This window comes from Patagioenas fasciata, chromosome 2, assembly GCF_037038585.1.
Source record: "Patagioenas fasciata isolate bPatFas1 chromosome 2, bPatFas1.hap1, whole genome shotgun sequence".
In the NCBI taxonomy this organism is placed as follows: domain Eukaryota; kingdom Metazoa; phylum Chordata; class Aves; order Columbiformes; family Columbidae; genus Patagioenas; species Patagioenas fasciata.
The window spans coordinates 128814575-128936704 of NC_092521.1; the positions used below are offsets into that span (position 1 = coordinate 128814575).

General features: G+C 43.1%; 3 protein-coding genes across 11 annotated transcripts; 1 reads left to right on the top strand and 2 right to left on the bottom strand.

Annotated features, from left to right (window-relative positions):
• Positions 1-2022: 2022 nt before the first annotated feature.
• On the bottom strand, positions 2023-6968 carry RPL15 (ribosomal protein L15). Of its 2 annotated transcripts, none has more exons than XM_065832567.1 (4): positions 6863-6968; positions 5708-5892; positions 4565-4701; positions 2023-2378 (listed from the first exon to the last, which is right to left on the bottom strand). In XM_065832567.1, exons 2-4 carry the CDS (start codon positions 5877-5879, stop codon positions 2073-2075), a joined length of 615 nt encoding a protein of 204 aa, XP_065688639.1. In that variant the 5' UTR covers positions 5880-5892; positions 6863-6968; the 3' UTR covers positions 2023-2072. The 2 variants fall into 2 exon arrangements, with proteins under 2 accessions (XP_065688639.1, XP_065688640.1); XM_065832568.2 differs by having other exon boundaries at positions 5708-5889; positions 6863-6938.
• Positions 6969-6995: 27 nt separating this feature from the next.
• NKIRAS1 (NFKB inhibitor interacting Ras like 1) lies at positions 6996-19903 on the top strand. Of its 3 annotated transcripts, XM_065831785.2 has the most exons (5): positions 7027-7111; positions 7864-7958; positions 8607-8733; positions 16560-16801; positions 19546-19903. In XM_065831785.2, the coding sequence occupies exons 3-5, from the start codon at positions 8640-8642 to the stop codon at positions 19783-19785; spliced, it is 576 nt and encodes a 191-aa protein (XP_065687857.1). In that variant the 5' UTR covers positions 7027-7111; positions 7864-7958; positions 8607-8639; the 3' UTR covers positions 19786-19903. The 3 variants fall into 3 exon arrangements, with proteins under 3 accessions (XP_065687859.1, XP_065687857.1, XP_065687856.1); XM_065831784.2 differs by lacking the exon at positions 7864-7958 and having other exon boundaries at positions 7033-7111; XM_065831787.2 differs by lacking the exons at positions 7864-7958; positions 8607-8733 and having other exon boundaries at positions 6996-7111.
• A 3959-nt stretch (positions 19904-23862) lies between these two features.
• UBE2E1 (ubiquitin conjugating enzyme E2 E1) lies at positions 23863-70319 on the bottom strand. Of its 6 annotated transcripts, none has more exons than XM_065831048.2 (8): positions 70125-70319; positions 69977-70014; positions 69358-69442; positions 67816-67904; positions 65639-65689; positions 31728-31860; positions 26071-26218; positions 23863-24609 (listed from the first exon to the last, which is right to left on the bottom strand). In XM_065831048.2, exons 1-8 carry the CDS (start codon positions 70302-70304, stop codon positions 24512-24514), a joined length of 822 nt encoding a protein of 273 aa, XP_065687120.1. In that variant the 5' UTR covers positions 70305-70319; the 3' UTR covers positions 23863-24511. The 6 variants fall into 6 exon arrangements, with proteins under 6 accessions (XP_065687120.1, XP_065687119.1, XP_065687122.1 ...); XM_065831047.2 differs by having other exon boundaries at positions 67816-67994; XM_065831050.2 differs by lacking the exons at positions 69358-69442; positions 69977-70014.
• Positions 70320-122130: the final 51811 nt, after the last annotated feature.

Genomic DNA, 122130 nt, shown 5'->3' on the forward strand with positions numbered 1-122130 from the left:
GAGCGAGATCCTCGTGATCTACCACCTTTATATGATGTATGACGTGGATGGGATGGAATACTTTGTTGGTCAGTTTTAGTCACCTGTTAGGTTCGCTCCTTCTTGCAAACACGTGACATGCATTCTTATCAGCGATGCTGCATTCCATTGCTATGTCTACCAAGACATGTATCTAACTTCAGAAAAGTGCAGTTACTAAGAAGAACTTAGCTGAAATTAAAATTCACTAAAAGAGAAAATGGTCTTGTTTTTAACAAAACCAGGACACCTGGTTTCCCAAGATAACAACCCCAACCAAAGTTTTTTTCTCAATGTTTTGCCTTTTTAAAATACAGATTTCAATAAGGAAAATGAGTACTTGTCTTTCCTCTTCACACAAACAGTGCACTGCATTTTCTCCTCCTTCCAACCCAAACCAGCGTTTAACAGAGCACCAAACACTTCCAGTGCTGAGGAAACGCTAAGGTGATCCAATTTCCTGAAGACTTGATATGAGCCACATATACCCACAGCTCCTGCTGAAGACAATACCATCTGTTTCCAATTCCTTAGCTCTTCTGATGAATACTATACTTTCATCAATAACTTTTGATAAACTTTGGAGAGGTTAGTTTTCCACCTCCTCCCTGTTTTAAGATCAAAAAGCTACAAGACCACAAGGGGAAACCTCAGGCCAGTCACCTGCTGTCACCTTCCCCCATCCATGAGAAACATTAACAGCTCATCAAGCCCTAATGCAGTAGCATGAGACTCAAAGTTGTTACCTTAAAAAAAAACCACCAAAAACAACAAAAACCAAACACATTGGGTATACAGGCACTACCTTAAGCCCTTAAATCTCCAGAAGGGAAGATCAGCCACATCTTCTCTATGAGTGGCAAACTGGCAACAAACAATCCTGGAGAAGGCTGAGGTACTCAACGTTTTTGCCTTGGTCTTCAGTGGCAATCTCTCCTCCCACACTTCCCAGAAGGTAGTGGTCAGAGGCTCCATGTCCAGATGGAGACTGGTCACAAGTGGTGTCCCTCAGGGGTCTGTATTGGGACCAATACTGTTTAGCATCTCCAACAATGACACAGAAAGTGGCATCAAGGGCACCCTCAGCAGCTTTGCAGATGACACTGAGCTGAGTGAAAGTTGACACAGCTGAGGGATGGGATGCCATCCAGCAGTTAATTTACCAGGAACTGCAGTCATCCTCCTCTCAGTGCTTATGTGCAAGTTGATTTCATGCTGAAAGGTCACACTGTAATTTCATAAAATGTAGCCCAAAATACATCCATCTATGATTATAACTGTCACCCAAATGTAATTTTTCCTACCACGCAGAGTTAATCAGATGCAGCTTCAACACCAGAGAATTGTTATCTGTTCTGGTATCAAAAGACAGATCTAAGAAACAGTCTCCACTGTAAAATGTAAAATGAACTGCCCAGAATCTTGTATAAATGAAGTTATTCCTACTCTGGTCAGCGTTGTATTACTCAACCTAAACCACTGTATAGTTCTTTGTGAAGAGTCCGTATTTAAAATACTGTGATCACAGCAAACCTTATCTTTCTGTTCTGCACTTAGTTGATTTAGCCAATGTTTGCAGATAACACAGGCTCAAGAGCTGGTTTCACACTGAAGACATACAAAAAAACAGAACTTGAAAAGTAAAATTGCCATTAGCATTTAATCACCTATAAAAAATAAACTAGCACTTTCAGTTTACATGTCATTGCACAAGATCAAAGCTGGCCTTCAGTCTGAGCACAGGACAGACCTACAGACAGTGAAGTCTACTCAGACCAACAGAAAAAAGAACATGGACTGACTGACAGGCTTTCAATTCACACTGCACGTGCCTTTTCAGTCTTATCAAAAGTGAAACCCATCACAGAACTGTATGCTCGGGGCCTGCAGTCTTCACAAATATCAAATTACATTTTCAGAAACCTTTCAAAAAATTGAAACAACTGAACTCATGAAGAATTCTACACTTCTCCACATATACCAAAAAGCAGCAGAAGCACTTGATAAATTCAATAACCCACATCAGCTTTATTAGATCATTATGTTTACAAAAATTAGCGGTAACGGTGCAGCTGCAGGGTATTGCGTCTTCTCCAGGCAGCACGACGTGAGCCACCAATGGTGTGGTGGAATTTGTGGCCCTTGCCAAGACCACGACTCTTCCGCCCAGCCGATGTCAGCCCACGCATCTCCCTGTGCTTGTGGACAGGCTTGGTGATCCATTGGGTGTCAGGGTTGCGCCTGATGGTCTTATGGAAGGGATCGATCAGGATCACTTCGAAAAACTTGTAAGTGGAATCTTCGCCCACCCAATACGAGTTCAAGACTCTCAGAGCCCCACAGTGACGGCCAGCACGTTCCTAGAGGAAAAAAACATCAGCAAAAGGCTGTAAAATCACAGATGCAGGGCACTCTTCATGCAGAAAGGTACAAATAACTCAAACCTGAAATTTTCTAGGTGCTAGAAATTTCAATTTGCTTTGAGAGACCCTCTCTTCCTAAAAGAACTGTTCCCCTTCCAGTTGCTAAGATGCAAGAAAAAGTAAAAGCTGAAAGGAATGCTGTATTTAAAAAAAAAGAAAACCACAAACAGGCTGCTTGAATTCCTACAGGAAACAGGTTTTAAAGAATTTAAGGAGGAAGGTGCTTGGTTAACAGAAGAACTACTTTGTACACAGAAGTACCCAACAAGTATATATACAGAGTTAAAAACAACTTCTAATGTGTAGATGAAGAACACAAACTGCACTTGAGGCCACAGAACAATCTTTTGTGGGTACAATCTTTTGTGGGAAGTTATGAAATACTGATCAGTTTGCACATCCAAAGCTACAGGGGAGAAAGACATTTCTGCAGAGAATAAGCTTATACTGATAGGAGAAAAGGAAGAGCTGATGTAACAAGTCTTTGTTCCACTGCTGGTATATTAGTGCTTGCTATTCCTATCTTCACTTGTGGTTGGAAAAAGCAGCCTTAGTTTAGAAAACAAAACAAAGCAGAAAATATCAATTATGCAACTCCATCTGCCTCTTCTGTCAAGAATGCTCCTTATTTAAAACACTAAAAGTGTGTTTAATCCTGGGAGTTCATCATCACTGTGGGCAAGTACGCACCAACGGATCCCACCCGTCTTCTATGCCAATCTATTACTACAGTCTCCCACTACACAGCACTTGACTATTTTCTGCATATGTAATAAAATTCTTTCAAGTCCATGTTTTATTCTAGCATGTGAGAGTAACACACATATTAAACATTAAAACATCAACTGCCCTCAAACAGCTTCTATGTGGCAATGGTAGCTACAATGGAGGTTTTATATTTCTGTAACATTTGTATCTGAAAAACGTTAAGCCTTCCAGGAAGAAGTGTGCCAGAAAACTCCGAACTAAAACTGAGGGCAAATAACCTCTTCCATGAGCTGTCACCATGAGTGAGCATGGGATTCGCCATCAGTTATCTGGTAAGAGCATATATGAAGAGCATGCCATAAGCACTGAAAACACAAAACCCCATTTTAATTTAAAGTCATAATCTGTGTTTCCCTTAAATTAGCATGCCCCATTTCGGAGTGGTGTGGGGTGTGGGTTTTATTGTTGGTTTGGTTTTTGATTTGTTTTTCCCCTTTTACAAAAAAACACCATATTCAACTTGCTTAGGTCACTTACAAACATTTTAAAAGCCCTGAGAACAGAACAGTCTTGCACTTCAAGATGGGAAGGCAATGAGCAGTTTATGTTCTTTCACAATGCACTCTCAAAAAAGAGACAGACTAGTACTAATTTGAATCCACTGAAAATAGTTTTTTCTAAAGGTGACAGCTACATCTCTTCAACACTGCTACTGTGACATGAAACCCAAAGATGTCATTGAATGAATGTTTTCGAGTATTTCAGCAGGTAACATCATCTCACCTAAAAACAAGTTAACCACCAATCTTGTGCTAGTGAGGTACCAAAGCTTTTTATAAAGAACCAGAAGGTCTCTGGCATGCTGCTTTCAGACCCTATGATACAGCTAAGCACACTGTGTGGCACTCCTGCTACAAAAACAGGTGCAACAGACTTTAAGATGGGAACTCACCTGTACTTTGTGAAAGGAACATTACCTAAAGCTGGTTACACATACAACATGGCAGTGAACACAGCTGTGGGATTTAGTGATGAGTGAAGTCAAACACCTTAGTGTATCTGAATTTTTATTTCTCATGCCTAATCCTTTATTTTACCGGGATTTATACAAGTTGTGGGTCTATTTTTGTAACAAATATTGTGGCATACTTTACAAGTATATGCTACGAACTTCAATAAACAACCTAAGTAATACTTCCCCCAGACCACATTTGTAAAGCCTGACTAGTTCTTTCATTTGTCTCAATGCAGCTTTTCAAGACACTCTGGTGCTTTTGTGCCATTCGTGTCCATGGGCTTTTACCCAACACATCAGCAAAACAGTCGTTTGGGGTTTTGTTTGTCTCTGAGTATTTTCAGCTTTTACGAAGACGCTCCTACCACCAAGTTTCTAAGCAATAATCCAAGATAGTCACCTCTGCAACAGACTGAAGGCTCCGGGCAAACTTCAGCTGGTTAACACCATGATGCACAGGTTTACCATAGGTTGCACCTTTCGGAACTGGGCGTTTACGACCACCACGGCGAACACGGACACGGTAGATAACATAACCTAAAAGAAACAATGATTTAGGAACTAGAAGAATTCTGTAGTGTAGAAAATGCAGATCACAGCAAAACAGTTCTGATGCCCATACTGCGTTTCCAAGCCCCAAAACTTCATATGAAATGCTGCAAAATTAGGTCACTACACCAGTCTTCACCAAAACCTAAAACTGGAGGTGGCTAGCACAGGATAGTTTTGTTATTTACATTACAACTGAGTAAGGGAAATGATGGCCCATTATGACTATTTTTCAGTTCCAAAACAGATCTTATGGCACATTTCCACTGTGTGGTTCCAAATACACTAAGAACAGCTACAGCTACCTTGTAACACAAAAAAACACCCAAACCCAGAATCTCACATTCTGATAGTAGCTTTCAGAAAGCACTGAAGCACAAGCCATCCTCAAACCCTGCTAAAATCTGATCACTGAAAAACGATGCAACTAAACAAACTTCACTAACAGCAACAGAAGCGTAGACTCTTAAGCTTTACATTTTCATAGTGAACAAGCACAGTTTCAGCGATTTGCTCAAGCTGCAGGTGGATGGCCACTTTTGCCAAGTTTCTTTCACTGACCAGTAACTGTTTTCTAATGACAGTACAAACTACGTTATCTTGCTTATTCAAGCACATGCAGCTGTTACAGCCAAAGTAACACAGGACAAAATCTGAGCAGAGCAAGGACGCCTCCCAAACCTAGGATACTAAGAGCACTGATCAACTCTGCAGCAGTAATGCAGCAAAAGAATTAAAGCCAAAGCACATTTCATCTCCATCTGCCAAAATGGCCACCAAAGGCATGAAATAAGGTTTTGGGCTATATGTGTCGCTACCAATTTAACACATTTATAACATTTAGTACATTTCACGCAGGACACTTCAGGGTCCTGGGGAATATTTAGACTTCAGATTTTGTTATTCTACTATGAGTTAATAATAGAAAGAAGCTAACATAAAACTTGGTTGCTCCATCACAACGCATGCAGACTGCACCTCTACATCTTGTTACCTTGCTTGGCCTTGTATCCCAGCCTGCGAGCTTTGTCCGGTCGGGTTGGCCGGGGAGCCCGGTGCAAGGCGGAGAGCTGGCGATACTGCCAACAGCGGACACGGAGGAGGAATCGCATCACATCTGACTGCTTTTTCCGCCATAGCTCCTGGATGTACTTGTAGGCACCCATGTCTGTCTACCTGCTGAATCGAGATGTCAATGAAAAAACAGTGCACCCAGACAGATTCCAGATTTGAACAGCTTCCAACAGAGACACCGCATCAAACCACACATGTAACACCACAGACACAGGGGATGCTCTCAAGCTTCTTTACACCACTGGCACATCTGGTAACACAGCTCATGCATGGTGGACTCCCAACAAGACACATGGCAGTTACCATTATCAGCAATTTTCTTCGTTTTTACATGTTCCTAAGTATTGAACTCCTCAGCTGTGAATTTTTCAGATGTGTACATCAGATACTACCAAAATTTACCATTACCATCTGAATCAAGTTGTAAATATTAATCTATAAAAGAAGTATGTGACTGTGAGTTGTGTTGTCTTTAGTTTTCATGTGTTTTAATTACCTCTGAGCTCCCACATGTTTGCAGCAATTAGCAGATATAGGTGAACTCCATCAAGCCACCACCCAAATCACCATCAGAAAAAGACGGCATTTTATTTGCAAGGAATAAAACCTGTTGGTGTGCGATTTTCCACACCCCTCTCTGCCCAGCCATGGCACAGCTCTTGCCACCCCAAGCTCCCCCTTCTTTACGATTGCATTATGGCATTAAACACCACAAACGAACTACAAACCCAGCATCGAAACAAGCCACGCGGCCTGTAACCAACCTGCACCCGCTACGCTGTGCGGCCTGCAACTCGGGGCCCAGCTGAGTGTCCCCATCCCCTCCCTGCCGCACAATCCCGGCAGCCAGGCTGCCCTGACGAGCCGCAGCCCACGGGTTTTCCCATGGCCTCTCTCAGGGCCCGCCCGGCGCCCGGCCCCCGTTCCCCGCAGATCCCCCGCGCCGCAGGAACAGCCCCGTCCCACCCCGCCAGGGTGGCGGCGGGCGGGGGCGGCAGCGGGGCTGGCAGATGGCCTCCCCGGGCCTGGGATGGCAACGGATTACGGAAAAAGCCAAACGCTAACAACCCCTCACCTGATGGCGCCCAGCACAGGAAAGGAAGAGGCCTGCTTCCCACAACCCCTTGCGGCAGCACCGCACTTCCGGCGGCGGCAGGAGCGCCTCATGGGTAATGCAGTCCTTAGGGTGACAGGAGCCGGTCTCTTCGCCCCGCCCCTCCGCGGCCCGGCCCCCGCGCCCACCAATGGGCGGCAGGGGGCGGGGCTTGACCCGCCGCCGCGGCGCTGAGCGGCTCGATGGGGCGCAGCGCGAAGCTCGGGACAGGTGCGCGTTCGCGCTTTGGCGGGTGGGTGCGGAGGGGGCGGTCCCGAGGGCGCGCGTGGCTGCAGGCGGGGACGCGCCCCGGGGCACGGCGGGGCCGGGGGCTGCGGGACTGAGGGGGCGGCCGTGGGACATCCTCTGAAACAACCCCCCCGCCCATGAGAGCCGTAAACTAGCTAGGGGTTGGGGTGGGGCTTAAAAAAAGTACTTTAAAAGAACCCTTTAGAAAAATCCTAAAAGAAAAATCATTAATAACTTCATAAAATAAAATCATAAATTCTAAGGGGGAAAAAAGCCCTAAGAACTGTTCGGTAGCGGGGTGGGGAGAGCAGTGCAGTGCCTGTGGCTGACGCCGGTGCCCCCCCGGTGCTGCGGGCCTGGGGGGCTCCCCAGAGGGGGCTCCCTGCCGAGGTGCTGGGACCGAGGCCCGGGCTTTGCCCCTTGCTGTTGTCGGTGCCGGCGGGTCCCCCAGTGTGACGCGCTCACGTTCCTCCTTGCATAAGCACTGCAGGGGCGCAGAGTGTTCCTGTGCCCCCCCCACACGCCTCTTCCCTGCCCTGCGCCCAAAGAGGAGAACTGGCAGGAGCAAGCTCACCCCTGGTGCTCAGGGGGGTTTTATCCCACCCCAGCCCCAGCAGCATCCCCAGTGTGCTGCTGTGGGGTGTTGGGCCCTGCTGGGGAATCAAAATGGGAATTAGGCTTTCCCTGCCTGAAAGTCCCCCCTTTCGCTGTGGGGTGACCTTTCCTTTTTTCAGCGCATGCTTTGCAGAGCACCCTGGCTGGTGAAGCGTTACCCAGTTAAACTGCAATCAAAGCAGGACAAGGCCAGCCCCCTCCTGGTGCGAATAAGGTACATTCCTGCTTTCTCTGCAGCAAACTGCTCCAAACAGCGACCTGAGGGTGAGGGTCTGCCGCCCTGCCACTGCTTCTGGAAGCCTCCTGCTAAAACCTACCTCTGCCCCATCCAAAGTAATTTAAAAACTGCTTTTGCAGTTGCTTTCCTGTGCTTCTGCCTTTAACGCTCCTATTTTCTAGCCCCTCATGCGTAAAAGGTAGAAACTTTCCCTGTGTGAAGTAGAAGGGAAGGAACCCTTGATCCAGTTTCTAGAAGCCATCCTGATACCAACAGATGCCATCAGTCCCGCAGCAAAAACATGAAGCCCGATAACCCAAATCTTGCAGCCTTGCCCACATGCCAGCAAGCACACGCAGTCCCTGCCCCAGAGGGCTGGCACAATTCGGCAAACAGCCCCCCCAGTCCGACGGCACAAGCATCGAGCCTGCGAGCAGGCACCGGCACCCGCGGCAGCCACCGAAAACCTTGAAAAATGGTGTAGGAGGAAGCTTTAGTCCTAAAAATATCAGTCACTGGTGAGCGCCTGGGAGGGAACTGCGCTTCTGATTCACCGCTGCTTCGCGTTTTGGCTCTCGCCTCTCGGTGGGCTTTGCTCGGGTCTGGGGACACCACGCTGGGCTAAAGACTCTTGTGTCCGCACAGGGCTCACCTGCTGACCCTGCCCTCGGGAGGAACATGGGGAAGGGCTACAAAGTGGTGGTTTGTGGGATGGCCTCGGTGGGAAAGACTGCAATTTTGGAACAACTTCTCTATGGAAAGCATACTGTTGGTGAGATATTTTTACTTTTTTGGGGGTGGGGGATTTATTTGCTTTTCCAGAATCTGGTCTGTGTGGGCTGTCAAAGAGCAGTAACTGAGGACTGTGAACTGCTCTGAGGTGAGGGAGGAAATCAACGTGGTTTTGTTGCATCTCTGGGCAGTTCTTGAAATTCATAGCCCTTTGCCTACCAATTATTAAAATAGGCTTGCAGGAGAACCCTTTCCATGATGTTCCCAGTTATAAAATACATTAATGTTTAAAAAGAAACAAACACAGAAAGTAGGCCATGTGCTTGCTGCCTATTTATATAGGAAATATCTTGTTCCATGAAAGATGCTGTACATACTTGAAAAAAGAAATACATATAGTGTGATGGGTGGAGAAAATGTTTAGACTTTCATTCCATCTTCTTAACGCTTTATTTTGCTTGGTTTTGGCTAATATTTAATCAAAGAGCTGGAAAGTAAAATGGCTCTGCACGTTCTGTGCTGAACTTCAAGGGCCAAGTTTTTCGGCTCTCAAGTAAACCCTCCTGTGGAAAACAGACTTGAGACAGGAGCGTGGGATGTCGTAGACTTGCCGTCCACAAAAGAAAGGGTGTGAAGGCAGAGCCGGCTTGTTTCCCTCTGTTTCCACATGACTTTGGCTTTGAGAGGAAGGGCAAATGATGAGGCTGATGAATTATTCCTGCCTCACCCAGAAATAAGGGATGGCACGAGGGGTGAGTCTCAGGGCTTAGGCAGTGGATATCTAGTCCATTTGTATCTTTTCCTCCAGCCGATAAATTAAACATTGGGGTAAATTATTGGACCATTATTTCTAGCACGGTGCTTTGCAGGCACTGTGACTTTAAAATGTGTGGATGGGAGGAATTTGCTGGCAAAGCGTGATGCAGAACTGCCTGCTAATACCCTTATTTAAAAGGAGGATTTCCTTCAATGTTGCAGCAACATCTGTTTCCAGCATCCTACTGAGACCTGCGCACGTAGCCTCATGTAGCTTTCAGCGTGAAGGCTGCAAAACCTGCAGGCTGAAGGTTTTTGCCTTTGCTACAGACCTTCCTCTCCTTGGGAAGATCTCTGGGCGATCATCAGAGACACCCGAGCAGCATGAGCCAGGCTGCTTTGCTTAAATCGTATTGCCTTACACTGCTTCCTGCCCCCAGCTCCTATTAGCAACCCAGGCAGGAAGGATATTCGGGTGTTGCTGATCGGAGGAACTATTTATGGAACCAGCCATGTACACGATTATACAATGTCATGGATACTGGCTGACATAATCAGAGCGAGGCCTCGTGCCCAGGGTCTAGCTGCTGGTGTCCTTCTGTCTCTCCTGAATGCTGCACTCCAGCTCAGCCATTGAGCAATGCAGACTTTCCCCCTGCTCCTTAGAAAGATCCATTTTCCTTTCCCACAGCTCTGCTCTGCAGAGGGGGAGTGCAAGGGGAGAAAGAAGATTTTTTGATTTTTTTTAATGATTTTGGTCAAATCTTACATCCAAGACATGGGGAGAAAGAGGCCAAATTGCAGAATCAAGGTCAGAGTATGGAGAGGGCTCATACAGAGCCACTGCGGTCCCAGGAGATGAGTGGACATGGCCCAGTGCTATCGATATCACCTGTGAGTGCCATCAGGCACATTTTGGGGGATGGACTGATATGTTGGTGTTCCTGGCAGTGCCACCGAATCGTCACCATCCTCCCTGCGTCCCCCATGGACAGTTCTGGCAGAGAGTGCCTGAAGTATGGGCTGGTGAAAATGATTCCCAGAAGATCTTCAGCTACTGCTCAAATCTGCATTGATTTAACCCTCAAACTGCAGAGGCAGGACACCACCGTGTGGGTCTCAGAGGGCAAGTACAGAGTTTGAGGGCTGGCCAGTGTTTGCTTGCTCCTCACCTGAGCAGCTTTAAACTGCACAAACCTGCTGCTGGTGCCACCATTGCAGGGGTGGCCCCTCCATGCTCAAAACAGGATTACTAAAGCTCAGCCCTCGTTTCCTAAAGCTTGTGAGCTCCAGAAAGCTGACACGTACATTTTGGCTGCTGGCCTTTTTGGCAGGAGGCGAAAAGGACTAGTGTGTTTGCTGAAAGCCCGTCTGTTCAGAGCCAAAGAGTGAGGCAGCTCTCCGTGTACGGCAACATGGACACAAGCTGTTTGGAAACCTGTGCTTCCTGACTGACAGCAGGAGCAACTCTGTGGCCGGTCCCAGGGCCGGGGATCCATGAGGAGGACCACTGAGCCCATGCATGGGGTGTTTCCGTTTCTGACAGCATCCCCATCCTCCTCCCAGTAACAAGGATTGTGCTTGAACTTGGTTTTAGACTCAGAGCACAAGGTTCAGTGCCATCCTCTGAGGTGTCCCAGCCACTGACATGGGGGTCTCCTCCTGGCTGTAGATCAGCCAAGAGTCTATGCCAGTGCTCACGTGCCTCCTGTTGACTTTCCTGTAAAAAGGAGTAGTGGCACAGCTGCTATCAGGGAAGTGATTAGTGTCCTTGGAGGTTTCGTGCTTCTATGTAGAGCACTCGGCTTTAAGCCCATGCTCCTGGCTGTGTGCTTGGTGATAGTGCTGTGAACTCAGTTGCACTGTGTTTCTTTTCTCAGAAAAAATGTGCACCTTCAGCTCTCCTGGGCTCGTCATGGATGAAGTCCCTAAGTGCTGCCATTGCTTACGTGGTCAGCAGCAAAGGCAGGAAGGTTGCTTGAGGTCAAAGAGAAAAAAGTACTCAGGAGAGAGGAATACTCCCCAAATAGGAATATCTGTATCCCTGGAGCCTGTGAGCAACAATGTGTGGTACTGGGCTTTAAAACTTGCCTGGGGCCCTAGGATGATAAAGGAGAGGGCGAAAGGATAGAGACACCGTCAGAGCCATGTAAAGTAATGTATGTATTGCATGGCAGCCTCTCTGGCTAAACTGATTCAAGGAATCAGACAAAACCTGAAAGATATTTGAAATGGGGACAGATTTAGCTTTGAGTCATGTAGGCAATATATTGCCATAGGTCAGGCCAAGTAGTTGTTAAGGCTTGAACATATGTGTATGGTTGCCTGGTACCTGGGATCATCTGCCTTTTCATGGCTGCAGTGTCGTGTTTGTCCCAATCCACCTTCTCTTGCACTCCTGAAGATAGAGGGGCCAATCTTTTCTTCTTGGTCATGACCTGGGTCCTTGACTGGCCATAGAAGATTGTCCCACTAAATACTTGTGGTAGCTGACACTGCCTGGCCTGAGCTCTCTTGAGAGGGCTAACAGGAGAGTTGCTGGCTTAACTTTGGCACAAGACATGTCTGTAAAGAGGATAGTTTTTTTTCCTTAAACAGTGTCCCTGTTCAGTGATGTTGCAGAATGGAGTCTTCCTTCTGCTTTTAAAATATCTCTGGCCTCTCAACCTATGGTCAAGCTTATCAGATCAACAGGAGGAGATGAGAACTCTTCATGTAAAAACCACAATGTTCCTTGTCTCTGCCTCCTGGCTGTATAAGTAGCTGGTATGGTCAGGTTATTCATAAGCAACTACTTTAAATCATCTTACTGGGTGGAAATAAAAGCACCATCTATTACTGTGGTAGAACCCATAACAAGAGAATTTGCCTCACTTGGTCTCAGCTGGAGGGATTTGAGGTTTTGGCTTTCACAGCTCTGAAGATATGGAGGCTAATTAACCAAATTATGCATTCTCACGTCTTTGTTTCTTAAATCAAAACTACCTCCTGATAGTGCTGCAGGCAGCTTTGCATTTTAGAAATAGATGAAAATGGAGCTGCATGTATGCCATTGAGGGTCACAACCGTGGTTACTGGTTAGTGGGACCAGTACTTAACTAGCAGCTAAATCTAAAGAGACCAGCTCCTGTTGAGGCCTGTCCAGCTCTTCTCCGAGTCAGGGATCCTCTGCTGTGCTGTCGTTTGAGATTCAAGCAAGCAAAACCTGTTTGTTATCCAGCAGTTTACAAACATGAGGAATAGCAGGCTTTAGGAGCTCTTTGTTAAATTCTTGCTGTTCAGAGGGAAGGAGAGGTTACGTAGGCACTCTTCGAAAGTACTCAAGAAGATGTAAAATTTGCACTTCATTTATGTTTGAGAGTCATTTGGGATCTTCTGCAATTCCACCTGTCTTGGAATTTTACTTCATTTGGGTATTCGCAGTATCTCTGCCTTGTCTAGCCTGAGTGTGTAGTATTAGTCAGTATATTGAGCCTTTTCTTTTCCTCAGTGGGAAACCACCAGGGGTTGAAACACCACCCAATTTATGACTGAGGCTTCCCCTTGCAGTTCCTCTGTGGCAGCAGTCGGTAACATAGATGAAGACATTTCTGCCTCTCCCAAGACTTAGAGCAGCTAAGTAGGGGCTTGAGCACTGCATCAGTCATAGAATCGTAGAATCATTCTGGTTGGAGGACATCCTCAAGATCATCGAGTCCAACCATTAACCTAACTCTAGCACTTAAACCATATCCCTAAGTACCTTGTCCACACACCATGTAAGGACCTCCAGGGATGGTGACTCCACCACTTCCCTGGGCAGCCTGTTCCAATGCCAGACAACCCCTTCCCGTGAAGAATTTTTTCCTAATATCTAATCTGAACCTCCCCTGGCACAACTTGAGGCCATTTCCCCTTGTCCTATCACTTGTTACTTGGGAAAAGAGACCAACACCCTCCATGTTACAACCTCCTTTCAGGTAGTTGTAGACAGTGATAAGGTCTCCCCTCAGCCTCCTTTTCCACAGGCTGAACAGCCCCAGCTCCCTCAGCTGCTCCTCATCAAACTTGTGCTCCAGACCCCTCACCAGCTTCGTTGCCCTTCTCTGAACTCTCTCCAGCACCTCAATGACTTTCCTATAGTGAGGGGCCCAAAACTGAACACAGGATTCAAGATGGGGTCTCACCAGCACTGAGTGCAGTGGAAATCTCCTGGTTATTCCTCCTTTCTCTCCCTAATTTTTTTTTTTTTTTGATCTTTAGTTTCCAAAGAAACCACGAGATAGTTCACTGTCTTTGTTAGTTCCTCTTTCCCCCATAGCTTCTGAATCTGAGAGCTGGTTCCATCTGCCTGCTCATCTGTGTCGCAGTAGTAGGTATCTCAAAATATGTGTCTGTAAATTTAGAAAAAGGAGAGGAAAGGCCCATGGTAATGTTCTCCTCTGAGAAAAGCCGAGTGGAGCTGGCAGTGGTCTGCAGGGCAGTAACTCTGCGGTACAAGCTCCCCTTGCCCACCAAGTAGTGAGGGTGGGAGGACACCTGGGGATGCCAGGGAAGGGAAGGAGAACCATGGTCCTTGTCATGGGGAGGACGGGATGGTACCAGACACCTTCCAAGAACACTGGGCTTTCGTGACTTGTTCTGCTGCTTGAACAGCAACTCGCGTGGCCTGTGTTTGGATGGAGACTGGGAAAGTGCGTGGATGGGATGATACTAGCAAAAAAGCACAAACATCGTTGCCAGCAACATGTGGCTGGCACATGATCTGGGCTTTGGAAGCAGGGCCTAGAATAAGGTGACACAGATATTTCTAAAAATTATCTGTGTTTGCTTAGCAATCTACCTTCCTATGCTCCCTCCCCTGATGCATGTAAGGTGAAATTTCACCTCTAGAACCTGATACTGATGCATAAACTCCATTTCCCTCTGAAGTGCCCCCTCCATTTCACGTCAAAATTTGTGGCTCTATTCTGCTGACTTAACTCCCAGATCTTAATTTTTCTTCCTGATTTTCAAGTAGAATGTTAAAGGACATAATTTTCTCTGCTCCTTTTAATGCCATTAGGAAGAAACTGTCATAGGAGAATGTAGATATATTAAAGACTGTTGAATTACAGTGCAGCATTTAGATGATAAAACCCTCCACAACATTATTCATTGCTTCCTAAAAAGAAAACTGAGGTACTTATGGTTCATTCCTTCTTGCCAAAGTAGTATTTATTGATGCTAGATATTTCCTTGACCTGTCTGTACAAAGCAATGAGGCAGAACAAGAAAAAATACGGTGCTATATCCAGAAAGGGCTGTTACCTACTTCACTTGTTAAAAATACCCTTGTAACACATTCCCCAACCACACGGAATGTGTTTGTGTTTCCTCTTTTTATTAACCTTTGTTTTGTCTTTCTGCTCTTAGTTTTGCTCTTGCACCTTAGCATGGCTATATTTGGAAGCGAGATAAATTAATTTGTTGCAAACCTGATATGAGTTTGGTCTATGAAGACTGCAGGGAGAGGGGCGAAAAGAACAGCTTGTGCCACTTTCCCGCACAGGAATGCTGCATGCATCATGGGAAGCCATCGGCGTAGGTGGAAAGCTTTAGCTTGTTTGTCAAAGTGAAGTATTTTGAATAGTGTCATTCAAAGCACTGAGCAAAATCCTTATTTTCACAGGCTAGATAATCCCTCGTGTTTTCTTAAACAATGCACTAATATGGTCCCTTTTTGGCAGACGAAGAGAATAATGCAGGACTCATTGTGCTGTGCCTGCAACAGCAAACAATGCATGTATATAGGAATGCAGTCAAGGCAAAAACATGGGTTGCAGAGCGTTTATACGAATACTTAAACCGACTCTGAAAGTGGCCCAGCTACGCTATACATAGTTTGTTGGGACCTGTAACCTTATGCACTTGCATCCAGGGGGAACACAAAGCTAAGGTGATCTATGTGTTTTCAGGTTTGGCTTGGAAAAAAGTCATTTTAATTGTTTTGAAGTAAAGCTGCCTTGAATTACCTCATATTTACCATGGGGAGAGGAAGGAAGGAAAGCCAATATGCAGATAGTTACCATGGAGCAGGTGATAGATACACATACGAAAGCTTGTTACCTTGTGCATGCCATTACCTTGCAGTAAATGAGCTTGCTCCTATTAGCAAATCTGAGTCATTTTAAATCCCTAAGGGGTAGAAAAAGCTCACTGTGTATTTGAGTAAATATAGAATTCAACTTTGCTTGCATGCAAACATCCCTTTCCCTTTCTGGCTTGATTTTACTTGTTGGTTAACTGTACCACCAATACACATTCATTTCCACAATTATAGAATCATAGAATCATTTTGGTTGGAAGAGACCATCAGGATCATCGAGTCCAACCATAACCTAACTCTAGCACTAAACCATGTCCTTGTGAACCTCGTCCATAAGCCTTTTAAAGACCATCAGGGATGGTGACTCCACAACTTCCCTGGGCAGCCTGTTCCAGTGCCTGACAACCCTTCCCATGAAGAATTTTTTCCTGATATCCAATCTAAACCTTCCCTGGCGTAACTTGAGGCCATTTCCTCTTGTCCTATCACTTGCTTCTGGGGAGAAGAGACCAACACCCTCCATGCTACAACCTCCTTTCAGGTAGTTGTAGACAGCAGCTTTGGCTCCTGCTACTGCAGTATGATCCAGCTCAGTGTGAAGCAAAGAAGTGGGCTCAGGATGTTAGTACTTGAGTATTTGGTGTTCTTGGCTGTTCTTCTGAAAAGGTATCTTGGGCAGGCCCATTTGCAGCGTTGTTTGGCACAGGACTGGTGCAGTGGGTGGCTGGAGTTTTGGAAACCTGAGGGAAGAGCAATACATCCTATCCTATCCTGAACATGTGTGCTGTATAGATTAATTTTACAGGCATGATCATGTATTGGATGTTGCATTTACACAGTGTCGCTGTTGTAAATAGCTGGTGCGGTGATCTGTGAATACAGCTCCTCATGGGAATGTCAGGCAAGGTTGAGTTCAGGACAAGTCACTCTGGAAAACACGCACTGGAAGCTATTGTGGAGTAAAATTCTGTCGTATTGCAAAGAATTCTTATAGCGGTGCCATACGTAACACCAGTTGAACTTTTCTGCTTGTTCTAAAACAGGCTTAGAAGAGGGTGCCACGATGGAAGATGTGTATTTGGCGTCAGTGGAGACAGACCGAGGTGTGAAGGAACAATTACGGCTTTATGACACCAGGGGTCTGCAGGAGGGCGTGGAATTGCCAAAGCACTATTTCTCTGTCGCTGACGGCTTCGTTCTCGTGTACGCCGTGACCAGCCTCGAAGCTTTCCAAAGAGTCGAACTGCTCAAAAAGGAGATCGACGTCTTTAGAGACAAAAAGGAGGTAAATGCATGGTGCCTTAACTGCTTGGCTTATCACCATATCAGTGATAAGAAGTTAAGGTTGCAGAGCACACATTTTGTTTCTGTAAAACTTGCATAGAAAGGAAAACGAATGTACCCACAGCCTTGGGTAATCCAGCAAAAGGAAGATTTCTCATGCTAGGAAAGCCTAATTCACATGCCATGCAGGTCATGCAAAAGAATGTGTTGGTTTTTTGCCTCACTTCCTCTACCACAGCTAAAATTCAGTTAGCTGAATGAACCAGCCAGGACACTTATGACTAATAAAACATATGGTCTACAGCAGTGCAGTTCATATGTGTTTTTAGATATTGTGCATGGGAGCTCAAGTGCGTAGAATAATATAACGAAGGGCATTATCTTTGTTTGTTCTGTATTCATGTACTTGATGGCTTACAAACTAGTGCCATTGACAATGGGTCTCCCAGACATTAGTCAATTGGCAAAGCAGCTTTAATGTATTTTAACAACCATATTGAATCAATTCAATTGTGTGAAATGACTGCTCTATTTTCCCTTAGAAAGCAGCTAGTGTTTTCAGCTAACAGTGTTCCAGCTTAGCTAAACAAATATAACTTGCATGTAGCATTAGCATTATGGCTTTTCCTACAGTATCTTTATATTCTCGAGTAGTTTTCCTTGTTAAATGTCTTTAGCCTACAGCTTCCAAACGTCTTCTTTGTGCTGTTAAAAAAGAAAAATAAAAGTGCATGAAGAATTAATTGGATAATGGTAGGGAGAGACTTTCAAAAAACGTAGCTTGTTTGGTGCTGACAGCACACAGGGTGGGGGAAGGCAGGCTCCAAGTTTGACAGCAGCCGAAGGTGTCCTAACAGGAGAGGTATGTTGGCTGGTAGGGCTGGTGTGAGCTGCAGACTGTCACGTAGATGAGGGATATGGGATTCAATCATCACTCTCCTGCAGGGTAAAGACAGGCGGATGAACAGGAAATTTTTCCCAGGCGCTGTGTTTTGTGAGGGCCCCAGTTTGTTGCTTTACAGCATGTTGTAACGTGGCCCAAACAGGATCTGCGTCCCTCTCTTCTGTGTGACTTCTCAGAGCTCTTCTCTCTCATTGCATGCAGGTATTTTAGAAAACAGCCAGTTTGCTTATCTCCTCTGGGAGAGCTTAAAGTTATGGTCTTGTCTGAGGATAACATAGTTGAAAGAGTGGTGCCCACAATAAGCTGGATAAATTAGTTTTATTCCTGTGGTTTCTAGTCCATATAAAACAGGCTTTGAAGTGTAGGTGAGATTGGGAGTCCAGCCTTAAGATATCATCAGTGGACTTAAAGTCTGGGCTCTGCTAGAATGCATCCTTAACAGAATTAGGATGTATCTCCACACGTGATGCTTCTGAGCTGGAAGAACTTTGCCTCATTGAGTGGCACAGTCCCCTGTTGTGTGGCAGATGACAGAAAGCACTGGTGGCTCATTCCTTGCCTCTGCTGACAGTGGAGGCTCTCCAGCACGCACTCCAAAGCCTGGCCAGATTTGATACTAAATAGAGGTTGTGTTCTTTCATACCATAGGGAAAATTCAGTTGGAGCATGTGGTAAATGCATATGAAGATTGTATCTTCTTTTGAAACCTTCACAGAGGGGAAAAATATTTTTCTAAACACTCTGAGCTACTATAGAAAAGGAAGGAATCCTCAGGCCTCACAGGAACAGGACAAACTTCTCTAGCTGTAAAAACCAGAAGACATCCTGGAATTAGCCTGATGAACAGGAAAGAGTGTGCAGGTGTGGCCACAGCAAAAACCCCAAATCATCAGCAAGAGGGGACTTTATCACTTGATCTTTGTCAAACCACTAGTGCAGAGATGAGACCAGAGTTTGCTGTGACTATAGGCATGTTTTCCCCTAATTGCTGATGCTGGTAAAATATTTTTAGAAAATGGTTAACTCAAAATAAGCAAGAGCGGTAACTTTAGGTGGCCAGCACTATTTTCAGCACATCCTAGAACTGAAGTACTGGGCAGGCTACTGAGCTCAGCCACACTGTTCTGTCTCGGTGACACAGGGGTCACTTGATGGATCCTTGCAACTTGATACAGCTGTGCTGCTCCAGTTCACTAACCAGCTGCTCTTGAAACTGCTTCTGAGAGGATGGTACCGGTGCTGATATGACCCTTCCAGCAACAGAAGACCGGCTTACCCTGCCTGTGGGAGCCAGCAGCTGGCTGGGCTGGGAGAGGGGCTTAACAGCTCAGCCTGCCCAGCAGCCACCCCTGGAGCAGGCTTGGCTTTACTTACATTGTGGGCTGGGGCTTGGGGAAAAACAAGCTGGGCAAAATCCACAGCTCTGAGGTCCACGCTTCCCTCTGCTGCCATGTGTGTTTTTTATCTCTCAAGCATCCACTTCTCTGACTTACTCGGATGTCGTGCTCTTATCATTTTTCTGGAGCAGCTTAACTGCAGAATAAATGGAGAATAGAGCCATGTAACTTTGGCTCTCTTCGGTATTTTTTCCCTTTAAGCAACTGGGCAGGGGGGAGGGGAAGTCCTGCATATTCCATTATTAAAACCAGCTCCCTGTCCACAAGCAGATAAGGCTGATTCAAATCCCAGACCTTGCTCTTCCAAACTACACGCAGCTTACCTTGTGCCAGTGCTAAGTTAAAGAACAGGTCTGAACTGCGTTGCCACATGCCAGCTGTTCAAAGGCACTGGGAGTGGTGTATGCTTTTTGTATAAAGCTCATCCTTTTGTTTTGTTTGTAGGTAACAGTTATTGTCTTGGGAAACAAAACTGACCTCCTGGAGCAAAGGCAAGTGGAAACAGAAGCAGCACAGCAGTGGGCAAGGGCTGAGAAAGTGAGACTGTGGGAAGTGACCGTGACAGATCGGAAAACGCTGCTTGAGCCCTTCACCTTCTTAGCTAGCAAACTCTCCCAGTCCCAGAACAAATCAACATTTCCCTTGCCTGGAAGGAAGAGCAAAGGGAATAACTCCGATAACTAAGCTACCTTAGCATTGTCTGCTGCTGCCAGGTCACAGCCCAAGTCCCTTCTCTGCCATTTGCTTCTCATGATTTCACCTAAAGCAATAATCTCATTCAGCAATAAAATCAGCAAGCTTATGGCTGAGAGGTATCCTTCCTTGGCTTGAAAACATCACTGGTGGCAAAAGCCTTAAAAAGTGCTTCATGAGAGGAGCTGTCTTGCAACAAGGGTTATGGAGGAAGGAGGGAGAGACAGGTGGAGGCCTCCATAGCAGGGGCTTTGGCTATGCCTGGACACAGCCGCGCTGAGGAAAAAAAAAAATCACCAAGCTTCTCATTAAGCCATCCCCCTGCTACAGCCTCTAGTTACAAATAGTACTAGCTGCAATAAAACATTTAATTGGGAGAGAGGGTATGTTTGAAATGGCAACAGTCCTTTTACCTTGACCTTAAACAGGGCCACAGGGACTTTTCGGTGCTGTAGGAGGCTGAGGTCAGTGTGTTGTTGCAGAAGAGGTTGGGGCAGGAGAACCAACTACCAGCAGATTTAGCCACTAAAGTCCTGCTAGTGTCTGGAAGAAAAATAAAAATCTTGTAGGAGATACTAGAACAGATCTACCCGGACATGGAGCTTGTCAGCGAAGTCTGGCAAGTAGTGCTTTCAGCTCAGGAATTTATTTGCACAAACCAGAAAGGCTCTCAAACCACTCATTAATTTCACCATGACCTGAAGGACAACATAGCTGTATGTGGTTCTGTTCCAGCACATCCAGTGCAAATCAGCCACATTCACATAGGTGATAATTTTAACTGAGAAATTATATGGAACGATTTTGTACGCAGGAGGGACTGCCTAGGCTCTGCTTAGTGCATTGGGTAATTCTCTTGTGTGGCTGTACCACCAAGCTGCGGTGATCCGCCCTCGGTATGGAGCTACGGCCCAGATAGCAACTGGTGCAAAGTGCTGTTCAATGTCAGAGGGGGCCAGGGAGCTCAGGAGGATGCTTTTTGGGAACACCCCCATGGCAAATGCCCAGACATACCCGTACAAATGGCCTTGGTCTCCATACACCACGCACTGTCCAGCTTCAGGAACACAACTCTATGTGCCATATTTGACCCTCCATGCTGGTAAACCTGTGCCTGTCAGTAAACTAAACAACATTGGATATAGGGGGAAAGAATGAGCAACCGTTCCCAGAGAGAGTGGCCAGCTCTTGGCCTCCCACAACCTCTTGTTGTAATTGAGATGAGCTTTTCTTTGTAGTTGAAGAGTGGGGAGAGGGAGTAAAGTACCCAGTTCCCACATTTTCCACTAAATTAATGTTGTTTTGAACAAATATTGAGCATGCACTGTGAGTCAGCAAAACCACAAGCAATACTTGCACTGTCATATCATAACTGCTAAATAGTCAGTGTGCTTAATGATCACAATTAAGTTGTGTGCTTACAGCATTGCTCTTCCTGAATACTGACAAAGTCCGTCAGCATTACTGATGTCAGAGCAGCCATACAAATCACTAAAAATTAAGCAGGTATTCCTACCTTTGTAATGAGGGTAGACGAAACTGTTTATGTGCTTTGCTCAATATAGTTTGGATTGCTCTGGCCAAGGAGTAAGATAAAAGAGCAATTATGAATGAGCAAGCTCTTGTGATGCCCTGCTAGAAACATACAATTGTTCTCCATTGCAACACCGCAGCTGAGTAAGCACTGGAGCATGGCCTCCCCCAGCCTGGCTAGTAACAGTCATTGTCCCCAACGATGCTGCAGAACAACACTCCCTCCCCACTCATTTCCGACCAAACACACGTGTAACTCAGGGCTTCTCCCTGCCCAGAAGACTCCGCATCTGCCTGTGCGCTTGGGATGTGAGGGTGACTTCAGAGTAGCTGCCGTTCGCCTCCTTGCTGCAACCTCTCACCAAGGAATTGGTTGTGTTCCTCCTCTTCGGTTCTGCAGAACCCTTGTTGATTCAGCTTTGGATCGATCAAAATAGGCAAAGACCTCTGCTAACCACACCATCACTGAAGCTGACCCACGAGACAAGGGAGTCCAGGTTGACAAGTCAGAATTAGCTTAAAATCTGTGGAGATGGAAGGAATGGAGATGGTGGGTTCCTGTCTGGTTCTGCGCCCTGCAGACTCAATGCCAATTCCACTGCCAAGGCTGATGTCACTCGTATGCTGCCAGAGCCGTGTCGTGCGAGATCAGCTTGCTCACTCGCTCCCCTGGACACTCAGGACTTGACTATGTTTTAAGAAAGGCAAGAGGAAAGGGATCTTCTGAATGACTAAGTCAATTTTTCCGAACAGGTTACATAAAGGCAAACATGTTATCTTTGACTTGGTTAAACTTGTTTCTAGAATCACTTTGGGCATCCACGTAAACAACCACCACCCCCTGATTTCTTTCATAAGCTTTTTCTGGTGCTTTTTAAGCACACAGATTAATTGCTCTTCCTAAATACCTTAGTATTTTATTGACAAGTGATGGAGAATGTAGTGTCTCCTCTGCAGACAATCTACACACAGCAGCTGGTACCCAGTCAAAATGAAACTCCCTGTACTACAGTTCTACACAGAGTTAATAAGTAAAGTACAGAGTATAATGTAGTAGCTAAACAGCAGAACGCATATTTTGTTCTTACTATTCTGCTGACTCAAAACCTAGGTCACTGGGATCACTTACCTACTACAAAAACTAGACAGTCCCTTCACAAGATGATGGAAAAATTCTATAAAAAAATAAATTAGTAAATTAGTAAATCTTTGCTCCTCTTAATATTCTGTCTTGCTGAATAAACACTGTGCAGATCAGTCCTCCCAAACCAACTCCCTCCCCCAAACCAGTTTCAACGGTTCATTTTGCACGTGCTGGTGGCACAAAAGCAAGGAGTCAACATCAACCTACTGAGATGAAGCCATTTACCTCCTATCTCGGTAGAGACAAGGAGGAAACAATTACCAGAGATGCTCCTGGTGTGATGTAGCTACACACCAATAATTTTCCTTAGCTGAGCCAAACAGCTGAGGGAGCTCATGTACCAAAGCATGTATTGTGTTAAAAGAAGGCAGTTCAGCAGGCGAGGATAATGTACTACCACCCACAGCCACCCAGCAAAGGAAGGGTACCTCTAGTTAAGAAGTTATTTTGCACCAAGTTAGATTTGATCTATATGCAGGTAGGAAGAGAAGTATATAAATAAAATACATAGAGAATTTATTTTGAAGTACCAAAGCACATCCAAGAGCGCAGATGACTACGTATCACCCAGAAGAATGTCGCAAGGTGAAGTACTTGTTGTGTGAAAATGAATCTGTGCTTCCGGCCTTTACCTTAAGGGAGTGGCCAAAAATGCCATATCCATAACTAACTGCTCTGTTGCTACATGCCTCAACGTAAACGCCATGTCTCTAGGAGATAATCTTTGTAGGCAGTTAAAGGATCGACAAATTAAGACTCCTTTACTCTCCTTTAAGGTATCTTCTGCCAGCTTAGCAGGACACAATTCCTTCTCCTCTTCCAAGTGGGAATGGACTGCTCCCATCAGAAAACCATGAAGATACTCTCTTTTTCCTTTTACCTCCTGCCTGTTTCCCCTTCCAGATCTCTTACACTTTTCCAGTTGTACTGTCAAATAACGTGCCAGTCCTGAAAAGCCAACACCATGAGAACTTAAGTTAAAAGGTAGCTAGCGTGGACTCGGCAGCAGGTTGCCTCCTCAGGGGCCCTGCCAGCCTGCCTCACACACAGTAATAGCTCAAAAAGTCTTTGCTGCCAGTCACAACAGCTTGTGTAGAAGTGTGTCCCCAACACAGAAGCCACCAGTGCACTCACCTGCAGAACTCCCTGTCCATATCCAGACTGTGATCCTCAAGGCGTGCTGGGAGACACTGTTCTGGCAAAATGATAAAGCAAGGCACTATGCAGAAATCTTTCCTCCTCCCCTTTTTTTTTTTTAAACATCTTTTTATTAGCACAGTAACAAATGCAGACTTAAGTAGCCCACAACATACAACCAATCCACTGAGTGACTCCTATTCCACGCCTTACAGTTAAACAGCTTAAGGTATTTCACTACAGGTTGCCACAAGTCCTGATTAAACCCTTTATTCTTTTCACAAAGATAGATTGGCTTATAAAATAATACATTAAACTACTTCTCATTTCATATGTGAGGCCATATATCCACCTCTCCATATCACAGATCACGAGATGACAGTCTTTAAAAAGGATTTGTTAAATACCAATGTGCCCTCCGCAGGGGAAAACAATCCCGACAGCTTTTTTTTAAAAAAAACAAACCCAACCCAGAACACAAAATAAACTCCCCAAACCCAAAACAAAAAGCAAAAACAGTGTGTAGAGTCTTGAAAAGACTTTTACATAAATGTCAACATATGTACCTGTACAAAATTAAGCTGTTTTAATCTTTTACATACTGCAAGCAAACTGAAAACCAAAGAAGTCTAAGTAGTTTACATTCTTCTCGGTACTATATGTGAGCTAATATTGCTGAACTAATTACAGTCTTAAAATATGCTATTCCCAATCCTAGCTGTCTACTGTAGCAAGATACCTTAAGTTACAACAACAAAATCTTAGGAAATAAAAGACTGAATAAAATCTGTTATAGAAATACCCTACTCTTTACCAGCACCCTCCCTCCCCCCACCCCTTCAAAATCATAAGCAGCTCTTTCCATCACAGACAAATAATGTAAGAGTTTGATGAAAATCCAACTTATGTAGCGTATCTTTTGGTCCATTGTCTGGCCATTCTGTCGTGCTCTGCTCTGTTAGTCATATACTGAGTGGCAATACTTCCAACCAGGGGGTCAGCTGAAAAGAAAAGAAAGCAAACTGCTTATTTCAGACAAGCTACTGCATAAAATAAAAATAAAGTGGAAGTGTGAATTTAATACAAGGGAATCACACAGGTAAGGTACATTGCAACAACCTATATATACTGAATTGATGGTCTGTATCTTCACTGATTTGTATTTATGGCAACATACTAATGTATTATCTAATAAAGAGTGAAATGCCTGTTAAAGTTTTAAGGAGTTTAAATGACAATCCAATATTGTCATATTTTGCATTACTGAGAATTTCCACTGATTCATGTATTTCAGGTTTATTTTACCCCTTCTGAAAGTGCCTGGGACATACTCATTGCTAAGCATACTTGTACCAATATAAATCTGCTTTCTAGGAAAGATCAGATCACAAGGAAAGGTTTCATTTTTCCAACAAGTTTATTTTTTTTATATGTAATACAGCATGAACTCTGGCGTTTCTCTCATCTGTTATGGACACGTATAGAAACACAACCCGTAAAATTGACTTTGCAAACCAAGGCGTATTCCCCTTAACTGGTGTGGATAATGGTGGGTTAGAGAAGCAGTGAGGACTGCTTGTGGCATAGCTGATCACCGGCTTTAAATAGACGGTGGGAAGTAAAAGGTGAGTCCTCTTGTTTTCAGAACTGCGTTTGTGGCTCTTTTAGCTCCATTACTGAGTGACTACAGTCCTACAGACCAGAGAAGAGTGTTTAATCCTTACCCCAAACCTGAGCTGGTTTGGAAGGGGAAGGCGATTCTGTGTGCCAGGAGGAGGACTGCCGCATTCCCTGCCGGTCAGCTGTGAACAGCGGGCAGGTGGGGTGCATCACCTCCACCACCTCCAGCCCCGCTCTGGAGAGGGAAACCTGCCGTGCTGGAGGCCAGAGCCACCCTGGCTGAAGCCAAGGGGATGAGACAGGGCCAAGTGATTTGGCAGGGTGCGTGGCCATGCAGGGGACTTCACAGAATGTTAGGGATTGGAAGGGACCTCAAAAGATCATCTAGTCCAATCCCCCTGCTGGAGCAGGAGGATTACACAGCCTTTTGCAGTGCTCTGTCACCCTCACTGTGAAGAAGTTTCTTCTCATATTTAAGTGGAACATCCTGTGTTCCAGTTTGTATCCATTGCCCCTTGTCTTATCACTGGCTGTCACCAAGAAGAGCCTGGCTCCATCCTCGTGACACTCACCCTTTATATATTTGTAAACATTAACGAGGTCACCCCTCAGTCTCCTCCAAGCTAAAGAGACCCAGCTCCCTCAGCCTTTCCTCATAAGGGAGATGCTCCACTCCCTTAATCATCTTTGTTGCCCTGCACTGGACTCTCTCCAGCAGTTCCCTGTCCTTCTGGAACTGAGGGACCCAGAACTGGACACAATATTCCAGGTGTGGTCTCACCAGGGCAGAATAGAGTGGAAGAAGAACCTCTCTCGACCTACTAACCACACCCCTGACTTACCCGGGTTGCAGTCTGTGAGGAGGGAGCAGATGGAGAGGAGAACTTTAGAAATGGTTAATGCTGGGCTCCAGTTGTCTTTTAAAATGTCCAGGCAGATGACGCCTTGGCTGTTAATATTACAGTGGTAGATTCTCGTCCGGAACGTTACCTGCAAGAAACAGCTAATTAATGTTAGCCGGCGTGCCGGGGTACCACACCGACCTGGCGGGTCGTACGAACTGACGGGTGGGGAGAAGGGCCTTTGGGCCCGGGGAGCCGGGCCGAGCCGGGACCGGCGGGCTCACACCGCGCCGGGCGGGCTCCCCGGGCCGCCGCCGCCCTCTGGCGGCCGCTGTCGGGGGCGCAGCCGGGCCCCGCCGCCTCACAGGCCGCCCCGCTGCGAACGGCCGGGCTGCCGGGGGAAGTCTCCGACACCCCCACCTGTTGTCTTTTTGCTCACATCAGCAAAGGGGCCCGCGGCTTTAACACCGGCATTTTGCTCCTGCCGGGCTGCGGAGGACACAGAAAATCCCCCAGACAAGCCGGGGCACTCGTAACCACAACTCCAGTCACTTCTAAGGGCTCAGCCATCAGGGAAGTCGGTTGGATTTTATTATTTTGAGATTTGAGAGATGTGAACCAGCAGGGCAGCTCAACACAAAAGTTATCTGAAAGGGAAACTAAAGCACCACGAGCCGTTTTCAGGATAATACAATGCAACCTGGAGAAGGGCCTTACCCTGACCCACTGGATGAACAGCAGCAGCCTGAATTAGGACTAACCACATGAATAAAGGTTGGCGGGTTCATGCCCTAAATCCTCAGAATTTGTCAGCTATCCACACCCACAAATTTTATTGTCTGTTTATAGGTCACGAGGGTATTTGTAAAACACACTCGGTAAGCATGTGGTACAAAGAACACACTAGTGCTTTCTTTGGAGATTAGACCAGCCCACACGTAAAACTTGCTGGTTTACCCTCATTTTTCTTACAGTCTTTCTGATGCAAAACTTTTGCCTGTGACCCTCCCTCTTGTAGGCTCAGGGGTGGGATGACACAGCGACAAAGCCCTGGTGCCTAGTGTGTCCCCTTGCACCGCATCCCTGCGGCATTCCCAGTAACGCTCCTGATGTACAGAGTGCGCTGGCCATTTTTGGACTTGCTTTAAAAGCAGTTACTTGCTACACAGGAGACACCCACACTGCATGCCTGGGGAGACTCTTCTACTTTGTTCCTTGTAAACTGCTTGGATTTTAGATTAAAATAGGAAGCAAACAAACAAAAAACCCCAAACCCTACACTTTCACACACTATGGGTGGGAATAGCAAAATGCCTGCAAGAGAGGAGAGGTGTGTGTCCCCCTCCCACACCTTCTGCAACAAGCTGCAAGTCCGAAACCAAGACCCTCTGCTGCTGTCTACCTGGGAGGCACAATAGGTGAGAAATAAAAATGATGTTTGTTTCCTGGATCATCCAACCCTCAGAAGAAGCGTGGCAATGACTTCCTGCATTCCACGCACACCAGCCTGAGCAGAGGGCAGACCTGACTGCGGTACCTGCCCCAACCCAAGGCAAAACAGAGAAGTTTGTGGCACTTGCAGTTGCTGGCAGTGGCTCTGCTTTTGATTCCCGAGCAGCCCTCAGCCCGCACACTGCTTGCTCAGTGTTTCTCTATTTGACCTGCAGCTTTGGTCTCCTGCCAAGGCTTCTTAGGGGTAGGCGAGGTAATAATTTTAACAGATTAAACACTTCCAGAAGGGGAAGTGTGGAGTATTTCCAAGTTGATACAATAAGGACCAAATTAACAGAAAGGTCAAGAGTTCTAATTTGTAAAGACAGAAAGTTGTTAATACTGATGCTGAGCACAAAAGCTAACTACTCAATACTGCAGAAATCAACCTCTGTAGGCAGTTTCTCATTCCAGTCGACTAATAACTGATAACAAAGCACAAATCATGTTTGCCCCTAAAAATAAGATGTACTTTTAAATTATTACTTGGGAAGGAAGTGAAAAAGAGAAAGAAGACTCCCATGTATTTGCAGAACAGCCTGTTTCTTTAACAAGCCTTAAGATACAATCCTTGAGGGTTATACCCATGGCACCAAAAGTAGTTTTCTCCAATTAGAGGAGCTCTATTTAACCAAATCACTGTGAGAAAAATCTAAATTTGTTTTCACTTAAGCAGCAAGTCAGAACTGGGATGGTGTTAGACACATGTAGTCCAGCTGTTTGCCATTTACAGTTTTTGCTGATGGTACAAAAGCAGGTCATGCAGGGAACCCAAATGAAGCTGGGAGAGGGGAAGGGATTGCAGACCCAAGTTGAAAACAAAAATATTGAAAGTAAATGTTCACTACACCTTAAAGAGAATAAATAAATTAATAAAGCTAGCAGATTCAGACCAAAATCAAGAAAAACTTAGTTACTTGGAAGGTAGAATAATGTATTCAGGGTCAAGAGAACAGCATGTGGAACAGCAGAAAAATATACTGTAACCGAACAATCCTTTGGAAATGTACCACCCGAGATTACATAAATGCAGTAACTACACAGAGTTAAGCATGGCTTTTGAAAAGACATAAAAGAAGCTAATCTCAACCTTACCCTGAAGTGATAGCAGAGGTTAATTTACACAAGCAGCAAAATGGGAATGGGGGGAAGGAAGTGGTTAGAGGTTATTAATACAAATGATCAAAGTACACACCAGGTCAACACAAGCTACTGTTTTCACCTCAATAAATGAAATCTAACCCAACTATAACACAACTCTTGGGAAAACATCCATTGTAATACTACAAAAGAACAGCAATAATCTGGAGGAGTAAGTACTGAACTCTTACATTGTAATTATATTTGTTTATTGGATTCTCCTGAATTCAGGCCCACCCAGCATGTGCCTGACTCAATCGCTATCTGAAACAAAGGCAAAAGCAGAATACCACACAAAATGAGAAAACATAAAAGCAGAGAACAGATGAGCACTATCATCTTCAAAGTGTTGTACAGAATGCTCAATAAATGCAAAAGAACTCCATTACACATATTGAGGACAGGAGAGAGTATCTGCCCCTGTATCAGATTTCTCCCACTACAGTTCCTTGTACTGTGCAATGCATTTCCAAGTGAAAATTTAAGACCTTCAATTTCTCCAGCCTCAAGTACTGTAGTGCAGTCCCTCTTCATACCCTCCCACGAATCCATTAATACCACTTCCAGCCCAGCCCTCTGGCTCTCCTATAGCAACATCCTCCCCCAAAATGTTTGCTCCAACATACTGAATCAAACCCTCACCTGGAGCCAGACCGAGTCCTCAAAGGCTTCAACCTCTATGTCCTTCATCACACATCTCCAGGACACTCGTCAGCCACATGGCATCTGCCAATAGTGGCTGTGCCTCAACATCTTCTCTCACACATATTCCCAAGGGCTTGGAAACCAGCCAGGAGGACCAGTTTCACCACTTTATTTAAGAAGGTAAATCCTTTAATGACATTTCATTTTCAACTTATGAAATGTGTACTGCTATAGGCACTTCACCACAGGAGAGCCCACAGCAGGGACCGTCCTTGTGAGAATTACAGAGGACTCAAAGAGGCAGTTGAGGATTTCTTCCACCACTCTTGCAAGGCTTACCAAGGAAGATTGAAGGGAAACTAGTCCCTTCACTCTAGACAGCTTAATCTTTTCAGAGGTCAAGACTTTTGAAACAGCCTTCAACCATTCTGCTGTTCTACTAGCGCTTATCATCAAGATGACACACCAGGTTTTGTTTCAACTAGCTGTTTCTTTATTTCTTGCCCTAAAAGACACATACAGGAAGGCTATGATAATTACATCAGCCCTACCACTTCTAGATTACCCACAAACAATATTTATCAGTCACTGCAAGCAGTTGGGTAATCTGAAATGAACAAATTAGCAGGAATAAAGCAGGAGCAATGTAATTATATTTCCCACACTATCATCGATTAACACTAGCATAGGTGTTAACACAGGAGATGCTATAAGAGTCTGTGGTTCTCAACAAAAGAAAGGTTATTCATTTCAACCTGAAATATCCAGTCAGCACAAGTTCTATTAGATCACTGCTGTGCTTTCTTCTGTTTCCCATCTTACTGTGCTTTAAGCTACATGTATTTTGTTTCCATACATAGATGTGATTTGTAAACCAACTTGGACTCTGCTAGATGAAAGACTCCATTTAAATGCAACTCTGCCACAATACACTGAAACTCCACTAAACTAGTCTTTTAAGACCTCACTAAGTGGTGCCTGTTTTTCTTAATCCCATCCCTTTTTTCATCTGGGTCAGGGTTTAGATCGAAAGACAAAGAGATCCCTGTCAGAACTGCAGAATGGTAAGCATGGCTGAGATGGAACAAAAAAACTGTATCTTTGGTTCTGTGTCACAGAACTTGGCATATTGGGCTGTCTCAATACCACTGGTAGTTATTATATGGTCTCATAAGGCACCAGGTTGGATAAGCCTGGAACAATAAATGCTTCTGACCTGTAGCACAGAACACAAAGGTGTAGCAAAGCACACACCACAAGGTGAAAGCTCCCTCTTCAAATGCTTATTTGGCTTATTGCATGAGATACAGCACGTAGTCAGTAGGACAATAAATTGTCCAATGCAAACTAATTAAACCAAAATAATGAAAAACTATTCTGAAGTGAACGAAATTTTAACACAAAACACATGAGAAGCATCTATGCTGCCAAAGAGGGATGGACAGGCGTCAGCAGGAAATCACTAGAGATGTCCCAAGGTAGACCATGGTGCTTGTGAATTGGAGTCCTAGTTTAGGGGTAGTATTTAAGGTTCTGTTGATACTACCAGAAACCCTGCAGTTATGCTAGCAAGAACAGCCAAACAGTTTCTTTAATTAGGGAAGCGTATTAATTTGTCTGGTGTGACCAGTTAGCACTGTCTCTGGTGAGAGGGATTCATGGCCTGAACTATGGCAGCAAGTCATTTCTTCTGCAGACTAGCCCAAAGTCTGAAGATGGGTCAGTCACTGGTATTTATTTCATCAATGCAATTACTTGAAGTATATAAAGTTAAACAGGCACATCAATGCCTTCAGATACAAGTAAAACATGAAATGTATATGCAACCACCTCTTCTTGTAAGCCAACACTCTTCCTCTGGCCAAGTATGTGAACCACAAGATAACATTCACTTGTGCTCATATTTGCCTTGTAGCATTGGAACACAACAACAAGGGAATACAAGAGCTTCACAAATAAAACACACCTACAAAAACTGCTTGTTAGTGTACAAGTAGGTGAACAACACAAGTACCCAAAAAAACTGAAAAATTAAATACCAGTTTAGTGGCCAAAACACACAAAACTGTTATGCTTATGGTAACTGAGTGGTTTGAGAAGCAAGTATTTGTATCCTTTCTCCTCTCCCCAAGTTTATTTACTTTTCAGTTTCTGAGCCCTGTCTGGATGCTCACAGTAATTGCTTAGGACCTCTTATAAACAGAAGCAGGGTAAAAGAAAACAAGCTGTAAAATAGCAAGCAAGAGGACTGGAAAAGCTGTAAACATTAGCTAATAGAAACTAATGTTATGTCTGAAAGGAGCCCAAGCTTGTTCTCAAAGAGAACAGCTTTCAAATGGGCTGTGTTCCATGATTTAAGACATCAGCTACAGGTCTCTTACCTTTGGAGGCTTGAAAGGATATTCTGGTGTAAATGTGATGTCAAGGAAGAAAACGCCTCCCTCGTAGACTGAACCTGGAGGTCCTAGAATGGTTGATCTCCATTCATAGATGTTATCACCTTTGGGGCCAGCGCTAAGAGGGAAAAAAAATGGTTTAGGAATATTACCACAGTTGAAATAAAAATGACTTCTTAGCTTCTTCAAGTATGATATGGAAGAAAGTTTTCAGTGTTACACTTCATACACCACCTGAAGTAAAGACAGGGATTAAAAACAAATTGAATGCTTCCAAAATCTCAGAGATCTTACCCAGTTTTATCAGTGTTACAGACTGCTTAGCAAAGCTGAGAAACTAGAGGTGGGGTAAGGTTTTCAACTTCTCTCTGCTGACATTTATAAGAGCAGCATTGCCCAGAACTGCTCCTGAGCATGTTACACAATCTCAACACAACAGAAAATGTAAGTTTCAAAGAACAAATTCCTACTGTATTTCAGAAATGGTTCTTCTAGCTCAGCCTTAATAACACTATACCATGCCAAAGACCATACTAAATAAATTAAGGAGTTACGTTGATTTTATTAACCCTGTGTGTTCTTTAAATATAAAATGTAGTCCTGTATTATTGCTAAATCAAGGTTCATGGTATAATTGAAGGAAGCTAAATACATGACGACACTCTTAAATATCAAAACTTCCTATACTTTTATCATTTTTCTAAAATGAATCCACATGAACTGAACCCACTGATATTATTTGCGTTGTGGAATTTTTTTTTTAAGGGGAATTAAAATCACTGTGTCAAATTAAAGCAGTGCCTTCTCAAACCAGCTTTGTCTAATTCTAGATTCTCCCTAACTTGCCAGCAGCTGACCAAGAGCAGTACAAACTAAAGGTGCTGCAGAACACAAATATCTGCTCATTGAAAATCAGTTTTGCCGAGATCCTCAGACACTGTATTCTGCAGTGTGCCATATGTCACTGAGTATTTCTAAGTACAGCTCAACGTATAAAGCCATTAAGGGTTTAGGACTCCATTGCTACCTCTTTCTGTGCTGCTATGGTAGTATTTTATCTGCAAGATGCCAGAGTTGAAAACTCCTTTTGCATAAAGGGAGGTGCTGACGCAGCTTTTTCCATCATGGATGTGCTACGACTTTGGAAATCTCTTCTCCCCTTGTTCTGAAAGGGGCTGGGTTTTTACATCCCTAATACAATGAAAACCAGCCTTGCTCTTTTTCCCCTTCTTCTCTTAACAAGGCTAATATAAGGCAGAAGTATATAAAAAAAGGCTCTTTTCATATTATAACAATCATGGAGCAGTATTACTTGACAGGGAAAGCAACCCAATAAATTCAATATATCCATGACAAGATGAATTTGATTAATGTGAAGGGAGCCAGGGTAATTGCTAGGTGTTAGTAACAGTGTTACAAATAGAAATACAGTTACAAATATATAAATTCTCCATGTAACAACAGTCTTCAGAGACATGTTTTTTTTTTCCCGTGCTCTTTGTAGTACTGGTGAATGTATTCTTGACAGCAGGGGAATCAGGGGAGAGAAAGGGAGCTAGTTTTGTTATTAAATGTAAAATTTTATTTTCAGATTAAACTAAAAATAAAAATTCACAGCATGTTGGTGCTAAATAGTTCAACAATAGTGGAGCTATAGCTGAAAGCATGCTCCTGGGGAAGCAAAGCATGTAAGAAGGTAGTAAAGGGAGATGGGTTCTCTGCAAAGCGAGGAACCAGCCACCAGGGAAAGATTTCTCTCCTCAGAACCCAAAACCCCATGCAGCTCAGAATCGGTACTAAATTAAAGTAAAACCCATTCCATCCTGAGCGCTCCTGGCATCCCGCTCCCACTTAATGACTTGTCCCTGTCCTGTGCAGGTCTATATATTTGGGCACTCAGTGCTCTCCAGCTACCACTTGTGCACTAAACTGGAAGAGCGCTATATTTCAACTGGAAGCTCTACTTCTTGAAAGACATCAGCTTAACTGTGAAAACTTTCTGCAAAGGGCTCTCTGGGGCACCCTTAGTCACCACTCCAAGGAATCGCCTCTTTATATAGGTATTAGCAACCTACTGACACACTGTCATTGCTGCAAGTTGCGCTGTGATCATCCTCCCCTCCCTCCCCTAAAGATGGAGCTACTGAACGGAACAGGTACTTGAGCTTTGTTAGCACCGATTTACTGTTGGAATTTATATCACAAGTACTGCCAACTGGGAGCACTTCAGAACTCAAGAAATGTGATGTGCAATTAGCACTGAATACAGCGCTCTGAACCAATGAGAAATATTTCAACGTTTTGCATTTTATTTCCAGCTTCAACCCAAAGGACTATCAACAAAAAAAAAATCCCACAGACCTAAAAAATAATGTATTATTATTTGTAATAGTCTTAGAAATCTCCTGTATCCTATTAGGTTTCCAATTAGAGCTGTCATCTCATGCAAGCAATAAATTGCTAAACCTCTGTATTAAAAAAGTGCAACATCTTTGCAAGACATCAGTAGGCTTTAACAGTGATGTACTAAGCTTACCTTTGAAGCTTTTCATAATTCAATTAACAGAGTGAAATAGCTGTAGATGACCAATTTTTACATATTAACATTGATTTCTTATAAAGGAAAGACTGAAAGAGGAAGACGGCAAGTCAGCTTCTGAGTGCAATATTGCTCAGATTTAAATTAGGATCAGGTAATATCAAGCAGCTCAAGAAAATGTAGTGCCTAACAGAAAAGTGCTAATACTGGACCACAGCATCAGTGCAGCAGCATTAACTTTTGGTGGAGATATGAAAATTGTCAAAAGTTAAAGATTGCAAGGATTTTTAAACAAAGAATGTAATTATCTGCTTTGAAAAGAAATTCACTGATGCGTTGATACCAGGCTCACAAGCACAGCTGCCACTTTGTCTGATGTGTGCCACCACTGCTCAAATGAGGTGTCTAGATCTGCTAATGCAACATTTTGAGGCTGTCCAACATGACCACTGGGAAGACAATTTTAACCAATTACCTGGAAATTGTTTCTACTGCAAAACAAGAATATGAGAGCAACAGCATTCTGTATTGAACTCAATAGCCCACAACCTCTTCACTTCCAAGGAAAGAAATGCAAGACTGGTAGTGCAGACTAAAAGATGACATTCAAAAGAAAACTGAAGAAGTCCCAACCCATCATTATCAGATTGGGTAGCATGTGTCTTACAAGACTGCAACTGAGATCTCTCTTCCCTGGAAAAACAGTGATATACTCAGTGAAGATGCGCTGCACCCACTGTAACAACTGCTTCTGATCATTCTCAAGTTGCTGCTGGCTTATCCTTGGGAGGATGTTATGACAATAATGCCCAGTGCCAAGTGTAATTTTTATTTGAGAACTATCTACCTTTCCAAATCTAGAAGCAGCAATCTGAATCCTGCTAGTACAGGCAAGGCAGAGATAAAGTCTTGGCACGGGTGAGACCAAGCTCAAAGTTCTGCCTCGGCCAAGTCCCAACCAGCCTTGTGTTGCTTTGGAAGAACCTCATCTTGCTCTGGCTCCCTTCGTTGGCAGGTGCTGTGTTCCTTCTCAATTTAAAACAAATTAGAAATGCCTGCAGAAGAGGCTGGGGAGCAGAACGATGCCTAAGTAAATTGGTTGCACACTCAGATGCCCTGCAATACTGAGCAATTGTAAACACAGGACTCTGTCCCAGAGATTAAGTGTTTGTGGAGAAGAGACACAAACACACACTTTTTCATGTCTTGAAAAAGCTGAAATGACAGATAGTCTGCAAGAACAGTCAGCCTGTGGCTTTTTCATATGAAGCCAGCAAGATACAACCTCCACCACAGCACTGCATTACGTGATACCACTCTGATATTTTGCAGACACAAACTCAGCTCTCTCCTCTGCCTGGGCACCCCTGAGTAAATCACTCAAAGGATGTCTATGCCATCAAGGGAAGGAAGGATTTTTTGGTGTCCATCACGTAAGAAAATCTCTGGGATTTCCAGGAGAATGACTCAGAAAAAGCTCACTGTTTATGTCAACTTGCTAGTACATTTGGAAACTACCTGGTCCTTTCTGGTTGACCAAATGATAATGTAAGCTAGTGACGGTACAGCCTGATGAATGCTTTAGTTCCTCTTCTTTGAAATATAGAAAACATGCAACAACAGATCACAGTAGTGATAAATGTATCAAATTAGTCGATGCTACAGACATTAGGTCAATACCCTGATATACGAAAGAAGTGCATCTTTCTTTTAAAAGCTAACTAATTTGGCGTGGTGGTTTAAAAATACCAGAGACAGCTATCTGTCAGGGTGGTGAGAAGAAGGGCAATTTCATGGTAAGCTGAAATAAATAATACCTCATGAAAAACTACAACATGTTTCAGTTAAAACCGCAAGTATAACAAAACCACAAACTCATACTCTGGCTGTTCCATATCCCTAGATACTATTTTTGAGGCTATTTTGCCCTGAACAGGAAGAGTCTGATGCAAGTAGCTAAGCTGTTTTGAAGCTGCACACTTGTGGAAAATAAATAAAATTTCCAAAAGCACCACAGACATGACCTTTGCCAAGGGACATAACTCAAATGAGAAAGCAAACAACATACTAATGGCACCTGGGAATTCCAAGGTGGCAAAGAATCTAATCATCTCCAACAAAAAGCTCTGCCATTACAAACTGATAGCAATATCCCATTTTCTGTTGTTTTATTTTGTACTACAAAATAGTGAATGACTGAACATGGAATTGCATCTTGGTCACATACACATCACCTTACTACACAGCTTTAAGAACTACTGAATTGACTGTTAAAAGGTCTCCTTTTTTTTAACCCTTTCTTTTCTCCTCACCCCCTGCCCCCCTCCTTTTTGATTGCACGCACAAAATGCATTAGAAATGTTGACTGGGTAGCTGACAGGGAGGCAGTATGTCCTCCTCCCATGAAGTTCTGGTGCTCCTTGATTTTCCCTCCTAATCTACTCCATTCCTGATCTCAGGTTAAAAACGCTGCTTTTGCTGGTTGTCCACCAAGAGCGTCCATGCTGAGCTTGCTCACCTACGTCGTTAGGCTGAAGCTGGTGCAGAGACTGCGAAAGTACCCCAGAAGTCCTAGATCACTGGGGGAGGCAGGTGTGGGGTCTACAAGGAAGCAGGACAGCTAGTCTAGAGTAGCCATTGATAAACACACACTTAGAAAGTCCCTCATTCAAAGAAATTTTACTCTACAGATCTTCAACAAGCTGTATTAAAAATGGGAATGTCAAAGAACAGTTTAAACCAAGCAAACAGAAAAGTAGCTAATCATTTGGCCACAACGTCACTTCAAAAACTTCATATTAATGCATAGCTCTAATTTTAGAAATAAATTGTCACTTCTTACACATCCTTTAGCTACTAAAATATTTTTATTACTATAGCACTGAGACACGCCGTTCACAGGCAGGATCCCACTATGTTAAGCATGCTGCAATGCAATGCCAAGACTTGTGTACAAAACTTACACAGGTTTTTCAATTGTAAAATAAGCATTAAAACTTTACAGAGTTATTAGGAAGAAATTCGACCAGGCGAAACAGAAGCAGTTAAAAGGATACCCTGGGCTATCCATATAGTTGCCACTTTATCCCCACTTGGAGATGTAATATTCTGCCTCCAATTTTTAGTCAAAGCATGGAAACAAAAGGAAAAGAAAGAAAAACAAAAAAACCACAACACAACCCCTCCTGGGCAACTGTGGAGATTTAAGGGTAACATACTGAATTACCACATAACTACATGAATCAGAGTGACATTTTTGCCCACTGTCCTTATACACAGCCAAGGTTCTCGTCTATGTTAACATTAGCTAAAAATGATGGATCAGGCATAGGTGAAATGCTTGCAAGCTCAACCAGAGACAGAGGGAAAAGACAGCAAGGGGAAGGAATTGCAGCCGGTTTTAATTAAAACATAAGAAAGAAGCAAAGGAAGGAAATAAGAGGTGAGCAAAGATGGAACATTATATATTGCTACAGCAATCTGAACTATAAAAATTGCGAAAACCAAACTTAATTCTCCATCTAATGCATGTTCAGGGACATGGTTTTCCAGCACAAAGTGGTAAATACTATTATTTTTCTTGTAACTCATTGAAGATACTGTATTTTCTGTCTTAACTTTAAAATGGCAGTCACAATATTATTGCATATGGGTAAGTATCTTACAAATCCCACCACATTTCTAACAAAGAAGAGCACACACCAAATTTCTGGTTTAGCATCTACCAAAGCTTTTCCCTTAAGTATCAGACTAATATAAAACTGGGGAGAGAAGGTTTGAAAATCGCACATAAATTGCACAAAGCTTAAACTGGAGGATAAACAGTGCAGCGAATTACATTCTTACGAGGTTAAAAAAGGAACTAAATAACTAAACAGCTCTGATAATGGAGCTGATAAGGTGTTAGGCAGGGATTTATGAGACTTCAGGGGGATTTCTTTGTGGGAGAAAAAAAAAATAAAAGACGACTAGGCTTTCCAGTTTATATAAAAAATACTTGGCAACAAGATCACACAACAACTAAAAAAGCCTGATCCTTGCCAAGATCTCACTCTTTTCAATTACATCAGGAAGAGAAATGCTCAGGAGTACTTGCAAATTTAGGACCTTCACGTGAAATATTTCAGTCTCTGCAAAATATTACTGTGAAGTTACCACTAAACTACTTGGTGAAAAGGCCAATGCTTGTGAATAGTTTCACTGCAGAGTCTGATATTTAAACCAGGCTTCAAAGATTTAAAATAAAATCTCAGTTAACAGGGAGGTCAGGAGACTTAGGGTATTCTCAGGAGTGTGATGCAGCTCTATTTAGTTTAACAATAATCACTTCCATTTAGGAGTGAGTCCTCATAAAAGGGTTCAAGAGAAATGAATCAATTTAGCAGTGGTTCCAAAACAGAAAGCAAACCCAGGCTGCTCAGCTCTCAAGGGCTTCCATTTTCCTTTGCAGTGGCTTCTTCCTAGTCTCTTCCACCTCAGAGCACTGCACATTTGTCCTACTACACGTAGGAACATTTTCAGTGTCCAACATGACAGCAGAGAGGCTGTTTCTGCAAGTCTATGCAAATACAGAAAATGCCAAACTAAGCAGTCAATGACATTATTTTCACTGTATGCAAATCTGCTTTCCTTTTCTCCTCATAGTTATAGCTTGACACTGTGTCCAAAAATTAAATAAATTAAACTGTGCCGGCTTATATTTGACCTTGCGTCTCCCATTAAATACTACTCTGCACAGGAAAAAATAAAACAAACTGGGAAAGAGTAGAAGAGAATCTGACTTGCCTAACAACTAGCAGCAGTGTATTTAAAATGACAAGAAGATATGATGGTAGAAATTGTGTTCTGTCAACTTAACCTTGTGTTATTCCTACATCAGTTTCCTTCCTGCCATGGGTCAACTGGACCATTACCTGCCAAAGTGGGGACAGAAATTCCTCCACATCATCAGACCTCATTTCCAAATTTATTATTTAGGGCATAGATGCGCAATTTACAATCGGTTAGCTAAACTAGGCAGTTTCATAAATGCAGCATTTTTGTAACTACATTTGCTTGGGGCCTCCTTACATTCCAACAGGTCTTTGGAAGTCGTTATAGAAATATAACTAGTAAATCTACTTGTTACTGTAATTTCAATGCTTTTATATAGCAAACATACTCTGAAAGTGGTTGCCCAGCATCAAATCACCAGCCTTGTATTTAAAGACAATAAAAGAGAATCAATACTACTAATAAGATAAAAATTCTTGTGTTACTAATCTCAAATGTGGTGTACCACTCAAGACATAAAACAGAAGCTTTACTTCCCTTTGGTATGTACATATTGGAACAAGGTAGTTTCTTATACACATAGAAAAGAAACCACCCTTTCTGACAATAAAATGGTTCAATAATGTCCCCTAAGCAGCCTGAACTGTGCTACATTAAAATTATCAGAGTGCTCTCCCCTAACCAACATGTTTTATTCACTAGAGAAAATGGAAATCCACCACAATTAACTTGCCATTCCAGAATCTATCTGGGACTGACAGTCCTCCACACCCATCTGCTCTCTTATCCGCATCAGTGTGGGAATATGAAAGGTGGTCTTGATAAATGGATAAAAAGAGCCCTGCACATCATAAATATTTAGGCACCCTGTAGAACATCAATTGTAAAGCTGCTAAGTTTGTGCTGATGTGTTCTGGAGACTTCTGTCTCTTCAAAAGTCCACAATTAGGAAAAGAAAAAGAAATAAAAAAGGATCCCACCTATGTCGTAACACTACCTGTCTGAGATAACATACTGGACTGGTTATCTTGCACTTGATTATCATCAGTTTGCCCTATTGATTTCATCATAACTGGTAATTCTGTAGATCATAAAATGCATATGCTAAATAACTTAGATCAAAAGGGCAACAGCAGCTACAAACCAGCTTGGAAAAACTGGCCCCAGAAAGTGAAAAATTATGTGTAACACTTGGCAAGAAGCCCCTGCTATGCTGAAAATTGAAAGCAGACAAGACTCTCCAACTTCCTCAGACTCACAAGGACACAGTTCTTGTGTCTTCATCCAACTGTCTCCTCGAGGTAGTTTTCTTCCATGAAGAGGAAAAGGGCTATTTTAAAGAGGGCAGACAATGCATTGCCAGACTAGAGATTCACTGCCATCTCTCTTGCACTGAACTACAGGAATTCTGTTTAAAGTCTGTACTCAGAACAGATGATCCAGTATTTTGAGATTGCTGGTTTATAGGCAACTAAGTTTTCGAGAGAACATGACCTAAAGAAAAAAATCTGCTCATGTACCTCATGCTGCGAAACTGATTCGTCTGCCTGCCCCACCACCTACCAGCCAACTCACCCTAAAAACATGCTACAAATTAAAACAAATCCATCGGGCAATCAACACCAACAGTCTCTCTTTCCCCATTAGATCAAGGATAGGTAGAGTCAACATTACTTGAGAAGCAGGTCATCCCATTATCTTGGCTTCACATCTTTCTATTGCTTCCCATCAGCATACAAATGCTGATACTGATTAAATTATGTTGCTAATCTAAATATATTATGTTTTGAAGGATGTATCTTAATGACACATGAAACCTAAAAAGAAAAAAAAAATCTGGATGTCTTCCTTCCCCTTCTCCTTTATTTATGTTAAATTCTTTACATTAAATTCCTTTCCTTGACATTCACTGAACAAATCAAGATCACTGCATTTGAATTCACCTATTTCACTGCAGAAGATAACAGCAAAATTGAACAAACCATCAAATATCAAAACAAAATCTGGTTACTCAAAATAACAAAATATTATCAGTTATGCTGTACTACCCAAAGTATCTCTTTACTAGTTTTCACAGTTCTAAAATATCAAAGCTGCCTAGCAGAAAAGTTATTTGAAAACACTACCTTTGAGTTTTGAAACTTCAACATGCACAGACTAGAAATTTTACCTGAGATGCGAGTTCAGTATTTTTTGAGTAAAACAAGATTACTTACACTGTAATACAGCACAGCTGCCAGCCAACTACATAGCAGTCACTAAAAATTGTTTACATACTACTGCAAATTGTTCTCCTTAATAATAGTTGCAAACACGAGCCAGTCACAATAGCTAACCAGCGTTTATTGTAGCATTTTCTTACCTAACTATTGTTCTGAAGCTGACATGAAGACAAGAGCTCAGGGGAAACAAAACCAGAAAACAAACTTTCAAGGGATTTAAAAGCAAAAATAGGCTTTCGATTTCTTGATGGCAATTTCACATGCATAAGGATAGCCTGAACAGGAATTTGTGGTGGTCTTCTAAAGCTGTGTTAGGTTTTGTTTGTTTATTTTCATAGTATTAGAAACATTAAATTTAATCCACATTAGGAACCACAAGAAGACTAAGCAGTGCTCTTAAATAGTATATACAGTTTTGAGGCCAACTTGCATGCAGTAACTTCAAGGGGCAGATACAGTCCTCCACAAATTATCCTTTTTCTCTAGAATGCTATTTGGCAATTCACATTAAGTAACTTCCCCCCCAAAGCAAAAAAAAATTCGCATCATTGACTTTCAAACTTTCCAATACCTTCACTTCATGACATTTTTGTCTGGAAGTATCTCCTGAATGTAAGGAAACATTAAAGACAATGAAGTGCCAAGCAATAAGTTTCAGCTTTGGCCATTATATCACTTACACCTTTTATAAAAAGCATGCCACATTTCCACACATAAAAGCCAGCATCCACGTCTGCTCCTCCCCTATTCCCACCAAAAATAAAAGACTTAGCAACAATTTAATCATCTGGAAAGATGACATCCATGGGTGGCTGTTCACTTCTGCAGACAGAGGCCCATGGCAGGGAGGTAGGAAGGAACAGCCACAGAGCACAAAGTAGTCCAGGCATCCACCTCGTAACTGCTCCCAGTCCCACACAGCTTGGAAACCTGGCTCCTTCAGCTGACCACTGACATTCTTAGGTTAAACTAGGTTTCAAACTTCCACTTTCATGAAAAAAAAAAAGCAAGAAAAAAACAAAATCATGCTAAGTTTACACTGTAATTAGTTGAAAAGGTGGCTTCCCATGTTCCCTAGGATTTTCTAGTTCCAACAAAAAAGACATATTTTTCTTCATAAATTCCCATGCAACCCATGACATTCACGGAGAAAGATCTTTAGTGGCATTTAGTAAAAATTTGCACTACTTTATTGTATAGTGTTAATAATTTAACTGGTTGTAACGCTAGCATGACATTTTCTGTTATATTTCATTGGACAGAAGGAGGAAAGCGCACCTCACAGACACATGCCAGTGTTTCAGGGACATCACCTGACATTTTCTAACCTTTTAACCCAAGCATTGCTACAAGTAACACCTTAAAGCAAGAGCAACAAAATTAAAAGAGAGTTCCTAGGTGTGTTTTAAGAGTTTTGCACCGGTGCAACTGTAATAGCAACAGAAACTAAGAGACATGCCTAGAAAACTTTAAAAAGTGACACAGATACACAGGTTCCACCTAATTTTACACTATTAATTTTTTGAAGAAAAACTGAACGTGTTACTTACAATTAGACACAAATGCAAAACTGGCATTACAGTATACAGTAGTATGGCAAAACACCTGGAAGAACTGACAGGCCTGATGTAATTTTACATACACATCAACATAAGAAGAGAAATAAATCTATCATTAGCAATCTATTGCAGGGATTTTGGGTATGAAGGTAGGGAAAAGTACAGGAAGAACAAAGAAAAAATATTTGTTTCCAGTCAGTACAGCTTCAGCCTCTTCGATTTTCTCACTAAAAGGCATTTCAAATATTCCCTTTAGTGAAATAAAGATGGTCAAACAGCAATACGTTTACAATGTAAATATATTTAGACTATGTTAGAAAATTCCTCAGCCAGTCTAGGCAACCCCACTTGAACTTTTGAGACAAGATAATTAAGAGATACTTCTTCATTTGAGTTTCTATGTCAAGATGATCTCAGTTCAGAAAGGTCAGTAAATAAAACCTCTGGCATACACACAAATAGTCTTCCTAATAAATCAGTAAGAAGAGACAAATTCCAAAGGCAGATGACACATCATTACACCAGACTTTACTACATTTTTGTTTTATATTTGTTTCTTAATAAAACGTAATTAAAAGTTATAAGACAACTCTCTTTTTTCAGTTAAGGCAAACTAACTGAAAATAGTTCTTTTCTGCTGAGCTTGTCTTGTCACAGAAGAGTAAAACAGATCACACAAAAAAATAATCCCAATGGTAGTATCATTAACAGAGTTGCAAACTAACCAATACTAAAACTATTTTTTAATTCACTCTGTATAAATATATGTAAAACTACAAGTCAAGTCACACACCTAACATTCAAGACACGAGTTAATGGTACCACAAACTTGAAATTTGATCAGGCAAAGTCAACCTTAAATACCCGAGTAAGACAATGAAGTACGCATGTGCTCATTTTCAGCTTTAAGCCTCAATTCTCTGAGACATGTATTGTCAAAAATACTTTGGGAAATCACTCTTAAAGATATTTTTCTCACATATATATGTATTTGTATTTCATAACGTACAAAACTTTTTGAAACATGACTTAAAAATATTTTTTTCTAAACACAGTTTCCTTTTGTAAAACAATGTTAAAATAAAGTTCTGTCCACCCATCAGTATAACAGAAGTAGTATTAACAGGAAGACTTTGATCACCAGTCAAACGCAAATCTTGTCACAGAACTTTGTTCCTCTACTAGCTTATCAAAGGAAATATAGGAAATCACCAGGCTGGATGTGATCTGATATCCATTTATTCCAATGCCCTGTCTCTGGCTGGTTTCCAGTGTCAAATGGGGCAGAGAAGAGCACTGGAAGGCTCCTTCCAGGTCGTCTGCTTTCCCCTACCTTAACATCATCCCCAGCAGTAACTGACTGAGCCTCAAAACCAGGCAACCATCTTTCCCTTCTGAAATTGGTATTACCAATAAGCTGCAGTAATTCTGTCTGTGTTTGCCCTCCATAGAAGCCTGAGCCTTTTTGAAGCTTGTTAAATTCCTGGCTTCAGCAATGTAATACAGCATGGAATCCCTGTGTCTAATTTAATTCTTTAAAATACATTAGATTTCTCTATCTTTTAATCTCAACTCCATAAGCCTTTGTTCTTGTATTAAAATACAGAGGAAAATAAACTTCTCATTTGTTGTCTCTAGAGAATAAAAATAAAGAAAATAAATATTCAGTCTGTTTTCTGAAGGAAACAATCCCTGTATCTTCATATAAGAACTCCTCCAGTTGTCTTTTGTTTGTGTTTGTTTTGATTTTTTTTTTGTTGTTTTTTAATAATAATTTCCATCTCTCCTGCAAAAATCCACCTACTTCTCCAATATTCTTTTTGAGAGTGTCCTGGTTTATTGTTGCCATGCAATAAATGGAGATAGAGAGAAACTGGACATCATTACACAAAAGCTGATGGACAAGACATTACTTTGTACTTATCTGTTAAGTCTTTTTCTCTTTCACGTGCCAGAAAAACCTACCCACTTGCTTTTCAAGATGGGAAGACTCATCACCATAGGTATGCCCTGAGTGAGCACTAGGCCAGTAAAGAATAAGTTTCTTTCTTACTCACTAAGTAAGACATTTTCAGTAGACTATGTGTTGTTAAAGTTCTGTCCTGTTAGTAAATACATTTGTCAAGTGTCTTTCTAGAAACCAGTACTTCTGTATCGGTCTGGGATAGTTCAAGTCAACAACAAAACAACCATCAAATTCAGCAGAACAAATTCATATGCACAGCAGGACAGAGAAATATCTTTTGGGAACCCAGAAAAAACCAGCAGTGACTGCAAAAGCCAGATTGTTGCAAAGCACTTTGATTGGGGGTTTGCTTCATCACGCTTAGCCCAATCAGTAAGGCATTCCTCACTCTCACAGTTACTGTCAGCAAGGAACGCTTTTGAAAGCATCCTTGTTGCTTCCGCATCCTTGTAAAAAGACAAAATATAGTATTCTTTATGGAAGAATAAACTCTAAGCATTTGTTATGAATCAGTGCTACTCCTGAGCATCTTAGAAACAAGCAACAAGCTTCACTTCCGCCATTAATCTGACTGTAGTTTTCAGATAATTACAGAAGAACAGAATCTTACAAAGGAACTCGCACAGCTCCACAGAGAGCTGAACTCCTCTACAGGAAACATTTTAAGGTTCTTTTCTTCAAAGCCACATGATTTATTCAAGTTGCCTTTCCTATACTCTCAATAAGAGAATGTGAAGACCTCAAAATTTTGGCTAATGCCCAGGGATTTCTAGTTGTTGTTTCTATTATGCTTTTGCTCAACTACATTTTTTTTTTCCTTTCTGATACTACAGATGTGGGGGTTTGTTCTTTGGTTGTGTGTTTTTTGTTTGTTTGTTTTTTTTAAAAAAACAACTTTAGCATATCAAGAAGATATTTCTACTCCCCAGCCCCAGCATGTAAGAACTGTGTGGTTTAAAGCCCTGCCAAGATTTGCAGGCATAAATGTCAAATACAATAGTCAAACCTTTTAACATATTTATTACTTCACTCCTGATATTTTTCCACTCAGTGGAATTAATTCCATAGCTTGAAGTGCCACTTATTAAAAAGCCAAGACATGGTGAAGAGCCTGCTACCATCATCACTTCCTTTACAGAAATATAGTGATTTCACTCATCACAGCATACTCAAGTTTAATCAACGTTGTGGCTCTTGCTCCATGTAGGTATTAATCATTCATAAGTCCTTGGATTCTGTTGCTCACTTTGTAGGTCATTTCTGTAGGCATTCCCGTGCAACCTGATCAGACGCGATGAGTAACGGCCATTCCTGGGGTGAGCTGACAGGGAAAGGGACGCAAAAAAGGGATACAGAAAGGGGCAAAGAAAGTATGTAAGGAGGCTACCCAGCCCCAAAGAGATACAAGATAGGCGTGTATGTGGAAGAAGGGAGAGAGAAAAAAAATGCTTACATATGTACAGGCTGGGACTGGACAAAATGATTTCCACGCAACACTCGGAATTTAAGTAAATCTTAGTCCATAGGCAAGTTTAATTTGAAAGAATTAAAAACCATGCTCCTCACAGAATCACAGAATGGTTGAGGTTGGAAGGGACCTCTGGAGATCATCTTCTCCAACCCACCTTCTAACGCAGGTTCATCTAGAACAGATCACGCAGGAATGTGTCGAGGACAGGCTGTGAATGTCTCCAGAGAAGAAGACTCCATAACTTCTCTGGGCAGCCTGTTCCAGTGCTCTGGCACCCTCAAAGGAAGGAAGTTTCTCCTCATATTCAGATGGAACCTCCTTTGCTTCAGTCTGTGCCCATTGCCTTTCATTCTATTGTTGGGCACCACTGAAAGGAGTCTGGTACCATCCTCTTGACACCCAGCCTTGAGATACTTATAAACATTGCTAGATCCCCTCTCAGCCTTCTCCAGGCTGAACAGACCCATCTCTCTCAGTCTCTCCTTGTAACAAAGATGCCCTAGGTCCCTAATCAACTTTGTAGCCTGCCGTTGGACTCCCTCCAGTACTTCCTTATCCTTCTTAGACTGCGGAGCCCAGAACCAGACATAGTACTCCAGATGTGGCCTCACCAGGGCAGAGTAGAGGGGAAGGACAACCTCCCTCAACCTGCTGGTCACACTCTTCTTAATGCACCCCAGGTACCACTGGGCTTTTTGGCCACAAGGGCACATTGTTGACTCAGGGTCAACCTGTTTTTGACCAGACCTAACAAGTCCTTCCCTGCAGTGCTACTATCCAGCAGGTCCACCCCTAAACTGTACTGGTGCCTGGGGTTATTCTTCCCCAGGTGTGGGACCCTACACCCGCCCTTGTTAAACCTCATAAGGTTCTTCTCTGCCCAGTCCTTCATCAGTCCTCTTCTGATACAACATCTCAAGATAAATTTGCTTAAGCCTAGGAGCATGGGTTTAATACTGCTCCAAAATCACCACTATTAGTAAGACTAACTTCGAACATTCATGATACCCACATGCCTGCCCAATTCTATTTCAAATCCTGTTATGTTCTTGGCCCCAAAATTTCCTGTGATAGTAAGCTCCATAGCCTAATTTTATGTATTGAAGACACATATAATACCTTCCTTTTATTACTCTTATATTTGTCACCTTTAATTTCAATAGAACATATCTCTTGTTCTTCTGTTATGAGAAAAAGAAAGCAGATGTTTCCAATTTATTTTGTTCTTTCTGCACTAGTGTTCAGTGCAGCATGAAGCTAACAGTTAAATAAATGACTGAAGTACTTCATCCTGGCTATTTTCTTCCAGACAGAGTAAACTCGCCTGTCTACTAGGAGAAACAGAGTAAGATGAACAGGTAAAGGAAGTAAAGAAACTCAAACTTTATGAACTCTGAGCAAGAAGCTTGTGAGAGAACATGAGAAAACAAATACTACAAGTGTTAAAAAATGGTCTCCTATACAACACATACACACATATATTTGAAGAAAAAAAAACCCTAACAAACAAACAAACAAACCCTAACCAAGTCAAATATAGCACGTATAGCTGAAGACACTAGTGAGACAATAAAAAAGCAAAGGAAGAAAACCTATCACATAATGTCACCCAAATCTCTGATATCACACGTATTCCGCATGCTATTTTAAACTTCCCTGTAGAAGCAATTACAGTCAACAGTTCCAACTTACTTTGTGAACGTAAGCAAGTTCCCAGGTGCTGCCACCAGTGTCACGGATAAATGGCTTAAAAGGGATCAATGCAATGACATTTTTGGGCACTTGCAGGAAGGGTGTACCCCTGTATTTGTATTTAACTGCCATTGTCTGGGTGAAAGCTGCACTGAACACAAGCATGACTTCAACCAAAACATTTCATAAAATAGGGGTCTCTTTGTAGAGGCATTAGATTCATAAAAGCAGTGGAAGTAGATTCCAGAGGGACTTCACTGGATTACAGACTGATGACATTGGTGTTACAATTTCAGTGGAAATCTTGCTTGATTTAGTTATTGCAGGACAGAAAAGGACAATTCAGAGAAACTATTGAGCCTTTCTATTACCTCAGCTGTAGGACTGATCCCTAAACACAAAGGTTACCTGTGGGGTGATCCTGTAGCAGCGTGTTGTGTGGTTTACTGAACACAATTCCAACTTCCCTCACATTCCAACGCCTGAGACCCTGCTGCAGTTAGCTGCACACAAACTAGAAACAAATCATCCAAATAAAACCACAGAATACAGGAAAAAAATTACTTCAAAAGTCTGGCAGTTTCTGTATGAAATCTTAGCCACCTGTCTAGTACGCATAGAGCAGGCTTGAAAGCTATTTCCATGACTTTGGCTGAACCTCTCTCCCAGACTAGGATACTGAAAATCATGACAAGACAGTAATTCAGAAGGAGAAATACAAAACTAATGATCTGAGGAGTCCAAGATCATAGTCCTTGTCCATGTTATGCTACTTATGTGAGGACTACAGTTTCTTCATTTTGAATAATCTGGTTGTTCTTCTGTCTAAGGGAAACAAGACTACTGGAGGAAAAAAATATGCTTACATTGCAATGCTTCATTTTGCAGTATCATGAGATCCTTGATCTTTACACCAGCACCATTAATATACATTATTTTACACGCGAAAGGCATCAGCTATATGTGAACAGCTTTCAGGACTTGAACACAAATTTCTGGAGCATAGAAAATCTTTTGGATCCAAATGTCATTTGGATTATTTTTTTAAAGATATATTTTCAACAATTAAACTGTTTATGAAACAAATTAAGTGTTCTTACATGGTTAAATTGTTCATTTTTCCAAATCAAAGCTCTGCAAAGATCAAGGGAAACCCACCAATCTGCCATGATTAGCCAAGGGCACAAGAGCACAATTAGTTCTTACTTGCTGACACAGAAGGATTGGATGGAAAAATGAAACCCAGGTGGGTGAAATACAAAATGAGGTGTCCTAATTGAGTGTAATGACATTCAGATCAAGTTTTCTAAAAATGTCATACATCTTTTAACAAACTTGGGTGATAATGATACAGTTATGTCTAGTTCTGATCATACTCACGCTATCTCATATGTAAAATCTAAGTATATATGCATGTGCATATAAACACACAGATGTGTATCCACATACACAATATCTGTATGCCTCCTGTGTGCTATCTCAGTTCAGTGAAATGAACAGCTACAGTGTTATTACGGTAGCAGTAGAAGTGCAGAAAGACCACCTAGGACGGATAAAAGAGAATGAGCCCACTTCAACCCCTTTGCTTAGATCCTTGTTCAGATCACACACACTCATACAGCCTTCCATAAGAGCAGATCTAGACTTATACTATCACTTTGTAGCAAATTATTTTTGCTAGAAAATGATGACAAGAATATACAATACTGCAGCACTGATCCCAGCTAACACCTTTCGCTCTCAATCAGGACAAGAAGTTTGGCCTTACCCTTTATACCACTGGGATTAACTGTGGCAAGTCAGCATTATCCTTGGAGTCTGTTTTAACTTTCCCATGTGTGCTTCTCCTGGGTGGTGCAATTTTCAGAGTTTAGGAAAAATATGTATTTTGTCAAGTTCTGCAAGTCAAGTTAAACGCTGAAGAAAGGGAAAGTTGATTGCACAATGATTCTTTTCCATGCAGCTATTTTTGCAGATTTGGGGGGGTGGAACAATGGGGAAAGTAAACAGAAAACAACCCTTCACTTTCTCAGACATACAACTGCACTCTGGCACGTGAATGTAAAAAGGGTGTTTGCACACACATGTATGCTCTAAACACCACTGACAGAAAGCAGATCTGATGCAACATTGTTCCCTTAGAGTTGTTCTGCAGCGAATATCTAGCATTTTTTACATTTGTAAATTATTATTCATTACCTCATAATCTGCAAAATGAAACAGTGTGCAAAGTAAAAAACAAGCTAAAATCTACTTCGTTTATTTCAAACTTGAAGTCTGGCAGCCATATTATATTCTAATTCTTCTTGAACAATTCACCTACTGCAAAACACATATTGAGAGGTGGTATTTAGAGCCTTCCTTACTGTATAGGATTTACCTTGAACTGCTGGCAAAATCCCTCCTGAGCATCTTTATAGTTAGTTTCTGTTCCTTTATCCAAGCCAAGCAGACCCCCAACAAGTACATGTGCCTCCCCAGAACAGGCTACAGAAGGAAGGCAGCTCTGGCTCAGTGGTGACTGACTTCAGGGATCTTTCAGAATGGAGCAGAAAGCGGGATCTAAGCCATGCAAGCCACAATTAAAGCAGAAAAATAGCTTAAGCTGAGAGAAATCTATCTACCTATTAAAAACATCTTAGCAGCTGTGACCAGCATGGATGAAAAGTTGTGAGAGGCTGCCCAGTGGCTGTTGTGCTGGTTTTACACACTTTTCCCACTAGGGCCAAGAAGGATCAAGAGACTCATCATCTCAACAAGTACTCTTACTGTAAACAGCTAGTGCTGAAAGTCAGACCCTTAATAAATAGATGGATTTCATAATTTTACTCCTGAGACATGCAGTTCTATTACATACAGAAAAGGTACAGAAAGAATCAAAAATATAGGCCAATTTAAGACCTTGTTTTCTTCAGTAAAGAGAAACTTGAACACATAAAATAAATCACCTTTCATAATCCTGTGAGGTTCCTAAGGATGCACACAGGATTGATTCCCTATAGGCATGCAAGTATTTAAAAAGAAAAAAAAAAAGGCAAAAAAAACCCAAACCCACAAAAAACAAACCACAAAACAACAAAACAAGCCCCAATTCAACAGACCTCCCCTTATCTAGATCAATATCGTACTGCACATGCATTTATTTTTTTCCTTTCTTTGTTTGCTATATGTTCACTTGCTCTAAAATTGTTGAAGTTTCTTAAAAACACAGGACTGTTAACAGTCAAATCAATGCACAGAGAAAACAAAAAAGCCCAATCCTCCACTAAAAAAAAAACCCAACCCAGCACAGCATGTCCTAGCTTTTCTTATACTGTGGAACAGGATAATAAATATGAATAAGGAAGCCATAAGAATCTGTGCATAGCATTATTATTATTATTATTTTTAAACAAACAGTCTATATGTTTGCTTTTCATTAGCTCCCTGTGGTGGCAAAACTATAAACGTAAAAGTTAGAGACATAAAGGGAAAAAATGAAGTAGCCAATAGCAAAGATTTCAAATATACTTACATAATCACACTGTTTGTTTTGCAGCTTCTTTACATAACAATAAAAATGTAATATACTGTGGGGTTTTGGCAGTGTGTAGAGAGACAGCATCGAATGGCAATAACAGAGTAAGCACAAATGATCTCTTTGGAACAATTAAGCAATTTTAGAAGCACCGCTACGTCCAACAGTTAATGGGTCCAAAGAGACAGGAAGGTCAAAAGTGTGGGTTTCTCCCTACTAACCGGAGATCACATAGATGACCCTTGTGAAGAGAGAATAACTTCACAATCACATTATATAATCCCTACTAGAGAATAAACCTATATAAACCCCAGCACACTAAACAAAAATAAACAAAAAAAGAGAGATCCTTCCTTCAGAAGCCAAAAGTAAGATGCTCTTTTCCATCCAGCTGCCTCAGCAGACTTAATAAATAAAAAATGGAAGGAAAAAAAAAGTGCTTACCCTCTTTTTGTATAATGATCTGAGAAAAAGAAAATCACTGGCTATACATAAACCAGTATGGTGCTCACTTAGTTCAGTAGAGTTTGGCACTTTTTAAGAAAGAATGGGTAAGCAATACGTAATGTGCATTGAAATCCACAACTGTTTTAGTGACCTTAAACTCAAGGAATTTGAACAGGGACATACAAAACCACTTCTTTCTGGATACAGTTCATTCACTGTCTTCAGCAAGGACTGAAATTTAGCACTTGACCTAGTGTGTCATTAAGGAAATGACACATTATGTTCCAGGAAAGCCAATCTAAGCAAACATCACAGTTCCATTACTATTTTAATATCCAGAAAAGAAGATCCTCCCTCTGAAAAGAAACCATTTACTAAACCAGCAACTAGATGACTTTACGGATTTGTCATTTTATGTGTACATGACAGAAAGATTAGTAAAAATACTGATAAAAGAAGCTTGTGTTTGCCTAGTGTACAGCTGTCTGCTGTGTAAACGCTCACACAGGCTCACCTACTGCACATGTCAAATGTCCTCATTATCCCAAGTGAAGTTTAGATGCATCCTCTTGACTAGAAACCTTTCAAGATAATAAAATACACTTTTCTAATGACGAAAGAGTACAACATAAAGAAAGATGACCCATGTCAACTCTCTTGTTGCCTTGCACTCAGAATTATCGCAACTGACCATTGAAGTACTTTAAAACCACTTTCCTGTTTCCCTTTTGTCAAGCTCCTCTGATTTGTAATCCAAATACTTAAGCAATTAAAAAAAATTAAAAAGTCTATATACACATTCAATAGTTTAGTTGATCATTGATACTTCATTTGCAAGTAAATTAATGTGACAATGAAGGTTTTGCCTGTTTATTTTTTAATTCCTTGTAAGCATTTTCTTCCTGTCAATGGGAGAGCCTTGCCTCTTCAGCTCCCTGCAGGCACAGGCTGCAGACACCGTCTGCAATAGCTCACTGCTGAAGGGTTGGCGCAGCCATCAGGAAAGAGAAGGGGCCAGAGCGTGCTCAGCTCAGCAGGATAAGGAGGCAGAAGACATCAGCAGTGTTCCTTACAAACCTGGGATGGTTTGCAGAAAGAGGCTCAGCTCCAAGGCCAGAACAGGCACCTTAGCTCACTTTCAAAGAACTTAATGCCATACTGGTGACCTGGGACACATCGGACTGTAATGAAGAGAGCTGAGGAAGGAAGCACAGAGTGAGCTGAGAATCTGTGCAAGAGACCAGCTAGTTTACTAATGGAAAGGGATCTGGCAAAATGCATTTTTTTTTCTCCCTGTTGTTCCCTGCTTTTAAGGGTCACATCTAACCTCACCCCATTTTCCACTCTTTCCTACTTTCATAGTTCAGCCACCCACTCTAGCTCCATCCTTTTCCCCCCCATTCATTCTGAATCAACGAAGACCGCTGCAGGCAGAACAGGCTTCACCAGGTAACAGGCAAGTCTCCTTTCCAGATCCAGACCCCAGTCCACACTTCTTCCTTCTCTCTCTTTAAGCCCAGCTGTGAATCACTAACAGTTCCCACTCAGCTGTTCAGCCAGCCCTGAGAGAGGTCACAGCACATCCCCATGTACCCTCAGCCCTTTACTCTGCTGCTACCGCTTACAGTTGGACCCTGAAAGCTCATCGCATCCCCACTGCAAAGTGTTATTGTACAAAGGCTCCACTGCCCAGCCAGTGTTCTTCAGCCTTTCTTGACAAAATCCAGCGCTAGCTAGTAAAAATGCCCTAAATAGCTAGTTCTGTGCTACTTAGCACTGCAGTGGAACATGTACTTGACCAAACTCAACGCTAAATTATTTGTCTGAACTTTACATCTCCTCATAAATAAGACTCTACTACAAAGAGCAAAGCAAAAATCCCTGTAAAGCAATGTAGCAAATACAGCACACACTGTCTATGGGTTAGAAAAATTTGCCTTTGATGTATAAAAAACAATGTATAAGGCATACCTGATACATTACAAAACCTCAAATGTAACATAATATTTACAGTCATTATTAGTTAAGTGCGCACACTGAATACTAAGTACTTTAAATTAGAATGTCTCAGCACATGTAATAGCTCTGCAATTTAACTAATATTTCCCTAACAAATACTTACAGTCCTCCTAGTTATTGAGGTGGAAGGTGAAGTAGGAGCACAAAGACAGCAAAGAGATTTGCTCTTGGACACCTTTATTAATTCTCTGCCACAATAAAAATTAAAAACACAAACAAACAAACACAACCAAAAAAACCCACCAACAAATCAACAACCCAACACTAATATATCTCAAAGCACATTATCCTAATACATTGTGGTAGTATCACAAAGTAACAGATGTGATAACCTCGATGCGCATAAAACCGGAAAAGAACCAAGTCACATATTCGAGATAATACAATAGCTGCTGAATAAAACAACTCCCTTATTTACCTCAATCAGATAAGGAAAAAAAAGTGCAATGTCGCAACATAAGTGGAACTTAATTTTTTGGGGAAGGGGGAATAGGGAGACATCTACAAGCCCAAGGACTAAACCTACTTTATAATTAAAAAACACTTAAACGTAGCTGGAAATCTACATATCACTTTGCAAACACAGATACAAATGAAAGAAGCCCTTTGTGCTGAAAATCTTACAGTCTAAATTCAGCAAGACAAACGCATGAAGGTTAACCCTTCACAAAAGCCAGGAGAAGTGGCTGAGTGACAGGAAACGAGGGCTTGCTTTATGCGGCAAAGCACAAAAACAAGAGGGGCAGGAACTGTTCCATAAAGGGCAGAAGCTGAACACTTTATGTGGCTAAAAGCAACATCAAGTGGAACAAGGAAACAGAAAAAGAGACTGAAGTCAGTGGACTAGAATGAGGGACAATAGGGCGGGGGAAGGAGTCATTCTGTGGGTACTCCACGTAGAATGTAAAAAGATCATTTGGGGTCACCTAATTCAGTACCCTAATCCTGAAAGCAGCAAGAGCAGATGCTCCTCCGAACTGGTGACTGTGGTCACTATCTGCAGTCCATCCCCCTTGTACTCCTACCACAGTCCCTGACTTTCCTCTTTGTGTCTGTTTACGGACCTGCTGCCCATGCATTTGTTCAGCCCATTTATGAGTGTGCTGATTCTATCCACCTCCATGACCTCCCGCAGGAGCAGCTTCCAGAACTCCACTGCCTACCGGGTACAACAACTTAATCTGTTCTAAAACCACCTCCTAACAAGTGTCAGTGTTTCTAGTACTAGAGAATTTACTGAGTAACAGTTCTTCCCATGTTTCTCTTTCAGTTGCTACAAAAGAAAGGTGTGCTCTTTTAGCGGATGCAGGTTCACAAGGCCTTCAAAAAATTAAATTTGCAACTTCTTATCTTTAATACCAGTCTAATTTATTTGAATTGACTGAGTTCCACGGATTTTTTAACTCTCCTACCCTTTTCTGCTTGCTTACCTGTTTCTCTCTCCCATTCTGCCCCCTCCCTTTCTATCACTGCCCTTCTCTCCCTCTGATCTATTCTTGCTATCACTCCCCAAATTTCCTTCTCCTGCTCCTCACATCTTGCTCATGCACTTCTAAAGGCACAGGTGGACAACCCCTGGATCAAGAGCCACATGTGGCTCATGCAGCAGTTCAAGGAGGCCTACAAAAATACAGCTGGGTACCTGCAATGTGTATTCTTCAAGGTACAGCAGGTTGTGCCTTCTTGATTTACAGAGCATTGTAAAGAGTGTAAGACTGTGTAAACATGTTGAATTTATTGCTGTATCAATGTTTCACCTCCCAGGTGGGGTTATGCCACAAGCAGCACAGCAAAAACTACTGTTGCAGCTTGCGTGTTTGCCTATTTTAAAACTACATTCATGCCCATGAGGCTGGCCCATGGACGGTTCTCCCCTTTCATTCAAGATGGGGATGTCCAGCCACCCCGATGGGACATCTCCCTCTCCTGCCCCCTACCTTCACCATTAATGCCTTGTACAGTCTTGCTGTCCATAGGAATGTAACACTCTTCTGCCTCAAAGGGTTTTTATGTCCTTTTCCATTCCTTACCTGCAACTCATACATTCTCGTAGTCTCACCATAGCCTGCAATCTGATTAACCTCATAAGAGGAGTGAGGGAATGGAAAAAAATGGAAAAATTCTATTCTAAATTAAGTATTAAAATCTCACTAGAAACTTCAGTCCTGGGATGCAACTAGAAAACAAGCAGCAGGGCAGCTGAAGCCCTTACATCAGTTACATCCAAAACCTAGATCTCCTAGGTCACTATTGTCACTACTATGTATTTTCTTGCCGAGTTTCCTAGATCACAAGGATGCTGTTGAAGTTCAGTTTGAAGTAGGAAAAAAAATATATCCACAGCTAACACAATGGAGAACTCCAGTCAGATTCATGCTATTTCCAGATTTTATCTGGCACAGCTATTTAAAGCCTTCAGTCTTTTCCCTCTCCCCCACAGAGCCCCAAATGAGTACGAGCCAGCAGTGTGCCCAGGTGGCCAAAAAGGCGAACAGCATCCTGGCTTGTATCAGCAATAGTGTGGCCAGCAGGACTAGAGAAACAATGGTGGTCTTGTTCTCAGCCCTGGGGAGGCCCCACCTCAAATCCTGTGTTCAGTTTTGCGCCCCTGACAACAAGAAAGACATTGAGGTTCTGAAGTGAGTTCAGAGAAGGGCGATGAAGCTGGTGAGGGGTCTGGAGCACAAGTCTGACGAGGGAACTAGGGTTGTTCAGTCTGGAGAAAAGAAGGCTGAGGGGAGACCTTATCACTGTCTACAACTACCTGAAAGGAGGTTGGAGCATAGAGGGTGTTGGTCTCTTCTCCCAAGTACCAAGTGATAGGACAAGGGGAAATGGCCTCAAGTTGTGCTGGGAAGGTTTAGATTGGATATTAGGAAAAATTTATTCACAGAAAGGGTTGTCAGGCATTGGAACAGGCTGCCCAGGGAAGTGGTTGAGTCACTGTCCCTGGGGGTATTTAAAAGACGTGTAGATGTGGTGCTTCGGGATATGGTTTAGCGGAGGACTTGGCAGTGTTAGGCTAACGGGTGGACTCTATGATTTTAAAGATCTTTTCCAACCTAAACAATTCTATGATTCTGTGATAACTGTAAGCTGACACAAGTCCTTTAATCAGAAGCCAATGAACTACAAAATACAAAATTCCCAAATTGAAGATTACCTCATCAAAAACAAAACTAGACAATTCTTATTGATAAACTACTCACAAGGAAGTCAAGGAGGACACCAACTATAAATGCTTGTATGCATCACCTAATTTATCTCCTTTAAAAGTTTACCAAGACATACAGGAAATAATACACAAATATAGAATTACAACAATTGATTGATCAGAAACTTGTGATGAAATGACCTTTGTGGTATACTACAGTATTGATATAATTGCTTTAAGACTATGTTACTACAACAGCGTGCATTTTAGCAATCTCTCAAAATCACCTGCAACAGTTAAACACTGCTTTAATTAAATATATTGCACTTTCTCCACCATTTATAGGCCACTTCTCAGCTAGTCTACACTTGTTCAGAATACAAAATAACACACTGAAACTTTCTAGAAGTTGTCCACTTGAAAATTTCAAACATGACAGTCATCAGCTAAATCAGCACCTTAAAATTTCAGTGAAGATATTAAAGCTGCATGTAAAACCTTCAAGACAGTTATGCTGGCAGGCTGCCTTGTATAACAATAGCTACTGCCCTGAAGCTTTGCTGTTGTCTCCAAAAACTCTGACAAAGCTTTGTGTCCACACTAGAAGTATTTTTCTTCTTTTCATCAATTCATCTATCGTGAAAAGACACCTTTGACTACAGAATTTTTAGTGTTTGTGGGCCTTTTCGATTCCTGCGTGCAACTCTTTGTGGGATCCTAGGCATTGAAAGAAAGAAAGAAAACACCCCAAGACCCCTCTCCTGGTTTCTCCTTAACAGACACTGGAATTAGCTTCAATTGCGAAAATTTATTGCTCAGATAACCACAGCAGAAATAGCATTAAATATTAGCAGTCCACCTGCCCCGCGAAGCACCTTCCCTCTAGCTCACAGAATTTACTACTGCCTTTACAATTCTCAGTACCAGTTCAAGATTCTCTGGGTTTCCAGTGAGTCCAGCAGCTCCAGAGGGAAAGATCAGAAATTAGACTCTCTGATCTCTTAAATAATCATTCACAACAGTAAAAAGAAAGTGCAAAATCCATCTAACTAACATGCTGATTTGGTTTACACTCACTCTTGACTCTCAAAGTTGAAGCCCCTGGAGGAATAAAGCCCTGAATTCTGCACTGATTCACAGAAATACAGAAGCAAATAAATTTAACAGGACTCTACATCATTACTCACACAGCTTCTTTAATCCAATTACTTTGTATTTTCTCTTAAACAAATGAATTGCCAAAATTGGCCTAGACCCAGTTCTCCAAACAGCTCAACTTCATCTCACCGGATCTGTATTTTCAGTCGAGAATCACAGAAGAGATTGGAGGGAGCGTAAGGAATCAAACACCCCATCTGCCCTGAGCTGCAATCTGCATGCCCCACTCTCCTTTTCTCCCCCCGCTTCCCTCCCACGGAGTCCAGCTTAATAAAGAAAAGAATACTACATGTTAGAAGTTGCAGTTAAGCATATAGATGGGTGATATATTCTCCTGGTAATGTCAATTAGCCCCTCATACATAGAAAAATTGTATTAAATGCACCATAGTAACCATTATACTTCCCACAAATGCCTTGGAAGACCAATTGCATATTGCTGAAATCTGCAAATTGGCAAGAGAAACAAGAAAACCTTTCTGAATTTCAGAGTGTACAGTGTTTATTTTGACAGTTGTAGTTTATTTATAGTACCTGACAATACACATTCTCTAGTTCATCTTGTAAAATGATGAAGTCAGTATTTAGACCTCCACTGTTAAGCCTCAGAGGGAAAAATAAGTATAAACTTATTTCATTCAAATAAATGTACTACATATTGGCAAGATTCTACTATAATGACTAAATTACACCATTAATTTAACTTAGTTTAAAGCACTTTCTTTGGTGGAGAAAGCACAGCCCTTAACTTTGTATGTGGCATGCAAGTCTGCACAAATATGCAATAATCTCTTAACCCACTCACACAAAATGATATCTTATTTTTGTTTGGTATGTTAAATACTTTCAGAGAAGTGCTGTATGGAAGGCTGGTCTTTCATGTGTGATTACGGAAGAGCACAGGCAGAGGCTGCAGAAGTTTTGCTACACACTGAAACTCATCAATAACCTTAAAAGTATAAATAACCTTCAAAGTATAAATACTCCAAATGCCGTGCTTCCCATTTAAGTCCATAAAGTACCATATACATATCATGAATATTTCTTAAAACAAAACCAGACACGTAACTGGCTGCTACACACATATCCAATATAAAAATCTAGACATAGCTGGAATACACGCTAAATTAAAGACCGCATAACCAATAGGAAATATAACAATTTGTCAGATAAAATGTATACGTAGCATCATAAACACAGTTGCACAGTGCCCTCCAAGGGCAGCTAAGCTGAAAGTCAAATAATAAAATTAAGTGGTATACAAAAGTCTGCACAGAAGGGATTCCAATCCTCTTTGTTCTTAGCCATGATACAATTTCACAGCCGCTCTCAAGATCCATCCTTCTGATGTTTGGCATGCAAGAGCACAGAATGCAGTTCATCTGGGAATTACTGAGCTGGGATGCACCAAACAAAATCTACTACAGCATCAGCCAGCTCCTGCCACAGTGTCTGAACAGCTTGGCCATCAAAACGTTTCTGATTTTTAAAGGGAGCCAAGAAATAAAAACAGGAATATCTTCCGCAAAGTGAATTCCTGTAATATTAACTAATTAATCCACAATAAAGAAGCAGCTCCTGGGCAGCTATTGTCTGAGTACATCAGGCAGAGGACTTGGCCTGCAGGAGCTGCTACCTACACGTACTTCAAATTCACCGAGTGTAAAAATGGTATTATTTTTATGGTTTGCAAGCTCGACCATACACAGCTGCAGAGGATCTCTAAATTAGTTAATACACCATTTCAAAAGGAAGAGTTATTTCTCCAGGGATTATGTACCAAACAAAGGGGGAAGGGAATGCTGAACCACTGGTAGCTTATATGACAAAAATATATTTTTCAGCTACACACAGCACTAATTATGAAGGTCCTTCCTATCCTACAGTTGGAAACTTCTCACAGAAAACACTCTCACTTCAGAGAAACAACACAAGGGGAAACAAAACAAAACAAACAAAGTGATAAAACCACTTTTGCAAGCTGATAATTGTCACTAAATATGATCTGCATTTTTTATTTCTACAAGGAAGTAAAAATGCAGCACTTGTGTCACCCTTGCTCTAATAATTTAGATGTTCATATAAAAAAAAAAAAATCTTACTGAAATTAAGATTTTTATCTACAAAATATAAGACCAGAAAGTTTATGCTAAAAGATGGCTATGTTCAGCAAGGACTATTCCAAGCATGAAAATAATAAAACTAACACTGATATTATAGTTTAACAGTGACAGTCTTAGTGTTATCCTTAGAGATTGCACTAGATTTAATAGCAAAAGCACGTAAAGCATCACTGAAGTTGGAGGTATTGAGAAAATAAAGTTGCAAAAAATTACAAGCACCATAAAAACAAATGTAATCAAAACAAATGCCAGACTTTCATGGTATTTAGATTAAATACATTAATTATGAAAGTATTGAGTTCAAAACAGCCTTTGAGCCATACATTTTCTGCAGATTTCTCTCTAGCCAAGAAATCTTAATTCCACATAGCAAAATTTTGAAAACTATGAACATTCCATACAGTATAGCAGAGAACACATCTCCTCACCATCTCTACTGAGATATATATTTATTAAGTGCTGACAGTTAACTTTCACAAGACTCTTAGAGAGATCTGGTCCTTATTCCGTGAATTTACAAAAGCTGAACTGAAGGAGCCAGGAAACACAACTGTATTTTATTATTATTTAAATAATGAATTTCTGATAGCATTTAACTCTGAAGGAATTGTAAGCCTTGCAGGCAAATGCCCTCTTCAGTAAAGATTTGCACATTATCTTTGTTTAAATAACAGCTGGTCTTGTCTTAAATGAGCCACGTGGAGACAAACTTGTTTCAGTTTGGGCAAGAAATTAATTCTAGCTAACATCCATTTTGGTCCCTCTACACAGATGGGAAAAATAACATTAAACTACCATGCTTACATACAGTCAATATCAGACACCCAATAAAGCCCGGATTCAAAGCCCTGCTCGTAACGCAACCAATGCAGACAGTTCCAGGAGAAAAGCTCAGCCGCAAGTTAGACTGAAACAGAGGAGATTTACATTCATTGCTCTACTTTGCCACAGACTTCCTGCATGACCTTGGACGAGTCACTTGGTTTCTGTGTGCTGCAACTCCCCATCCCTAAAATGGGGAAAAACATTTCTTTCATAACCTCATGGCAATTAGCAGATTTACTATCAGGAGATGCGTAGATATATACGGAGGTCAAATAAATGACATAAAGAGAATAAACAGTACTTAAAGCTTTAATTAACTTCTGTGAAATCTTTGGAAACCTCATCACACCGACAGAAGCAAAGTTTTGGCACAGAACTCACAAGTGTTATCTACAAAGGAAGATCACGTCTGCCTACGTAGCAAGATGGAACCGTATTTTGACATCTGCAGACAATCGCAGACGCAGACTTTCATGACCCAATGCAAAGACATGACCTACTCCTGTATCACCAACATATACAGAAGACCAAAAGAGACATGACCTACTCCTGTATCACCAACATATACAGAAGACCAAAAGTTCAAAGTCTCTAGGTACCTTCTTTGAGTCCTAAAAGGAGTAAAAACTTTGATATAATGGGAAGTCCAATAAAAAAAAATCATCAGTTACCCTCTTAAAATATTTAAAATACTTTAGGTCCAAACAATTATTCTCCAATTCATATTAACCACTAACCACTAACTTTTGAACTTGAAAGCCACATTTAACTTTCGTAACTCAGTATTAATATCAGAAGCCAAATCATCTTGAGGACAACAGAAAGTATAAGACTTCTAGAGCAGCAGCCTACTGAAACCAATGAAGAGGGTAAGAACCATTCAGAAGAAGCCAAACACTACACATACACTACAGCAGGACTCTCTTGAGGACAGCATTGACTCCATCAGGAATCCACAAATCTACAAAATGTATTAAATACATCTTTTTAGAAATTGTCTTCAAGTCCAAAAATCTATTTTGTACAAACAAGTCAAACATCTACTGTGTTTCCATGCACATATCCTGCACCTCTGCAGAAGGAAAGTACTAACCTGTGTAAAATCAAATTCACAGCCTAGGGAAGGAAACATGAGGGGCAAAGGGGCTACAGGGGATGATGAAGGAGTCATAGATGAGCACAGGTAAGCATTTGGGGGACACAGACAAGCTGTGGAAAACCAGAAGCAAAGAAACTACTGAGGGGAGAGGAAGTTCTGGGATAAACTTCCCCTCATATTACCCATATATGTATAAAACACACATAGCTGCTCAATCACAGGGTTTGGGGCTTAACAAACAAAAACAACAACAACAACAACAAAAATCAGACGATCTGTGGGTTACACACATGAAAATACGGTCACTGCAAGCTGCAAAAATAAAAATGAAACTAATTTGTTTTTAAGCTATTTTGTTTGAAATATCAAATGGCTTTCATTATTTGTAATTGCATCTTATATGTGGAGTTTTATAAGAAGAAAAATAAAACAGTTCTTACTAAAAATCATTTACAACCTAAAGCTTTTTCTTTCAATATGCAGAGCTGCTCTGGGATGTGTTAAATATCGTGAACTCCCATTACTGCAATAAGACTGGAAGAAGAACAACACTTTGCAATGAGGCCAAAAATTAAAGCACAGCCAACAATTAAGCGCTATCAAACAGCAGGCACAGCACAGAACAGAGGAAAATACAAAGACGGCGGTGAGGGCTATAAGAACATCCAGTAGAAGAAAAGGAGTATGACATTTCCAACATAACACAGGATACAGTTTCAGACGCACATTTTCAAATGTGACTCCTGAAGCTGACAGCAGAATAGGTAGTGCCTGATATCACATATAGCTCCCCAAATATGAAAGTTTTGAGATTAGTCTTGCAGGAGAGAGTGAGATGCCTAAAAGGAAAGAACTGCCTCCCACCCTCCCTTTCCTCCCAGTGATGCCCGAAAAAAGCCTGCAGAGGCATGAGGGGCTGGAGGTCAGAGGAAAGGTGAGGATAACCAAAGTCATGAAGGCAGGAAATTGAAACTAAGTTTTGGAACTATGTATTTAATACTTCCCTCACAGCATGCTAATAATGTTCATATGAAGGAAAAAAAAACTAAAGCAGTTAAACTGTTAGCAGGCTTTCCCAGAGCAAATTTTGGCAACCTTAAACATCATGCAGCAACCAGAGTCTCTCACTTGCTTAATCTCCTCACACTCTCAAATTGACTATTTCTATTTCTTTTTCCACAAGAGGTGAACTTTCCCCGTAACTGCGATAGCTGAAGCTCATTTCACTGCTGTGGCAATCAGCACCTGCCCACCCTTTTACAAACCAGCTGCCAGAGAAGCAGCAAACTCCCAGTGCCTGACTGCGCAAGTGGAACCTCGTTAGCCATCAGCAGAGCTGTTCTCCTTCACTCTCAGCACCATCTTTACTGAAGCAGGATGACTTCACCCAAAGCTGAGCAATACCAAAACTCCTTCGGTCACACACCCCCCCCCTCCATTCACCTTTTCCTTCCTATCAACACACTAAGAGACAGTAACAATTAACACCAGTTTCACTTATTATTCGCAAGAGTTGCCAGCCTTCGCTGTCACTCATTTGAAGGTCAGAAGGAATGCAGAATAATTGTAATTGCATTATGGGCAAAAATTAATAATCACTACTTGTATTAACTAATTTTTACCATGAGAAATATTCACAAAGGTCGAAAAAAACACAAACTTTAAATGTGGGCCTTGAAGTGCACTACCCTCAGTCATCTATATAATTAAAAAAAAAAAAAAATCACAACCATATTCTACATAGACACATCGTCTGCTAGCTTGTGAATTATGCCAATCGAAACAAGGAAAAATTAGGGTTCTAATATTATTTACACAAATATTTGCATGAAGCTTGTAATCTGACATACTCATATACTATCAGAACTTTTGGATAGATTTACAAAGCTCAAACTGCAGTCCCAGCACCTTGATCATCTAGACTCAGTTACCTAGAAAGTAAGCCACAGTGCCTTTCTGAGCTGTGCTTCTGGGTTTCTTTCCCATGAAAATCAGGATATGGTGAGAGGAGGAGGGGAAAGCATGTGGACTTCATCCTGACACAGAGCCAGGATGCAGAAAGGACAGACATCTCCAGATCGAGAGCTGGAAGCTTTTGTAATATTCAGGTAGTCATTACTGTCACTAAAACAACATTGTAATGGCTAAAGATTTCAGAGCTCATCAGTTATCTTCCAAACAGCACAAAAATCTAAGTATTAGCCTAGATATCTACTCAAGTGCCTCATCCCATCCCTCCTTTCATTAATTATGATCCTTGGGACTGGTACTGAGAGAGTGGCTTTGGAGCTATCAGGCTAACTCTCGTGGTAATACCTCCCTGCAGACTAACAGTGGCAAAAAGCTTCAATAAAAAAGTTCATGTTCATTTGTGGGTGACAACTCAATACTAAAAAGACCAACCTAAACAGACATAAACAGAATTTTCTCTGTTTTCTGCTATTACCAACATCAAAACGCCTCAAACCTCAGCCACAGCAAGAAGACTGGAACAGAGTTGTGCTTTGGCAACTACAGCAAACACAGACCAGAACGAAAGCAACTTTCCTCTCCGATGAACAAGCACAACCAAAGATGTTACACTGCTACTGTCTCCTCTTCAAATGCAAACAGGCTCAGGCCACCAGGCAATGAAGCAAATCAAGCTGCTAGATGTTTCAAACAAACAATACAAGTTTCTAAAACATACTTAAAAACAAGCTGCTCTGTAAAGGGCAACAGAATATTCCTGCTTGTTATTTCATGAGCTAACGTGTGTGCTCCTGTAGGGCACCCACGGAGTGAGAAAACGTTTCTCTTCCACTGTAAGCCACTGTTCACAACAGAACTCTCTGAGCTAAAAAGCTCGTAGCATTTTACTATTCTCTGCTTCCTTGGCAGGACTCTTATTTATATAAGATTAGTGCAGTCAGGCATTAGATTTATAAACCAGAAAAAAAAAAAAAAAAACAAACAAGGAGAAAGTTTTCACACTCTTCTTTATAGGCCAGTTTTGGAAACATACACACAAAGCAACAGAACGGATTGAAAAGCAATTGTTAACAACAACAAACAAACAAACCAAACCACAAAAAACACACCAAACAAAAAACCCAAACCAAAACAACCCCAAATACAAACAGAACCCCCATATCAAAACACATATAATCTCTGGAGTCCCCTCCACCTGAAAACTATTTAATGTCATCCAAGCATTCACAAAAGTACTGTCAACCACCTAAACAGCCATTCCTTCGCTCTATCCAGAGCCTCTGAGGACAGTTAGGACACACACAGACACACTTCAGCCCCTCACCTTCCCCGACCCTCCTCAGGGAAGGAATCAACACCAACCTGCAGTTTGGAGGTGGATCTAAGGTGATGTCAGCCAATTCCTTCTGAATCCTGTGGCAATAAAAGCAAGAAGGAACAAAGGTAAGTCACTGTGTAGGACAGCAGTTAACACATACGCCTTACAGACATACTGTCACTGCGAGTTTGCAATGCTATGTAAGAGAGGCACTCTCAGCTGCAGCCTCCCACCCATCCAAATGCACAAAGCAGGACAGACACTCTGTTACAGAGATGGACAGAAAAGCAGACAGGCACCACGTGCTGAACTCAGACAGGCACACACTTGTATGCTCTCATAAAGATGCCAACCACACAGGGCAGTGGAAAAGACTGTCCGCTTTACTCTGCCAACCAGCCTGTAAATGAGGGAAAACCTCTGCAAATGTGACGGACCAGGTGCTAGGAGGAAACTGCAGCCTAAAAAGGAATTTTGTCTTGCTGGACTGAGAGAAATAGTCATTGCCAAATCAGCTCCCCGTCACCTCCCTCCTAGCTTCCCATCACTATCCTGAGAGAAAACACCAGCCCCAGGGGAGTGAATAACTGCGCCATTCCCAAGGACACTTAAAGGAAAGTGAATATCTATTTCCAATGCTCCTGCACATTCCTGTCACCTTCAATTCTCCCCTCTCCTCTCCCCCAAGAGCCACACAACATCCCCACGTCCCCTCCCTCAGGACTCCAGATGCTCCCTTCTCTTCACCATGTTCAGACAACACCCTGTCCTCCCTGCCCAAACTATTCTGGGCTCATGCTGCTTTGCCACAAAACGCCCAACCAGCTATCATCTCCTTCCCTGGAGTCCCATTACTGTCACTCAGGCTTCCCCTCCAGATTTCCCCACCCAGCACTCAGTCTGCCTCTCATCTCCTCTAAACTCAGCCAGCATCTTCTGCCTCTCTTCCACTTGTCATAGATGAGAACCACCGCCTTTTCATATTAGGCAGTTTACAATCATCTTCTTTTTAAAATAGTTAAGGGCACGACATGTAAACACCACTTGCCACTATCCATGTCAATTTGCCATGGAAACCTGCTGAGTGGAGACCTGGAACAACCAAACTGCCTAAATGCTACAAAGCCACAGAGAACTCAGTTGCAATGACAGGGCATTTGCATAAAACCCCAGTCACTTTTGACACCTACAGATATAACCTCCCTGTGCTGCTTGGCAAAGCTGTTTAGTGAGATAGTTTATTATTCTTACTGAAGTACTGCAAGTTTGCTTGAAAACTTCCATTTGTCAGCTTAGCTCCCTGGAGCAGGATGGTACCGAATTCAGGTGAAACACAGAATAAACAAGGAAGAGTAACTTTTTTTTAACTGAGTGGCTCCAAGAGTCTGTTTGGGTGAAGAAAAAGTGACTGACGTAGCTGTCACGGAATTACTATTCTGTGCAGGCATCTCTCCCGCATGTAGCCATTATTCTGGAATAAAAATGATTTCATTCTCAAAAAAACTCCAGCAACCCACTCTGGGCTGTGAGCAAAAACTATTTAGGAGTAGAATGTCCACAAGTGGACATGCTGTGGATTATTTATTCTAGTCAACACCCAGCCATTTACAGAAAATTCAATATAAGTGATGAGCAGACAGAAAAACAGTAACATATTTGGTGGAAAAGACCTGGGGCTATATTACACTGCTTGCACTGGAGTGTACTCTCCCAGTGCAAGCAAACTCAAAACTCTTAATAAACATTAACTAATCACCAAAGCAGTCCTGGAAAGAATAAAGCCACTCTAGATCCACCCCAGTCTACAGAGAGGGAAACTGACACTGAAATGCAATGCCCTACCCAGGCCATTCAGCTTCCAGTAGCAGAGAAGGAATTAAGGTCCTACATGCCAATCCTACACATTCCCTATAACTGATGCTAATAAGGAAAAAGGAAAAGACAGCAGAAATACTTGAGGGCAGAACAGCAGCCCAGAGGAAAAAAAGGCAGGAAAATATTTGGGATGGAACAGAAGATGAAGCAGGAAGAGAGAGCAGAGAGCACTGAAGTTGGGCAGATGCTGCACAGAGATGCTGAAAAAAGTGAGACAATGGTAGCTTTGTGTGGAAAGGTTGAGTGTAAGGGCTAGAGATGAGGAACGGGAGCAGCAGAGAACAGAACAAAATAAAATGAGGAAGAAGACGCAGCAAATCAGTAAGAAAACTGACTGCAGCCTCACCTCTTGGCACTGGTAGATAGCAGCTTAGAGTTTTTACTCATGCTGACTTTGCTTTCCTTCTTCTTAGGCGTGCTTGTCTCTTTCTCTGTCTGTTGGTTGGAGGATGAAGATGAGGAGGAGCTGGTGCTGGCCCTCGAATCGTCATCCGACATAGCGACCCCCCCACCACACACCCCAACCTGGAGAGGAGACACCATGGGGTGTGGGGAACAAACAGTGAACACAAACACACAGAGAAAGGCTGCTGATGATCTCGCTCTGTGTTTGGGTCATGCTCCTTTTAAAGGGTCCTCGTGTCTCTCTCTCTTCAGGCCCTACAGTTGAACCAGGAGGAGCAGCAGCCTCCCCTGCACTAGTAACACCGAGGAGCTGAGGGAAAGAGACTTTCAAAGCTTCCTCTCAGAAAGCAAGTGTGAAAGGAGAGGAGAAGAAGAGACTGGAATGAGGACGGCTGCGAGGATCAGGGAAGCTCAAAGCAATTCCTTCTAATCTCCCCCAAACTGCACACACACAAGAGCCATCACCACCCACGACTATCCAGCCTAGGGGTGTAGGAGATAAAAATGGAACAGCTCCAGTCCCTCGGGTTCCCGGGAGGCACGTGGGGGAGGTGGGAAGGGATGGGGCTAGGGGGGGTACCATCACTAGCGCTAAAATGGAAATGGGGCATCCCCAGCAACAGGGGGGAGACCCCGAAGGAGGTGGGGAAACCCCTGCAAGCTGGATCACCCTTGCCTGCTGGATGGGCTGTTGGGCACAGTGGGGGCAAGAGGGGCAGAACTGCAGGGGAACAGCTGAGCAGAGAGTGGGATGCATGGAGGGGACCCACTGAGGCCCACTGCACCCAGGGCAATGCCAGCAAAGGAGAAAGGAACAAGAGGGTCTGTGCTGAGGGGGTGCGGGAGGGGGGAATTGGAAAAGAAGGGCCAGGGCCTACAAGGGGTGAGAGTGGAGGGCCTGGGGAGGCCAGGGCAGCGAGGGGGGCAGCAGGGTGCTGGGGGGAAGGCAGCCTGGCTTCGTGCGGGCACCTCGGGGACACAGGGGAGGAGGACGAACACGGTGGGCTACCGAGGGCAGGTCCGCACCCCAGAAGGGCGAGAAGCCGTCGGGAGGGATGGGGGGGCTGGCAGGGCGCCCCGGGAGAGTTCGGGTGGGAGAGAGGAGAGCAGCCGCAGGCCCAGGGCGAGCGGCGAAGGGGCAACAGAGGGCCGGGTGGCCGGCAACACGGCCGCCTCCCTTCCAGCGCCACCGGTCCCCGGGGGAGCTCCCCTGTCCCCGTCGGGCCGCCCCCGCTGCCGCCCCTCTGCCTGGCGAAGGCCGGGGGCAGGGGGGCCCGGCCGAGCTCCCCCGGCCGCGGGCCCACAGGGCCGGGCGGCGAGGGGCCGGGGGGACAGCGGTACCTGACAGCCCCGGGCGCGATCCCCCCTGCCCCGCCGGCTCCACCGCCTCTCGCCCCATCGCCGGGCCGCGGCCGAGCCCTGCCCCTCGCCCTTGCCCCCGGGGCCGGCGGGGAGGGCGGCGGGGGGTGCCCCGTCCCCCTACCTCTCCCTTTGTGTCTGGCTGCTCCTCCTCGGTGCGGCTGGGCCTGGCCACTCGTGTCTCTCTCGCTGGGAGAGAAGCGGAAGTGCTGCAACAGCAACTATTAAACAGGCAATGGCTTCCCTGGCTGCCTCCCCCACCGCCAAGCGGGGCTGGGGGGCGGCGGGGCCGGGGCGCCACACGCGCGGAGCGGGGCCCGGGGAGGCGCGGGGGGGGGGGCGGCAGGCGGAGGAGCCTCCGCTCCGGGGCTGGAGGGGGGATCCCGGCAGCCACAGTCCCCCCGTCCTGGGTCGTTCCCCCCCTCCGGCGGGTGCTAGAGAAGGAAGAAAGGGGCGCTCGGGCGGGGGAACCTGAGTTTTTAATGGAGACCCTCTGGAAAGTAATCTGCAGCCGTGCCAAGGGGGGGAGGGATAAACACCCTCCCTGGCTGCGCTTCTGCTTCCGTGCGAGAGCCCTGCAGGGACGCGGTCGAGGCAGGTGGCTGGGAGGGGGGGAAAACTCCCGGGACTGCTGGTTTTTTTTTTGAAGGCTGAGAAGGGGTTGTTATGTTTGACGGGGTCGCTGCCTGCTTTTCTCCTATTCTTACAACTGTTTCAACCCCAAAGCTGCTCCCGTGCCTCACCTGCTTTGTCCCTCCGGCAGCAGTAAGCAACTTCTCACCTGTCTCAGTTGGAAAGCAATAAGAAAAAAAAAAAAAAAAATAGCCCAGCCCAAACCCCCCACCGCAAGCAAGCCAAAAGGGATCCCCCGGCAGCTTTCCCGTCTCTCACCTGTTTCAGCCCTGAAGCAGCAGCTGTGTCTTCCCTTCCCTCCCCCGGCTCAGCCCTGAACCAGCAGCAGGAGCAGCCACTTCCCACTCGCCCTCGCACGGAGTTCAGGATTCCATTGTCCCCCACACTGCACTTGGTGACATCACTGACACACAAAGAAGGGGCACTTCGTGATGTCATCAACGCATGCTGGGAGAGAAAACAAAATCCTGGGCTCGGGGCTTGGCAGCGACAGCACAAGTCCGTCCTCCCTCCCTGCCGCCCCCTCCTCCCCTCCCCCCTTCAATTTTCCAAAGGTAAAAGTATTAGGGATTTTTTTTTCTCTCCTTTTTTGTCCCCTGATGCAGAGCCCATCTGCAGGAAAGGCGCAGCGGGGTTCAGCCGCCTGGGCTGCCAGCGGGTTGTATTTCTGAGGGGTTTCACTCTTCTCGAAATCTTTGCTGTCCGTGTCTCTCTCGCTGTCCACCCAAGGAAAAAAAGCGGTTTGGCTGGAGCGACCCGCCAACCCCAGCCCACGCGTGGGCGCAGGGAGCAGCCCGCCTTCCCCACGGGCCGCCCCGGTGGGCTGCCGCAGCTCTTCCCGGAGGTGTTGCACCCACTCGTGAAGGGACAATAGGGACCAGCATTCCCACCGACCTCACCCGGGGCAAATTTGGCTCGATGCCGCCGGTTTCCACAGCCTGTCGTGGGATCGCGTATCGAATTACTTGGTACCTCCAGTGGCCGAAAATACAATGACTGTCACCACCGCGCATCACGATAATGAACGAGAGTTTGCATTTTCATCCTTCTTCCCGCGGGAAGACCTCGAGGTGACCCGCAGGCACGCTCGGCTGCTACCTCGACAGAGCGCTGTTGTGACATGACGTCTTGGGAGTGCCCGGGGTTCCATTACGAAGCCGAGTCCGCCGGACCGGCGGGGGACGGAGCGGGGACACGGCCCCGCGCCCCGGGGGGACATCCCGGGGCTGGACATCTCCGCTTCATAGCGACTGGAGGCGCGGGTGGAGGTTGGGAGGTGGGTAGCCGAGGCTGGCTCCTCCTGGTGAGCGGGCTTCCCGCCGGGTTTTGGGCGCCCTGAGGGGCTCAGCTGTCGGAGGGCCCGGGTCCAGCCGGGGGCAGCGTTGCTGAGCCTCCAGGGAGCTTTGCCTGCGTTCTGCCTTCGGGCTTCTGCGGGACCTGGCTCTCTGCCCAGCGGTGAGGCAGGTGGTGTGAAGCTGGCTCTCAGGAGAACCTCTCTGGGAGGACCCTGTCCCTTAGCATGGGTGCAGACTTGAGCGAGGACAAAAACCTGAAGGCTGGGTCAAGTAATTAAGACACCTGGGACATGAAGAAAACAGGTGTTTGGGCCAGAGGATGCTGAGCCTCTCCTTCACTGGACAGCAGCTTCACACTTTTGTCGCTCATCACAAGAATCTGGTTGTCACACTGATCTTTCACCATTTATATCCAGTAATCCTTGAGCTAGAGGTACCAAGGGAGGGGAAACCTGTGCAGGGACACTCTTTCCCTCTGTCACCCCCACCTCTATTTCCTTGGACCCCTGCATCTGCTGCTTCTCTCTCCTCATCCTCTCTTTCTCCCTTCTCCCCCATTTTCTGCACACAGCTCAGCAGCACCTCATTTCACCCAAAACTACCTATACTGCCCACAGACTTGCTGCCTGGTCTCCCACGTGGTTCAGCAGTGCAGTATGTTAGATACCCTAGAGACATGGAGAATCACTCTGACAAAAGACAGAATTCCACCACAGTGTCACACTTTCTAGTCTGTGTGGGTTTTTTTTTTGTTGTTGTTGTTTTGGAGGCTTTTTTCCTAACCCTTCTTATTCAGTCTTCATTACCTGTGGTACCACATACTAGGCCTTGGTGAATTGTTCTCCAAAAGCAGCTTGCTAGCAGAGTCAACCCATCTGATTTGACCTATAGGAATGACACTTGAATAGTCATGGTCATCCCTCCCACCAGTAACTGTGGAGCTTTGGCATCTCCACCACTGGCAATGGCCTTGAAGGCACATAATACATTTCATGAAAACTGACATTTAGATAAGGGCGGGTGATCTGATCACTTCATGCCCTTAACTGACAAAAGGGTGGCAGAATTCAGCTCTTATACACTTAACAGCAGCCAGGTGTTCTGTCAGCATTCTCCTAACTAACCTGTGGGCTGTGGAGGATGAGGCTGGTGGTGTGTGCCAGGTGACAAATGCAGGAGATGAGAGGACACAAAGCAAGGTGGCGAGACTTCATAAATATCACTGCTTATGGAACAACTTTTTTAAACCAGAAAATCTTCACTTTCACTACAAACCAACCTCCAGCCCTTTCCTGTCATCACAGGAAACCTGCACCAAAGTCAAATGAGACAACTGATATTAATAATGAAAGCCCTCCACGTCTGTGACAGGGGACAGGGAAACCATAAAGATTGTTACAAAATCACACATACACTTTTCCTTTATTATGTTAATAACCTTGGTAGGGGGTCATCTGTAGACTAACCTTTTCTGCAGCACACAATCCTTGGTAACCCTGTTCAAAGTAATAATACGATAACCAGCAGCAGCGGTTATTTACTTTGAAGCCTACCCAAAAATGCATTTGCTGAAAGCACCTACTAATGTCGCTGCTCGAGCAGCTGTTACAGTGACAACTCCCATTTTATGACTCACCTCCCAGGCAATGGGCTGTTCTCTGCTAGCCATGCCATACCCACAGCCCCAGAGAGGGGGCCAAGAAGTCAACTTCAGTGCCTAGAAACGTTTTTATAGCTTGCCTTGCTCCCACCTCTGATTGTCCTCTCAACCCTGCACAGACACCAAAGAACTGGAAACAAGTATAGAATATGATTCTTTTCCCAGCAAACAGGAGAACTAGCTCCTCTAATCCAATATCTTCCCATCTTGGGAATTCTGACAAATCCTCACTGATGCAATTCTATTTCTTTTCTATAAAGCGTGTGCACCTTATTGGGTGAGCTTTCCGTCTTATCAGTGCATCCTCTCTGTCTCCTAACTTTTTTTTTTTCTATTTTTTTTTTTTTGGCCAAGTTGTGCAAAGGATTTGCAGGGGAAAACTGACCCAGATTATTCATTTTCCCCATGCCCCAAGCTTTTTTAATCGATGGCATTAGCTCAGTGTAGCAACTGAATAGGATTAGTCACTTTTCCCTCTGGATCGAGTTTGGAGGAGGCTGCAAAGCTAGATGACTAGAACTGAGTTGCCTTTGGGGCTTTGAGCTTAATTCACAACAGAAGCTAGCCAATTCAAATCACTCTGAGCCTCCTGCTAAAGGAAGGTGACTGGGATTAGTCCCTTTGTACCATCTCAGCTCCAGATAAATTTTCAGCATTATTCCTGGCTGGTCTGTTTGAGCCTGAGCCAAAGCCCTTATATTTCCACCCGTTCCTGTGAGTTTTGCATCAGGCCTTTTATGGGGAGCAGAAAATAAATGATCATCTGTTTGGCTCTCCTAATGTCAGCTCACTGCTAATTTCACACTTGCAAGTGACAGTGGCAAAGCCAGAAACATGCTGATATCTCAGGCAGTCCTGTGATGACACACTGTCCTTTTTGTGTGACCCTGGATACAAGGAGAGGTGGCAAGGAAAAAGTACAATAAGCTCAGGACTACGACACAGCTGTTTGAATAAAGCTGGGCAGAAACTCTGAATTGGGCCAAAAGAGGAAGGAACTGCATTCAAATGAGAGAAAGCGTAACAGAGAAAACACAAGTGGCTCATTGATGTCACGTAAGGGTAGGGAATTTACAGGCTCACCCTTCGGTTTCCTGCTCGCAACTATCTTGCCGTAACTTAATGATGCAGTCCAACTTCCCTAGCTGTAGTTTTCTCACACAATACCACTCTTAATCCTTAGGGTTATATCTTTTTCAGTTCCTTACAGAAGAATGAAAGGGTCTACAAGCAGAAAAAGACTTGTTTCCTCTCCTTTTCTTCCAGTGCCAAAGAGGACATGGTTGCGGAAGGAAAAGTTCAGGTCTCGTTGTCAGACCCCTTCTATTTGCCACTCGGTTTTGGTTGCGCTTGAGACTAGTCCTGGAAGCTCCATGAAGGCCTTGCTGGGAGACTGTTGTGTGGGCAGAAAGACTTGAGAACTGTTCCATGTTTTGGATGTATTAAAATCCTGGTCAGGCTCCCACAGACATGAAGAGTGGCTGGCAATTGATTTCAAAACCTTAAGCAGGGAAGTATCACTGCATACAACTATATGTATCTGGTACATATACTGTGATTCTTTTATGCCTCTTCTGGTTTTCATAACTGAAAAACTGAAAATGCTTAGATCAATTCAGTTTCACAGCATCATAAAAAGTTTCATGACATATATTTCCAGGGCTTTCTGCCTTGCTTCCAGGTGATAAGCTTGAGCCTTAAAATTGCTTTACCTTGAAGATATGATGTTTCACCCGTTTCTCACTTTGCCCTAGTACTTAGTGACCAGGACTGAGAGATATCTGATGCTTTCCTTGTCCATGTCTCTAGAAGTGATTCCGTATTTTTGATCCTCATTTTCCCTCCTGCATAAGAAGAGAATGATGTTAATCAGGAGTTAGACTGAAAGTGTAAATAGAGGTGCACATACAGACTTCACCCCTAGCCACTCATTAAACTTTTCTGTCTCTTCCTTTTTGTGCCTGATGGATCTGTTTTTCTGCAGAATGCTGCCTCCCCAGTGGTCTCTGTGCTTCCTTCGGGCTTTGCAGTAGCTGGCTCTGCTTTTCTTCTCTGTCTCTGCAGCACACAGGCTCCCTGCATCACAGTATTCCAGACTCCTTGACTTTTTCTCTCCTGGCACGGCATGCTCCACCAGTTCAGATGGTTTTCCTGTTTCTGCCTCTTTTTCAGTTTACAGAAACTGCTGCTTTATTGATTATCATGAGCTCTCTGTTTCTACATACCACTTTGCCTTGGTAGCAGTACTCAGGCCCTGAAGAATCTCAGCAAGAGGAATGATCACACTAGATTAAGCAGTAGATGGACTATCATCAATTGAAAGCTCCCAGGGCAATGGCATTCATGTTGGCAAGAGCCCTGGGAGAAGTGAAAGGCGTTGGCCAGCATGACCCAGACAAAAGGACTCCTGCAGGCAATGGGTCAAACAGCAGCAAATATCCTATTTTTGCCAGTCTTCTCCAGCTAACTTGCAGGTAATTCCAACTTGACATTTAAACTTGTGTTTGCTTTTTTTTTGTCGCCACTAAATGGCCAATGGTAATGGCCACTGCTGGACCTAATCTACAGTTGAAGATTTCCACTACAGTCATCTTGTGACATTCCTATCCTGGCAGAATGCCAGGTATAGCTCAGGAAAAGCCTATCTCAAAGACTGTTTCGCCAGCACAAGCTGCACCTCCTGATGTTGGGTTTTGCCTGTACAACTGTTTTGCCTACACAGCTGTCCCAAGAGATCTTTTTATGCCTTAAGCTTAACCTCAGAGTGTCTGTCTTTGCGACAGAATAGTCAGAGAGAAAAACTGCTGGGAATGGCTCATTAATAGTGTACGCTCACAGTTTATGCCTCTACCTTTGTAGAGTGCTTTGATAAATTCAGAAGAAAAGGACAGTATTTTTCATACAGTCACCAAAATGTTACAGGTTGACCATAGTCTCCAAAGATGTACCCTGGAAAATCACTCATTGTGAAGATGTGGATCTGCAATAAGACACATAAAATACCAGTCAATTGTACTGCATGGGCTATTTAAGAACTCAGCAATAAGTGGACAAAGCAATTTTTTCTAGTACCTGAGACAAAAGGGTTTTTCACCATATAAATAATACTCACACCTACAGTCCTTTCTTTCTGCCCTTTCAAATATTTCTCAGTGTCACAGTATGTGTCACTCTGGCTCAGATGGGTTAGTACAAGAAAATCTGCTTTGCTTGCTCAAATACTGAATTAGTAATATTCTTATTCTAGTTCATTCTTTCTACTGAAAAAAAAAAAAAAAAAAGAGTGATTCCCCATCTGCTCAAATTCTGTGGATTTGTAAATCCATGTGGGGAAAAATCCACATGTCCTAACTTCTCAGAAAATGTATTTAGTGAGGATTTCAATTGAGTCTTTCAACCTCTGCCTCCTCATCTAACAAAGGTTCTTCTCAACAGAGAAGGATCAGGAGAGGTGTTCAGGGCTCAGTAATTTCACTCTGTGGCTTGACTACAGTTCAAGACTTCAATGGTGTTCAACTGCAATTTTTCTCCCTAGGCCTCCTTATTATTAGAGCCCTTCAAAAGGAAGCAATAGAATCACTCAGACTTTTACAGATCCCTGATGCTGCATTCTTGAGAAACCAGTGTATAGCACTTCTTTTCTTCTTTTTTGTCTGACCAGCGCATGGAAGCAAATAATAGAACATGTATCTGACCATTAACCATTACTTATATTTAACACTTGAATAATATATTTTTCAAATTTATTGAGGGATGAAGTATTCTTCATTTCCCAGGTAAAGTTCATAGTTAAAACAAAAAGGTGCGTGCTGTTAAAAACTTCAGCATTAGGGAGTCCTCCTTCATTTCAAGATTTCTAGTTTTTTCTAGTTTTTTCTTCCTGTTATAGGCCATGGTAACTCTCAGATTATGCCAAAGGTTATAGAAGTGTTCACAGCATGGACTGAAACTTCACACATAATGTTTTCTCATTATCCCATCTCACATTCCTGTGAGCATCTTCAGTAATTGCTTACATGGAAGTATAAGCTTAGGAAACCTAAACACGCATGAATGCTTGTAAAATAGGATGGGTTTTTTGTTATTGTTAAATAACCTTGTGTTGTTCTGCTCTGTTCCCATATAATCATAAATGATGTCTTTGAAAAGTGGCTTCTTGCTAAGCTAAAGAATGTCATGTCTATGGCCTGAAGGACAGCTAGATATTTCAGGCTTTGTCCACACCGGCACATTTCCTCCTTTACGCCAATACAACTATACAGATATAGTTAAACAAGCATAACTCTACCTGTGAACCCCTGTCCCAAAATAAAAATACTGTCTCCAGTTCAACTAAAACCCTTTCCAGAACTGGAAAAAGACTCACTTCCAGAGCGTTCACACAAGGAACTACAGCAGTATAATTATGTAACGTTACATAATATAATAACCTCTTTTGTTGCACAGACATGCTTTGGGAAACTTATCCATGGTGTAATGAAGTGGCTCTGCCAATCTTTTCATTCAACATTCCTATTGAGTTAGAACTGGAACAGGAGGACCTTGCTTTGGTGCTGTGTTTGCAATCCTTTCTCAAATAATTCTTTGCACCTTTTTCCCTATTTGGTTTTTTATTTTATTTCCGTCTCCCCATAAACTGAAGCACTGTCTTTCTCCACATTTGGCCATGATTCTCTGCTTCTTTTTAACCTTTTCCACCTCTTTTTCTCTACACCCTGCCATGTTTCTGGCTTTTCTTAACCTCCTGCAAGTGATTCCCTGACTTTTGGCCACTGTGTCCAGTCAGCCAAGTTTGTTTTTTTGTTTTTCTCTCATCTTCTTCAAGTGTTCAAAATGGATGATTAGTTCCTTCTTCCCCTTCCTTCCAGGTGGTATGGTGGCTACTTCTCCAGCAAATGCCACTACATTAATTACTTCTCCTTATTTCCTGCTTCTTCCAGATTTACAGGCTGCTCCTTGAAGTGCCTTGCAAATGCCCATGGAAGACACTTCCTCTCAATGGACCAATAACACAGCAAACGCTCCACGGCTTCACTGGTCAGCAGTGGCCATAGTCTGAGAGCCACTGCCTCTTGCATCAGCTGCCCTGATAAAAACAGGAGCCCTCTAGACAGAAACTTTTTATTTTAATAGCATAACTGAACTGGCCTTTATGTATTATCAGTATATGGACAGGAGACAAAAGCATAACTGCAGAAATTCAATTCCCATTTAACAAGTTTTAAATTCTTTTTTTTTTTTTTGAACAACACCCCAAGTCAGATTTATTTATTTTTATATATATGTATCTACTAAGACACCTACCAGCCTAGAGAAACATGGCTGGTAAGAATCCAGTCATGTATATGCTTAAAGCAAATCAGGAAGACATGCTTCTGATACAGAATATGATGTTCAAGGTGTCAGTAAAACTGCACAGCTCTGTGGCACTTTGGGTGGCTGAATGTACCACACCCTAGAAGGGTTTGTTTGCAAAACTGAGGATGAAAATAAAGGACACTGAACAACAGATGTCAAGAGTACTTCCTCTACCAGGCATAGTCAGGAAGACAGGGAAAAATCTTTTCAGTTGCTCTTTGAAGATTTGCACATAAATTGCTAGGTCCCCAAAAATGAGATTTGCATTTCAAATCTTGGAATTTATGTATTGAAACTACAAACTACAGGCAGACGTTATAGGGTAGCTTGATATGAAAGGCATATTCATATGATTATTTAAAAACAGCTAATAATGAAATGGAATATTGCCATTTTTTTTTTCTAGGAATTTGTTTGCAAGGAAATTGAAGATTTTTCAAATAGCAGAGACAGGACTAACACCTTTCCAATGCCACTTCTAAATTCTCCCATTATTTTTGTTTTAAACACTCACTCTTTTAAATTTACAATGTCACACAGGACAAACAACGCAGTACAATCATCTGCAGCTCGGGAAACTGTGGGTTCGTTTATCATGACAGTATTTCACCAGTTTACCTTTTATTTATACTCTTCAGGCCTCATGCACTGACTGATTAAATCAATAAGGTTCTTTTCACTAGTTTAATCGGTTTCAAACCAAGCCATTGGATAGGAGCAGATTTTTGGAAGCAACTCATTAGTGGAGATGCTGCTGCTTTCTGCAACTTCAAGATTGCGATTGGGAGAATCCTTCAGCTGCCTTAAAGTCTCCACTGCAGCCATGTGTTGTGTTGCGGCCCTGTTACCCAGGTATTGTGGATTTCTTTAATTTAGCTGCCTTGATCTCCATTCAGTTATGTTTCTTCCCCTACTGTGAAATAATATTTTCCCGTCTTCTAGTTCCTATCCTATTGGCAGCCCTTTCTTTCTGCTTATCAGAAAAGCAAGAGAGAGGACAGCGTCACACTTGAATGATTTCTTATGAGGCTGGAATATACTGTAGGTTTCACAATAAGATAGCCTGGCCAATGGAGTTTGTATATATAGATTTTTCAGTTTTGTTGCAGCTATGGGATTATCTAGCATAGTAAAAGAAAAAAGGCAAAAAGGAGGATTCTAATTTTACCATGGCATAACTCTATTGAGTTCAGCAGCCTTACTCCAGATTTATGCTGGGAGTTCGGAGTCAAGCCCAATGGATCAGTTTATGGTGGTTTTGGAGGTGTCAGTTTACCCAGTCACTTGGAAAATATTACTCCCTTACTGCCAAAGTTCTGGGACAATTCACAGTTCTAATATATTTGGGGGTCTGCTCTGTGGTGTGTAGATGTGTTTGCTTAATAGAATTAGGAATCTGTAAGGTAAACTTTATACATCAAGCCCTGCCCTCTCTTGTGCTTGAGCGCAAAGTAGAGAATAAGATGCACAGGGTATTTCCTGCCCTTGTGCAAAGACAAAAAGCTCATGAGTGCTGGCCTGTAATAGACCTGGATATATCTGTTCAGCCAGCAATGGCTTTCACAGCCCTCAGAAGCAAATTCTACCTGGGTACAGATCTGAGCGATCTCCTTCACATGGAGAAGGGTGCCAGCAGCCTGCTGTGAGGAGTCCTGTCCTGGCTGATAGGGTTCTCATAGCAGAGCCTGTGCTGAGCAGCACCTTCGCTCCCCTTCCTCACACAGACAGGATTCTGGTCCTGCTATTAAAGGGCTTAATGTACTGCCCTTGTTCTGTAATGAGACAGGCTTAAGCAAGCTTGTCAGTGCGGGGAAAAAGGCTGTTTTCTTCCTCATCAGTGGCAATTGCATGAAGTAAGCTTATCAGCTTTGCCCGCACACTACTACCATAATTTTTATTTTAAGAAAAAGGACTCTGTGGTAATAAAAGTAGATAAATGCTTCTGTTTGGAGGTTTGTTGACTTTTTTTTTTTTTCTTTTGTGCTTACCAAGGTGTGAAATCACACTTGGCAAAAAGCATCTGAACACTAGAACATGTCATTTAGTGCCCTAAGTGTTTACATCCAAACCCCTGCCACTGATGACAGAACATGCTGCAAGAACAAAAGTCGGTTGGCTGGAATCTGAACCGGTTTCCTAATTCTCACCAGTGTATTGGCAGAGAAGCAGCCATCAATCACAGACTCCCATGCATCCTGGGTATGGTGCTTTAGGCAGGGCTGAAAATATTTGTCAGCGTGCTGATGTGGGGGATACGGTAAGAAAAAACAGTATAAAATAAGTAAGAAGCAAGAGGTAATAGAATTACAGGAAACAGGACTGGAAGGGATGTTAGGAGGCTGGAATGACCATACTTGTGTAATTCCTGACAGACGCGATTAAAAAGATCTCTTTGAAATGCATTACGGCCACAGAGCCACAGATACAATTTGTTAGAAACAAATCACTCTCTACATCTACTAAATCTTAAAGCACCGTTCCAGAGTGGTAGACAGCAGTTTGAATCACTGTACAAAGGTTTCTGTATCTTGTTTTGTTTGATTATGTATAAGGTATCTGTATAAAATATTTATCTACAGAATGGAAGAGTATATATATATGTACGATTTTAGTAACACTCTGCCAGAAAATGAAGTTTTTGCTAGAGTAAGAGTTGTGTAACATGCTTGAAATTGGGCTCATGACCAGCTTGTACAGCTTTCAGTTTTATGGGTAGATTTTGTGTTTAAGAAGTAGAAGTAAATAGAAGAAAACAGAATTAACTCCTGTGCTGCTAAATCATCTTTAGAAAAGTATAAAGGCCAGGTCTCCTCATCAGTTTCTTTCTTCATTAGCAGTGGAAGAACAAAGAACAGCATTTACTCTATATTCTAAAGATTAATTGGAGTGGCGGATGAAACACTGAAATTGAATTAGTAAATTATTAACCAATTTCTAAGTAATAAGAAATAATCTATTACAGAGTCTATCCCTCCATCTAGAGATTTGTCTTAAGCATTTGTCTTTAGGAGAGAAGGTGGAAGGAATAAGGAGACATAGACTAGAGACAATCTATCAAGTCAACTACTGGAACATTAATAATGGAGACCTTTGAACTTGGCAAATCTTCCAGATATCTCTCTCTTAACTGTGACTTACAACCTGTCCCAGGGTTGCTGCTTAATCTAATGGCCTCTTTTTAATTTTTGCCCCCCTCTATGATATTAAAAACGCTCCTGTTACAGTTTCAGCAGCTCACACTGAAAGCAACAGTTAACAAAGCCTGAACCTGGCAGTGTGTCAGCTCAGGAACTCCCTCCAGCCTGCGAATACATCTCCACCTACTCACAATTTCAGGAGAGGAGCCTGGTGCCAAGGCAATGCTGACGAAGGTGGTGGCTGGGGAAGTGGAGATTCTGGCTTCTTCGATTGCTGAGGCTGCCTGTGAACAACCGTGTTCTTTCTTCCTTTTTGAGTCAAACCTCACTTTGGCGGCTGGAAGGTTTCCCCATCACTTATTTCTAAGATTAAAACTCTGATTTACTCTTAGAAACTGTAATAAATAACACGAGCATCCAAATGAAACCAACTGAAACCAACAAACTTACCTCATGTAGAGTTCTGACTAAGAGGAATGGTCTGGTTGTCACTATGAATACTTCCCAATAGCCTTGTGGCATAGAGGTGTTTTGAAGCAGTTCATAGGGGTGAGATTTTAATCTGTCACACCCTCCTGGCCCCCAGCACATGGGATGTGTTTGCTGTATGCATGGAAAGATCGGGGAAGAGGAAGGGAGAAGAAGTATGGGGTGCTCCCAAGGACCTCCACGCACAACAACTGCCCAATGGAGGTTATGGCTGTTATAAATTGCACCACTCAGTCCTCTGGTCTGGGAAGGGTTAAAGCTTTCACACCAGTGTAAAGCCCTATTCCTCTCTGCTTGCATGGTGGTATCCTTCTGCCCTGCTTCATATATGTGTATGTATGTCAGCTCACAGCTCCAGCCCACAATACTTTACATCCAGACACACATACACAGTCTCTGCTCAGAAGAACAAATGTGTTTTGTCCTATGATCTGTGGTACACAGTCTACAGATCCCTGTTAATGGCCTTGATGTTTTTTAGAGATGGGAGGGAAGAGGACGGAAGCAGGATTTTTTGGAAAACATCTACCCTGTGATAGCTGAGCTGTGCCAGATTTGCCTGGCTGGACTGCAAACGGTGCAAACACACATTGCTCTCTCTTAGACTTTTGCTTAGGCTTTGGCAAAAGCCCACAAGTAATGTACTGAATTCTACTCCCACCTCCAGTCTTAAATGAATAGCCTCTTGACTCATTGTACCCCATGCACAGCTTTAATGAATGACTTCAGCTCCAGGGGTGAGCCTCTCTCCCCAGCCTCCTTTCTTGTGTGTCAACACCCCTGTCTCTTCCTCACTATTGCCCAATGGCTTAGACTGACCTCCAGGCACTTCCAGGGCCTGCCAGGAGTGGGAAGTGGCAGAAGGACACAGGTGACATTGTCCTATGCCTGGGTTCACTTTCACCCTACATGATGCTCTTCTTGTTCCATTTTAGCAATAGCTGTCAGCCAACATTCAAAGGAGACCTCAATCCAATTACCCCCTTTTTTTCCCCCTCCCTTCAAATGAGTTTCGTCTCTGATTTGTAAATAAGGGAACAGCTACACACCTTGAGCTGCTGGTTCACTGTTGCTCCAGAGTACACTCTGTCTCTGACAAAGAACAGGAGGAAACTCCTCAACTTGTTCTGCTCAACTTCACTGTGTGATCAGGCTCTAAAACATGTCAGACCCAAGGGCAGACCTACAGTGATTACATGTTGTCCGACAACACTGGCTGGTGACAATTTCTCAGCAGAGTTTTCACCTGAATGACTTCATTCCATCTTAAAATGCTCTCCAGATGCTGTGCCTGAAGATATGCTTCAGTAGCACCCACAGTAAATGCACTTCTGGATCTGGCTTTCCCATTCCTCATGCCTGGAGAACACTATGCAAGCTTCTGCCCATCCTCCTGCTCTATGAATACATGCTGCATCTATAAAACATAGATGGAGAGAGCGTGAACAAAATTGTTCTGACTACAATGCATGTGGTGCCCTCTCTCAACACTACTCTGTATTCATTTTTCCTCTCTGCCTCAGGGACAGGCTTACAGTCTCTGAAAAATTCTGTTTTCTCCATCCTAGATCCCAAGCCCTTTGAGTTAAACCATTACAAGGGAAGATACAGAGATAGCAAAGGAACAAGGGTTTTTCTTGTAATTTTAGCATTTATGTCCTTCTTAAAGATGTGATTGTTTAAAATAAGTAATGTCCTGGCAAAGGCTAGCATTACCCTGTGCCAGACAATTTTATCATCCCAGCCCATGAAGGCTCTAGCGTACAATATAAAGCTGCTTTGCTCTCCGACACGCCGGTTTTTCTATGCCAGACCTCCCTTGGCAGTGCCTTATTCCTCTCTGGAGTTTTCTGCTTTCAAAATTAACCCCACTCTCAGCATCCTTCTGCCCTCCTGCAGGTACCATCGGCACTCTGAGCCGGAGCCTCAAGACTCGGCTCGGGGTGACCGGGCTCCGGCTCGGCGACAGGAGGGGGAGCTCGTCGGCTTTAATCGGGGACTTAATTTAACAACGCTGCAAAATCACCACTGCTGCTGTGATACCCGTAGGACCTTTCTCAAGTCCCCCACAAAGGAAAAAGGGGGGGGGAGGGGGGGGGAGCGCGGAGGAGGAGTGTATGTGTTATTTTGGGGTTGAGGTTAGGACGGAGAATTAAACTAAATTAAAGGGGAACTGAGAGGTGATGCGGCTGCTGGGAACTCATGGAGCAGGTGGATTTTAATATGTATTTATGGCACCAACAGCAATCAATAAGATGCTTACAGTAATAAATAACACCTTTGGTCTAAAATACCTGGGCAGGTTCAGTGCTGGTGTAGTCTTCTCAACCCAGCTGACGTATAAAAGATTGTGCCCACTTACACTAGCACTAATTCTAGCTGTATATCTGCTAGGACACCCGTGATTGGAACAACACTGTGACAGAGGAAAAGTCTTTGTCTCCAAAAGTGAGACAGAAAAGTGTCAACTGCCAGTCTCTTAATAGAATCACAATACTAAAGGACCGAGCTCTCCAGTATAAATTGAAGGATATTCAAGTCTGCGCTCTTACATGGAGAAATAAGGGCAGAATTTGGCCTTGTGCGCAAACTTTCTGCCCTATCCGTAGGTCCAACACAAGGCTTATCCCAAGGTAACATCAACAATCATGAAGTTAGGACACTTTCCTGAAAATTCCTTTTGAACTGGGAAGCGTTTGTTTGTTCATAGACTTCTCATAGAATCATAGACTTCTCTGAGAAGTCAGCTGAGGGCACAATGCGGGAAAAATTCCCAACCCATCAAAGCACCTTCCTCATTTCTCCCTAAAGATGCAAAGGAAATTGCAGCTTTCAGATTGCATTTGTCAAGACAAAACTACGATCAGTTTTTATGGAGCTGAGCCACAAGGAAAACTTGTATTGGTTTCACAGCAGTGGTGAGAGCAGGTTTTTGTGACAGAATGATAAGGTCAAGTTGTGTCTACCCTTGTGCACAGACTACTGGTACAGGACTGCATCTGAGCTCATCTTTAAAGTGGACATTATTTTTCCTAGTGCACTCAGCCCTGTAGAAAGCCAATCTCCTAATACTGTAGTGACCCATTTGAAAGGCACTTATTTTACAGCCCCCTAAGTGCTTGCATAATTCTCCTGTATAAATTCCACAAAATTTTCCAAACTTGAAATCCAGCAATCTTGCATGAGATAGCTTTGTAAGGTAAAATATCCTCTTCCTTATGTGTAAGCTCATGAGCCTCATCATTGGTGCAAGCTTGGTCTACGATTAGAAAAAAAAGAGTCTACCACTTGAGCTGGAAAAGAGAGAATCAAGATTGGATTAAAAATATTTAGTGACAAATTAAAGAATTTCCCAAGGAGCTCTCCCAGACAGAGACTCGTGTCTTTCCTTGCCATGGAGGAAGGGTTCTCTGCAGCACAGAGAGCTTTGTGCAGATACAGCCCTGTGATACATTTAAACAGAATGAACCTCATTCTTAAACCTATCTAAAAATGTTAGTGGAATCATGAACACTGACCTTAAAATGAAAAATGATTTGCAACCTTTGCAGAGGTGTCTTTATCATAGCGCCATAACTTAAAGTATTTTATCCACTCAGCTACATAATCTTACCATTCATTTACAGTTGTCATTTTACCTACAAAAGAGTTCACCTAATATCCCCCAAAGCAAGAGAAACCTGCCGAGTATCACAAGGAGAAAATTATTACTAATATATTATATAGAAAGGCTGTAAAGTTCAAACAGAGGGAGTTGTGTGTGCACACCATGTTTCATGCAAATTACCCTTAATAGTTTAACACTGCATCATATTTTGTCTCCTGAATAGAAGTGCTTCTTTAGTTATTTTTCTAATAATCTATGTAACTTTGGGGAACTAATTAAGGCAAACCACTTCCAATGCGCCTGTTTAGCTGCCTAAATCAAGTGGCCTGGTTTTCAAAAGTGCTGAGTACTGAAGCTATTGTAGCTTCTCTTAGCATCTCTTACTACCTGGTCTATTTTATGTGGTCAGTACCAATTTGGGAGCCCTATGTGAGCTACCTACGTGATATTTTTGGTTTAATTATTTTAAATGTAACTTCATGGGTCACAGCTGGAAAATCAAATATAAGAAACCTTTCTCGTAAGTTTATTTCTCCTCTCCCTTCCCGCCACATTTCCAACATAGCTGTAGGAAAAGATGCTGACCTGCAACATAAAGGTGTTTCTGTAGCTGCAGGAAAATGCTAATATTACTTCTTGATTGCAAAATGAGCATATGATGCATAATTAATCCACATATGGATCAGGATGTCTTCCAAGACTAGAAACGGAAAACTAATCAAGAGTACACATGACACGCTGGATCCAATACACATGCTTCACCAGGGCTTCTTGGCTGCCTCACATCTGGCTGGCTTGGAGTGTAGGCAGAGCCACATGTGACTGTCTGCCCACTTCCATGGAGATGGATGCTGAACTAAAGCCTGGCTCTGCCTGCAAGGCTTCAGTTTCATCAGCTTAGTGCCTGCTAAAGTGTGGTTTATCTTGCCTGGACTAGAGTTTTGAATATATAAATTTGCTTCCAGCAAACTAACACCATCCAATAGGAATATTTTGAATGCTAAACCTTTTGGCTTGGTCTATAGACAGGTTTTGTACTGACATAACTAAAAAAAGTGCTAGCATGATTTTTCTTTTTTTTCTAAATCCAAGGACATCTCCCACAGAAACAAATCCCTGCTGGCAACTGACTTGAAAACCACACACTGACACCTTATTTTGCAGGGCCAAACTGGCTACTGATACAGGTGCCAAATTCCCATTGACTTTAGCAGGGGATCTACCTTGGAAAGGATGGAGGTGTCGTGTTGTATATTACTGAGTTGGCTACTGGAAGCAGCTGTGCTTTCCAATCATATGAAGAATAACTGAGGTCTCAAAGACAGTACTGAGGTTCCCATGGCTGAGCACATCTGGAAAGGTTTAGACTTGGTTCCCCAGGAACCTCTTTCTCTCCTCAAAATCTAGATGAACATGATGATGAACCAATTCTACAGTGCTGGATGCCATACCATATAGAAAGATTTACAGAGCTGTATGTAGCAGGTGCTTTGCCTGTGCTGTTTAGTGCTTCAATGAGAGACTAAGCAAGATTTTTATATTCCTCTCCCATAATATTTAATGAGCAATATTTATGCTCATGTCAGTGATACGCTTTGAGCCATGATTATTGGCTGCAATTTTGCAGTCTAATGCGATGTCCAAATTCAGTGCTCAGTGTTATGAGGTACCGTTATGAGGCAGTGGTCCTTGTCATCTGATCTCACAAAACATAGAGAGCAGTTACGGTTTGGGAAGCTGGAAAGATCTGTGAATGTTAATAGTGAATTATGACACTGTTGGTTTTCTGTGTCCTAAATCTGAAGAGCAGCCAACCAAAGCAATATGCCTACTATATATCTATACACATATATACACACGTATATAAATACAAATGCAGACACACACATAAACAATACAGGTTTGGAGACAAAATTTAACTCCATAAGTGTACCCTGAATTAAATACTCTAAAATAAATCTTGACTACATTGTCTCAAAAGCACCCCATCAATAAAAAAGTTCTCAGACAGGACTGAGCCTTCCAGGAAGGTACCAGGCACCAGATGCTCTGTAATACCTCACCTAAACTATCTGACTTGTCAGTCATGCTACCTCCCTTCTACAACGGGCCAAGTGATGGGTACAATCTCTCATCTCATGGGTGTCTATTCATTGGGCCCAATAATGCAGGCAGGAGTCTGAGCTCTCTTTCTGAGGGAAAGAGCTGACACGAGGCAAATTCAAAGAAAATACAAAGGATGAAACCCTGCTGGGGCCAAATTACTGTAAGTATATCAAAGCTGGTGGAAACATGCAAATTTGCATTAGCTCAGGGTAAGGGCCACTGTACTTTGAGAACCCAAATCCTTAGCAAAATACAAGGTCTTTCATCTTTAAATATCCGTTACTGTTACAGGTCAGATTCAATGAGCCCATCAAAATACAACTGAAGGACAAATCTTGCAAAAGTATTTCAGGCAAAGGCTTTCCTTGAATGTCTGTCTTAGTACAACTTTGCTTGAGATAGAAAACTTCCAGAGAGGTCTTTGCATAAAGGAGTTTAGTCCTTCTCATGGAAAGCAGGTAAAAGGAAAAAGTGAGCAATGCTCATGCCTGGTTTGTGAGAGGGTTGGGGAGGGATCTTGCACCAAGGAAATTGTCAAATCTGGGAAAAAAACTGTCAAGTCTTTTACAGTAGCTTACTAGGGAGAACTGTTCTTCAAGCAAGGTCTCTTGGGGCTGTGTCACACAATTCATTAGAGAGAATTGGTGGGTAATTTAGTGGCAATGATCTTTGAAAAAAAAGTTGAGTTTCCGCTTCCCATTTTGTCATAAGCTGTCAGAAATTTTTACGGTGTTACTAAACAGCTGTTGCCTCTCTCCTTGAAGACAGATGAAGTAATGCTGGTAGAGAGCCTTGCTCTCAGTAGCTCTCTGAAATGTGATGGAAATCTCCCTAACTCCCACCTCTTAATACTGTGAAAACTCCGTTTCTCTGGATGGTTTTTCTTCCTGAATTCAAGAAATTCCAGTTTTGTTCCCTGGGGTGTTCCTGGGCTGGGTTTTAATATTTTTCTCACAGAGATGGGTGCTGTCACCAACAACTGTCACTTTGTATGGCTCCAGATCTGGATGAGGAGGCAGTGGAGAAACAGGAAAGAGGATGGTGGGAAAGGAGATAGCTCTTGGACTAATGGAAGCAGTTTGTCGATAGCAGGTCCTAGCAACAACCTCTAGCATGGTTTCTTTTGGCTACTGACAGGCAACAGTTCCACAGTGGCATCTACATTCTGTTAGAAGACTTGAAAAGGAATTAAAGCTGTACTTTAAACCAGATCTCTTGTTGATGTCCTCCTGATTGATGCCAGCATAGATGAGAAGGGGATCTAACCTTAGGGCTTATAAAAAGCCCCTGTATTTTTAAACAATATTCTTCATGCAAATAAAGCTGACAGAGCACTGTTGCTACCTCAGAGAAAACAGAATCAGCAATGTAGCCACTTGGCTCCACACTCCTGCTTCTCCTGAGGCAGCCAAATGACAGCAAGAGGGGGAAGGAGGAGCTCTGATGAATGTGTTGGAGAAGCACCAGAGTGCAAGAAGATGGGGGATGAGGCAAGCAATTCCCTGCTTGAAAGCACTACCCAGGGAAGACCGTGAGCTCGCACACAGTGGTGCAGCTTCGCTGTTGGCACAGATCTGAAGGACGTGGTTTGGAAGTCTATGCTGAGCTGCTCAGTACTCACTCCACTACGCACTGCCAACTAATGCTGTGATGTTTGTACCTGAGATGGTTTTAGTGCTGTCATCCCACTCATGAACAGTCGCAGCCAGCAAAACAGTCCTCCCACTTAGGTTGTCCTCCCTGCAGTAGCTGAAGGACATCTTCTTGTAAGGCACCACTAGATGTATGTGGAATGAGTGTCTCTCACTGAACATGGCTCTTGTGGTGGGAAACCGCAGTGGACTGCTGCATTCTTTAACAAACTCAGCATCTCCTGAGTTCATGTACTGTGAGGATATTGTAATGCCCGAATGCAAATATGTGTTGCTTTCCAAGAATTTACGTTTAAAAGTCTCACAGTCATTAGTTTACATGAACTACCAATTCTGCATTCCAGATGCTCCCTTCATCACACAGCTGAATAGGAGCAATTATTGGGACACTTCTACCGCTGATCCATGATGAGGATGGTCTAGCAGAGCAGCGGCCTACGCAAGCCGAGACTTGTACAAGGAAAGAACTGTGCTCACTCCCACTGCCATTGAAGACAACCTCTATTTGCACAGCATAAGGGACCAAGTGCCAGAGGGAAGAATCAAGTCTTTTCAGGCTTCTCAGAGGAATATTATAAATAAAGCAGAGTAAAAGGAAAGGTGTATAAAATGTCTTGACAGAACCTTTTAAGTGAGTCACCATGTGTTATTTTAGCCAAGTCTTTATTCATTTCTACTTAATGCTGTGTGCTAAAGGTCTCAAAGCTGCTGGCAATACTCAGTGGAATAATTTTAGAGCAACCTTAATAGAATGAGCAGAATAAAGGATTGTTCAAATACATTGTAGAAAGATAGCTTTTTAATAGAACAAGTTATCCAAAACACCAATGACTGGGGCTTGTGAATGGAAAATATCTCCCCTGTGTTTAATTACCTCAGCCTGTCTTTATTTCCTTGTAATTCTAAACACTGTTTGCTTGTGCTGGACATAGTCCAGTTAGAAAGTTGGTATTTGATCAACGATGTGTCCTCTTCACAGGCTGGAGGTCCAAACTGGATGACTACAACCAACCATCCTGTCTGACCTCCTGCATAATGCAGGTTGTGGCATTCCACCCTGCGAGGCCTGCAGTGGAAGGAATTACTCTTCACTGCTATTCTGGATTCAGGAAAGCATTTCTATTTAGAGCAGTACTTAAGCACACACTTAACTTTAATAATATGCTTAATTCCCATTTAAACATGTGGTTAAGTGTGACTTTGAGTTGGAACCTTCGTGAGCAAACACTGTGGAGTCCAGTAACTTGGTCATACTGAAAAGTGTACTTTATGACTACCAGTGCAAAGTGAAATCTTAAGATATTACTCAAAAAAAGTCAGATGGTTTTCTAATGGATCTCCAGTCAGCAGGTGACCTCCAGGGAGGTCTCATTTGCTTGTGGATTTTCAGGCCTATGGAGGTTCAACAGTGTCACCAGTTGCCCCAGGAAACATTAGTGATACCCCCTTCCATTTCACTTATTAGAAAGGGTATATGAATCAATAGTATTTCATTACTTCAGTAACAACCTCTGCTAAACCTCTCAAAAGACAAGAAAGAAAAAAAGCTGATTTTGCCTTCATTTCCAAGTTTTTTTCACTTGCTTGGGGAATGGAGAAAATCTCTGCTGCACCATAATACCTTACCTAATTGAGCTCTTAGATTAATGTTTAAACTTCATTTGCAAGTCCATTACCAAATCTAATCAGCTACAAAGGTACCATTAAGGAAGAGATTTTTTTTTTTTCAAATCCACTTTTAATTCATATTTCCCCCCACAACTGTCCAAGGCCCTGGCACTGGCTGCAAGTACTGTGTTAAAGACATTGTACTTGTATCAGCTGGGAAAAAGAAACCACAGAATATTTTCAGTGGAGATAATATACAAAATTACATGGAGTTCATATGCTGGTACGAGCCAAAAAGGAGTCAGTTAAATCTTGAATCTACTGAAACCTTCATTTATCAAAGGAAAACAACACTATGGTTCAGCCTCTTTTGAAGTGGTGATACCACCTTTCAGAAGGTACTGGATTGATTGCAGTGAAGGCTTTTTCCTAGACCCATTACCTGCAAGAGGTGTGCAGCATGGTCAGCATTATCCACAACATCTTCCAGTGTATTGAAAACCTGGCACAGTCCAAAAGTTTCAGGTCTGCTTAATTTTCCATGCTTATGTACTCCTCAAACTTGTTGCTAATAAATCCTCTGCACGTTGCAAGCAAAATGTTCCTTTTGAGCTACACATCAGGATAAGACCACCAGCTTCTCAGTACGTGGGATAGTGGACAATATCAATGCTAACACGTGGCTGACCCGAGTACAGTTGAGCGGGTGACTCCAAGCCAAAGACTCTCTCTCCCATTACCTAATCACCGAGACATCCAGACTCCCATCCTCATCAGCACTTAAATAAAAAAATCTGGATTTTATTTTTATAACTCTTCTCAGAAGATAAACAAAGCTGAAATCAAGATATAAAAATCAGCAGTGTGATATTATGCAGACACCACTGCTTTCAGGGAAATCAGAATTTTACTGCTGTGTCTGTGTAGCTGGGGATAGCTCTGCCTACCCGGGGTGGTCGGATCCTGGCTCTGGGAGGGAGGAGTGTTTAGTGGTAGTTGCTAATAATCGGGCGTGTAGTCACCTCTTCTAAATCTCCTGATGCATATATTCATTTCCTAATGCCCACCCATCCTTTGCAGCCTGCTTACCCAGCCAGCCTGGTAACCTCAACGGGAAGCAGTGGTTGTGAAGGTGTTTTGCAGTGTCCTGAGATGAAAATAGCTATCGCTACAGTGCAGATAATATTACACTGCACCGGCTTGTCCACTGAAATATGCAGTGCTTAATCGCTCATAATTGCTGTCTAAAAGGATGTCTTTTGCTGCTCAAAGTGTCTCTGATGGAGGACAAGAGAGGCCTTTCCACCAGGCTACTTGGCTGAAGAAGCACATAGCACAAACCCCAAAATGTTGTATGGAAGCCGTGAGGTCTCTTCTACCCTGTATCACTGGCCTGCTGTGTGCTCTTGGGTGTCATCTCTCCTAGCCTCGCTTCTCTCATTTGACAACCAGGGATGATAACTGCTATATTAGCACTTACCTCTGTAGAGCACTTTGAGATCTCCGGATAAAAAAAGTGCTGTATAAGTACTTCTGTTGTGATACACTACCACATTTCTGTCTCCCTGTGCTGAAAAGAAAGGCAGCAAAGAATAAAAAGAAAAGCAGGTGAAAATGATTAATATATATGCAGCCTATGATGGCCTCTCTCCCAAGATAAATGTAACAGCCACGATGAATGCAGAGGAGAGGGACCAGCATACAGCAGAAATGAAAGTGTAGACAATGCTGGCATTATATCCACAGATCCTCGTCTCCCCAGACTTTGGTCACTGCTGTGTGCTTGGAACTGGTCAGAAGAATCCCCAGCAGACGTATCCGGCTACGTGCCCTTAACATGGGATTGCTCTGCCTGCTTTGAACATGAGGAGAAAGAAGGAGGGAGGAAGAGCCCCAGGGTTCAGCATCAACAAGATCTAAACTGCTTGACATTCTCCTTCTGAAATGCCAGCTCTTAAATTATCAAGGTCTCTTTTTAAATTTTTTTTCATCCTTTTTTTTTTTTTCTTTCTTCCTGAGTGCTCTGTATTTCCCCATGTAACAGTGTGCAAACATTTTATCAGCAAATACCCGGGGGAAAAGAGGGGGTGGGAATCGGCTATCTAAAACTGATAAAGCAACTTGGCACGGAGGCAGCAGCTGTCGCTTCTAAATGGATTTGAGCTTTCTGAGGTTTAACAAGTTGCTGGGATAAAATTTCGGGGACTGGCTGCTTCCTGGGGTGAATGGGAAGCTGTGCTCATTCCACTGCCTGTCTTACTGGGACTGTGCCCTACTGAAAGGAGTTATATGACTGCTGTATACCAGCAGCCCATGACACTGTGCTAACAGTATGTTTGGGGCCATTACTTAAGTGATAATCTCACTGCTCCTTTGTTTTATGAGGCAATAATCTGATTCCCATGTGCATAAAATGAGGCCAAAGGGTAGGTAGTTTGTTATAATGAGGGAACAACACTAAGACTGATGAAAACTAGAGGTCAGTGTTATTATTTCTGTTATGACATCCATTCGTTTAATAATCCTTGTGTTCATATCCTATCAGCAGGGACCCATGTCCTGGATTTTCAAAGCAGTATCTGTCCCCTTGTAAAGGCAGATATTATCCTGCTGCCTCTCGTATCAAACTCAGCTCTCTCTGAATATGGCTCCTTATTATAACCAGGTCCAAGAGACCAACAACATCACTGCGTGATGAAGTAGTACTGGAGGGGGACCAGAGACACTAAAGACATTCTCTGGGTGGCCTCAAGGTATCAATGGCAGGACTGGGAACATGTCACAGGTTTTTTAATTGATGATGAGCTTCACAGTTTGTAGATTCTCCTTCCTTTCTGGTGCATTTTTTTTTCTTTCCCCAAAGTATTTGCTCTCTGCTGACAGTTTGTCATTCCCCACTGAGAAACTATTCCCAGTAGGAGTCACTGCATCAGTGATGCATTTCTGCAGGTCTTTCTTTTCTTTGAGAGGGAGAATGAAAGCTTAGCTGGTGTACTTAGAATGGACCTGAACGTGCAATCGTAGAATAAAATAAGTATTGTTATACATCCTGAAGAGGCAAAGTTTCCATGTGTATTAAATATATATAGAGGTATGCATAATTTCATAAACCAGTTAAATAAGTAAAACATTCGTATCTAGAGACCTTATTATATTACACAGTTTCCAAGTGCCCTGGATCCACCTGTTCCCATCTTATTCTCTTGTCTTGTTACCCAAGTAACCTCCTGTTAGGTAAATCCCTTCTTCATCTTAATACATGTATCACTGGAACATATTATTCTGTCTGAGTAAATATCAAGTATTATTATTAATGTGATCATATTTTTAAAAAATATTATTAATTATGATGCTGTGCTGGCTAGGAGATGTAAAAATGGACCAGCGCTTTGCTGATGTAATGTACATAGAACAGAAGAGACCTCTTTTTACACATCAACTATAGGCAAGAATGTGGTAATAAAAACAGGTAATAAAAAACACCTACTGAAGAGTAGGGCCTTTATATGTTCTGTAACTCATTTAATGTATGATATTCAGTATTGCTGCTACTTACATTAAAAAAAAAACCTTCTACTAGTAGTAAGAAAATTTGACTTTGTGTTCCCAGTGAAAACAGCAGAAGTAGAGCTGGCTCTAGCATTACACAACCAAGATCTTTGCTTAAACACACTAAAGGGCCGAGTTATCAAGGAGGTTTGATGAAGCTGAGAGGCAGGTATGACAGACAAAATTGAACATTTCGGAAAAGGGCATTTTTATTGTAGCAGCTAAATCAAAGCTATCGGGATGAATTCCCTTCAGGTCTTCTAGAATATTGTCTCTTGCTTTTTGGGGAAACAGAGAAGTTCACCAAATTATTTGACACTGATATTGTGAAAATGAACCTTATGATGGAAGTCGATACTCTCCTAGTTGTGAAAAATATATCTACAGAATAACCTGAATCTTGGAAAAATATAATTTATTCCAGAAATGGGTAACATAATCATATATGTCATTTTAAGAAGCCTTTTTCTGGTTTATTAAAAAAACAAACCAAACAAAACCACTGCTTCCCCCCGCTCCCTCCCCCACTACCCCCAACAAACAAACAAAAACCACAGCAAAAAACAAACCTACAGAGTATAAAGTTTAACCAGTGCAGGTGGAGTCCTCACGTGAGCATCCAGATCCATACTAATGTAGCTGAAGCCTATTCTACTGACTGGATGTGGATATCAGAAAAATGGCATAATGACTGTCTGAATGCCAGTGAACCTGATAAAACTTCCACTGGAAAAACTCTGTGGAGACTCCCTTTAATTTCAACAGTCTTCGGACTGAGCTTAGTATTAACTATTTATCACAGATAGTAATAGGAACCTCCAGATTATTTTCTTCATTTGCTTAGCATTTGCTTAAATTAATGTACTGAAAACATCATTTTAGAGGGAAGGAAATAAAGAAATTTTGTTTTCCAAACCTTCTGGCAGGGATTATTTAGCAATGGGAATCCCCACAAAATAAATCCATTTCTTGTCCTCTAACATTATTACTAGAGGGTCAAGCCATAACTAAAGTAACAAGCTTTTGGTTGTTAGAAGAACCCTCCGCTTGTCTTTGGATGCCAAAAGTGTTGGTTCTTCCTTTCCCAGTCAGCAATATCTCGCTGTAGTACAAGAATTCATCCCTTTTATTCATTGAGGTTAAGGTGAAAAGGGATCATTAGATTATCTGGTATAGCCTCCCGTGCATCACAGGCCATTGAATTCCTTGTAGTTATATCTGTAATTAAGCCACTTATTCATATTTGGCCAAGGCACACCCTGATCTGAAGATGCTATGAGATAGAGAATGACTTGATCCTTTGGTCATGTGTTCCAGTGGTTGATCACCTTCATTACAAAAAAAAAATCCAAAAAAACAAAACCAACCAAACAAAAATTTCCTCAGTTTTCTAATTTGAATTTGTCTGGCCTTTGATTCCAGCCATTAGTTCACTTTTTTTTTTCTACAGTTTTCTCCACTAGACTGGGCAACCCTTCTATTTTCTGCCTACAATGAAGGTACTTCTGTGCAATAATTCAGTCCCTTTGATTTGCTTTTCCATAAGCTAAAGCACTCAACTCTTGCATCTCTTGCTCCAAAGATTTATCTCCTTCTGGAGGCTCTTTCCTACTTCAAATATATTTCAAACAGGTGGACACTGAAAACAGATGTATTCCAGTATAATTTGTCCCAATGTTCTACCCAGTAAAATCACTTCATAGTCCTACTTACTAATCATCAGTTTAGAAGTCCCAGGATAGGACTAGTCATGTTTTATCACAGGATTGCCTTGGAGTCCATGTTGAATTTATTTTCTGCTATAATATTTTTCAGATCCATTCTGTAACATGATGAAGTCTGTAACTTTGGCTTGAATCCATTCTGCTAAATGAATTACTTTACATTTCACTGCATAAACCCACATTTTGTTAGAATGATCTAGGATTGCTAAGCTTCTGGTCAGTCTGTACAAGTGCTCTGTCCTCATCATTGTCTTTATGTCATCTGCAAATTTTATTAGCAGTGATTTTTTTATTAATTTCCAGGACATTGATTTGAGATGTTGAATGCCCTCAGTCCTAACGCTGATTCTTACAGAACCCCGATAGAAGACCCTCAATACCATGTCATATGGTTACTACTACTTTTTGAAAGCTTAGTAGTGTGTTTTCCCAGTTTGCTGTAGGCAGACTCTGTGAAAATTGTATAGCGCCAACTTTTAAACAAAACGGCACAAAGTACTATGTCAAACATATCAGCTGGTAAAAATAACTACATAGATGTAATGCATTCAGTTTGTTTGACCTATTTTTCACAATATCTGTTGACTGGCAATAATTATGTTTTGGTTCTCCAATTCATTAATTAAGCCTTGTGTCATCATTTTCTTTTCCTCTTTTCTCTCTTTCTCCTGGGACTGAAATCAGCGCAACTGGTCTGTACATCATGTGGTGACCCTGGAACCTTTGGCGGACATCTGCTGATGACCAGCAGAGCAGCTATGCAATTTATCGTCTGATGTATGTGCAAACGTAATACAGGGCAAGTCTCATTTCTAAAATATATTCATAAAACTTCTGTAAAATTCAGCTCTGTAAGAGCTGAACTTACAGGTGCTCCTGAAGATCAGGCACAGCTAACCATAAAACATCTGAGGACAAAAGGTATCAGTATAAAGCTTTGGGGACTCAGCCAGGACTGTGGCTTAAAGGATCTTGGGGTGCTTCCAGTAGCCAGGAGAGACTTATGCTGCACCTGAGATACAACTCCTCTGTGTTACACCAAGACACTTTCCAGCACCCACAGCAGGCAAGACCAGGGCAGCATTCAGGTAACTCTCTTCCAATAGGAGAGAAGTCTTGTGCAGCTCCTCTCAGTACACCTTGGCTGGATATTTCTGCCTCTGTACTGCTTGACACAGAAATGTATTAAATACTTGTTTTCAAGATTTTAGCACTTTTCATGAAGACTAGCATGATGCTTGTTCACTCCCCTTTATTCCAAAAACAAGAGACACAAAAAGTTAGCATTAGAGAAGGCAAGGTGCCCAAAGACATTAAAATGTTGATGTATCTTTGTACACACCATAAGACATACGAGCAGTACTCATAGGCAACTGACACTATCTTTTGCCCTGTCCTATCAATAAATGATTGCAATTTTCTTTTTGAGTCTCAGTTTCTCCACTTTCTAAATTCCCGATAAACAGCCATTAGCATCTGGGGTATTTTTATTCTGTGCTTGAGAACAAAAATAGAAAATCTGCACTAGGAAATAAACACTGGTGGTTTTTAGTATATTGAATAAAACCAGAACTCTCTGGAGCCCTTAATAATATGGATACCTGATATATCAAGAGTATGTTGCAGGCTTCCCTGAGATCAGTCAGTTTTCCTGGCCTAGTTCAAAAGAGCAAAGATTCCTTTTTTCTTATTACTTATCTTTATTCCCATGAGTATCAAATTAAAATTCTTTGGATCAGGGCTCTGGTCTGTTAGCAGTGTTACTAATGGAGAAGCTCTAACTTACAATCAGACCTGAAGCATCGTGGCAGGGAACCACCAAGAAGGTGGGTATCATAACCCTTCTGAGACCCTCTGTGGTGGCAGGAGTGATGTAAAATAGTGTACAGATCTCCACAAATGAAGCAAACGAAAGTCCAGTGATCAGGTCAGGTGATTAGAAAACTGCGTGTCTAATTAGGAAATGCCATCTTTTACAGTCAAATGGCATAGACAGCATGTGCTCCATACAATGAGGGACACAAAAGGAAGAAGAGAGCCATGGCTGAAAGGTGATACTCTAGTCGTCAGCCCTGTACCAGAGGTGCTGTGAGCTTGCTTCTCCACCACCAACTTCATTTGCATTAGGCAACACAGCTTTTCATACTTTTAAAGAAAATACAAGTAGCAATATAGTATTACAAGGTCAGCTGCAATCATATATGTTATCAGTGGTTATCTGGAAACCACATGAAACAACAATCTCTTTCCTCACACCAGCTCTGCACTGCCTTCTGGTGCAGCTGAAAGTGGTTGTATTTTGCTTCCCCTCTGTGGAAATCTTTCATGACTTGCACAGCCTTATGTCTTAAAAAGTAGCTGCAAAGTTGGTCTATTCCCACAGACACTTCTGAAGGCAATGGTTATGGAGGTGTCACAGCTGGAAGCCCAGCCATCCCTGAACCTTCTGAAGGCTATAAAGGAGATGTTGGACCAATGGTTTATAGGGAACAGAGAAAGGAGTGGTTATGGCCTTCCCCAGTTCTTTCATGACTTCTCTGAGACCCACAGCAAGGATGACAGCAGAACTACCTATCAGGCAAGGTGTTGGCCAGATCTACCTAATACTGGTCAAAGGTTGTCTTGAAAGGAGCAGAAATACGCTCCTACCTCAGTTTCCCTGTTTCAGTGTGGAGACCCTGCAGGTGTGTAGAAGTTACAGCTTCTACTGACCCGTGTCTGTCCCAAAGGTGAGGCGGGCAGTGGGTGCTGGTGTGCTGCCAGTGTGGGTGGCCCGTGGTTTCTGTAGGTGTGCAGGCTGTGCTGGGATCACCACAGCAAATTCTTTTCAAGGGAGGGGCAGGAAACAGTGTCTCTGTAGCGCAGTGGAAAGCAAAGCATTCACTGCTGCCAGGGTTTCATCTCCTCACAAATACGATTATTACTCATAAACGTGGCTTTGTCATTCTGTGAGAACCGGTAGAGTTCCACTTTCAGGAACATTTTAATGATTAACCATGAATAAGTAGAGGAGGATGAGATCTTTGTGGTGTCTGCTGAGAGATAGTGGTATTTTGCCATAGCTGACAAAAGATCCAAGACCATGGCTTGTGAATGTTTACTCCAAACTTCCACTGACCCACAAACAAGGCACACACCACTTTGTTCCTCTTCAAACTTACCCAGAAAATTGCTTCTTCTCCCCAGTACACAATCCTGGGATTCTTACCCCAAACCTCCCCTGTCTGCCTGGCAGACCAAGGGATAAGGATTCAGAGATTTGCCCAGTTTTGGTGAAACTGCACAATAAACTTTATTAATTTTTTTTTTTAATCTTTTCAATTAGTACCTGTTCTTCCTCCTTCTTCCTCCTCCATCAGCACCAGCTGCTACAGTGCGTATTGCCCTATAAAACACTTTCAGTTGGATTCTGGTGCCCTCAGGTGCCCTTCTCCTCCCCCCTCCTCCCAGATGAACACCTGTGAGAGGCAGATGGTACAGATAATCCAGAATATATTTCTTGAGTCCATGTAGAGAAGCTGCCAAGCTGCTGATTTTTTGGCACCGTGCCTTGTGGCATCCATGGCTGGTGAGAGACACAGATGCTGCCTGAAAATAGCCGAAGAGGAAATTCTCCTGGTGTCTCCGGAGGTGTGGGGAAGGCGGCTGCTGCTGCGGGGTTTGTGGGCAGACGTCCCTCAGGCACCTCTGCTGGGAACGCCTCATGAACAGAGTTTCCTTGCTCATGTCTTAATCAGTCCTTCCTCCAGCTCCTCTTCACTGGGCTCTGTGAGTGCTGCCTTGTCTTCTCAGAGTGGAGGGGGAGAAGCAGTTTTTGGTCAGACATGGCCTGGCAAAGGGAGAAAACGTGTCTGCAGGGAGCTGGGAGCTGTTGTTTCTGCCTGCAGACTTCACATCCGTGCACACTCAGAGGCTGCAGCGACAGATATCTCTGTTCAATTGTTTCCATACAAGATATGCATCAGCACGTATTTATATCTGCCAGAGGTACAATATGCACACTTGTAACTGCTGAGCTTTGTCAGAGCAGTTGCACGGGGAGGCTGCGTAGATGTGGCTGTGTAGATGTCCAGCCATGCAGCTGAGAGGGGGTTCCCAGCAGCATCCCACACCACACTGTGTCTTTCAGCAGCACCAGCAACCCTCAGAACTGCAGCAAAGGGATCCCTGGGACAAATCACCACCATTAGCAAGCAGCTCAGCTCCTTTCTGACAAGAGAAGTGGTTTTCTGACTTGTGATTGTGCCTGGGAAGTAGCCTGATTCACACACGAAGAACTTAACTCTAGGGTAGGAGTCAGGTCCAGGCACAGCTGCTGAAATTCAGGTATTCATCATGGCTTATCACAATCGAAGCTGGATTATTCCACAGCAGTCATCAGGAAAAGGAGCTGAAACCTGCTTGCCAGCACATAAGACCAATAACAACAAATACCAAAGAGTCAACACAATGTGCTCTTCCTATTGTGTGGGGCTTCAGGGCAGCATAAATCTTTGCACCGCCTAGCTGGTTTTGAAAGACATATTCTTATTGCCCAGGGTCTGCCAAACACTTTCTGGACACAAAGGAGAGCACAGTCCTTGCCTGAGGGGGCTGATGGTCAGTGGCAGACTAACAGTGAGGAAATGGAACAAATGAGACAGAGGAAAAAAGCATGTGAGTGTTGGAAAGTGTGTGGTTTGCCCCAGTATATTTTGAGAAGCTGGAAGAAATGTGGGAAACATTGATTTTCTCGCCACTATTTATTCTTTATTAGTTCTGTAAACGTCAGATCTCTAATTCAGGGTCTAACATCCTTTGTTTCTAATATTCATTCCTTTAATGCACATTTTGCAGAAAAATGTCTCTTGCTCCTTGCCTCCTCTTCCTCCTCCCCCCGAAACCAGGACACTGCACCCAGGTCCTTAAAAACACAGGCATACCTAACCCCACTGGGATCAAATAGGCTTAACCAGATTTAGGTGCCTAAATACCTTTGACGATCTAGGCTTTAATCAGCTGATTTAATGAGCTCCTATAGTCAAAATGCACAAACAAGGTCTTAAAGACAGGGTCTCTGAGGTCCAGTGCAGAACAGGCCCTCCAAATGCAGATGCCAAGGCAAAGGGTTAATGAAAACCCCAGAAAGCAATGCTGAGGTGGAGACAGGTATCACGGTCCCCAGGCAGCAAAGCTGTGTCTGCATCAGGTGATGCAGATCATAGAGCCTTGCAGTATTTGCAGTAGACCTGCATTCTGCATTACCTGCAAGACAGTCCCTCCTGCTTCTGTTTTCTCAAGGAACCGGATTTCTTGCTGAAGGTCAGGTGATCCAGAAGCAAGAAGGCACCAGGGACTATTGCAGCTATGCCAGCACAGTTTTGGAGAGAATACTTCTTTGCATTAAAGGGCACAAGTAATAAATCAACTAACTGCAGCCACAAGCAACTTAACATAGAGAGATAAAGAAGCCAGAGCTGTGGCTGCTCTTTCAGCCTTACACAGAATGAAAAAGAAGCTCCCTCTAAAAAATGATAATGCTATTCTTTTTACCAACAGATGTTATGTGTCAATCTCACTCTAACAGAATATAACTCTGCTAGGTAATGTATGAACAGAAAACAAAAGAAAAAAGAAGAAAAAAGAAGAAGAAGAAAGAAGAAAAGGGTGCCTTTTGGCTAGAGAAGTTCAAAAAAAGAATAGATGGTGTCATAAGCAGCAAGGGCCAGTATCGGTGATACAGCAGCTCAACCATAGATGAGTTTGGGCTGTGGTTTTTGGGAAAGTGTCATAAGAAGGGATCTTTCAGGGAGAAATTTTAGGAGGGAAACAACACGATTGCTTTTTCAGCAATGGGCAGGCTGCAAATAAGGTGTAAATGATGAAGGCTAAACAGTGCTGTGCTATGAATTGTGGCAGTGCTAGTCCCATGGATCAGTGAGGGCTCTGCTGTTCTGAGCAGATGGTAGCTGAACACAAGGTCACAACCACGCACGGCAGCACCCAGCCTCTCCAGGAAGTCACTTACCTGCTGCCTTGCTCAGGAGGTGTGACACAACTGTACACACATGATTTGTGCTGGGGTTGCTGTGTTCAAATGCAAACAGGTCTTATAAAAACATGAGATAGTCCTCTATGTCTTTCACAGAGGGTGTGGACTTTGCTCATATAAGAAATGGAAAATCTATATTATTCAGAACATTTCGCTGCCTCTGGACTGGCTGATGGATCTCAGGAATCTTTTTTTAACAGTGCTGTAGGGCTAGGAAACTGTGGGTCCGTGCCTTAAAACAGTCCTGTACCATGATGACAATTTTCACTGCGATGTAGCTAGGAAAAGCCATTTCTTGGTATTATTACATAGAAGGGACCATTGATACTAAGTTATCTGAGTGAGGTTGGAAAATGAAGAGTTGGATTAACAATATCTAAAGGAGGAGCTGATTTCCACAATAATCAATAAAGACAGTAGACAGGGAGGACCTAGATCACAGTAATAGTTAACTATGGTGAATTAAACTCATTAATTAACTTTCCCAAAGCTATTTCCAACAAGCTGAAGGCATGAATGAAGGCAAAGAGTCGGGTCTACAGCTGACAGACAGGTCTGGTGCCTCTCCAAGCCCCTCAGACAGGTTTGGACTGTATAAACTGGATAAGGACTTCAGCATTACATGATGCAAGAGAGAGTGCTTTTTCTAACCACAGTATGACCCCTCAGTATTGCCTCCTGCACCTGAACATGCTTCACTTGAACTCCTATGGGGCACAGTTCACCTGTTTTGGTGTTTACTTTGCAACAGTGGGCCTTGATATTATAGCAGTGTCTGCTATATAGATTAGAAAGGGGCAGAGGGAGTTTGAGTTACAACTGCTTTACTAACAGTAGTTCTTGGAGGAACTCTCATTTGTGTTTAATTCAAGTAGCAGACCCAAGGCTTCCTTCAAGGCTGTTGTTTCAGAAATCCCTGCAGATTTCTGAGATTTCTCTTCATTCAAGTCAGCACACCAGTACCCACTCCAACTCTTCTCTTGCTCTAAATGATGCAAAGATGCTCAAACCAACTGAGATGGAAAAGAGTAAATGGCAACAAGCACCTTTTCCTGCGTTCTTGTGGGAGAAACACTACAGCTGATGGTACTCCGGGCTACCACTCTCTGTCAAGGACCTGCTCATTTCCATCCTTCCAGCTCAATTCTCAACTCTCCTGATGCAGCAGTTTCGACAAGAACTACCTATTACTTAATAGGCAACCAAATTCTATTGGATGGCCTGATCCCTTGTTTGCCAGGGAGGCAGGATTTCTCAAGTTACGAAGGTACCTAAAGACCAGTTAGGCACTTCTACAAATTCTGGAAAGCATCAGTGCAGGAGCGATGTTGAACTCTTGATAAAATCAAGAAGAGCTCAGGATTTAGCCTGATGTGATATTTTTAGAGTGGAGATATCTTAAAAATACATCCTGTCTGCATTTTCAGGAAACTAACCACCCTTCAAGATCTGCCTCTGTGCTTGCTTTGTGGTGCCAGCAGTGCTCGTGGTGTCAGGTAAATGTTGCAGCATTTCCAGTGAAAAGAGGCGTTGGTGCAAATCACAAGCAGGCCTGAGGATTCAATTCCTCCGGCCAGGTAGGTCGGTGTGACCCTGATTCCAGGGGAACACCACTTCAAGCATAAATGGGGAGTTCTCTGACCTGTCAGGGTCAAGACGGATTAGAAATTCAACTCAAGCCCCTCACAACTGCACTGTAACCGACGGAGGAATCCCTGCATGCATGTTTAGCCTTTCGGTTAGCTTTCAGTGTTATTAATTTCCTTTTATAATGTCCATTTCATGTTTACCAACACAGCACCAGATTCTCAGCTGATGTAAATCAGCAGTGATCCATGGCTGTTAGGTGAGCAGCACTACAGCAGTTCGGGGGATGGCCCCTAGCTGTTAATTTTGCTCTGCTCCTCTTTCTTGACAGCAATAATCTCTTTTAGAATGTTAGGCTAAATAAAAGAATCACCCCTTGGATAGCTGAATTCTTTAATTCCCTCCCAGCCTCCACTCTCCTTGCTGTCAATGGAAATGAAAAGCACTGAGCACCTGACAGGATCAGGCCCTCGGGCGGCTCAATGGCTGTGCCAGCCCTCTAATTCTAGGGTATGATAATAATCAGGCTTGCACAGAGTGTTGACACATATTTATTAATTGCAAGGTGCGGCTGGCTCTGCGCTTTGCTAAGACAAACACTTGCAGAACAATGTGCACAGAGGAGGCTGGAAAGCACCCAGCCATGTGTCAGCAGCAGCTGAAACGGGAGGAAATCGCAAACTGTCCCATGCAAGGAGGCAGAGCACTGAAAATCTGGCTGGAGGAGGAAGGATCTCCTTTTCTTGGGCTCAGTTTTCCTTTTGGAAAAACCTTTCCTGTTTCATCACAAAGTCCCTGATCTCGCCACAGCCCCAGTGGCTCATGACACAAGACCAAGATGACACAATCAGAGTCAGGCTTTGTGCCAGGGCTGGCAGTGATTTAGTGGCATTCCTAGAGAGCGGGGGGAGGCAGGCCCTGGCCCATGAGCTGAAGGTTATTTGTGCAGAGTCATATATTTAAGGCAGCAATCATGCAAGTCACAGAGTGGTGGGAAGGGAAGGGAAGCCTGCCTGCAAGGTAGCTGATCCTGCAGAGCTGAACTGCTGGATACTCAAGGCAGAAATCAGCAAGAAGGCTTGGGGAGAGAAGAGCTTTCATTCTTACTTTTGATAGTAAAAAAATAAGCAACAAGTGACTACACTGTGTTTATTTACTGCTCTGTAAATGGTGCCCAGTGACTCACTCCTTTTAGTGCTTTCCTTTATCAGCGATGAAATTACTCTCTGTTGCGAGCAACTTCTTTCCCTCCTTTCCTTCAGCCTGAGGATTTACATACGGCAATACCAGATAAGCAAAGACAGAGCAAGACAGCTCGCTGAGTTCATACCTCAGCCTCGGTTGAGTTATGCCTGGCAAAACTGCAGCGGGCTTGGTTGTGTCTGTAGGCTCTTCTTCACTGCTCCTCTGCTTGCTTTCCCGCACAGTTGAGAGCACTTCGAAGCTGTGCTAACTCATGTCAAATAGAGCAATTTTCAAAGCCCACTTCACTTATCTGCCCTGTCATAGCTGAGACCGGCCTGGCACTAATCGGGATGTGTAAGAAATATCAGCCAGTTACATACAGTCCTCTGAATCAGTGAAGAGGAGAAACTTCCTCTCTCATTTGAAGTAGTTTCTATATGTCTAGAGATGTCTTACAGAAACAGAAGCTATACCTGATAAAGTGCCAGCATTAATCCATTTGATGTATTTAAGTGCGGCTGTTTAACAGCAACATATCAAGTTAATGTAATAGTGATGGGATAAGAAATGGCATCAGAGGGTTTCAAAAGATTTCTTATCACAAGGAAAAAAAAAAAGGATTTTGACTTCTCATTTCATTTCTCTGTGAATGAGAACACCTTTGCTATTTACATTATTTACTGTTTACTGTAGTAGAGTCACTACTAAAAATCAAAGAGATTTGCAGAGCCCTGCCAGTTCTTTTTATATTTCCTTGGCTGACTCAATAAACAACTGACACTCCAGTATTGTAACTAAGTACTGTACTGATTCTTCCCTCATTGAAAACATCTTTCTAAGAGAAAGGAATTGTTCTGCTCCTGCTAAAAATGTGATTTGTCTGGTGAAGCACTTGTAAAAGCTTTTTTCCCCAGTGCTACTGTGGCAATCGGAAGCAGTTAGGCATGTACAGTAACTTGAGAAGCTACGTGAAACCTTCTGATATGCAAATATACTGCTGTATACATGGCAAAGAAGAGCTCTGGGCACGCTTACATGAAACAGAGTTGCATTAACAAACAATTCCCTTATATGCTATTTTTAAAACAAAACCTCATCCTGAAAAACTATGTGAAGTAAATATTCTAAAACGTCTGTGCTGGTAGGAGACTGGTTCTGAATTCAGACCAGTTCTGCCCCAGGCTAGTTCTGTTTCTCTCAGTACAGTCACCTTTAAATAAAATAGAGCAGGACTGAAGCCAAGGAGCCTGAGCAAGGTGCAGCAAGGAAAGATCCTCCAGTAGCATCTTGCAAGGATGAGGCATTTCACTTCTTGACCATCATCTGTCAAACTGGATGGATGACCCTACAGGAAAACGTGGCCTTCCAGTCTGAAGAGGACACGCTGCATCTGGTCCATATCTGGCCTTAGATCCAAATTAAAGCAGGGAAGATACAATGAGAACTAGTCTAATGCAACTCCACTATGGTGTTCTTGGATGCCAGCCACATGCAAGTCTTCCAGGTAAGCACAGAACACAAAGGAATTTTTGAGCAAATAAATCACAGGAGCTGAAGATGGGAAAGGCCACTGGAGGACTAGTCAATGCAGGCTTGTTTTCTACAGGGAATTTCCCAGCTGACAGTTTTAAGAATTTCAAACAATAGGGCTTTAACTTTCCTCTGGAAGCAATTCAATGTGGTTAGGCACCTATCCGAACCTTTCAGCATCTTGGTACGTTTCACAGGACTGGCCGTATGCAGATTCCTAGCAGCTCTTGATTCAGATTTCTTTTTGCTGTTTAGTCGAGGCAAATCCAGAAGTGGAGGTCGTCTCTTTCACTTCAGGCTTGCCTACACTCCGGGTTTCCCTAGACTTCCTCCCAGGGAAAGCAAGTCAGCAGGAAGAGTAGTTGTGAAAAGATCCCTGGGTGCACAATTGGAGTTTGGGTCAGAGTGAACTGGGAAAATGCATTAAGATCATGCAAGAAGGAAGGCTGCCTGCAGCATTGTTGGGGGGTAGCTGCAGTGCATTGCAATGATGCTCTACTGTACAGGAGGATGTCCTCTGCACAGTCAAGTCCCTAAGATTTGAGCCACTTCCACAAATCGCTCCTAGAAACTAGGTGGAGTTTCAACAATGGAGATCACATCTTCAAATGGCTTTACTGGTTTGCAGAGGGGCAGGATGTGCATCAGCAGCTACTCCACAACAGATTCCCAAAGAAGATATAAGAAAGAAAGGGCACGTGGAGGAAACCATCTTTGTCCCTAATGTCTGAGATTAAGGCTGTTAGAGCAAGAAGAGAAACCTACTTGTGTTTAAATTCCAATTTATATTCTCTGTAGAGATGAACAGAATCTACTGGCATTTTGCAAGGATTGTGAGAAACTTCAGTGGTTAACTATGTTTCTTGCCTCGCTATCTCTGTGCACATTCACATGAGTCCTAAAAGGAGTTTACTGTTCGAATGTCCAGGCTCTGGGCCAGGAGCAGTGCCTAGATAGGATACTCTGAAACATCTCCTCACATGCTGTGATAAAATGCTCGGGGACATACTATATAGAGCTACAAGTACGTCTGCAAAGTCATGAAATGCTGTGTCATCAGTGGTACGAGCGCTGCAAGGTTGTAATCTCAGAGCAGTCTATCCGGCAAAGTGGGAGAGTAACAAACCAACAACTTTTCAACCCCGTGTGCCATGGGAGGTAAGGAGGTGTTTGGCCAAAATGTGCAGGTTTGTGCAGTGGGAGAAGTGGGAGAGTAACGTAATCAGCACAAAGGAAGGAAAGGGTGAAAAGCAGGTGAGAACAGTGGTGGTAGGGTGGTGGGAGGCCAACAGAACACTTAACCATTTCCTCCTGCCATGGGTTGGTGACTCATTTTCAGTGTGTGAAATGGGAAGAAGGCGGTGTGCCGCTGTGGTGTGCCAGGTGAGAGTAAGGAAGGGCGGAAGAGAGAGGGCTGGGGTTGGGTTGTATCTTAGCCACAGCTAGAGGAAGATGGTTTGTATTAGCCTATGGCTTGCTTGAATTGATCACCACCCTTCATCACCTCACCACCATTTAAATTCAAATGCTAATAAAACAAAAGAAGGACAGACACTTTCTGCTGAGGTCTCTTGCCCTGGACTGGCAGTCTGTGTGTCCATGCTCTTGCACAGCCTGCCCTGTCTGTGTGTCCTTCTTGTGTTACAGAGGGATCCTTGCTTATAAGCAGAGATGCTCTTGGGGTCCAGTCACTGTGGCAGCTCTCTGGGAGCTTGGCCAGGTGAGAAGGGCAATATACTGAGCTAAGATAGCAGTAAATACATGGAGTGCTGAAATGGAAGAAGAAAGGAGCTTACCTCCAACTTCCCCCTGGCATACTAGAATTTTATGGTTAGGTCTTCCTTATCAGACATCCCACTAGTCCCAAAGTATTCAGCAGTCTTGACTAACCCGAGGTAATAATAATAAAACATAGTTTATTAGCATGATAGAATAATAGAATCATAGAATAGTTTGGGTTGGGAGGGACCTTCAAAGGTCACCTAGTCCAACTCCCTGCAATGAACAGGGACATCTTCAACTACATCGGGTTGTTCAGAGCCCCATCCAACCCGGCCTGGAATGTCTCCAGGGATGGGGCATCTACCACATCCCTAGACAACCTGTTTCGGTATTTTACCACCCTCGTAAAAAATTTCTTCCTGATGTCTAGCCTGAATATCCGCTCCTTTAGTTTAAAGCCACTACCCCTTGTCTTACTGTAACAGGCTCCCATGACAAAACCACCCCATCACCCAGCCCAATTGGGCAGGTTGCACAAACCCTGCCAGAGTCTGGCTTCTTTCTTTACAAAGCACTTCAGCTCCAAGCTCTTGACTGAGAGCTACAAGGTGCCCTGAACATGTACCTGCTCCAACAATTCATTAGCTGTGGCTTTTTGCAATGATTGCCATATTGCAGTATTTCTTCAGGGCTTCCTGGCTCTCCCCAGGAGACCAGGAGATGCAGGATCAGCAGTACATCAGGCAGTGCAGTCATGTCCACAGCAGAGATTAACTGCTGATTCCAGGAATCTGCAGCCGTGAGTGAGCTGCACTTGAGTGCAATCCTACCCTAAAACACAGGGTTGGCCATCTGGCCAACATGATTGCAAATGGTTGGAGGATGTACAGGTACTGATCAGTTTTGGCACAACATGAAAACAGAGTGGGAGGGTGACTGGCGGCCAGTCAAACCAGCAGAGAAACGTTAATCCTAGCTCACCATGCGCTATTACTGAGCAGAGCACAGATTGCTTCTAGCATTTGTATTCACTGGAAATTGCTCTGTGTGGGTGCAGGGTGCTTCGGTGAGAATAGAGAAGGGTTTGTGGGGAGTCTCGTGCCAACAGGCTCTGGGAGTAATAGCAGGTATGGGAGTTGAGAGGCATGGGTTTAATTTCTGTGGGGTTCCTGGGGCAAGGTCCTTCCTCTTGGCCTTTTGCCTTACTCCCTGGCACTGGGATGTGGTGAGTCCTCTGGAGCAGGGGCTGTCTCTTCAAATGGATGAGGACACAGCAGGTTGAAGAGCTGGTTTGGGTACCTTCATCTGTACACAGGTAAAGTGCAAAAAATCATAGTGAGGTCCTCCCTAGCTTAATTGTCTACCTTTACTAAATCTTCTTTCTGTGTGTGTGTGTGTCACAGTGGCAAAGAAAAGTGTGACAGGAAAGGGTTAATTTGTTGGGAGGCGGGTGAGGTTTGCAGGCAGGAGGGAGGAGCAGGAGAGTATTTCTGTATTAACATGCAGCTGGTTAATGCAGCTGAATAGCCCTGGCTCAGCTGTTACCTTTCTCAAAGCCAATGGCAAATGATGAAAAACCGTGGTAATATCTATTAAAAGTTTGTGGAAGGGGCCTGCTCAGTGGGAGCTTTTCCATCTCACATACAAGTGATGATTTAGAACAGAGAAAGATCCCCTCGAGGGGATTTTGTGAACCATGCAATGCTAATTAACTCCATTGTTGTATTTTGTTTTGAACATAAGAGTCCCTCTGGGATTGCAGCACTCTTTCCTCCTGCAATAGATTTCCATTTTGCACCACTGTATAAAATCTCCTCCACATCCCATCAGCAAAAGGGATTAACAATAGAGAGAAGCATATGTGCATAGTTTTATGGGGTTCTAGGGAGGAATGTCTCTCCCTTCACCTCCCAGATGCATTCTCAATAGGGGCCATTCTGTACATCCTTGCTTTCGCTGTTTCTTTAACCTTGAATTAAAAACAAGTGTACATCAAACACTGGGCAGCATCTCCCTTTGATCTTCAGCATATTCAAACCACTTCCGAACATGCTGTGCTGGAGCTTGTTTTAGTGGTTGAGTTGTTTGGGCACTAATGAAAAAAAGAAAAAGAAAACCAAAACCCAATACCCCGCAAAAAAACAACAAAAGCTGTCAACACCAGGAGTGGAAGTGCTAGTGAAAGACTGATTTGCTCATCTACAGTTCATCCCAAAAGGAAAGCAAGAGAATGAAAGCTCCCATCTGTCTGAAGCCCTTACTATCTTGAGCCAACAATGTTAGGAAGAAACTTGACTCCCTCTGTGCTGGATCTTCTCTTCATTTTCTGGACTTCTGGTGCCCACTTTGGCTTGCCCAGACACCCTCTCTGCTCACTCCTTTTGTGTTGAACAAAGTGCATCCTGACTCACCCTCCTGCTCTGGCTATTGCAATGTAGCATCAACTTCAGTGAAGTCAGAACAAGAAGAAGAGCAAGGAGCATCATGCCTTTCAGATGAACAAAATTGCTTCTTAATTCTTCAACTTTAGTCTCTGGCCTGCATCAATTCTGAGAAAGCCCAGATCCGCATGTGGTGTTTTGGATATTCTCTTTGCTGCCTTAAGTTTCAGCTCTGCACAGGCCAATATTCACAGAGTGTTGATGTCTATCTTCCTGCTTTAGACAATTTGGTTGTTTGAAGGTAAGAAATACTTAGCAAACAATCCTAAGGCAACAGCTAGCGTACTGGCATCAGGCTGACGACTTCTAGATGGAACTAGAACTGCACTGGGAGCTGCCTGCTACCAGCTGTAATGGGAATTCTGCATGAACTCTACCAATAGGAGCAGGAGTTTGCAAATAAGAGACTTTTTCATCTACTTTATAACACTGTAGATTCTTAAGTCTTGATTCTTAATTCATGCTGGAATATATCTAATTATCATTTGGGCAATTTTTGAGTTGTCTGAATGAACAACAGGAAAGACATTTAACAACATCTTCAGGAGTGCAAATTGCGAAAGTCATGGAAGAGCTTAATCCATGCTGCCTTTGCGCTCAGGACCGCCATGGAATGACTGTGCCACCTCCAGAGCCAGGCAGAGCTGCTGCCCATCAGAAACACTGCAGCCCATCAGAGACCCTAGTATCCCTCTCCCTGTCTTCAGTCAGCTAAGCAGAATACTAGATAAATTAAATAGCTTTGTCAGGGATCTGGTGGGGATGCTTATTGAGGCAACAGCCTCTGTGGCATTGCTACTAGACTGATGAAGTAAAATTTGTCATATAAATCTTCCTGTTCTCCTGTTCTCCCCACAACATCCCTCCCTTACTGCAAACTCCTCTTTTCCTTTCCAAAAGAAGGGGAATAAATTCCAACATATTTATACTGCCTCTATCCCAAATCTTTCTGCACCACCATGGCTGGATGGATTTTCTCTTGGAGCAGGGCATTCAGTGATCCCAGTAGAAGATTCTCCTGGGACCCCTCTTGGTCAAATGCTATGACATTATCTTATACTGTAGGGTCTTGAGGACTGTTACCACAATAGCTGAAGTTAAAGTTGTCTATCACAAGAGTGGCCTTCAGACCATGCTAGAGAATATGAAGCAACATACTGAAAGGATATTCAGAGTCGTTCTTTCTGAAAATACTGCTAAATCTTTTCTGCTTGAGTGTTACAGGTCCATGTAAATACGTCTTTTTCTTCTTTTCTATGCAGTACCTTTATAGCAAATGACAGAATTAAAAAACTCAAGGAGAGAGACTTTCCATTCTAAAATCCTTAGCTTATTTCAAACACGCATGGTGGTGAAGTGACCTCAACATCTTCTCACATACATCTGTATAAAATAACCAGAGCAACTAACTACATAGGTTTACCCCACTCAACATACAGAGAGGAAAGGGTGAGAGCCAGCCCATTTTTAAGAAGCATTTCCAGTGTGGTGTTTTCGGCAGGAGCACATTTGCCAAATCCTGCTGCTTTTTTCACCCTTTAACATATATAGCTATGAGGGAAGATTCCTGTGAATAGAAGAAGCCCACAAGTAATTTTTTTCCAGTCCTTTCTGTAAGCATGTCTTCCTTCAGCACTCGCTGACGACCGCCTTGTTAACGGGCAGACACAGACATTCCAGTCTAGGCTAGATGGGGCTCTGAGCAACCTGATGTAGTTGAAGATGTTCCTGCTCATTGCAGCGGGGTTGGACTAGATGACCTTTCCAACCCAAATTACTCTATGATTCTATGACTCCATGATAGAAAGTTAGTGAGGGTGCTATCAGCATGAGCCTCACCACACCAGCCAGGATTGCCTTCCCTGCTCTTGCGTAGCTCAACATGTTATTCCTTTATCGAGCTGCTGCAGATAGCCATTGCCTTGAGCAGCTCAGGCTTGTGTCTGAAAGCTAACGAATAGTTTCCTGACGAGTGTGCAATGTGGACACCAAATGCCATGAGAGAAAGTGAGCCCTTTTATGACTGCTGAGATCACAGCGAAGGTTTTCCACGGATACCGAGAACAGATTTTGCTTGAAGCTGCTCCTGCTCCTGGCACCACAGAGGCCCCGCTCCCCTCATCCCCTCTCTCCCGGGCTAAGTATAGAAGAGATTTGAACTCCCTGAAATTTCATTCCCACTCCCAGTTTTGCAGCGCAGCTCTCACGGAGTGATCCCATTTGCATGCTCTGCCCATAGACGTCCCTGCTGACTCCTCTGGGGCTCTGCCAGGGGCTGCACACCCCCAGTGTGCAACCCACAGCCGGACCTGCCCACCTCTGGTTTCCTTGCTTCAGTAGTGCCGTGGAGATATTTTTGTAGTTTCCATGACAGAGATGTGCAATGTCAACAACCATTTGTCCTCTGTGACCTGTGATTTTCCACACCCTGCTAGAATGAGTGAGAAGCGACTCTACTGCTACTTGAGCAGCTTTCATGTATGGTTAGGAGGAGGCTGGTTACGGGGAAAGGGGGCACAAGGAAACATGGGAGCTACTTTCACAGCTGGTGAGCTTATTCCAGCCAGTTTCTGAGTTTTGTATCATCATATGAATATTTTTCCCTGTCAGGCAGAAAGGAGTGGAAGGGTAGATGGCCCTGCTCATCACAGAGAGCACACGCTATTTGCAAATACTACTTTAGCATGTCCCTGCTCTTTCCTTTTTCGGCCTAATATTTGCAGTGGATAATTTCTAAAGCCTAAATAACATAAGCTCATGGTTGAACACGCTTTTCTTGAGCTAAGCTCCACCCTGTTCCAAAGTAATAGCTTCCTTGCAGTGCCCTGAGTTAAATCCTCAGGAGAACAGGACAGAAGTTCAGCCTCCAAGTCTTGCAGCCAAACCACAAAGGCCAGAGGTCACCCCCACGTGTCTGGGGGCTCCAGGGGCTCCTATCGCACCCCAATCCATCCCTCTTCCTTCCTCTGTCCCTCTCCATCCTACTGCCATAAGCAAGCCCTGGCTCTTTTCCTGGAGATGTCCCTTGCCTGGGGCAGACAGCCACGAAGAGCTCCTCAGGATCAGGTCCCCAAACTGCCCAAAATCAGCCACTCAGCTGCCAGCCGTGTGACAGGAGGCAGAGGCGGGTATCACGTCGGGATGCATTTCCAAGCCAAAGAACCCTTGTTTTAAGTCTGTCACAAGGTTTGTGCAATAACCTCTCTCCCAGAAGATTGGCGATAAAGCTTGTAAAATTAATTTGCATAATTGGATCTTTAATTCTTTTTAAATGGAAACCAAAATGGCACTGTTCTCAACAAAAAAAGACTTTCACAAAAGCCAGAGGATTGGTTGCAAGGTAGAGATGTGTCACTGAGCTGAAACTAAACCCAGATAAAGGATATTTAGGCAGACTGAACCAAATTCTGGTTGCAGCTAGAGCAGGGAAATTCTGAGGTAACAGGATAGACTTTCGTAAAATCACTTCATGATCATGTCAGCATAACTGAGGCTGGGTCTGCAGTAACTACTTTTCAGCTCTGTGGTTAATTGGCAGCCCTTTAAGTTTATGGCTCTTTTTTATTCAAAAATTTATTAGATTAATAAACACTGCAGATATTTTTATAACAGCGGGGAAGATGTTCTGTTTGTTGAAAAGATCAAGACATAATTTGAGTCAATCTGACTGCGATCATTTAATTCAGCAGAAATTTTGGCCCACTGAGATACCATTGGGAGAGCTGTGCATAGAAAACCAGACAGAGTTCAGCTAGTGAAAAACCATTCTCATGTGCTTGTAAATGAAAAGCAACATTTCTGATGAAGTGCGATGTATTTTACCTCCCAGCACTCCCTGAATTACATGTATGGCTTCATATGGTGCTTTAGCCTTGAAAAAAAACCCACACAACAATTTCGGTAGGTAGAATCCAGCACACTCTTTTCTAAAGAGCTATTTTTATTTTTAAAAATATTGAAATGGCAAGGTATGAACCTGTTCTACAAGAGAGCTTGGTTTTCTCCCCCTGCTTGCAACAATTCATTCTCTAATCAAATATAAAGCAATTCCATCAGTGTCCTCTACTCACCAGTGCTGTTAGTTACCCAAAGCAGCCTGAATGCCAGCTAGAGGCTTATGGCCATAAACTCGTTAGCCTTTTCTTTCAAACAGTAGTGAAATAGAAACACCGGAGCTGGGGCAAGCTGACAGGATACAACTAGAAGATTTCTGTGACTTGTCAGTCCTCCTGGGTGCTCCATCACTGCTTGTGCCACGGAAATGCAGCCCAGTTGCCAGGAGCACGCAGGAAGCCCACAGTTAAATTCTGCTTATGGGTACCTGGGTGTAAATCCAGAACAATGCCACCGGAGCCACTGGACTTAATTGGGATTTTCACCTGGGCAACCAAAATGCCTGAAGAAGTAAGGTATATCTGGGCTGCTGCAAACACTGCCAGGAATAAAGCTCAGCGGTCAAGGTCAGTTGCAAGCCCTGTTGCTCAGATAAATTTTAGGTAGTTTGCAGCTCTCACAGATTTCAGTATTGTGGGTGTTGGGTTTTTTTGTTTGTTTTGTTTTGTTTTTGTTTTTTTGTTTTTCGTGTTTTTTTTTTTTTTTACTTTTTCAAGAACCCCTGTAAGAATAAAACCTGTGTTGCTATAAGTTAAAAAACCCTCATGAAATACAGTGAGAGCAACAAATACCACACCATGGCACCAGGGATGTGATCTGTTTTAAGAAACACATGGCTTTGTGTTTAATGAAGAAAGCCTGTTGAAGGACTGCAGACCAGGAGGGCACACTAGATTTGTTGTTTGATTAGGTTCTGGGTTATGTACTTCTGCTTTTGCTGGGTATCTGACAACATATGCCATTCCACTTGCAACCAAACGAGCTGGGGGAGGAAGGCAGAAACAAAGCACTTACGAAGAACTGGAGCATTTTGGTTTTTACCTTTTGAGAAAAGTGTTAAGGAAAAAAAAGGTATCATATTGTCTAAACTAGAAACAGAAACAGACGGAAAGAGAAATAGAATTTAAGTAGACAGAGGAGAATAATTATTCTCCACAACCACACAGAAGGTATTGTTAGAAATATATAAAATACCCTCATCAACATCCTGTTCATTAAAATAATGCATCTATGCAGCTAAAACCTTCCAGTAGGTCAGGGCCAGATCTTGAAAATACTTCACTGTCTTCAAGGTGAATTGAAGGTGCTTTCTATCACACATGGGATAATTTGCGCTTTATGGGGTCAGGAACTACGTGGCTGTGATCAGGCTGTGCTTGCAGATACAGCTTTCCATGCTCCATCTTTGGAATTGCCTGAAACTCATGAGTAAAGGGCACTGCTGAGGCTGGCGTTTGCTGCCTCTCCTCATCCAGCATAACTGTAGGCCACTGCTAGATGTGTTAGCGCCGCATTCCCCTCTAACCCTGTCTGCATGCAGCAAGGTGTCCCCACCACCTTATTTTGGATTTTGTGATCCTGCAACCAGCACTGCACCATTTCAAGTCTGCCCACGTTCATTTCTCAGAAAATTGCTTTCCATGCACACTTCAGAAACTCCTTGACATCAGGTCGGCAAGCTGTGTCAGTCTGCCCACAGTTACACAAGAGCAAGATTTGAGACAAAAAGTGATAAACTGTAATTCATGGCCAAGGTAGAGGGAAGGGCTGGGTCACCTCTTCCCACAGCAACCTACACAGGTGTTACATGAGGTCAACACCCAAAACACCCCTCCAAACACCACTTCAAAACACCCCTCAAGAAATCCAGGCCTCCTGCCAGTACACCACAGAACTGCCAGAATGATCCCACAGAAAATACGGACAACAGAGGTGGTCTCTGAAATCCTTCCCCCCTCCCAAACTTTAGCAGTGGACAAGGGCTACAGGACGGTTCATTTCTGCTTGTTTGAGTTTCACAGCCCCAAGCTAACTTCTGAATAACGGAGAAACCCTCCTACAACCTCTAACATGGTAACCTTCCATTTAAGACATTGATCCAAGACATGTGGAGACTTGGTCTCAATTCCCTTCTAACTCAGAAAGGAGTTAGAATCACACCTCCTAGATATTTAAGGACTGGTGGAGATGAGGACAGGGAACCCTTCTCTTGATAGTCAAGTGGTGTGTGGTGATGGATGTAATATTCACAGGGCTGGAACTAAGCAGAAGGGAACATTAGTCCCTCTTTCCTTCGCCACTGGTTAGGGTAGTGAGCTTAACTCTGCTTTTCAGCTCTTTTCCACAACCAAGATCAACACCTGGGTCTGCTCACGTCCTCAGAGTATCACAGATTTCATGCATTTGGCACTTCGGTGCTAGCAAAGCACTTAACAATGGCATGATTTCACCCAGTAACGGCTTAGTTAGAGTACTTTAACACTGTTGCACAACAAAATCATCATTAAGATAATCTGGTTCCAGGACACCATCCCCTCAGATGGCCACTCTGCACACTTTCCACTCTCTCCTCAAGCCTCTTTGGAGACTGCTTTTTCAGTGGTTTCATATAGGTATTTTGCACAGGCTGAAGGATATTAACAGCTGGAATTTCTCTCTCCCATACAATGCAAATATCCTTTTTTTAAGTAATAGAGCTACTGAATACACTATTGACAGTGTCTAACAAGGCTCTAGTGCTAGTTCAGTTAACAGACCCCATATTTACAGTCTTCAGTCTAGGACATATAAATAGGGTAAGGCTCTGGGAGTAGAAGATTTCCCCCCGCCACATTGCTGCCAAAGATAAATCGGCGTAGAAGTTGGCCAGGCAGAAGTGCTGGGTGTGATGGTGCCCTCTGCATCACCCATCCCATGGGGTCAGCCCCCGGCAGAACACACTTCACTTCTAATGGTAGAGGGACATTTCAGGTTTAATTCCCCAGACACTTTTTCCTCATGAGCTCAGGCTAATGAGCTGTGACTGTTCAGTGAGAAAACCAACACATTTTAACATTTCTCTGAAAACATTGGGAGAAAGTCCCAAACCCACAGGCTTTTGTTTATAATTGGTGCCAGGCTGATAAATGGTGGAGACAGAGGAATCTATATAAACAAAAAAGATTTCCAGCACAGGAAATCTCTGCAATACCAAGCTATCATTACATTCTGATAGACAAAACATTTATAGTTTATTGTCAGGAGGACTCTGGCTGAAAAGCGCTTGCCTGAGCCGGAACGGACTGACCTTTTGCAGTAGGCACAATAAGGTAGTGAACATCGCTGAACTGTCAGAACTTCTGCAATAAACCCAAATCCCTTTTGATTAGAGGAATCAAAAGCATATAGCTTTCCACCACCTCCTAATAACGCTCATGACCTCAACAATGCCTTACAAATCTGCTACGTAGTTGGAGAACTCGATGCAACACTTGCTTCTTGGCAGCAGCCTTTTCTTTTCCTCTGGATAGGTGCTTTGCTACTTCAAATCAAATTCCCCAAGCGCTGGCTTCAGAGCCATAAGAGAATTTTCATTTCCTATCACACGACCTGTCCAAGAAGCCTCATCAATATTACAACAGCAAGTAGCTCGACAGCTTCATTGTAAATAACACACTCCCACTCTGCTTTGTGCTCTGCATTTAATATAATACTGGATATTTTAGAAATACTGGGAATATAGCTGAAAACATGTAATAATAAGATAAATGTTTTGCCCATCAAGAGGCGAAGTACACATAGCTCACTTCTAGTACCTTTTGAGTCACTGCTTAATAAATAACTCAGAGAAGGCTCCAAACAAATCTGAAGTGGGTAGAATTGCTCTTCCCTATGTATTGTGTGTGTGTGTGTGTGTATAAAGATATATATAAGCACCCCACTGTATCACATTATGGAATTTAGTAACTGGTCCTTGCACATACCTAATATACCATCAAAAGCAGCAATTAATTCAAAACTCTTGCTTGATTTGAATTAAAAAGAAACAATTATTTTTATTTTTTAAAGGTTCATTAAAAGGGGGAAGAAAAAAAAAAGATAACTTATTAAAAATGAAACCAAGACACATAATTAATTATGGTGGGCAGTTATCACCAGCCTTAAAATGCAAGTCCACATTCAGAACCAGTGTCTGGCACCCAAACCATAGCACACATGTTCAGCTGTCAGCTCTAGAGGAGTTTAAAATCAAAAGCAGCTTTAAGCTTTTTGGGTTTATCTGCTATTTCAATTGTTTTAAACAGTTACTTAGATATCAAACTTCTACAGACCCCTAAAAGCCCCGCAGTGCCATGTCAGGCTGCTCAGTGTCTTCCTTACACCCAAAACCCTTTCTGCGTTTCAGTCATTCCTTCACCAAGGTGGGGTCCTTTGCAAGGTCACACTAAGCCCAAATAATTTTGCTGAATACCTGGATATGACTCCTACCCTTACAAAATAAATACAAACTCTGGATCCAAAGGGGTTCTTCCATGCGTCTGATTCAGGCAGTGAAACCCTAACTAGTATACAGGCCTCTCTGCTTCACATTTTTTGCTGGCAAAGGAGAAAATTCTCCACTCAGCATGCGGATTTGCTGCAGTTTGCTTAAACACCAAGCCTCCATCGGCTCTATCAGGGTCATAAACCTCTTGCCTTGGGTCTGGGTTCTGCTAGTCCTTTGCCTCCCTTGCTTCCTTTCCTTATCTGAGGATAAGAAATGAAGTGAGGATAATAGCATTTTATTGCTGCACAGCAGGGATGAGAAAGTAATTAAAGATTCTGAGGTTGGAGCAAAGGGAGATGTATATATTCCCTAGATAGAAGCATTTATTTTCATTTAAAAATGTAAACCCCAAAGATGACTGCAACAGTACATTTTTCCCTCCTCTACCCTGAACAACTGAATCCATTTACCTGGAGTTTGATCAAGTTACAGCACAGCAAATCCTGTTTAAAAACAGGGCCCTCATCTCTCCCTTTATACTCACATCTTAACACTTTACAAAGTGAAACTCCAGACACTTCATGAGTCACATATCACTACCAAATAAGTAGCAGTCATTGAATAGTGCCTCATAAAGGAGGCAGGAAACAGGAAAAGCTCAAAATAAAGCTGTTTGTAAATTAAAGAACTAAGGGGAAGAATGGATAGGAAATGAGCCCCTTATTTTTTCTTCAAAATTATTCTGATTAATGAGGAGAAAGATCAATAGCCTATCTGCAGCTGCCATGGGGAAGACAGGGTGAAGAGTGAATCCAGACCCAAGTATCCCCGTGGTGCCAACACATCACATTCTACATGACGCTTGCTATAATGAGCTACAGGGTGAGATCTCACGCGACTGCTCTACCTACCTGTCTGTACATTTGGTTCCTCCTTATAGCTTCGTGTGATCAGCTATAGGGTACAAAAAGGAGGAATGTATGGCATGTATTTGTGAGCAGTCAGAAAAATGATTGCTTTCATTCCTGCAACACTGCTTTCCTCCTGCTCTAACAAGGGACCCAACTATTCCAAATTTCCCTACGCACTGCTGCTGCACGCAGCTCTGAAACCATGTGCATTGTTCCTATCACACGTGGCAACACGTGGGCCCACAGCCTGATGCAAAACATACTGAAAGCAGCAAAACATTCCCATTGACGGTTTTGGATTTTATTTTTTAATCAGCCCCTAAATGAAGGGCCTCAGATACTGCTGCTTCCTTTATTAATGTTTGGTTTGGGGACTTCATAATTATGTTTAGCAGCTTTTGTGGCAAAATGACCTGGCACACCGCTGAGGCCATTTCCACTGGTTTTGGAGGGCTTTGTAAGGAGAGAATGGTTGTTATTTGGATGGAGACCCTGGATGAAACAAGATGACGCATCATGCTCCCATCTTCTTTGGCTTGCCCCAGCAACAGGGAGAAAGTACCCAGCACTGTTTCATTAAGGTCTTGGCATGTTCCTTAATGGCACTTGCGGTAGTTACAGGCACAAAGGAAGCACTTATCTCCTGTCGCTTTTCCCATCTGCAGCCATTCATTTGCAGATCTGCTCAGAGATCAATCCACATTGGCAGGAGAGATAAGAGAGGACCCTGATGCTGGGCTTCAGAGATTACAGCAGCCAGGCGTGCTCCAAGGGCCAATGCAGAGCCACAGATGGGTGCTGTATTTTTGAGCATCCCTGGTACTCGCAGCCCAGGAATGCTATCTCAGTCGACCTGCTCCAGGATCTGCAGAGAGCTGATGGACATCAGCACTCAGATACGGTTAAGGAGTGATTTCTCCTTTCTGAGTCCACTGGGAGCACAGAAAGCAACACACGGAGCAAGGCCAGTGCCAAAAAATATTACCGATGATACACATTTGCAAGAGAAAACTCCACTTCCATTGCCAGCTCTCCAAAGGGCTTTTAGCAAAAACCTCTCTTAGCAAGAGCCACCTCTCCCACAACCGCAGGAGTGGTTAACAGTTCTTAAAAAGCTGCCTCCTTGGCTATAAATACGTACAACATTTAAAAATTCTTCACGTGAGTATTTGTGAAATCAAGAAAAACAGCTACACAATGCTCATATTTAGACTTACTGAGGAAAAATACTTTCATTTGGCAGAGTACTTAACTGTATCCTTACACTTGGGTTTAAGCCACCTCTAAAATTGGCTCAGGCTGCCACAAAACAACAGCTTAAACCAATTTAATTGCTCTCTGCTGCAATCCCACCCGCCTTCCCACCCCTGGTTGCACATTCCCTGTCTCCTTCCTTATGCCAGCTCCCGTGCTCATCTGACCATACTCTGAGCCATTCGGGAATGCAAACCAGATACACACCCTCGACACCCCAAAACCCATCCGTTTTCTACCAATTTAGCATTCTGGAGTGACACACCAGAGCCAGAGTAAAGGAAGAGGAGGAATGGATCGGTTGAGGCAGGCAGCTTCAGGCGTGAGTTCTGAAATTTGACAGCTCATCGCTGTGGTCCTGCTCCCTCCACCTCCGCCCATGCCATTTAATTCCATCCCTTGCTGAATTATCCAAAGCCTAAACTGACCGTCCTTCCTCTTTCCCTCCCTCCCTCTCTCCCTCCCTCCCTCCAGACACACACACACACACACACACACACACACACAGACACACACACACACACACACGCTTGGTTTCTGCAAGGTCAGTAAATTGAATCAGCTCAGCAAGAGTCCCTGCCAGCATGGAAATGCATGACTGGAGGTGAGAAGGACTGCTCCCTTCCAACACCAGGGAGCCATTAGATCAGCTAAGTGGTATTGTCAAGCCGTACCCTCAGGCTCCTGCATGTATTTGAGTCTCTGTTACCCTAAGGTAAGGCTACAAAATCGGAGAAAAAGCCTCACGCTGAAGAGAGCAAGGCACCCGCAGCAACAGAGGAGCTGAGCAATAACCACGCTTCCCTGCGCAGGCTGCAGCAACCTTGGCTGTTCCTCCATGCAGCAGCTGTCATTCTAACAGCCGTGTTTTAAGGTAAGGACACCAAAGATTAAGTCAGATCTTTCAAGAAGAGAGGTAGGTCAATGTAAAGGAAATTCAAAGACACTGAAGTAGCCAGAACGTAATAAAAATAAAAGAGAAAAACAACAACAACGACAGCAACCCAAACAAAAAAGCAAAGCCCTACAGCAGGAAGACAACTGAGATTTCTGACAGGA

Coding starts and splice junctions, on each gene's coding strand:
- NKIRAS1 (XM_065831785.2), top strand. CDS start 8,640: ATGGGGAAGGGCTACAAAGTGGTGGTTTGTGGGATGGCCTCGGTGGGA. Junction 8,734..16,559: donor CTATGGAAAGCATACTGTTG/GTGAGATATTTT, acceptor GTTCTAAAACAG/GCTTAGAAGAGGGTGCCACG. Junction 16,802..19,545: donor TCTTTAGAGACAAAAAGGAG/GTAAATGCATGG, acceptor TTTTGTTTGTAG/GTAACAGTTATTGTCTTGGG.
- UBE2E1 (XM_065831047.2), bottom strand. CDS start 70,304: ATGACATCACGAAGTGCCCCTTCTTTGTGTGTCAGTGATGTCACCAAG. Junction 26,219..31,727: donor ATCCTTTCAAGCCTCCAAAG/GTAAGAGACCTG, acceptor TGTTTCTTGCAG/GTAACGTTCCGGACGAGAAT. Junction 24,610..26,070: donor CCTCACAGACTGCAACCCGG/GTAAGTCAGGGG, acceptor TTTTCTTTTCAG/CTGACCCCCTGGTTGGAAGT.
- RPL15 (XM_065832567.1), bottom strand. CDS start 5,879: ATGGGTGCCTACAAGTACATCCAGGAGCTATGGCGGAAAAAGCAGTCA. Junction 4,702..5,707: donor GGGATACAAGGCCAAGCAAG/GTAACAAGATGT, acceptor TGTTTCTTTTAG/GTTATGTTATCTACCGTGTC. Junction 2,379..4,564: donor GCCTTCAGTCTGTTGCAGAG/GTGACTATCTTG, acceptor TTTTTCCTCTAG/GAACGTGCTGGCCGTCACTG.